Raw genomic sequence first — 144,179 nt, 5'->3', positions numbered from 1 at the left:
TAACACCACTACTACTGAAGGTATTTCAAAGCATAGAAAAAGACGGAATACTACCCAACTCATTCTATGAAGCTACCATCTCCCTGATACCAAAACCAGGTAAAGACATTACAAAAAAAGAAAATTTTAGACCTATATCCCTCATGAACATAGATGCAAAAATCCTCAACAAAATTCTAGCCAATAGAATCCAACAACACATCAAAAAAATAATTCACCCTGATCAAGTGGGATTTATACCAGGTATGCAAGGCTGGTTTAATATCAGAAAAACCATTAATGTAATCCATCACATAAATAAAACAAAAGATAAAAACCACATGATCTTATCAATAGATGCAGAAAAGGCATTTGACAAAGTTCAACACCCATTTATGATAAAAACTCTTACCAAAATAGGAATTGAAGGAAAATTCCTCAACATAATAAAGGGCATTTATGCAAAGCCAACAGCCAATATCACTCTAAATGGAGAGAACCTGAAAGCATTTCCCTTGAGAACGGGAAGCAGACAAGGATGCCCTTTATCACCGCTCTTATTCAACATCGTACTTGAAGTCCTAGCCAGGGCAATTAGGCTAGACAAAGAAATAAAGGGTATCCAGAGTGGCAAGGAGGAAGTAAAGCTATCACTATTTGCAGATGGCATGATCGTATACATGGAAAACCCTAAGGAATCCTCCAAAAAACTACTGAAACTAATAGAAGAGTTTGGAAGAGTCTCAGGTTATAAAATAAAGATACAAAAATCACTTGGATTCCTCTACATCAACAAAAAGAACACCGAAGAGGAAATAACCAAATCAATTCCATTCACAGTAGCCCCCAAGAAGATAAGATACTTAGGAATAAATCTTACCAAGGATGTAAAAGACCTATACAAAGAAAACTATAAAACTTTGCTACAAGAAATTCAAAAGGACATACTTAAGTGGAAAAACATACCCTGCTCATGGATAGGAAGACTTAACATAGTAAAAATGTCTATTCTACCAAAAGCCATCTATACATATAACGCACTTCCAATCCGAATACCAATGTCATCTTTTAAGGGGATAGAGAAACAAATCACTAATTTCATATGGAAGGGAAAGAACCCCCGGATAAATAAAGCATTACTGAAAAAGAAGAAGAAAGTGGGAGGCCTCACTCTACCTGATTTCAGAACCTATTATACAGCTACAGTAGTTAAAACAGCCTGGTACTGGTACAACAACAGGCACATAGACCAATGGAACAGAATTGAGAACCCAGATATAAATCCATCCATGTATGAGCAGCTGATATTTGACAAAGGACCAGTGTCAGTCAATTGGGGAAATGATAGTCTTTTTAACAAATGGTGCTGGCATAACTGGATATTCATTTGCAAAAGAATGAAACAGGACCCATACCTCACACCATGCACAAAAACTAACTCCAAGTGGATCAAAGACCTAAACATAAAGACTAAAACGATAAAGACATGGAAGAAAAAATAGGGACAACCCTAGGAGCCCTAATACAAGGCATAAACAGAATACAAAACATTACTAAAAATGATGAAGAGAAACCAGATAACCGGGAGCTCCTAAAAATCAAACACCTATGCTCATCTAAAGACTTCACCAAAAGAGTAAAAAGACCACCTACAGACTGGGAAGAATATTCAACTATGACATGTCAGACCAGCGCCTGATCTCTAAAATCTACATGATTCTGTCAAAACTCAACCACAAAAAGACAAACAACCCAGTCAAGAAGTGGGCAAAGGATATGAACACACATTTCACTAAAGAAGATATTCAGGCAGCCAACAGACACATGAGAAAATGCTCCCGATCATTAGCCATTAGAGAAATGCAAATTAAAACTACAATGAGATTCCATCTCACACCAACTAGACTGGCATTACTCCAAAAAACACAAAATAATAAATGTTGGAGAGGCTGCGGAGAGATTGGAACTCTCATACACTGCTGGTGGGATTGTAAAATGGTACAACCACTTTGGAAATCCATCTGGCGTTATCTTAAACAGTTAGAAATAGAACTACCATACAACCCAGAAATCCCACTCCTCGGAATATACCCTAGAGATACAAGAGCCTTCGCACAAACAGATATATGCACACCCATGTTTATTGCAGCTCTGTTTACAATAGCAAAAAGCTGGAAGCAACCAAGGTGTCCATCAACGGATGAATGGGTAAATAAATTGTGGTATATTCACACAATGGAATACTATGCATCGATAAAGAACAGTGACGAATCTCTGAAACATTTCATAACATGGAGGAATCTGGAAGGCATTATGCTGAGCGAAATGAGTCAGAGGCAAAAGGACAAATATTGTATAAGACCTCTATTATAAGATCTTGAGAAATAGAAAAAACAGAGAAGAACACATACTTTTGTGGTTACAAAGGGGGGAGGGAGGGAGGGAGAGGGCTTTTTATTGATCAATCAGTAGATAAGAACTGCTTTGGGTGAAGGGAAGGACAACACTCAATACAAGGAAGGTCAGTCTAATTGGACTGGACTAAAAGCAAAGAGGTTTCCGGGATAAAATGAAAGCTTCAAAGGTCAGCGGAGCAGGGGCTGGGGTCTGGGGAACATGGTTTGAGGGGACTTCTAAGACAATGGGCAAAACAATTCTATTATGAAAACATTCTGCATCCCACTTTGAAATGTGGCGTCTGGTCCTAAATGCCAACAAGCGGCCATCTAAGATACATCAATTGGTCTCAACCCACCTGGAGCAAAGGCAAAGGAAGAACACCAAGGTCACACGACAACCAAGAACCCAAGAGACAGAAAGGGCCACATGAACCAGAGACCTACATTATCCTGAGACCAGAAGAACTAGTTGGTGCCCGGCCACAATCGATGTCTGCTCTGTCAGGGAGCACAACAGACAACTCCTGAGGGAGCAGGAGACCAATGGGATACAGACCCCAAATTGTCATAAAAAGACCATACTTAATGGTATGACTGCGACTAGAGGAATCCTGGAGACAATGCTCCCCAGACCTTCTGATGGCACAGGACAGGAACCATCCCCGAAGACAACTCATCAGGCATGAAAAGGACTGGTCAGTGGGGGGGAGAGAGATGCTGATGAAGAGTGAGCTAATTAAATCAGGTGGACACTGGAGAGTGTGTTGGCAACTCTTGACTGGAGGGGGGATGAGAAGATAGAGAGAGAGGGAAGCTGGCAAAATTGTCACAAAACGAGAGACTGAAAGGGCTGACTCAATAGGGGGAGAGCAAGTGGGAGAAGGGAGTAAGATGTATGTAAACTTACATGTGACAGATTGATTGGAATGGTAAATGTTCACTTGAAGCTTAATAAAAATTAATTAAAAAAAAAAAGAAATGAGATGGGCGATATTACAACAGACCCAAATAAATTAAAAGAATCAGATCACTATGAAAAATTGTACTGTAATAAATTTGAAGACATAGAAGAAATGGATGAATTCCTAGAGACACACTACCTACCTAAACTAACACACACAGAGGTAGAACAACTAAATAGACCCATAAAAAAAGAAGAGATTGAAAAGGTAATCAAAAAATTCCCAACAAAAAAAAGCCCTGATCTGGATGGCTTCACTGCAGAGTTCTACCAAACTTTCAAAGAGTTAACACCACTACTACTACAGGTATTTCAGAGCATAGAAAAGGATGGAATACTACCAAATTCATTCTATGAAGCCACCATATTCCTGATACCTAAACCAGGTAAAGACACCAGAAGAAAAGAAAATTACAGACCTATATTCCTCATGAACTTAGATGCAAAAATCTTCAACAAAATTCTAGCCAATAGAATTCAACATCAAAAAAAAAAAAAAAAAATTCACCATGACCAAGTGGGATTTCTACCACGTATGCAGGGATAGTTCAACATTAGAAAAACAATTAATGTAATCCATCACATAAATAAAATAAAAGACAAGAATCACATGATTTTATCAATTGATGCAGAAAAGGCATTTGACAAAGTTCAACACTCATGCATGATAAAGATTCTCACGAAATAGGAATAGAAGGAAATTCCTCAGCATAATAAATGACATTTATACAAAGCCAATAGCCAACGTCATCCTAAATGGAGAGAGCCTGAAAACATTCCCCTTGAGATCCGGAACCAGACAAGGATGCCCTTTATCACCGCTGTTGTTCAACATTGTGTTGGAGGTCCTAGCCAGAACAAATAGGCTAGATAAAGAAATTAAGGGCATCCAGATTGACAAGGAAGAAGGAAAAGTATCTCTGTTTACGGATGACATGATCCTATACTCAGAAAACCCTAAGGAATCCTCCAGAAAACTACTGAAACATACAAGAGTTCAGCAGAGTATCGAGATACAAGATAAACATAAAAAATCAGTTGGATTCCTCTACAACAACAAAAAGAACATCGAAAAGGAAATCACCAAATCAATACCATTTACAGTAGCCCCCAAGAATATAAAATACTTAGGAATAAATCTTACCACAGATGTTAAAGACTTATACAAAGAAAAGTACAAAACACTTCTGCAAGTAAACAAAAGAGACTTACATAAGTGGAAGAACATACCTTGCTCATGGATAGGAAGACTTAACATTATAAAAATGTCTATTCTACCAAAAAAACAATCTATAGATTTAATGCAGTTCCGATCCAAATTTCAGTGAGGTGGAGAAACAAATCACCAACTTCATATGGAAGGAAAAGAGGCCCCAGATAAGTAAAGCAATACTGAAAAAGAAGAACAAAGTGCGAGGACTCACTCTACCTGATTTTAGAACGTGTTATACCACCACAGTAGTCAAAACAGCTTGGTACTGGTACAACAACAGATACATAGACTAATGTAACAGAATTGAGAGTCCAGACATAAATCCATCCACATATGAGCAGTTGATATTTGACAAAGGACCAAAATCACTTAAATGGGGAAAAGACAGTCTTTTTTTAACCATCTGCAAAAAAAATGAAACAAGACCATACCTCACTCCATACACAAAAACGAGCTCAAAATGGATCAAAGACCTACATATAAAATCTAAAATGAAAAAGATCATGGAAGAAAAAATAGGGACAACATTAGGAGCCCTATTACATGGCATAAACAGTATACAAAATATTACTAACAACGCAGAAGAAAAACTAGATAACTGGGAGCTCCTAAAAATGAAACACCTATGCTCATCCACAGACTTCACCAAAAGAGTAAAAAGATTACCTACAGACTGGCAAAATGTTTTTAGCTATGACATTTCCTATCAGCACCTGATCTCTAAAATCTACATGATCCTGCAAAAACTCAACTACAAAAAGACAACCCAATTAAAAAATGGGCAAAAGATATGAACAGACACTTCACTAAAGAAGACATTCGGTAGCTAACAGATACATGAGGAAATGCTCACGATCATTAGCCATTAGAGAAATGCAGATCAAAACTACAATGAGATTCCATTTCACTCCAACAAGGCTGGTATTAATCCAAAAAACACAAAATAATAAATGTTGGAGAGGCTGTGGAGAGACTGGAACACTTCTGCACTGCTGCTGGGAATGTCAAATGGTACAACCACTTTGGAAATCCATTTGATGCTTCCTTAAAAAGCTAGAAATAGAACTACTATACAATCCAGCAATCCCATTCCTTGGAATATATCCTAGAGAAATAAGAGCCTTTACACGAACAGATAAATGCACACCCATGTTCACTGCAGCACTGTTTACAACAGCAAAAAGATGGAAGCAACCAAGGTGCCCATCAACAGATGAATGGATAAATAAATTATGGTATATTCACACAATGGAATACTACACATTGATAAAGAACAGTGATGAATCTGAAACATTTCGTAACATGGAGGAATATGGAAGGCATTATGCTGAATGAAATGAGTTGTAAAAGGACAAATAATGTATAAGATCACTATTATAAGAACTCGAGGAATAGTTTAAACAGAGAAGAAAATATTCTTTGATGGTTATGAGAGGGGGGAGGGAGGGAGGGTGGGAGAGGGGTACTCACTAATTAGATAGTAGATAAGAACTACTTTAGGTGAAGGGAAAGACAACACACAATACAGGCAAGGTTAGCACAACTAGACTAAACCAAAAGCAGAGAAGTTTCCTGAATAAACGGAATGCTTCGGAGGCCAGCATAGCAGTTGTGGGGATTTGGAGACTATGGTTTCAGGGGACATCTAAGTCAATTGGCATAATAAAATCTATTAAGAAAACATTCTGCATCCCCTTGTGGCATCTGGGGTCTTAAACGCTAGCAAGTGGCCATCTAAGATGCATCAGTTGGTCTCAACCCAGCTGGATCAAAGGAGAATGAAGAACACCAAGGAGACAAGGTAATTATGAGCCCAAGAGACAGAAAGGGCCACATAAACCAGAGACTACATCAGCCTGAGACCAGAAGAACTAGATGGTGCCTGGCTACAACTGATGATTGCCCTGGCAGGGAACACAACAGAGAACCCTCTGAGGGAGCAGGAGAGCAGTGAGATGCAGACCTCAAATTCTCGTAAAAAGACCAGACTTAATGGTCTGACTGAGACTGGAAGGACCCCAGTGCTCATGGCCTGCAGACTTTCTGTTGGCCCAGGACAGGAACCATTCCCAAAGCCAACTCTTCAGACAGGGTTTGGATTGGGAAATGGGTTGGAGATGGATGCTGGTGAGGAGTGAGCTTCTTGGATCAGGTGGACACTTGAGACTATGTTGGCATCTCCTGCCTGGCGGGGAGATGAGAGGGTAGAATGGGTTAGAAGCTGGTGAAATGGACACGAAAAGAGGGAGTGGAGGGAGGAAGCAGACTGTCTCATTACGGGGAGAGCAATTGGGAGTATGTAGCAAGGTGTATATAAGTTTTTGTGTGAGAGACTGACTTGATTTGTAAACTTTCACTTAAAGCACAATAAAGATTTAAAAAAAAGACAGAGTGATAGAATGGATTAAAAAACAGGATCCATCAATATGCTGTCTACAAGAGACGCACTTTAGAAACAAAGATGTAAATTTATTAAAAATCAAAGGATGGAAAAATATGTATCAAGCAAATAACTATCAAAAAAAGCAGGAATGGCAATACTAAGCTCAGATAAAAGAGATGTTAAAACAAAATCCACCATAAAAGACAAAGAACAGCACTATATAATTATTAAAGGGATGATCCATCATGAAGACTTAACCATAATATACATCTACACACCCAGAGAAAGGGCTCCAAAATTCATAAAACAAACTCTTAACAGCACTGAAAACAGAAATTGGCAGTTCCACAGTAATAGTAGGAGAGTTCAACACACCACTCTCCGTAAAGGACAGAACATGTAGAAAGAAATTCAACAAAGATACAGAAGAGCTAAAGAGCACAATCAGCCAACTTGATCTCAGACAAATATAGACTACTCCACCCAACAGCTGAAAAGTACACATTCTTTTCCAATGCATATGGAACGTTCTCCAGCATAGACCACATCTTAGGCCACAGAGCAACCCTCAACAAAATCCAAAATGTGAGATAATACAAAGTATCTTCTCTGACCAAATTGCCATCAAAGCAGAAACTGACAACAGGAAGAGTTAAAAAAAAAAAAAAATTAATTACATGGAAACTGAATAACATCCTGCTTAAAAACCACTGGGTAATAGAAGAAATCAAAGATGGAATCAAATGAGAATGAAAAAACTTCATACCAAAGCCTTTGGGACACAGCAAAGGTAGTCCTCAGAGATCAATTTATAGCATTAGATGCACACATAACAAAGATGGGACAAAATCAAAACATTAGTCACACAACTTGTACAAATAGAAAGAGAAGAGCAAAAGAAGCCCACAGCCACCAGAAGAAAGAGAATAATAAAGACCAGAGCAGAAATAAATGAAATAGAGAATACAAAAACAATAGAAAGAATCAACAAAACCAAAAGTTGGTTCTTTGAAAGGATCAACAAAATCGACAAACCACTGGCCAAATTGACAAAAGAAAAACAGGAGAAAATGCAAATAACCCAAATAAGGAATGCAATGGGGAACATTACAGCAGATCCAACTGAAATAAAAAGGATCATAACAGAGTATTGTGAAAAACTATACTCCAACAATTTCGAAAACCTAGAGGAAATGGACACATTTCCAGAAACATTGACCTATCCAAACTAACACAAAATGATATTGAAAACCTGAATAGACCCACAACAAGAGAAGAGATTGAAAAGGTTAAAAAAAAAAAAAACTCCCAACCAAAAAAAGCCCTGGCCGATATGGCTTTACTGGAGAATTCTACCAAACACTTAGAGAAGAGCTTACACCAGTACTACTCAAACTGTTTCAGAACATAGAAAAGGAAGCAATACTTCTAAATTCATTCTATGAAGCCAGCATAACCCTGATACCAAAACCAGGCAAAGACACCACAAAAAAAAGAAAATTACAGACCAATTATCTCTTGTGAATATAGATGCAAAATTCTCAACAAAATTCTAGCCAATAGAATTCAGCATCAAAAAAATAATATGCCACAACCAAGTAGGATTCATACCAGGTATGGCAAGGATGGTTCAACATTAGAAAATCGATCAACGTAATCCACCACATAAATAACAGGAAAGAAAAGAATCATATGATCATCTCAATCAATTCAGAAAAGGCATTCGACAAAGTCCAACACCCATTCCTGATAAAAACTCTCAATAAAATATGTATAGAAGGGAAATTTCTCAACATAATAAAAGGCATCTATGCAAAACCAATGGCCAACATCGTTCTCAGTGGAGAGGCTGAAAACATTCTCCTTGGGAACAGGAAGAAGACTGGGATGACCTTTATCACCTCTCATATTTAACATTGTGTTGGAAGTCTTAGCTAGAGCAATAAGGCAAGAAACAGAAATAAAGGGCATCCAAATTTGTAATGAAGAAGTTAAATTCTCCCTATTTGCAGATGATATGATGCTAAGAAAATCGAAAAGACTCCACCCAAAAACTACTGGAACTAATAGAAAGAGTCAGCAGAGTGGCAGGATACAAGATAAACATACAAAAATCAGTTGGATTCCTATACACCAATAACGAGAACGATGAAATCAGGAAAACAATACTATTTATCCCTAAAAAAATAAAATACTTGGGAATAAACCTAACCAGGGATGTAAAAGACCTATACAAAAAAACTACAAAACACTACTGCAAGAAACCAAAAGAGATCTACATAAATGAAAAAACATACCATGCTCATGGATAGGTAGACTCAACATAGTGAAAAGGACAATTCTACCCAAAGTTATTTACAAATACAATGCAATACCAATCCAAATACCAACAACATTCTTTAAAGAGATGGAAAAACTTATCATTAACTTTATATGGAAAAGGAAGAAGCCCAGATAAGTGAAGCACTACTGAAGAAGTGTAAAGTAGGAGGACTTGCACTACCTGACCTCAGAACCTACTATACAGCTATGATAGTCAAAACAGCCTGGTACTGGTACAATGACAGATACATTGACCAATGGAACAGAATTGAGAACCCAGATGTAAATCCATCCACCTGTGGTCACTTGAACTTCAACAAGGGCCCAAAGTCCATCAAATGGGGAAAAGACAGTCTTTTTAACAAATGGTGCTGGCAAACTGGATGTCCACCTGCTAAAAAAATGAAACAGGACCCATACCTCACACCATATACAAAAACTAACTCAAAGTGGATCAAAGACCTAAATATAAAGCCAAAAACCATGAAGTTCATAGAAGAAAAAATAGGATCAACACTAGAGGCCGTAAGACATGGCATTAACTGGATAGAAATCACAGCCAGCAACACACAAGCTCCAGAGGATAAACTAGATTAACTGGGATTTTTAAAAAGTTAAACACTTATGCTCATCAAAAGACTTCACCAAAAGAGTAAAAAACAGCACCTACAGACTGGGAAAAAAAATTTGGCTATTACAAATCAGACAAAGGTCTAATCTCTAATATCTACAAGAAAATCCAACAGCTCTACAACAAAAAGACAAATAATCCAATTAAAAAATGGGCAAAGAAAATGAACAGACACTTCACCAAAGAAGACATTCAAGCAACCAAAAGACATATGAGGAAATACTCACGATCTCTAGCCATTAGAGAAATGCAAATCAAAACCACAATGAGATACCATCTCACCCTGGCATTACAGGCACGAATCAATAAGACAGAGAGTAACAAATGTTGGAGAGGATTCGGGGAAATCAGAACTCTTATGCACTGCTGGTCGGAATGCAAAACAATACAACCTTTTTGGAAAATGATATGGTGCTTCTTTAGAAAGCTAGAAATAGAAATACCATTCGATCCAGCAATCCCACTCCTAGGAATATATCCTAGAGAAATGAGAATTGTCACACGAATAGATATATGTTCACTGCAGCATTGTTTACAATAGCAAAAAGATGGAAGCAGCCTAGATGCCCATCAACAGATGAATGGATAAACAAACTGTAGTACATACACACAATGGAGTACTATGCAACACTAAAGAACAATGATGAATCTGTGAAGTGTCTTATAACATGGATGCATCTGGAGGACATTATGCTGAGTAAAATAAGTCAGTCACAAAAGGACAAATATTGTATGAGACCACTACTGTAAAAACTCATGAAAAGGTTTACATACAAAAAGAAACAATATTTGATGGTTAGGAGGGAGGGGAGAGGTGGGGATGGAAAAACACTTAATAGACAATAGATAAGCAGTAACTTTGGTGAAGGGCAAGACAGTACACAATACCAGGGAAGCCAGCACAACCTGTACAAGGCAAGGCTACGGTAGCTCCATAGACACGTGCAAACTCCCTGAGGGACCAAATTGCTGGGCTGAGGCCTGTGGGGACTATGGTCTCAGGTAACATCTAGCTCTGGCATAACAGAGTTTATAAAGAATATGTTTTACATTCTATTTTGGTGAGTAGAGTGTGGGGTCTTAAAAGCCTGAAAGCGGCCATCTAGGATACTCCACTGGTCTCACCCCTTCGGGAGCATGGAAGAATGAAGAAAACTAAAGACATAAGGGAAAGATTAGTCCAAAGGACTAATGGGCCACATCTACCATGGCCTCCACCAGACTGAGTCCAGCACAACTAGATGGTGCCTGGCTACCAGCACTGACTGTTCTGACAGGGATCACAATAGAGGGTCCCAGACAGAGCTGGAAAACAAAATTCTAACTCAAAAAGAAAGACCAGACTTGCTGGCCTGACAGAGAGTGGAGAAACCCTGAAAGTATGGCGCCTGGACACCCTTTTAGCTCAGTAATGAGGTCACTCCTGAGGTTAACCCCTTAGCCAAAGATTGAACAGGCCCATGGAACAAAACAAGACTAATGGGGCGTACCAGTCCTGGGGCAGCAACTGGAAGGCAGGAGGGAACAGGAAAGCTGGTAATAGGGAACCCAGGGTTGAGAAGGGAGAATGTTGACATGTCATGGGGTTGTTAACCAATGTCATACAACAATGTCTATACTGTTTGATGAGAAACTAGTTTGTTCTATAAACCTTCATCTAAAAAAAAAAAAAAATGAAAGAACTTAATAATAAAATATGTATATTAAAAAAACAAGCAAACACAAAAAAGAAATCAACTTATTGCATAGGGCAAAGCTGTGGCAAAAGACCACTTTAAAGTGTTAACAAGCAAAGATGTTACTTTAAAGACTAAGGTGCACCTCATCCAAGCCATGGTCTTTTCAATCACCTCATATGCATGTGAAAGCAAGCTTGTGTTATCTGCATAATGCAGGTCGTTAACAAGCGTCCCTCCAATGCTGATGCCCTGTTCTTCTTCATATAGCCCAGCTTCTCAGATTATTTGCTCAGCATACAGATTAAGTATAGTGAAAGGATACAACCCTGATTCACACCTTTCCTGACTTTAAACCACATAGTATCCCCTTGTTTTGTTCGAACAACTGCCTCTTAATCTATGTACAGTTTCCACATGAGCACAACTAAGTGTTCACAATTAAGAATTCCCATTCTTTGCAATGTTATCCATAACTTGTTATGATCCACACAGCTGAATGCCTTTGTACAGTTGATGAAACACAGGTAAACATCTTTCTGGTATTCTCTGCTTTCAGCCAGGATGCATCTGACATCAGCAATGATAACCCTGGTTTCATGTCCTCTTCTGAATCTGGCTTGAATTTCTGGCAGTTCCCTGTTGATATACTGCTGCAGCCACTTTTGAATGATCTTCAGCAAAATTTTGCTTGCATGTGACATTAATGATATTGTTCGATAATCTCCACATCCAGTTGGATCACCTTTCTTTGGAATAGGCATAAATATGGATCTCTTCCAGTTGGATGGCCGGGTAACTGTCTTCCAAGTTTCTTGGCACAGACGAGTGAGTGCTTCCCAGCACTACATCCCTTTGTTGAAACATCTTAATTGTTATTCTGTCAATTCCTGGAGCCTTGTTTTTTCAGTGCAGCTTGGATCTCTTCCTTCAGTACCATCGGTTCCTGACCGTGTGCAACCTCCTGAAATGGTTGAACATCAACCAATTCTTTTTGGTATAGTGACTCTGCATATTCCTTCCATCTTCTTTTGATTCTTCCTGTGTTGTTAATATTTTCATTTTCCCTGTAGAATCCTTCAATATTGCAACTTGAGACTTGAATTTTTTCTTTAATTCTTTCAGCTTGAGAAATGCTGAGTGTATTCTTCCCTTTTGGTTTTCTAATTCCAGGCTTTTGCACAAGTCATTATAATACTTTACTTTTGTCTTCTCAAGCCATCTTTTGAAAACCTCTTTTCAGCTCTTCTACTTCAAATTAACTACATCTGTGGAAAGAGATGATGGAAAAGCTTAATATTATCAGTCAGAACAAGGCCAGGGACTGACTGCAGAACAGACCATCAATTGCTGATATGCAAGTTCAAGTTGAAGCTGAAGAAAATTAGAAGAAGTCCATGACTGCCAAAGTATGACCTTGAGTATATCCTGCCTGAATTTGGAGACTATCTCAAGAATAGATTTGGCACATTGAACACTAATGACCAAAGACCAGAGGTTGTGGAATGACTTCTACAACTTAACAACAAAAAGACAACCCAATCAAAAAAACTGGGTAAAGGGCACAGACACCTCATCAAAGAGGATATTCAGATGGCCAACAGACACATGAAAAGATGCTCAACATCATTAGCTATCAGAGAAATGCAAATCAAAACCACAATGAGATACCATATTACTCTCACTAGGATGGCCAAGGAAACCCTGGTGACATAGTGGTTAAGAACTACGGCTGCCGACCAAAAGATCGGCAGTTTGAATTCACCAGGTGCTGCTTAGAAACTCTATGGGGTAGTTCTATCCTGCCCTGTAGGGTTCCTATGAGTCAGAATTGACTCAACAGCAATGGGTTTGGTTTGGTTTTTGGTTTAGGATGACTAAGATAAACAAAAGCCCAGAAAATAACAAGTGTTGGAGGGGGTGTGGAGAAATTGGAACCCTCATCCATTGCTGGTGGGAATGCACAATATTACAGCTGTTGTGGAAAATAGTGGTTCCTCAAAAAAAAAAAAAAAAAAGCTAGAAGTTGAGCTGCCATATAAGCCAGCAATTCCAGTCATACGTATATACCCTAGGGAACTAATAGAAGTGACATGAATATACATATGCACGCCTATGTTCACTGCAGCACTATTTACAAATAGCAAAAAGATGGAAATAAACCAAGAACCTAACAACAGATGAATGGTTAAGTAAAAAGTGATTGTTGTTAGGTCCCATCGAGTTATAGCAACCCTATGTACAACAGAACGAAACACTGCCCAATTCTGTGCTATACTCATAATTGTTATGCTTGAGCCCAATGTTTCAGCCACTATCGATCCATCTTGTTGGGGATCTTCCTCTTTTTCACTGACCCTCTCCTTTACCAAGCATGATGTCTCTTGTGGATTGAACTGTGTCCCCCCAAAATGTGTGCCAACTTGGCTAAGCCAGGATTGATTCCATGTGGTTGCCCTCCATTTTGAGATCCAATATAATTATCCTATGTATTGTAAATCCTAACCTCTATGATGTTAGTGGGGCAGGACTGGAGACAGTTATGTTAATGAGGCACAACACAACCTACAGGATTAGGTTGTATCTTGAGTCAGTCTCTTTTGAGATACCAATAAAAAGAAGCAAACAGGGAGGAGAGGGACTTCCTACACCAAAAACAAAGAGCCGGGGGTGGAGCACATCTTTGGACCCAGGGTCCCTGTGCTGAGAAACTCCTAGAGCCAAGAGAAAATTGATGCCAAGATCTTCACCAGAGCCAACACAGAGAGAAAATCTTTCTCTGGAGCTGGTGCCTTAGACTCAAACGTCTACCCTCCTAGACTGTGAAGGAATAAGTTTGTTTGTTAAAGCAATCCACTTGTAGTTTTTGTATTATAGCAGCACTAAATAACTAAGACTGTGCCATTCTCCAGGGACTGATCCCTCCTGATAACATGTCCAAAGGACGTGAGATGAAGTCTTGCCATTCTTGCCTCTGAGGAGCATTCTGGCTATACTTCCAAGACGGGTTTGGTCTTCTGGAAGTCCATAGTATATTCAGTATTCTTTACCAACACCATAATTCAAAGGCGTCAATTCTTCTTCAGTCTTCCTTATTCATTGTTCAGCTTTCGCATGCATATGAAAAAGCATGCATATGAGATGATTGAAAATACCATGGTTTGGGTCAGGCACACCTTAGTCCTCAAAGTGACATCTTTGCTTTTGAACACTTTAAAGAGGTCTTTGGCAGCAAATTTGTCCAATGCGATACATTATTTGATTTCTTGACTGCTACTTCCATGGGCGTTGATTGTGGATCCAAGTAAAATGAAAATAAAAAGTGGTATATACATACAATGGAATACTAAAAAAAAAAAAAAAACGCAGTGCCGTCGAGTCGATTCCGACTCATAGCGACCCTATTGGTAATGGAATACTATTCAGTGATAAAAATTAGTTCTCAAAACATCTTACAACATGGATGAACCTGGAGGACATTATGCTGAGCAAAATAAGTCAGTCACAAAAAACCCCAAGTATTGTGTGTTCCAGGACCCATGGTGGTGCAGTGGTTAAGTGCTCAGCTGCTAACTGAAAGGCTGGTGGTTGAAACCCACCAGCAACTCCACAGGAGGAAGATGCAGCAGTCTGCTTCTATAAAGATTTACAGCTTTGGAAACCCTAAGGGGCAGTTCTGCTCTGTCCTGTAGGTTCACTATAAGTCAGAATTCGACTCAACAGCAATAGGTTTGGTTTTTTTGGTTTTATTATATTTTCTCACTTTTATGAAATGACATGAACAGGTAAATATACAGAAACGAATGTTCGTTAGTAGTTACCTGGGGTGGACAAGGGAAAAGGGAGCACTACTCCCAAGTAATAGTCACTTTTTGTTTGTAGAAATGGGAAAGATGGCACCTAACATGGGTGAAGTTTACACAGCATGACTGATATAACTGATGTCAATAAGCTTTACATTGGGAAGAGGGATAAATGAGTAAATGCTAGATTGTGCATGGTTTTGCAACAATAACAACAACCAATAAAGGGGTGAGGGGTTATAGATGCAGATACCAATTACCTCATGGGATTAGTTCTCTTCGTTTGGAGGCTTAGGACCACGGTCTCACAGGACAATCCAGTCAATTGGCATAATATAGTTCTTAAATTTTACGCTATACCTCCCAGTATGGTGAGTAGTGTCTGGGGTCTTAAAAATTTATGAACATGGTGCCCAGCTACCACTACGAGCTGTTCTAATCAGGGCCACAGTAGATAAACCGCGAGAGAATGGGAGAAAATGTGGAACAGAAACTCAAATTCCTTAAAAAAAAAAAAAAAAGACCTACTGGATTGATTGAGACTGGAAGACTCCCTGAGACTGTTGCCCTGAAATACTTGAGATACTCTTCAAACCTTGAACCAAAACTAACCCCTGAGGTCACCTTGTAGCCAAATAATAATTTGGCTCAAAAAATAATGAATAATAATAAAAAAATGAATATCACCTGTAAGTACTATGCTCCTTTAAAAAATCACCTATATGAGACTAAACAGTTAGCAATTACTTTAAAACAAAATGAGAATGTAATGTAAAGGGACAGGGAAACTAGATTAATGAAAATATATCAACCAGAACACAAATAATAAGAATGTTTATGAATTGTGTCACTGAACAATTTGTGTAGAAATTGTTTAATGGAAACCTAAATTGCTGCATAAACCTTCACTGAAAACACAATAAAAAAAATTTTTTTTTTAATTTTTAAAGGAATATTACATATTGTACTCCTGGTTAAAATACCCACATTTAATTAAAAGTACTTTGGTGATATTCTTGAGGTCTGTCAGCTCGCTCTATTTAATTAAAAAATTTCCACCAAAAATGTAAAAAGAAAATACAATACAGAAATTATATTTTGAGTTTAGTAATGCAAAATAACTTACTATTTTGCAGGCCAGGATTGATTAGGCTGGCAACTATACAAAATTTTTAAAGTGTTTTACTTCTCTCATTCTTAGTCAACATCAATCACAGAAAGCATAGCTGTAGAACATTATTCTACCATCAAGAACCAAAGTTCAGTCTATTCGCACTGGTTTAGCTGAGTGAAGTTCAGTCCTAATATAAACAGACACGAACTTGGCTTCACTTTTCTAAATGGTATACGATTTCCAATTTGCTAATACATTGAATGCACATTGGGGGTATAAAAATTTTTGTGGTATTATAATATTATAATTTGCAATATCATGCAAATTTCATGATATTGAAGTGACTGAACAAGAATTACTGAAAAACGAGCCTCCTTTGGGAATTTCAAGAATGCACACCTCTAACATCAGCAAGGAGAATGAAAACAAAGTCTCGTTTTGATGATTCTGTTCTCTTTCCAGATGTTTCTTTACTATGAATATATCAATGTTAGTTTTTATCTATTTCTCAAATAAAGATGAAACAGGAAAAAGAAAAAGAAAAAAAAAGCTAATGAGAAGCCATCTAAGATACAACTATTGGTCTTTATTCATTTGGAGCAAAAGAGAAAGAAGGAAACCCAAGAAGCAGAAAAGGACCTGGACTCCAGGACTAATTGTCTACATGAACAACTGTCTCCTCTACTTTGAGACCAGAAGAACTAGATGGTGCCCAACTACCACTACTGAACATTCTTATCAGGAACACAATAGATGAAACCTGATTTTTCTTAAAAAAGGAGAAAAATGTGGAACAGAACTTCAAATTCTTTCAGAATCCAGACTTACTGAAACTATTGAGGCTAGAGGTGTCCCTGAGACTATGACTCTGAGTTGTTCTTCAAACCTTGAATAGAAACTATCCCCTGAACCCACCTTTAAACTAAGTAACAGTTTAGTCCAAAGAGTAAAATTGTCACACTTAAATATTGTATTTCCTTTAAAAAAAATTATATAAGACCAAAGGGTCAGCAGCTATTGTAAAGCATAGATTAGAAGGTTGGTGGGCAGAGAGATAAGGTAAATGCAGATGAACAGCTAGGACAGAAATAATGAGAATGTTAACACAATGTGAAGAATGTAACCAATGCCACTGGTCACTATGTCTGGAAACTGTGGAATGAGATTGAGTTTTGCTGTGTATATTTTCACCAAAATAAGAGAAAATGGCACTCAGCCTTAAGGGACTCTGAGTCAGTAAGCAGAGGACAGCAGCAGAGAACTTCAGATGGATACAAGTTAATGAGTCAATGATGAGTTGTGTACAGTAGGAACTTCTCCTACCGTTCCCGCCCTCCCCACCCCTAAGCCACATGGGCTACTGGCTGCTGTTAACTGGGAAAGCAGCCCAGTAAAGGAGCCTGCCCCCCCCCCGCCCCCCGCAGCCAACACACTGCCTACCTGTGCAAAGGAATATCCCTGTAGTTCAGCCCCCTGAACTCAACGGGACAGATCTCCCTGGTGTTTGTCCAGGTCTGTATGCCCCTCTCTGGGTTGAAACTGAGAACTACTGGTTGTGGCTGCTATAAACTAGGAAAGAGGTGCCTTAAGTCTTGGCTGCTCCTCCAGCCAATACACTGACGCTGGAGCTCTGAAATCTACAAGACAGATATCCTGGGGTCTGTCTAAGGAGTGCCTGTCCCTCTCCATCCTAACAAAGAAGTAAGTCTGCCTGTACTTCCCCTGATTGCCAGCTCAGATATAAATGGGCCTCCACATGGCAGGAAAGGAAGCCTTGAGTAAAACCTCAGGGCAGCACCCAGCCCCAAGGGGCTCATTTGGTGCAAGATTTCTGACTGAAAACATGATTGTAGAAATAAAGCAGGGAAGGGAGACATAACCAGAGAGAGAAGACAGTGCCCCCTGGTGGAGAGATTGATTAGTGCATGTTTTTTGTTGTTTATGGGAAACAATGAAAGTTGAAAACTGAGATCTGGAACTTAAAATCCTAATTAAAAGAGACGGAGAAGGAGCTATCACGCACAGGGAGAGGGAGTGGTAAGCAAAGTCTGAAGGCTCTTCCCTCTTAAGAGTTTCTTGCAGAAAGTAGTGCAAGCAAAAGCACCATATACTGGGGAGAATCAAGAAAGTTAATACCCTCTAAAATTCCAATATCCCATCAACAAAAAAAAAAATCACAAGACACACAAATAAAATAGAAACAATGGCCCATCAAAATGAACAAGATGAAAGCAGTGGAATCATATCAAATAGAAGCCCAAACAAACAGAATGGAAGAATATAATACAACATTAAACATACTAAAACAATTAAAGGAAAGCACAAAGATCAAAAAGAAATCAGAAAAATGATGCACGAACACAATGAGGCTTTTAAAAAAGAGACAGACACACACACATACAAAACGGAAGTACTGGAACTGAAAGAAACAACTGAAATGAGAAACACAGTGGAAGGATTTTACAACAGATCTCATAAGGAAGAAGAATCAGTGAACTACAGGGTAAGATAGTCAATATTACAGAGGCTGGAGAGCAAAAGGCAAGGGGATCAAGACTGCTGAGCACAGTTTAATGTAATTATGGGAAAACATCAAAAGAACCATCATATGCATCATGGGAATCCCAGAAGGAGATGAGAGAAAAAAGGACAGAAAAAAATTTGAAGAAATAATGACAGAAATTTTCTGTAATTTGAAGAAGGACATGAATCAAAATATCGAAGAAGCTGAATGAACTCCAAGTAGAATAAACCCAAAGTGATCCACACCAAGACACATCATATTGGGCTCTTAAAAAGTAAAGATATAGAGAGAATCCTGAAATCAGACAGACAGAAGTCAACAGTCACATAAAAGGATCTTCAATAAGATTACTGCCAGTCTCTCCTCAGAAACTTTGGAGGCCAGAAGGCAATTGAGTGATGTATTTAAAATGCTAAAACAAAAAAACAAACCGTCCACAAAGAATACTGTTCCCTGCCAGACTGTTCTTGAACAATGAGGATGAAAATGAAACATTCCCAGATCAGTTTCACTTAATTACTGAAGAATGCCTGCCTTGAGCATTGTTGCTCTATGAAGATTTGTCTGTATGGGAGACAATAGCTACTCAATAGTTTAGATAGGAAACTTAGGGGGCAGTGAGTTTATGTTAATGGGAGGGGGAACAACTTGGAAAAGGAGGGTGGGAATGGTTACACAGCTCAATGTAATGAATGTCACAGAATTGTATATGTAGAAATTGTTGAATTGGTGCATGTCCTGTTGCATATATCCTCAACAACAACAAAAATAAAATAAATGATTAAAAATAAAAAAAAATTTTAAGTGAAGTTAAAAAAAATACTGGAGCTTAAATGTAAAATAACACAATAACAGAAATGAACAATTCTCTGGAAGGACTCAGCAGTAGAATTGAAATGACAGAAGAGAGGATCAGGACCTTTGAGATTGTTCAGTCTGAGAGAAAACAAAACAAGATTGAAGAAAAATGAACAAAACCTAGGGGATATGTGGGACATCATGAAGATGAATAATATACACATTATGAGAGTTCCAGAAGGATAAGAGAGAGAGAAAGATAAAAGAATTTTTAAAGAAATAATTGCAGAAAACATCCCAGTTATGATGGAAAATGTCAACTTTTACATCCAAGAGGCTCAACAAACTCCTAGCAGGATAAATTTAAAAAGAACCAACCTGAGGCATGTTATAATCAAACTTTTGAAATCCAAGGACAAAGAGAAAATTTCGAGAGTAGCACAAGAGAAGCGAATATCACATATAGGGGGTCCTCAATAAGATCAAGTGCTGATTTCTCTTTAGTAACAATGCAGGCAACAAGGTAGTGGGGAAACATATTTAAGTGCTGAAAGAAAATAAATGTCAGCCAAGAACACTATATCTAGAAACTCTGTAATTTGAAAATGAAGGCAAAATTAGAACATTCTCAGAAAACAAAAGCTGATAGCATTTGTTACTACCACAGTAGCCATACAAGAAATTCTAAGGGAATAGGGACAGCTCTAAGGGCCTTGTTCTTGTTGTGAGGTGCTGTCGAATAGGTTCCAACTCATAGTGACTCTAGGTACAACAGAAAGAAATGCTGCCCACTCCTGTGACATCCTTAAAATCGTTATGCTTAAGCCATTGTTGCAGCCACTGTGTCATTCCATTTTGTTGAGGGTCTTCCCCTTTTTCACTGACCCTCTACTAAGCATGATGTCCTTCTCCAGGGACTGATGCCTCCTGATACCATGTCTAAAGTATGTGACATGAAGTCTCATCATCCTTGCATCTAAGGATCATTCTGGCTGTATTTCTTCCAAGGCAGATTTGTTCATTCCCTAGGCACTCCATGGTACATTCAATATTCTTCGCCAGCACCATAATTCAAAGGCATCAATTCTTCTTCCGTTTTCCTTATTCACTGTCCAACTGTCCCATGTGTATGAGGCAATTGAAAACACCATGGCTTGGGCCAGGTGCATCTTAGTCTTCATGGTGACATCTTAGGTTTTTGACACTTTCAAGAGGTCTCTTGCAGCAGATTTGCCCACTGCAATGTGTCTTTTGATTTCTTGACTGCTGCTTCCATGGATATTGATTGTGGATCCAAGTAAAATGAAGTCCTTGACAACTTCAATCTTTTCTCCATTTATCAAGATATTGCTTATTGGTCCAGTTGTGAGGATTTTTCTTTTCTTATATTGAGGTGTAATCCATACTGAAGGCTGTGGTCTTTGATCTTCATCAGTAAGTGCTTCAAGGCCTCTTCACTTTCAGCAAGCAAGGTTGTGTCATCTGCATAACACAGGTTGTTAATGAGTCTCCCTCCAATCCTGATGCCCCATTCTTCATATTGTCCAGCTTCTTGGATTATTTGCTCAGCATACGGATTGAATAAGTACGGTGAAAGGATACAACCCAGATGCGCACACTCATGGATTGAATTATGTCCCCCCAAAAATGTGTGTGTAAATTGGGCTGGGCCATGATTCCCGGTATTGTGCTATTTTTCTGTATGTTGTAAATCTTGCCTCTGGGATGTTAATGAGGGAGGATGGGCGGCAGTTGTGTTAGTGAGGCAGGACTCAGCCTACAGGATTGGATTGTGTCTTGAGGCAATCTCTTGAGATATAAAAGATAGAAGCAAGCAGAGAGACGGGGGGACCTCATAAACCAAAAAAAACAAACCCATTGCCGTCTAGTCGATTCTGACTCATAGTGACCCTACAGGACAGAGTAGAACTGCCTCATAGAGTTTCCAGGGAGCACCTCGTGGATTCAAACTGCCGACCTTTTGGTTAGCAGCTGTAGGACTCAACCACTACGCCACCACGGTTTCCAGGGGACCTCATACCACCAAGAAAACAGTGCCGGGAGTAGAGCATGTCCTTTGCACCTGGGGTCCCTTTGCAGAGAAGCTCCTATTCTGGGGGAAAATTGATGAAAAGACTGACAGAGAAAGCCTTTCCCTGGAGCTGACACCCTGAATTTGGACTTTTAGCCTACTTTACTGTGAGAAAATAAACTCTTTGTTAAAGCCATCAACTTGTGGTGTTTGTTAGAACTACATAACCAATACACACACCTTTCCTGACTTTAAACCATGCAGTATCCCCTTGTTCTGTTCGAATGACTGCCTCTTGATCTATGTACAGTTTCCTCATGGGGACAATTAAGTGTTATGGAATTGCCATTCTTCACAATGTTATCCATAATTTGTTGTGACCCACACAGTCAAATGCCTTTGCATAGTCAATAAAACACAGGTAAACATCTTTCTGGTATTCTCTGCTTTCATCCAGGATCCATCTGACATCAGCAATGATATCTCTGGTTCCACGTCCTCTTCTGATCTGGCTAGAATTTTTGGCAGTTGCCTGCCGATGCAGCGCTGCAACTGCTTTTGTATGATCTTCAGCAAAACTTTACTTGCATGTGATAGTAATGATATTATTCAATTTCCACATTTGACTGGATCAACTTTCTTTGGAATAGGCATAAATATGGATCTCTTCTAGTCGGTTGGCCAGGTATCTGTCTTCCAAATTTCTTGGCATTCATGAGTGAGCACTTCCAATGCTGCATCTGTTTGTTGAAACATCTCAATTGGTATTCTGTCAATTCCTAGAGCCTTGTTTTTTGCCAATGCGTTCAGAGCAGCTTGGACTTCTTCCATTGGTTCCTGATCATGTGCTACCTCCTGAAATGGTTGAACGTCGACCAGTTCTTTTTGGTATAGTGACTCTGTGTATTCCTTCCATCTTTTTTTAATGCTTCCTGTGTCATTAAATATTTTCTCTGTAGAATTCTTCACTATTGCAACTCGGGGCTTACATTTTTTCTTCAGTTCTTTCAGCTCGAGAAATGCCGAGCATGTTCTTCCCTTTTGATTTTCTAATTGCAGGCCTTTGCACATGTCACTATAATACTTTGTCTTCTCGAGCTGCCCTTTATTCATCTTCTGTTCGACTCTGTTACTTCATCATTTCTTCTTTTCGCTTTAGCTACTCGACGTTCAAGAGCAAATTTCAGAGTCCCTTCTGACATTTTTAAATGACCTCTTGCTTCCTTCATGTCCTTGATGTCATTTCACAACTTGTCTGGTCTTCAGTCATTAGTATTCAATGCATCAAATCTATTCTTGAGTTGGTCTGTAAATTCAGGTGGAATATGCTCAAGGTCATACTTTGGCTCTTGTGGACTTGTTCTAATTTTCTTCAGTTTCAACTTGAACTTGCATATGAGCAATTGATGGTCTGTTCCTCAGTAAGCCTCTGGCCTTGTTCTGACTGATGACATTGAGCTTTTTCATCGTCTCTTCCCACAGATATAGTCAATTTGATTCCCATGTATGCCATCTGGTGAGATCCATGAGTATAGTGGCCGTTTATGTTGATGAAAAAAGGTATTTCCAATGAAGAAGTCATTGGTCTTGCAAAATTCTGTCATGGAATCTCCAACATCATTTCTATCACCAAGGCCATATTTTCCAACTACCAATCCTTCTTCTTTGTCTCTAACTTTTTATCCCAATCACCAGTAATTATCAATGCATCCTGACTGCATGTTTGACCAATTTCAATGGCAGAAGTTGGTAGAAATCTTCAATTTCTTCATCTTTAGCTTTAGTGGTTGGTGTGTAAATTTGAATAATAGTCGTATTAACTATTCTTCCTTGTAGGCGTATGGATATTATCCTGTCACTGACAGCGTTGTACTTCAGGATAGATCTTGAAATGTTCTTTTTGACAATGAATACAACACCATTCCTCTTCAATTTGTCATTCCCAGTATAGTAGACAATATGATTATCTGATTCAAAATGACCAATACCAGTCCATTTCAGCTCACTAATGCCAAGGATATCGATCTTTATGAGTTCCATTTCATTTTTGACAATTTCCAATTTTCCAAGATTCATACTTTGTACATCCCATCTTCTGATTATTAATGGATATTTGCACCTGTTTCTTCTCATTTTGAGTCATGCCTTATCAGCAAATGGAGGTCCTGAATGCTTGACTCCATTCACGTCATTCAGGTTGACTCTATTTTGAGGAGGCAGCTCTTTCCCATTTGTCTTTTGAGAGTCTTCCAACCTGAGTAACTCATCTTCTGGCACTATATCAGACAATGTTTTGCTGCTATTCACAAGGTTTTCACTGGCTAATTCTTTTCAGAAGTAGACTACTAGGCTCTTCTTCCTAGTCTGTCTTAGTCTGGAAGCTTAACTGAAACCTGTCCACCACAGGTGACCCTGTTTGTATTTGAATATCAGTGGCACAGCTTCCAGTATCACAGCAACAGGCAAGCCCCCACAGTGTGACAAATTGACAGACATCTGGGGGTTAGGGACCCTAATATATGATATAAATAGAATACTAAACATAACTAAAAATGCCCAAACAGCAGATGATGAACTAGATAAATGGAACCTCCTGAAAAATAAACACTAATGCTCATCAAAAGACTTCTCCAAAAGAGTATAAAGAGAACCTATGGACTGAGAAAAAAATTTTGGCTACAACATATCCGACAAGGATCTAGTCCCTAAAATCTATAGAAAACTTCAACACCTCAACAACAAAAAGACAAACAACCCAATTAAAAAATGAGCAAAGGATATGAACAGACACTTCACCAAAGAAGACATCCAGATGGCTAACAAAGACATGAAGAAATGGTTATGATCATTAGCCATTACAGAAATGCAAATCAAAACTACAAAGAGATACCATCTCACCCCAACATTATTGGCACTAATAAAAAAAGAAGAAAATAACAAATGTCGAAGAGGTTTTGGAAAGATTGGAACTCTTATACACTGCTGGTGAGAATGTTAAATGGTAAAACCACTTTGGTAAATGGTATGGTGCTTCCTCAAAAATATAGAAATAGAAATACCATATGACCCAGCAATCCCACTTCTAGGTATAGACCCTAAAGAAATAAGAGCTGTGACACGAATAGACATATCCACACCCATCTTCATTGCAGCATTATTCACAATAGCAAAAAGATGGAAACAACCTAAGTGCCCATCAACAGATGAATGAATCGACAAGCTGGTACATACACACAATGGAATACTACGCAACGATAAAGAATAATGATGAATACATGAAACATCTCACATGGATGAATTTGGAGTACATTATGCTGAGTGAAGTAAGTCAATCACAAAAGGATAAATATTGTGTTATCTGTACTATTATTAGTACAAATATTGTACTATTATAAAGAAACAAGAAAAGGTTTACCCATGGGGGGAGGGGACTTTCTTTGAAGGTTACCAGGGTTGGGGGGGAGGGGAAATTATCAAACTGATAGAAGACACGTTTCAATTTTGGTGGCGGGAAAGGCAATACACAATACGGGGCAAGTCAGCAAAACATGACCAAGCTATGGGAGGACACTGAGAGGAATGCAAGAACAAAGGGCAACAACAGTGATTACTATAGCATTGACAGTCCTGCAAAAATAGTGTTAACAAACACTAATTTACAAATGGATACATAGCTAGATAGCTATGACAAGAGGTATGAGAGGGTATAATGGAACACACCCCTCTGCAGATATAGGTCTGGTGATGGATATTTCTACATACGTAACTATAAAAAAAAGTGCTGCTTATATATCAGTATAGACAATAGGGCACACAAAGGCCACAGCCAGGGCAACTTCTTAGATCTAACCAAAGCCTCGCGGAACAAAGTTCCTAGGCTTGAAGGCGAAGGCCAATAGACTCAGGGGACATCTACGTCAGTTGGCATAACATGGTTCATAAAGACAATTTTCCACATCCTACTTTGGTGAGTAATGCCTGGAATCTTAAAACCTGGCAAGCAGCCATCTACGATACAACTAACGGTCTCTTACCATCTGGGGCAAACAAGAATTAAGAAAACCAAAGACCTGAAGGAGAAATTAGTCCAAAGGACTGGTGAACCACAGCCTACAGGACTCCGAGTCCAGAAAAACTAGATGGTACCCAGCTATCACTAATGACTGCTCTGACTGGGATCACAACGGAGGGTCCCAAACCAAGTGGGAGAAAAACTGCAGAGCAAAAAATCAAATTCAGAGAAAAGACCAGACTTTCTGGTCTTATAGAAACTGGAGGAACCCCCAAGACTATGGCCCTAAGACACCCTTCTGAACTGGAAATGGAGCTATTACCAGAGACCACCCATCAGCCAAACCATAGACAAGCCCATAAAATAAACAACAGCACCTGAGAGGAAGATGTTCCTTAGAACAATCTAATATACGAGATCAAAAGGGCAACATTTGCCCCAAAACAAAGATGAGAAAGCAGAAAGGGGTGGCAATTCAGGATGAAAGGAAACAGGGAACCTAAGAAATGGGGGGAGGGCAGGCACATTTTGGGGAATGGAACCAATGTCATAGAACACTTTGTATACGAAATGGGAAACTAATTTACCACGTCAGCTTTCACCTAATGTCCAATAACAAAATTTTTAAAAAGATATTCTAAATGGAGTCCTCAGAAGGAAAAATAATGTCACTAGAAAATAACTTGTAGTTGCACGTACGGGGGGTGGGGGGGGATAGGGTGGTCTATTAAAGGTAATGTCTTGACAAAAATAAAGGCCAGATTTAAAGTATTTTTGACTGGCAAATACAACTCATATGTCCTTCATGCTTTATAATGAAAAAGGTATAAAAATAAAAATAAATCATATATGCAGTACTTCCCCTTATCCACAGGGGATACATTCCACGACCCCCAGTGGCTGCCTGAAACTTCAGATAATACTGAACCCTATATATACTGTTTTGTCGTATACGTACATGTTAATGTTTAATTCATAAATTAGGCGCAGTAAGAGATTAACAACAATAACTAATGAGCGGGTAGCATATACATCGTGTATAGGCTGGACAAAGAGATGATTCATGTCCTGGGCTGGACAGTGGGACAGAACGGGATGGCGTGAGATTTCATCGTGTTATTCATCTAACATTTCAGTTGACTGTGGGTAACTGAAACCACTAAAAGTAAAACCACAGATAAGGGGAGAACTTCTACACGTGTGTGTGTGTGTGTGTGTGTATGTGTGTGTGTATAATAAATTTAAAGTTAAATTATAGGGTATCTGAAGGATAAACATGTATCAGTGATAACAACAATGTAAATGGCAGGATTAGCATAGGTACAAGGTTTGCTTATGTTGCTGAAGTTAAGTTGGTATCAATATAAACCAGGTTGTTTAAATGTAACATGTTAAATATTATCCCTACAGTACTACAAAGAAAGTAAATAAAAAATTATACTCAAAAGGAAAGAAGAAAGAAAACAAAATGGGTCAGCATACACAAAAATATCTGTACACAAAAGAAATCAGGAATAGAGGGAAAGAGGGCCACAGAAGCTGCAAGACACACAAAACGTGAATAACAAAATGGCAGAAATAAATCCTCCTTTACCAGTAATTACTGTGAATGTAAATGGATTAAAAACTCCAAACAAGAGGCAGAAAGTGTCAGATTGGGTTTAAAAAGAAGACTCAGCTATACGGTATCTACAAGAGGTACACCCTAGGCAAAAAGTAGGTTAAGTGAAAGGATGGGGGAAAAAAAAGTTTCATGCAAACAATAATCAAGAGACAGCAGGTGTGGCTACTTTAATATCAGACAAAATAGACAAATCAAAATCTGTTATAAAATACAAAAAAGGACACTATATAATGACCAAGAATATATAACAATTATAAATATTTATGTACATAACATCAGAGCCCCAACATTTATAAAGCAAACACTGACAGAATTGAAGGAAGAAATAGGTCTACGATAATGCCTAGAGATTTTAATACACCATGTTTGATAACGGATATGTGGAAGTCCTAAATTTTGGGGTGCTTGACGGTGAGAACTGCTAGCCAGACTTGGGATCAATAACTTATGCTTTTGTTAGCTTGTAACCTTTATACAAACCTAATCTGGTGTCTAAGGAAAGGTTTCTTTGTAATGAAGCTAAGAAAGAATGTTGTCAGCTTGTTCCCAAGAAGTCTTGTTTCAGTGTATCTAACCTCTATGCTTCCAGAAAGTCTTGCACTTGTCCTGTAACCCCCCTTGTAGACTCTCTATAGTCACCAAGCAGTAACTGATCAACAAAGCACACATATCACCAAGCAGTAACTAATCAACAAAGACATTTTAAACGAATCATGTAAACCCACATATGTTATGTTCACCAATCACTATAAAGCCCTCACTTTTATTAACCTGCCTTTGACTTTTAAAAATCACTAGTAAGCCAATCAGAATATTATGTTGTCAATTCCCGGTTTTACAACACAAATATTGCCTAACCCAATCCATATAAATATTGCCTAGATGTCTATAACTCCTTGGAGTGCTGCATTTTCACTTTGGGGACTGCATATTTCCCCAGTTTAAACAGTATCTTGCCTTCAATAAACCTGTTTGCTTTTGCTTTAACAAAGTATATGGTGTTACTCTCTGACAGACAGATCAACTAGAAAGAAGATCAATAGAGAAACAGAAGACTTGGAACACTGCTAATCAACTAGACCTTACAGACATATATAGAACACTCCACCCAACAGCAGCACAATATACATTGTCTCTGGTGCACATGGATCATTTTCTGGGATAGACCATATTTTAGGACACAAAGCTAATCTCAATAAATTTTAAAAGATTGGAACCATGCAAAGTATCCTGTCCATTTGCAATGGAATGAAACTAGAAATATACAACAAAAAGAAAACTGGAAAAAACACAAATATGTAGAAACTAACATACTACTAAGCAATCAATAAGGAGCCCTGGTGGCGCAGCGGTTAAAGTACTTGGCTGCTAACTGAAAGGTTGGCGGTCCAAACCCACCAGCCACTCCATGGGAGAAAAATGTGGCAATTGGCTTCCGTAAGATTTACAGCCTTGGAAACCCTATGAGGCAGTTCTACTCTGTCTTTACAGGGTTGCTATGATTTGGAATCAGTTTGATGGCAATGGGTTTGGTTTTTGTTTTTTTCAGAAGCAACCAATGGGTCAAAGAAGAAATCAAGAGAAAAAAATATGTAAGAGTCAAATGGGAATGAAAACATAACATACCAAAGTCTGTGGGATGTAGCAACGGCAATGCTCAGAAGGAAAGTTATAGGAATAAGTGCCTATGTTAAAAAATAAGAAATATCCTGAATCAGTAGCTTAACTCTACAACTTGAGGAATTAGAAAAGGATAAACTAAGCCCAAAGCTACCAAAAGAAAGGAAATAGTTAAGATCAGATCAGAAACAAATAGAGAACAGAAAATCAATAGAGAAAATCACCAAAACCAGACTTTTTTTTTAAGATCTATAAAATAGATAAACTTTTGGCTAGCCTGACCAAAAAAAAAGAGAGAGAGAGAGAAATAAGATGCAAGTATCTAAAATTGGAAATGAAAGTGGGGACATTACAAATGATCCTACAGAAATAAAAAGGATTTTAAGAGAATACTATGAACCATTGTATCCTCACAAATTAGATAACTTAAAAGAAATGGACAAATTCCTTAAAACACATAAACTCCCTACATGGAGTCAAGAAGAAATAGTGGATCTCAACAGATGCATAACAAGTGCAGAGATTGAATCAGTAATAATAACAATTAAAAAACCTCCCTACAAAGAAAAGTCCTGGACGAGAAAGCTTCACTGGAGAACTATATTAACCATTTACAAAAGAAGCGACTCCAATTCTATTTAAACTTTTCAAAAAAATAAAAGAGGAGGGAAGACTTCCTAACTCTAAAAAAAAGAGGCAAGCATTACCCTGATATCAAAATAAGACAAAGACACCACAAGATAACTACAGAACAATATCCCTAATGAATATAGATGCAAAGAAACTAAAAAAAATACTAGCAAACTGAATTTATATATATATGTATATATACCAAAAACCCACTGTCATTGAGTCGATTTCAACTCATAGTGACCGTGTAGGACAGAGTAGAACTGCCCCATAGAGTTTCCAAGGAGCACTTGGCAGATTCGAACTGCTGACCTCTTGGCTAGCACCCGTAACACTTAACCACTATGCCACCATGGTTTCCTGTATATATGTATTTATATATATATTTTTTATATATATTAAAGGGGCCAAACACCATGATCCTTTTTTAATATATATATTAAATGTAATATATTAAAAGGGCTGTACACCATGATCTCTCATGTGTCTGTCAGTTTGTCGTACTGTGGGGGCTTGCTTGTTGCTCTGATGCTGCAAGCTATGCCACCGATATTCAAATACCAGCAGGGACACTCTGGCAGACGGGTTTCAGCTGAGCTTCCAGACTAAGACAGACTGGGAAGAAGGATCTGGTAGTTACTTCTGAAAAAAATTGCCAGTAAAAACCTTATGAATAGCAGCAGAACATTGATCTAGTGCTGGAAGATAAGGCTCTCGGGTTGGAAGGCACTCAAAATATGACAGGGAAAGAGCTGCCTCCTCAAAGTAGAGTTGACCTTAATGACATGGATGGAGTCAAGCATTCAAGACCTTCATTTGCTGATGTGGCATGGCTCATAATGAGAAGAAATAGCAGCAAACATCCATTAATACTGAGAACACAGGATGTATGAATCTAAGAAAATAGAAGATAGTCAAAAATGAAATGGAATGCATAAAAATTGATATCCTAGGCATTAGTGAGCTGAAATGGACTGGTATTAGCCCTTTTGAATCAGACAATCATATGGTCTACTATGCTGGGGTAGACAAATTGAGGAGGAATGTCATTGCATTCATCATTGAAAAGAACATTCCAAGATGTAACCTGAAGTACAATGCTGTCAGTGATAGGATAATATCCATACACCTACAAGGAAGACCAGTTAATACGACTAATATTCAAATTCATGTACCAACCACTAACACCAAAGATGAAGAAATTGAAGATTTTTACCAACTTCTGCAGTCTGAAATTGGTCAAACATGCAATCAAGATGCATTGATAATTACTGGTGGTTGGAATGCAAAAGTTAGAAACAAAGAAGGACTAGTAGTTGGAAAAATGGCCTTGGTGATAGAAACTATGCCAGAGATTGCATGATAGAATTTTGCCAGACCAAGACTTCTTCATTGCAAATACCTTTTCAACAACATAAATGGTGACTATGCCTTGGACCATGCTGGATGGTATACAGGAATGAAATTAACTACATCTGTGGAAAGAGACAATGGAAAAGTTCAATATTATCAGTCAGAACAAGGCCAGGGGCTGACTGTGGAACAGGCCATCAATTGCTTCTATGCAAGTTCAAGTTGAAGCTGAAGAAAATCAGCACAAGTACATGAGAGCCAAAGTACAATCTTGAGTATATCCCACATGAATTCAGAGACCATCTCAAGAACAGATTTGACACATTGAACACTAATGACTGAAGACCAGACGAGTTGTAGAAGGACATCATACATGAAGAAAGCAAAAGGTCATTAAAAAGACAGGAAAGAAAGAAAAGACCAAAAATGGAAAAGACTCTGAAAGTTGCTCTTCATTGTGGAGTAGCTAAAGCGAATGGAAGAAGAGATAAAGTAAAAGAGCTGAACAAAAGATTTCAAAGCGTGGCTTGAGAAGATAAAGTAATGTATTATAATGACATGTGCAAAGGCCTGGAGTTAAAAAGCCAAAAGGGAAGAACGGGCTAGGCATTTCTTGAGCTGAAAGAACTGAAAAAAAAAATTCAAACCTTGAGTTGCAATATTGAAGGATTCTATGGGCAAAGTGGAAACCCTAGTGGTGTAGTGGTTAAGAGCTACTGCTGCTAACCAAAAGGACGGCAGTTTGAAGCCACCAGGTGCTCCTTAGAAACCTTATGGGGCAGTTCTACTCTGTCCTATAGGGTCGCTATGAGTTGGAATCTACTCGACAGCACCGAGTTTGGTTTATTTTTTTATGGGCAAAGTACTGAACTACACAGGAAGCGTCAAAAAAAGATGGAAGGGTTACACAGGGTCACTACACCAAAATGAATTGGTCCACGTTCAATCATTTCAGAAGGTAGCATATGATCAAGAGCCGATGGTACTGAAGGAAGAAGTCCAAGCTGCGCTGAAGACATTGGTGAAAAACAAGGCTCCAGGAATTGATGGACTACCAATTGAGATGTTGCAACAAGCAGAAGCAGTGCTGGAAGTGCTCACTTCTCTATGCCAAGAAATCTGGAAGACAGCTACCTGGCCAACTGACTGGAAGAGATCCATATATATGCCTATTCCAAAGAAAGGTGATCCAATCAAATGTGGAAATTATCAAACAATATCATTAGTATTACACGCAAGTAAAATTTTACCAAAGATCATTCAAAAGCAGTATATCAGCAGGGAACTGCCAGAAATTCAAGCTGGATTCAGAAGAGGACATGGAACCAGAGATATAATTGCTAATATCAGATGGATTCTGGCTGAAAGCAGAGAATACCAGCTGTGTTTTATTGACTAAGGCAAAGGCATTCAACTGTGTGGATCATAACAAATTATGGATAACATTGCAAAGAATAGGAATTACAGAACAGTTAATTGTGCTCATGAGGAACCTGTATGTAGACCAAGAGGCAGTCTTGGCAATGAATAAGGAAGACCGAGGAAGAACTGACATCTTTGAGTTATGGTGCTGGCGAAGAATGCTGAATATACCAGGGACTGGCAAAAGAAAAAGCAAATCTGTCTTGGAAGAAGTTCAGCCATTACACTCCTTAGAAGCAAGGATGGTGAGACTTCGTCTGACGTACTTTGGACATGTTATCAGGAGGGACCAGTCCCTGGAAAAGGACATCATGCTTGGTAAAGTAGAGGGTCAGCAAAAAAGAGGAAAACCCTCAACCAGATGTATCGACATAGTGGCTGCAACAATGGGCTCAAGCATAACAAGGATTATGAGGATGGTGCAGGACCAGGCAGTGTTTCATTCTGTTGTACAAAGGGTTGCTATGAGTGAGAACCAACTTAGCAGCACCTAAAAACAACAACATACACCACGATCACGTGGCATTTACTCCAGGAATGCAAGGGTGGTGCAACATTAGAAAATCAATGTAATACACTACATTAATAGAACAAAGGAAAAGAACTACATGATCATCTCAATTGATGCAGAAAAGGCATTTGACAAAGTTGAACACCCTTTCATGATAAAAACACTCAACATAATAGGAATAGAAGGGAAATTCCTCAGTGTAATTAAGGGCATCTTTTTTTTTTTTTTTTTTTTTTATGAACAACACAGCAAGAGCGCCAGTACAATTGATTAATTTTTTGTGGCCTTTCTATCCATGGTCTTGTAACTTCCACCCAGGTGTTTGGGTGGGACTGTGTGATAGGGTAAACCAAGGGAATCAGTCAGTTTTGCCTTCTTGACTATGCAAAGGCATTCGACTGTGTGGATCATAACAAATTATGGTTAACGTTGAGAAGAATGGGAATTCTAGAACACTAAATTGTGCTCATAAGGACCCTGTACATAGATCAAGAGGCAGTTGTTCAAACAGAACAAGGGGATACTACAGGGTTTAAAGTCAGGAAAGGTATGCATCAGGGTTGTATCCTTTCACCATACCTATTCAATTTGTATGCTGAGCAAATAATCCGAGAAGCTGGACTATATGAAGAAGAACAGGGCATCAGGACTGCACAACCTGAGTTATGCAGATGACACGACCTTGCTTGCTGAAAATGAAGAGGACTTCAAGTGCTTACTGATGAAGATCAAAGACCACAGCCTTCAGTATGGATTACACCTCAACGTAAACAAAACAAAAATCATCACAACTGGACCAATAAGCAACATCATGATAAATGGGGAAAAGTTTGAAGTTGTCAAGGATTTCATTTTACTTAAATCCACAATCAACACCCACGGAAACTGCAGTCAAGAAATCAAAAGACACACTGCACTGGGCAAATCGGCTGCAAAAGCTCTCTTTAAAGTGTTGAAAAACAAAGATGTCACCTTGAAGACTAAGGTGAGCCTGATCCAAGCCATAGTGTTTTCAATCACCTCCTATGAGTGTGAAAGCTGGACGATGAATAAGAAGGACTGAAGAATCAATAGTTTTGAATTGTGGTGTTGGAGAAGAATATTGACTACACCATTGGCTGCCAAAAGAATGAACAAATCTGTCTTGGAAGAAGTACAACCAGAATGCCCCTTAGAAGCAAGGATGGCGATCAGTCCCCGGAGAAGGACATCATGCTTAGTAAAGTAGAGGGTCAGCAAAAAAGAGAAAGACCCTCAATGAGATAGATTGACACAGTGGCTGCAACAATGGGCTTAAGCATAATGATTGTGAGGGTGGCACACCTCCGGCGGTGTTTCTTTCCTTTGTATACAGGGTTGCTATGAGCTGGAACCAAGTCGATAGCACCTAACAACAACAACAATAATTCCAGAGCAGAGGAGAGGAGCCCACCACCATCAAGGAAGAAGAGACTAAGCAGCAGAGACCTGGCAGCAGGAGACAGTGCTGTGGGCTTCCCAGCCCATGGAGAGAAAAAGCTGAGTGAACTGTATCCTGAGTGTCTTTTAGCCTGAATTGTGACTGTTACTTCCATAATAAACCCCATAATTGTGTGGTCTGTGAGTTGTGTGTGTACATTTCAATGAAAATTGAACCCAACAGAGAAGCGGAGAGTGCCCTGGGAGGGAGAGTTGGTGTCAGAATTGGTAAAGATGGCAGAGAGAGAAGGTGTGTCTGACCTTCACCTCATAGGAATCAGCCTTGGGCTGTTAATCTTGGTTCTCTTTCCCCCTTGTGGGATTGAAGGGGGAACTCCACCCCCAAGCTGTTCTTACAGAGAGAAAGATGTGGCAGTGTGCTTCTGAAAAGATTGGAAACCCTATTGGCAGCTCTACTCTGTCCTATAGGGTTGCTATGAGTTGGAATTGACTCGATGGCAACAGATTTATGAACAACCCACAGGTAACATCACACTCAATACAGAAAGACTGATAACTTTCCCACTAAAATCAGAAACAAGACAGGGATTCTCACTCTCACCACTATTATTCAACATGGTTCTGGAAGTCTTAGCCAGAACAATTAGACTAGAAAAAAAAAAAATGTATCCGAATCAGGAAGAAGGAAGTAAAACTATCCCTTTTCACAGATGACATGATTCTTTACATAGAAAGCTCCAAATAATCCAATAGAATGCTACTAGAATTAATAAATTCAGTGAAGTGGCAGGGGACAAGGTCAACACACAAAAATTGGTTGGTTTTCTATACATCGAGAGGAAAATGATATTAAGAAAACATTACCGTTTACAATAGCACTGTAAAACATAAAGAACCTAGGAATAAATTTAACCAGGAAGGTGAAAGACCTGTATGCAGAAAACTATAAAACATTGCTAAAAGAATTCAAAGAAGACCTAAATAAATGGAGAGATAGTTTATGTTCATGGATCAGAAGGTTTAATGTAGTTAAGCTATATATACTACCCAAAGCAATCTATAAATTCAATGCAATCTTCATCAAAATTCCAACAGCCATCTTTGCAGAAACAGAAAAGCCAATCCTCAAATTTATTTGGAAGGGCAAGGGAACCCCAATAGCTAAAGCAATCTTGAAGGAGACTCACACTTCCTGATTTGAAAACATACCATAAAGCCACAGTAACTAAAATAGTCTGCTACTGGTATAATTATAGACAAATAGACCAATAGAGTAGAATTGAGAGTCCAGAAATAAAACCATACATTTATAGTCAACTGATTTTCAACAACAGTGCTAAATATATCCAAAGGGGAAGGCAGAATCTCTTCAAAAAATGGTGCTGGGAAAATTGGATTTCCACATGCAGAAGAATGAAACAGGATCCAACCCTCGCACCATACACAAAAAACAATTCAAAATGGATCAAGGATCTAAATGTGAAAACTAAAACCCTTAAAATTCTTAGACGAAAATATAGGGGAAAAGCTGTGGGACTAGTTTTAGCAAAGCCCTATCAAATATGACAACAAAAGCACAAGCAGCAAAAGACAAAATAGATAAAAGGACCTCATAAAAATTAAATGCTTTTGTGCATTAAAGGTCTTTTTCAAAAAAGGGAAAAGATAGCCTACAAATTGGGAAGTAACTTTGGGAACCATATATCCAATAAGGGAATATATGTATGTACGTGTGTGTGTGTGCGTGTGCATGTGTGTGTGTGTGCATGTGTGTGTGTTGTGTGCTGCTGTGATGCTAGAAGCTATGCCACCAGTATACAAATGCCGGCATGGTCACCCTGCTGAGCTTTCAGACTAAGACAGACTAGGAAGAAGGATCCGGCAGTCTACTCCCGAAGAGAATTAGCCAGTGAAAACCTTGTGAATAGCGGCGGAACATTGTCTGATCTAGTGCTGGAAAATGAGCTGTCAGGTTGGAAGACACTCAAAATACAACTGGGAAGGAGTTGCCTCCTCAAAGCAGAGTGGATCTTAGTGACATGAATGGAGTCAAGCTTTTGCGACCTTCATTTGCTGACATGGCACGACTCAAAATGAGAAAAAACAGCTGCAAACATCCATTAATAATTGGAACTTGGAATGTAAGAAGTATGAAAATTGGAAATCATCAGAAATGAACTAGAATACATAAAGATCAATATCCTAGGCATTAGTGAGCTGAAATGGACTGGTATTGGTCATTTTAAATCTGACAATCATATGGTCTACTATGCCAGGAATGACAACTTGAAGAGGAATGGCATTTCATTCATCATCAAAAAGAACATTTCAAGATCTATCTTAGAGCACAACACTGTCAGTGATAGGATAATATCCATACCTCTACAAGGAAGACCAGTTAATATGACTATTATTCAAATTTATGCCCAAACACTAAGGCCAAAGAGAAGAAATTGAAGTTTTTTACCAACATCTGCAGTCTAAAATTGATCGAACATGCAATCAGGATGCACTGATAATTACTGGTTACTGGAATGTGAAAACTGGAAACAAAGAAGAAGGATCCATAGCTGGAAAATGACCTCGGTGATAGAAATGATGCCAGAGATTGCATGACTGAATTTTGCAAGATCAACAACTTCATTGCAAAAACCTTTTTTCACCAACCCAGATGGAATACACAGGAATCAAATCAACTACATCTGTGGAAAGAGATGATGGAAAAGGCCAATATCATCAGTCAGAAAAAGGCCAGGGGCTGACTGAGGATCAGACCATCAATTACTCATATGCAAGTTCAAGTTGAAACTGAAGAAAATTACAAGTCCACAAGAGACAAAGTACAATCTTGAGTATATCCCACATGAATTTAGAGACCATCTCAAGAACAGATTTGACATGTTGAACACCAATGATGGAAGACCAGATAAATTGTGTAACAAAATCAAGAACATTATACGTGAAGAAAGCAAGAGGTTATTGGAAAGATAGGAGAGAAAGAAAAGACTAAAATGCATGTCAGAAGAGACTCTGAAACTTGCTCTTGAACATCAAGTACCTAAAGCAAAAGAAAGAAATGATGAAGTAAAAATGCTAAACAGAAGATTTCAAAGGGTGGCTGGAGAAGACAAAGAATTATGATGACATGTGCAAAGACCTGGAGATAGAACACCAGAGGGGAAGAACACGCTCGGCGTTTCTCAAGCTGAAAGAACTAAAGAAAAAATTCAAGCCTTGAGTTGCAATACTGAAGGATTCTACAGGGAAAATATTAAATGAAACAGGAGGCATCAAAAGAATATGGAAGGAATACACAGAGTCGCTATACCAAAAAGAATTGGTCAATGTTCAACTGTTTCAGGAGGTAACATATGATCAGGAACCAATGGTACTGAAGGAAGAGGTCCAAACTGCATTGAAGACATTGGTGAAAAACAAGGCTCTGGGAATTGACGGACTACCAATTGTCTTAGTTCTCTAGTGCAGCCATAATAGAAATACCACAAGTGGATGGCTTTAACAAACAGAAGTTTATTTCCTCACAGTAAAGTAGGCTAAAAGTCCAAATTCAGGGTGTCAGCTCCAGGGGAAGGCTTTCTCTCTCTGTTCGCTCTGGAGGAAGGTCCTTGTCCTCAATCTTCCCCTGGTTGAGGAGCTTCTCAGGTGGAGGGACCCAGGGTCCAAAGGATGTGCTCTGCTCCCGGTGTTGCATTCTTGGTGGTATGAGGTTCTCAACTCTCTGCTTGCTTCTCCTTCCTTTTATCCCTTAAGAGATAAAAGGTGGTGCAGGCCGCACCCCAGGGGAACTCCCTTCACATTGGATCAGGGAGGTGACCTGAGTAATGGTGGTGTTACAATCCCACCCTAATCCTCTTAACATAAAATTACAATCACAAAATGGAGGACAACCACACAACACTGAAAATCATGGCCTAACCAAGTTGATACACACATTTTTGGGGGGACATAATTCAATCCATGACACCAATTGAGAGGTTTTCAACAAATGAATGCAGTGATGGAAGTGCTCAATCATGTCTGCCAAGAAATTTGGAAGACAACTACCTAGCCAACTGACTGGAAGAGATCCACATTTATGCCTATTCTCAAGAAAAGTGATCCAACCGAAAGTGGAAATTATTGAACAATATCGTTAATATCACATGCAAGCAAAATTTTGCTGAAGATATTCAAAAGTGACTGCAGCAGTACATCAACAGGGAACTCCCAGAAATTTAAGATGGATTGAGAAGAGGACATGGAATCAGGGATATCATTGCTGATGTCAGATGGATCCTGGATGAAAGCAGAGAATACCAGAAGGATGTTTACCTGTGTTGTATTGACTGTGCTAAGGCATTCAACTGTGTGGATCATAACAAGTTATGGGTAACATTTTGGAGAATGGAAATTCCAGAACTCTTAATTGTGCTCATTAGGAATTTGTACATGGATCAAGAGGCATTTGTTCTAACCAAACAAGGGGATACTGCACGGTTTAAAGTCAGGAAAGGTGTGCGTCAGGGTTCTTTCCTTTCACCACACCTATTCAATCTGTGTGCTGAACAAATAATCTGAGAAGCTGGACTGTATGAAGAAGAACAGGGCATCAGGATTGAAGAAAGACTCATTAACAACCTGCATTATGCCGATGACACAACCTTGCTTGCTGAAAGTGAAGTGGACTTGATGTACTTACTGATGAAGATCAAAGACCACAGCCTTCAGTATGGATTACACCTCAACATAAAGAAAACAAAAATCCTTCCAACTGAACCAATGAGCAACATCCTGATCAACAGGGAAAAGCTTGAGGTTGTCAAGGATTTCATTTTACTTGGATCCACAATCAACAGCCACGGAAGCAGCAGTCAAGAAATCAAATAAGAGGTGGAGCAAAGACGGCAGGATAGACAGGCGCTTCTGGCGAGCCCTCTTTACAACAAAGACCCGAAAAAACAAGTGAAACTGGTATATTTGTGACAAGCTGAGAGCCCTGAGCTTCAAAGGCAAGCTTAGAAAATGAACTGAGGGGCAGGGGAAGCAAGAGACCTTTCAGAAGTGGAGAGGAGTTACCGGACCAAATAGCGGGCAGCCCTCAGGCACCATTCCTGGAGCAGTGGTGGCAGGGGTGGGCTGGTACTAGCCGTTGGCCACAGATTCCTCAGGGAGAAGCAGCCAGCCGCACAACCTACCCACACCTCCAGAACCTGAGAAGAACGGCGCTCTTTGCAAAAGCTAAGTACTTGCGTATATTTTACTGCACCCCCCCCACCCCCACCTCCAAGCCGGCTTCAGCAGCTGAATTCCCTGGGCCTGAGACAGGCACTGTTGAGCACGTACAGCCATCCTCCTGGCCTTGGGGAAGGAAAAAATTTGCAATTGGGGGAAAAGATAATTTGCTAGCTCCACTAACTAGGGGAAGCTCAGGAAAGAAGCGGGTTCTGTCCAGGTATAAACCGTTGGTGGACTTTGAGTACCTTTCCCTTCTGCATGGACCTGTGTGGGCCTATTTCGGGAGAACAGGCCCTTGTTGGCAAACTCCAACCATTTCAGCTGTGCAGTGGAGAGGTGGGTGTTTGATGTTTGACACTGCTTTGCCTATTAAACAAGGTCCTCACCTACCCACATCAGGGACCTCAGGACTGGTAGCTCCATTTAGGTCACCCAGCCACCTGCGACAGGGGTCCAAGGATAACTGGTACTTACCTGTCCTTACAGCCAAAAACTTTGGGTGCCCGTGGTCCCTCTGCAGAACCCACCCACCTGCACACTCTAGGGAACAGGGATGCGCTTTCCTCAGAGACACTCGGGGGTCAGTTCTCAGCCCCCTGCCTTGTCCAGAGCGTGACCCCCTGCTGCAGTCAGTTACCGGTATATATGCCAATCACCCCTGTCCCTCTAAGACTGTACGAAAGAGCCTGTACCACACACTTGATGATCAGCTACCTGGACACCTGAGCTGAATTCATAAAAAAAAAAAAAGTGAATGGACTCCTATACTGATATACCTGATAACAGCTCTAGCCATCTGAGGACAGGATGTCAGAGCTCCAAAGGTGAAAATAATCAAGCTAGCTCATTCAAGCAACCCATAGGGGTATACCAAAACAAAATGAAGCAAGCAGCTATGACATAGTAAAAAAAAAAAAAAAATTTTTATGACACAGTAAGCAAGCATAAATTAATGCAATAACTTATAAACAAGAGTCAATATCATCACATAAAGAAACAGACCATGATCACCTGAACAGGCTATCAGAAGAAAGAACCCAGGGATCTTCTAGATGAAAGTGCATTCCTGGAATTACCAGAGCCAGAATACAAAAGTTTAATATACAGAACCCTTCAAGACATCAGGAAGGAAATGCGGCATATGCAGAACAAGCCATGCAACACACAGATAAAGCAACTGAAGAAATGTGAGAGATTATTCAGGAACATAATGAAAAGTTTAATAAGCTGAAAAAATCCATAGAGAGACAGCAATTGGAAATTCAGAAGATTAACATTAAAATTACAGAAGTAGACAACTCAATAGAAAGTCGGAGGAGCAGAATTGAGCAAGTAGAAGCTAGAATTTCTGAACTTGAAGAAAAATCAGATAAAAGAATTTTAAAAAATGAAGAAATCTTAAAAATCATGTGACACTCTATCCAGAGAAATAACCTATGAGTGATTGGAGTACCAGAACAGGGAGGGATAACAGAAAATACAGAGAAAATTGCTGAAGATTTGTTGGCAGAAAACTTCCCTGATATTGTGAAAGATGAGAAGATATCTATCCAATATGCTCATCGAACTCCACGTAAGGTAGATGTTAAAAGAAAGTCACCAAGACATATTATAATCATACTTGCAAAAACCAAAGATAAAGAGAGAATTATAAGAGCAATGAGGGATAAACGAAAAGTGACCTACAAAGGAGAGCCAATAAGAATAAGCGCAGACTACTCAGCAGAAACCATGCAGGCAAGAAGGCAATGGGATGACATATTTAAAAAATTGAAGGAAAAAAATTGCCTGCCAAGAATCATATATCCAGCAAAACTGTCTCTTAATTATGAAGGTGAAATTAAGACATTTCCAGATAAACACAAGTGGAGGGAATTCGTAAAAACCAAACTGAAATTACAAGAAATACTAATCGGAGTTCTTTAGTCAGAAAATCAATAATATCAGGTATCCACCCAAGACTAGAACACTGGGCAGAGCAACCAGAAGTCAATCAAGACAGGGAAATCCAAAAAAACAAAGCAAGAGTATAAAAAAAAAAAGCTCAAAACAGGGTCACACAGATGCTATTATATAAAAGAAGACAACATTAAAATAATAAAGAGAGACTAAGAAATGTAATCATACACCTTCCATATGGAGAGGAAGATATGGCGATACAAAGAAATAATAGCTAATTTCAAATTTAGAAAAATAGGGGTAAATAATAAGGTAACCACAAAGGAGACAAACTATCCTACTCATCAAAATAAAATACAAGAAAAAAATAGAGACTCAGCAGAAACAAAATCAACAACAACAAATATGAGGAAAGGACAATATATAAAGATAATCTACTCAGCACATAAAATCAAGTGGGAAAAAGAAACTGTCAACAACACAAAAAAAGACATCAAAATGATACCACTAAATTCATACCTATCCATAATTACCCTGAATATAAATGGCCTAAATACACCAATAAAGAGACAGAGAGTGGCAGAATGGATTAAAAAACAAGATCCATCTATATGCTGCCTACAAGAGACACACCTTAGAGACACAAACAAACTAAAACTCAAAGGATGGAAAAAAATATATCAAGCAAACAACAATCAAAAAAGAGCAGGAGTGGCAATATGAATTTCTGACAAAATAGACTTTGAAGTAAAATCCATCATAAAGGATAAGGAAGGACACTATATAATGATTAAAGGGACAATATACCACAAACATATAAACCATATTAAATGTTTATGCACCCAATGACAGGACTGCAAGATATATAAAACAAACTCTACCAGCATTGAAAAGTGAGATAGACAGCTCCACAGTAATAGTAGGAGACTTCAACACACCACTTTTGGTGAAGGACAGGACATCCAGGAAGAAACTCAATAAAGACATGGAAGATCTAAATGCCACAATCAATCAACTTGACCTCATAGATATATACAGAACACTCCACCCAACAGCAACCAATTATACTTTCTTTTCTAGTGCACATGGAACATTCTCTAGAATAGACCACATATTAGGTCATAAAGCAAGCCTTAGCAGAATCTAAAACACTGAAATATTACAAAGCGTCTTCTCTGATCATAAGGCCATAAAACTGGAAATCAATAATAGGAAAAGAAATCAAACACTTGGAAACTGAACAATACCCTGCTCAAAAAAGACTGGATTATAGAAGACATTAAGGATGGAATAAAGAAATTCAGAGAATCCAATGAGAATGAAATCACTTCCTGTCAGAACCTTTGGGACACAGCAAAAGCGGTGCTCAGAGGCCAATTTATATCAATAAATGCACACATCCCAAAAGAAGAAAGGACCAAAATCAAAGAATTATCTCTACAACTTGAACAAATAGAAGGAGAGCAACAAAAGAAAGCCACAGGCACCAGAAGAAAACAAATAATAAAAATTAGAGCAGAATTAAATGAAATAGAAAACAGAAAAACAATTGAAAGAATTAACAAGATCAAAAGCTCGTTTTTTGAAAAAATCAACAAAATTGATAAACCACTGGCCAAACTGACAAAAGAAGGAGAGGAAGCAAATAACCCAAATAAGAAATGAGAAGGGCAATATTACAACAGACCCAACTGAAATTAAAAGAATCATATCAGATTACTATGACAAATTGTACTCTAACAAGTTTGAAAACCTAGAAGAAATGGATGAATTCCTAGAAACACACTACCTACCTAAACGAACACAGAGGTAGAAAAACTAAATAGACCCATAACAAGAGAAGAGATTGAAAAGGTAATCAAAAAACTCCCAACAGAAAAAAAAAAGCCCTGGTCTGGACAGCTTCACTGCAGAGTTCTACCAAACTTTCAGAGAAGAGTTAACAGCACTACTAAAGGTATTTCAGAGCATAGAAAATGATGGAATACTACCAAACTCATTCTATGAAGCCATCATATCCCTGATACCAAAACCAAGTAAAGACACCAGAAGAAGAGAAAATTACAGACCTATATCCCGCAAGAATGTAGATGCAAAAATCCTCAAGAAAACTCTAGCCGATAGAATTCAACAACATATTGAAAAAAAAAATAATTCACCATGACCAAGTGGGATTCATACCAGGTATGCAGGGATGGTTCAACATTAGAAAAACAATGTAATCCACCACATAAATAAAACAAAAGACAAGAATCACATGATTTTATCAATTGATGCAGAAAAGGCATTTGACAAAGTTCAACACCCATTCATGATAAAAATTCTCAGCAAGATAGGAATGAAAGGAAAATTCCTCAGCATAATAAAGGGCATTTATACAAAGCCAACAGCCAACATCACCCTAAATAGAGAAAGCCTGAAAGCATTCCCACTGAGATGGGGAACCAGACAAGGATGCCCTTTATCACTTCTCTTTTTCAACATTGAGTTGGAGGTCTTAGTGAGAGCAATTAGGCTAGATAAAGAAATAAGGGCATCCAGATTGGCAAGGAAGAAGTCAAAGTAACTCTATTTGCAGATGAAATGATCTTATACACAGAAAACCCTAAGGAATCCTCAATGAAACTACTGAAACTAATAGAAGAGTTCAGCAGATAAACACACAAAAATCAGTTGGATTCCTCTACACCAACAAAAAGAACATTGAAGAGGAAATCACCAAATCAATGCCATTTACAGTAGCCCCCAAGAAGATAAAATACTTAGGAATAAATCTTACCAGAGATGTGAAAGACTTACACAAAGAAAACTACAGTACACTTCTGCAAGAAACCAAAAGAGACACATAAATGGAAAAACATACCTTGCTCATGGATGAGACTTAACGTTATAAAATTGTCTATTCTACCAAAAGTGATCTATACATTTAATGCAATTCTGATCCAAATCCCAAGGACGTTCTTTAATGAGATGGAGAAACAAATCACCAACTTCATATGGAAGGGAAGGAGGCCCCAGATAAACAAGGCATTACTGAAAAAGAAAAACATAGTGGGAGGCCTTACTTTACCTGATTTTAGAACCTATTATAGCACCACAGTAGTCAAAACAGCTTGGTACTGGTACAACAACAGATGCATAGACCAATGTAACGGAATTGAGAATCCAGACATAAACTCATCCACATATGAGCAGTTGATATTTGACAAGGGCCCCAAAACAGTTAAATGGGGAAAATACACTCTTTTTAACAAATGGTGCTGGCATAACTGGATATCCATCTGCAAAAAAAGAAACAAGACCCATACCTAAGTCCATGCACAAATATGAGCTCAAAGTGGATCAAAGACCTAAATACAAAATCTAAAACAATAAAGATCATGGAAGAAAAAATAGGGACAACATTAAGAGCCCTAATACATGGCATAAACAGTATACAAAACATTATTAAGGATGCAGAAGAAAAACTAGATAAAAACTGGGAGCTCCTAAAAATCAAACACTTATGCTCATCCAAAGACTTCGCCAAAAGACAAAGTAAAAAGACTACCTATAGACTGGGAAAAAGTTTTTAGCTATGACATTTCTGATCAGCGCCTGATCTCTAAAATCTACATGATACTGCAAAAACTCAACTACAAAAAGACAAATAACCCAATTAAAAAATGGGCAAAACATATGAACAGAGACACTTCACTGAAGAAGACATTCAGGTAGCTAACAGATATATAAGGAAATGCTCACAATCATTAGCCATTAGAGAAATGCAAATAGAAACTATGATGAGATTTCATCTCACTCTAACAAGGCTGGCATTAATCCAAAAAACACAAAACGATAAATGTTGGAGAGGCTGGGGAAGGACTAGAACACTTATTCACTGCTGGTGGGAATATCAAATGGTACAACCACTCTGGAAATAGATTTGGTGCTTCCTTAAAAAGCTAGAAATAGAACTACCATACAATCCAGGAATCCCACTCCTCAGAATATATCCTAGAGAAATAAGAGCCTTTACAGGAACAGATACATGCACACCCACGTTTATTGCAGCAGTGTTTACAATAGCAAAAAAATGGAAGCAACCAAGGTGCCCATCAACGGATGAATAGATAAATAAATTATGGTATATTCACACAATGGAATACTACGCATCGATAAAGAACAGTGAGGAATCTGGGAAACATTTCATAACATGGAGGAACCTGGAAGGCATTATGCTGAGTGAAATTAATCAGTTGCAAAAGGACAAATATTGTATAAGACCACTATTATAAGAACTTGAGAAATAGTTTAAACTGAGAAGAAAACATTCTTTTGTGGTTACTAGAGGAGGGAGGGTGGGAGGGGGTATTCACTAATTAGATAGTAGATAAGAACTACTTTAGGTGAAGGGAAAGAGAACACACAATACAGGGGAGGTCAGCACAGCTGGACTAAACGAAAAACAAAGAAGTTTCCTGAATAAACTGAATGCTTCGAAGGCCAGTGTAGCAGGGTCAGGGGTTTGGGAACCATGGTTTCAGAGGACATCTAAGTCAATTGGCATAATAAAATATATTAAGAAAACATTCTGCATCTCACTTTGAAGAGTAGTGTCTGGGGTCTTGACCGCTAGCAAGCAAGCAGCCATCTAAGATGCATCAATAGGTCTCAACCCACCTGGATCAAAGGAGAATGAAGAACACCAAGGACACAAGGTAATTACGAGCCCAAGAAACAGAAAGGGCCACATGAAACAGAGACTACATCATCCTGAGACCAGAACACCTAGACGGTGCCCGGCTATAACTGATGACTGCCTTGAGAGGGAACACAACAGAGAACCCCTGAGGGAGCAGGAGAGCAGTGGGATGCAGACCCCGAATTCTCATAAAAAGACCAGACTTAATGGTCTGAGTGAGACTAGAGAGACCCTGGTGGTCATGACCCCCAGACCTTATGTCGGCCCAGGACAGGAACCATTCCTGAAGCCAACTCTTCAGACATGGATTGGACTGGGCAATGGGTTGGACAGAGATGCTGGTGAGGAGCGAGCTTCTTGGATCAGGTGTACACTTGAGGCTACGTTGGCATCTCTTATCTGGAGAGGAGATGAGAAGGTAAAGGGGGTTAGAAGCTGGCGAAAAGGACAGGAAAAGAGAGAGTGGAGGGAGAGAGCGGGCTGTTTCATTAGGGGGAGAGTAATTGGGAATATGTAGCAAGGTGTATATGAGTTTTTGTGTGAGAGACTGACTTGATTTGTAAACTTTCTCTTAAAGCACAATAAAAAGTATAAAAAGAAAAAAGTGAAAGAAATCAAACGATGCAGATGCATTGCATTGGGTAAATCTGCTGCAAAGGACCTCTTTAAGGTGTTGAAAAGCAAAGATGTCACCTTGAAGACTAAGGTGCCCCTGACCCAAGCCATGGTGTTTTCAATTGCCTCATAAGCATGCAAAAGCTGGACAATGAATAAGGAAGATGGAAGAACTGACGCCTTTGAATTGTGGTGTTGGCAAAGAATACTGAGTATACCATGGACTGCCAAAAGAACAAACAAATCCGTCTTGGAAGAAGTACAACCAGAATGCTCCTTAGAAGCAAGGATGGCGAGACTGGGTCTTACATACTTTGGACACGTTGTCAGGAGGGATCAGTCCCTGGAGAAGTACATCATGCTTGGCAAAGTACAGGGTCAGCAGAAAGAATAAGACCCTCAATGAGGTGGATTGACACAGTGGCTGCAACAATGAGCTCAAGCATAACAATGATTGTAAGGACGGTGCAGGACCGTGCAGTGTTTCGTTCTGTTGTGCATAGGGTTGCCATGAGTCGGAATTGACTCGAGGGCACTTAACAACAGGCAAAAGAACACACAAATCTGTCTTGGAAGTAGTACAACCAGAATGCTCCTTAGAAACAAGTATGGCGAGACTATGTCTCACATAATTTAGACATGTTATCAGAGGGGATCAGTCCCTGGAGAAGGACATCATGCTTGGTAAAGTATACGGTCAGTGAAAAAGAGGAAGACCCTCAATGAGATGGATTGACATAGTGGCTGCAATAATGGGCTTAAGCACAGCAACAATTGTGAGGATGGCAAAGGACCAGTCAGTGTTCTGTTCTGTTGTGAACAGGGTTGCTGAATTGGAACCTACTTGACGGCGCCTAACAACAACACAAACCACAGGGTTTCTGAAGAGCAGCTGGTGGATCTGAACTGCTGAGCCTTTGGTTAGCAGCCTCATCTCTTGACCACAGCACTACCACAGCCCCATATATATACATATATATGTGTGTGTATAAATATATATGTATTAAACTCCTATAACTTAATAACAATAAGACAAACAACCCAATTAAAAAATGGGCAAAGGAGTTGAACACATCTTTCACCAAAAAGGATATTCAAATGTCCATAAAGAACATAAGAAAAAAAAATGTCCTAAATCATTAGCCACAGGGGAGATAGAAATCAAAACTGCAACACAGATACTGTCTCATTCCCATTAGAAGGGCAATGACCAAAACAATGGAAAACATTAGGTGTTGTTGAGGTTGTGGAGAAACAGGAACCCTCATCTACTGCTGGTGGGAATGTAAAATGATAGAGCCACTGTGGAAAACAATTTAGCAGTTCCTTGAACAGTTAAACATAAAAATACCATATGACTCAGCAATTCTACTCTTAGATATATACCCAAAAGACCTGAAAGCAGTAACATGAACAGACACGTGCACACCAATGTTTATTGCAGCACCATTCAAAATATTCAAAATGTAGAAACAACCAAAATACCAATCAACTAATGAATGGATAAAAAATGTGGTACATACATACAAGAAATATTACGCAGCCATAAAGAGGAATGAAGTCCTGATGCATGCCACAAGATGGATGAACCTAGAAAACATTAGGCTGAGTGAAAAAAGCCAGCCGTAGGACAAATATTGTATGATCTCGCTTATATGAAATAACAAGAATAGGCAAATGTATAGTTCTCTAGAGAAGCAAAACAAGTATATAAGTATATCTAGAGAGAAATATTTATATAGAGAGAAATTTATATCAAAGAAACAGCTCACATGATTTTAGAGGCTGAAACGTCCCAAGTCCATGGATCAGGATAGAGGCTTCTCCTGATTCACATAGCTGCAGGCCTGGAGAACCCAAGATCAGCGTGTCGGAGAGCAGGGCCCTTACTCACAGGCTGTGAAGGTCAGCAAGTCCCAAGATTGGCAGGTGAGCTGCTAGCTCAAGTTCCAAGAACCAGAGGTCAGACAAACAAGAGGCAGCTGCAGGATACAGAGAGGGTAAAAGCCAGAATGTCCACTTATATTTGGATGCAGGCTACGTGCCCAAGGAAACTCCCTTTCAACTGATTGTCTACTCACAGCAGATCCCATCTCGGGGGTGATCATATGTAAACACTGAGAATCATGGCCCAGGTAAGTTGATGAACAATCTTAACCATCACGGTCCAACCCTTCTCAACTGGGCACCTTCACACATCTTCCCAAACTGTACATAATCTCTGAATAAAGACAATTACAATGTCACACTTGTGCCTAACATGATAGAACTAACATGCGTACAACCCAAAACACACTAGCCCTGTTTACATCTTATATTTTATAAGTGAAGAAAACAAATATATTTGATGCACATGTACAAAGCAGAAATACTCATAACAATTTCAGTCCTTGTTTCTGCAACTGGTCATGTGGCCATAACTGCTATTTACAACTACTTTCTTCCACTACTCATTCCGTATTCCCTTTGCCCTCAGGAAGCACCTCAGCTGGTCATGGTTCTTTGCATGGTGGGGTGACCCAAATCTTCATTCCTGAAGGGTCTGGGCCATTAGCAGTCATGTTGGAATTGGATTGTTGTAGTTTCCATTGACTTTAATCACTGGGCATGGTAGTACTGAGATGCCCTAAGGGATCTCCTGCATTCCAGACATACTCTTCTTTACCTCCATTATGTAATATCAATCCAATTTCCTCTTGGTGATCAGGATCAGTCACACCACCCAGTACAGTAACTCCCTTCTTTGCCTGTTGATCCAGAGGCATAAGAAGCCCAAAGTGGCCAGGTGGCATTTTTAGCTTCCAGTTCAACGAAATCAGTGATGAGAGCATTCCTCGTTTTGGAACTCAAACTCTAGACCTGCAGAGCATAAATCTTGTGAGTGGATCACTAGGGGTAATAGTGAGTGGTCCCACTCTCATTTTCACCCTTTGATTCCTGGACCTATGAATTCTGGCTATGAGAGAAACAGCACCGTATATTGGACGCTGGCTTAGAGCATATACAGCCTCCTGGAGAAGATTGCCCCAACCCTGCAAAGTATTGCCACCTAGCTGGCACCACAATTGTGTCTTCAGGAAGCCATGCCATTAAGCCAGCTGCTTTAGGATGACGGGGAACATGGCAAAACCAGTGAGTTCCATGAGTATGGGCCCATTGCCGCATTTCGCTTGCTGTGAAGTGAGTCCCTTGATCAGAGGCAATGCTGTCTGGGATACCATGATGGTGGATAACACATTCTTTAAGTCCACGAATGGTAGTTTTGGCAGAAGCATTGCGTGCAGGGAAGGCAAATCCAAACTCAGAGTAAGTATCTACTCCAGTAATGACAAAATGCTGCCCTTTCCATGATGGAAGTGGTCCAATGTAATCAACTTGCCACCAGGTTGCTGGCTGATCACCTTGAGGGATGTAGCCATATTGGGGACTCAGTGTTGGTCTCTGCTGCTGGAAGATTGGACACGCAGCAGTGGCTGCAGCCAAGTCAGCCTTGGTGAATGGAAGCCCATGTTGCTGGGCCCATGCATAACCTCCAGCCCTGCCACCATGGCCACTTTGTCTATGAGCCCATTGAGCAATGATGGGAGTAGCTAGGGAAACAGAATGACTGGTTTCCATAGAACACATCATCCTATCCACTTGATTGTTAAAGTCATCCTCTGCTGAAGTCACCCTTTTGTGAGGATTCACATGAGACATAAATATCACTTCTTTGGCCCATTCAGAGAGGTCTATCCACATACCTCTTCTCCATAAATTCTTGTCTCTGATTTTCTAAACATGTTCCTTCCAAGTCCCTGACCATCCAGCCAAACCATTGGCCACAGCTCATGAATTAGTATACAATCACACATCTTGTCATTTCTCCTTCCAGGCAAAGTGAGCAAACAGGTGCACTGCTCGAAGTTCTGCCCATTGGGAGGATTTCCCTTCACCACTGTCGTTCAGGGAGGTCCCAGAAAGGGGCTGCAGTGCTGCTGCTGTCCACTCTGGAGTAGTGCCTGTATATCGTGTAGAACCATCTGTAAACCAGGCAGGAATTTTCTCTTCTTCAGTCAACTGATCATAAGGCACTCCCCACAAGGCCATAGGTGCAGACTAGAAGATGAAAGGTAATATGTGTGACAGGAGTGGAGACTATAGGCATTTGGGCCACTTCTTCATACAACTTACTTGTGCCTTTAGGTCCTGCTCAGGCCCGATCTCGTATATACCACTTCCATTTAATGATGGAGTGTTGCTGTGCACATCCAACTTTATGATGCTGTGGGTCAGACAACATCCAGTTCATGATGGGCAGCTCAGACCACATGGTGATTTGGTGCCCCACGGTTAAGCATTCAGTCTTTACTAAGGTCCAATAACAAGGCAAAAGCTGTTTTTCAAAAGGAGAGTAGTTATCTGCAGGAGGATGGCAGGGCTTTGCTCCAAAATTCTAAGGGTCTACACTGTGATTCACCAGTAGGGGCCTGCAAAAGACTTCAAACAGCATCTCTGTCCGCCATGGACACTTCAAGCACCATTGGATCAGCCAGATCATATGACCCAAGTGGCAGAGCACCTTGAATGGCAGCCTGAACCTGTTACAGATCCTTCTCTTGTTCTGGGCCCCACTCAAAACTAGCAGCGTTTCAAGTCACTTGATAAATAGGTTGCAGTAGCACACCCAAATGAGGAATAAGTTGCCTCCAAAATCAAAAGAGGCCTACTAAGCATTGTGCCTCCTTTTTAGTTGTGGGAGCAGCCAGATGCAATAACTTATCCTTCACTTTTGAAGAAATACCTTGACATGCTGCACATATTTGAACTGCCACTTCATGCCATGGATTAGCAGGGCCCTTTTTACTACTGGAAGCACAGTCATCAATATCTTTAAGACTAACCAGATGTCATGTATTATGTCTCCCCCCCTCCCCGCCCCCACCAAAACGTGTGTACCAGTTGCACTGGGCCATAATTCCTGGTATTGTGTGATTTTCCTATATGTTGTAAATCCTGCCTCTATGATGTTAATGAGGGAGGATGGGCGGCAGAACTCAACCTACAGGATTGGATTGTGTCATGAGGCAATCACTTGAGACATAAAAGACAGAAGCAAGCAGAGAGACAGGGGGACTTCATACCACCAAGAAAGCAGTGCTGGGAGCAGAGTGTGTCCTTTGGATCTGGGGTCTCCGCGTCTGAGAAGCTCCTTGACCATGGGAAGATTGAGGACGAAGACCTTCCCCCAGAGCTGACAAAGACAGAAAGCCTTGTAACTTACTAGACTATGAGAATAAATTTCTCTTTGTTAAAGCCATCCACTTGTGGTATTTCTGTTATAGCAGTACTGTATGACTAAGACAACAGACTTGAGAACCAATTTAGAAAACTCATCCTTACAATTTTGTTTCTTTAGAACCACTCTTGGAACCAAATGTCTTAGGCTGGGTTCTCTAGAGAACCAAAACCAGGAAAGCATATAAATATATGTACAGAGAGAGAAATTTATACACAGCTCACGTGATTTTAGAGGCTGAAACATCCCAAGTGCATGGATAAGAATAGAGGTTTCTCCTCACTCTCATAGCTGCAGGGGATGACGAACCCAAGATCAGCAGGTCAGACCAGGGCTTTTGCTCACAGGCTGTGAAGATCAACAAATCCCAAAATCAGCAGGTAAGTTGCTAGACCCGAGAACTGGAGGTCAGATGAACAAGAGGCAGCTGCAGGATCCAGAGAGGGCAAAAGCCAGGATGTCCTCTTATATTCATATTTGGATGCAGGCTACATGCCCAAGGAAACTCCCTTTCAGCCGATTGGGTACTCACAGTGGATCCCATTATGGGGGTGATCACATATCAACACTGAGAATCATGGCCCAACCAAGTTGACACACAATCTTAACCATCACATATAGAGATCAAATTTATTATTGGTTACCAGGGGCAGGAGAGAGAAGAGAAAGCGGGAGTCATTGTTTAGGGAAGTAGGGAGCATTTATTTATGGTGATGGAAAATTTGGCAATGATTATGGGTGGTGGTTACACACGTGATTAATGTAATTGATATCACTAAATTGTATGCCTGAAAAATGTTGAATTGGCAAATGTGCTATAAAATATACATATATATATTTTTAAAACAGTAAAAAAGGATATCAGACAGAACTTAAAATGACTATATTTAATATTTTGGAAGTAATGAAAGACAAGAAAGATAACGTTAAATACATGTACAAAGAAGAATGAATTGTATTTGAAAAAGAAATATAACTTAAAGAAAAGAAAAAAAATAACTGAAATTTAAAATGTAATGCATGGGTTAAGCAGCAAATTAGAATAACTGAGGAGAAAATTAGTGAACTGGAATATAAATCTGAAAAGAGAACCTATAATGAAGTAGAAAGTCAAACAGATGGAATATATGAAAAAGGGTTAAGAGACATGGAAGATAAAGTAAGAAGATGTCTTAGTCATCTAGTGCTGCTATAACAGAAATACCACAAGTGGATGGCTTTAACAGAGAAGTTTATTCTCTCACAGTCCAGTAGGCTAGAACTCCGAATTCAGGGCGCCAGCTCCAGGGGAAGGCTTTCTCTCTTTGTCGGCTCTGGAGGAAGGTCCTTGTCATCAGTCTTCCCTTGGTCTGGGAGCATCTCTGCACAGGAACCTTGGGTCCAAAGGACGCGCTCTGCTCCCAGTGCTGCTTTCTTGGTGGTATGAAGTCCCCATGTCTCTCTGCTCGCTTCTCTCTTTTATATCTCAAGTGAGACTGGCTTAAGACAATATCTAATCTTGTAGACCTCATCAATATAACTGCTGCTAATCCATCTTATCACATCATATTGATAGGATTTACAACATATAGGAAAATCATATAAAATCATGGACAATCACACAATACTGAGAATCATGGCCCAGCAAAGTTGACAGATATTTTGGGGGACATAATTCAATCCATGACAGAAGGTTTAACACATGTGTAATTAGAGACCCAGATAGGAAGAGAGAGAAAATGGGGGAGGAGCAATATCTGAAAGAATAATGACTAAGAATTTTCCAGAAATGGTGAAAGACACTAACCTATAGATTCAAGGAGATAAACAAATCTCAAGCAAAATAAATAAAAAGAAATCCACACTGCTGTTTACATAAGAGTGAAATGTGTAACACCCAAGAGGGTGTACTTTAGGAGGAAACTGGAAGATGGAAGATCTGGGTTGCAAATGATAATACAGAGCACAGAAAATAGTAACTATGTGGGTAAATTTATACAAACATTGGCCTTAAAAATATTAACAATAATATATTGTAGTGTTTGGAAAAAAAAAAAAAAAAACAAGGAGGAGTGTGGTAGGCATAATAATTACACCCTGAAGATGTTCTCCCCCACGCTCTTGCCATATCCTAATCCTTAGAACCTGTTACATAGCAAAGGGAAACTGAGGTTGCAGATGGAATTAAGGTTGGCAATCAGATGACTTCAAGATGCAGAGATTATCCTCGGTTATCTGAGTGGGCCCAGTGTAACTACAAGGGTCCTTAAAGGTAGAAAAGGGAGACCAAAAAAAGCCAGGGTGATGCGATGTTAGAATGGCTTGACATGCTGTTATTGGACGTGAAGACAGAGGAAGGGGATCACAGCTGAGAAATGTAGGTGGCCTCTGGAAGCCGGAAAAGGTAAAAAAAAAAAAAAGGTAAGGATATAGATTATCTCCTAGAGCTTCTAGCAATAAATGCAGCCTTCTCAACATCTTGATTTTAGCCCAAATGAGACCCATGACATCAATAGCATATTTGTCAGAAGGGAATTAATGGAGTTAAAGTATTGTAAGACCCTTTAATTTGTCTGGAGAGGATAATTGGTGTGGTGAAGCCAGCACACAGTCTCTCACGAGACATTCCTGCACATCTCTTTCCAACTCCACATTCAGTGAGGGTAGCTTGAAAACATCCCTGATGGGAGTATTTTAATTTGCATGTGCCTAATTTTTTTTTTTTTTTAATAACATAGCAAAGGCCCAGTGGCACAGTGGTTAAGAGCTACGGCTGCTAACCAAAAGGTTAGCCATTCGAATCCACCAGCCGCTCCTTGGAAACCCCATAGGCAGTTTTACTCTGTTCTATAAGGTTGCTATGAGTCGGAATCAGCTCTATGGCAATGGGTTTTGTGTGTGTGTGTGTGTGCACATTATGTATTTTTTTACAACAATAAAAATAGAAAATGAAAAGACAACACCCAGGATATGAGAATATACTTGCAAATCATATATCTGGTAAAAGTCTAATATTCAGAATATATAAAGAACATACACAACTCAACAAATACATGAAAAGGTACTTAACATCAATAGTCTTTAGGGAAATACAAACCAAAACCACAATGAGTTATCGCTTCATACATACTAGGATGGCTATTACGTAAAAAGTAGAAAATAACAAACACTGGTGAGAATGTGGTAAAATTGGAAACCTTCTTCCATTGCTGGTGGAAAAATAAAGTGGTGTAGTCACAGTGGAAAAAAAGGTCAGCAGTTCCTTGCTTTGGAGGTTTAGGGTCACGGTTTCATGAGACACCCCAGACAATTCACCTAATAACATGTAAAATGCTTCCATTCTGCCTCCTAGATCATTGTGTAGTGACTGGGGTCTTTTTTTTTTTTTTTTAATTGTGCTTTCAGTGAAAGTTTACATCTCAAGTCACTTTCTCATCCAAAAACTTATAAACACGTTGTTACCCCACCCTGATTGCTCTCCCTATTATGTGATAGCACACTCCTCCCTTCCACCCTGATTTCCCATGTCCATTCAACCAGCTCCTATCCCCTTCTGCCTTTTCATCTCACCTCTGGGCAGGAGCTACCCATTTAGTCTTATGTATCTACTTGAACTAAAAAGCATACTCTCCACAAGTATCATTTTATGTCTTACAGTCCAGTGTAATCTTTGTCTGACGAGGTGGCTTCAGGAATGGTTTCAATTCTGGGCTAACAGAGAGTGTGGAGGCTATGTCTTCTGGAGTTCCTCCAGTCTCAGTCTGACCGTTAAGTCTGGTCTTTTTACTAGAATTTTAGTTCTGCATCCCACTTTTCTCCTGCTCTGTCAGGGACTCTGTTGTGCTCCCTGTCAGGGCAGCCATTGGTAGTATCCAGGCACCATCTATTTCTTCCAGTCTGAGGTTAATGGAGTCTCTGGTTTATGTGGCCCTTTCTGTCTCTTGGGCTAGTATTTTCCTTGTGTCTTTGGTGTTCTTCTCCTTTGCTCCAGGTGGTTCGGGACAAATTGATGCATCTTAGATGGCCAGTCACTAGGTTTTATGACCCCAGACGCCACTCACCAAAGTAAGATGCAGAACATCCTCTTAACAAAATTTGTTATGCCAGTTGACCTAGATGTCCCATGAAACCGTGGTCCCCAGACTCACGCCCCTGCTACTCTGTCTCTTGAAGTATTTGGTCGGATTCAGGAAGCTTCTTACCTTTTGGTTTAGTCCAGTTGTGCTGACTTCCCCTGTGTTGTGTGTGTTGTCCTTCCCTTCACCTAAGATAATTCTTGTCTACTATCTAGTTAGTGAATTTTCCTCTCCCTCCTTTTCCACCCTTGTAACCATCAAATAATGTCTTCTGCGTTTAAACCTTATTTCAGTTCTTATTATGGTGGTCTCATACAATATTTGTCCTTTTGTGACTGACTAATTTCACTCAGCATAATGCCTTTCAGATTCATCCAAGTTATAAGATGTTTTGCAGATTCATCGGTGTTCTTTATCGTTGTGTAGTATTCCATTCTCGTGTTCTTCCCCGGCGTTTCTCAAGCTGAAAGAACTGAAAAAAAAAATTCAAGCCAGAAGTTGCAATAGTGAAGGATTCTATGGGGAATAAATGATGCAGGAAGCATCAAATGACGATGGAAGTAATACACAGGGTCATTATACCAAAAAGAATTAGTCGACGTTCAACCATTTCAAGAGGTAGCTTATGATCAGGAACCAATGAACTGAAGGAAGAAGTCCAAGCTGGTCTGAAGGCATTGGCAAAAAACAAGGCTCCAGGAATTGACGGAATATCAACTGAGATGTTTCAATAAACAGATGCAGCGCTGGAGGTGCTCACTCGTCTATGCCAAGAAATATGGAAGACAGCTTCCTGGCCAACTGACTAGAAGAGATCCATATTTATGCCTATTCCCAAGAAAAATGATCCAACCAAATGTGGAAATTATAGAACAATATCGTTAATATCACATGCAAGCAAAATTTTGCTGAAGATCATTCAAAAATGGCTGCAGCAGTGTATCGACAAGAAACTGCCAGAATTCAGGCCGGTTTCAGAAGAGGACGTGGAACCAGGGATATCAATGCTGATGTCAGATGGATCCTGGATGAAAGCAGAGAATACCAGAAGGATGTTTACTTGTGTTTTACTGACTATGCAAAGGCATTCGACTGTGTGAATCATAACAAATTATGGATAACACTGCAAAGGATGGGAATTCTCGAACACTTAATTGTGCTCATGAGGAACTTTTACATAGATCAAGAGGCAGATCTTCGGACAGAACAAGGGGATACTGACTGGTTTAAGGTCAGGAAAGGTGTATGCCAGGGTTGTATCCTTTCACCATACCAACTCAATCTGTATGCTGAACAAATAATCCGAGGAGCTGGACTATATGATGAAGAACGGGGCATCAGGATTGGAGGAAGACTTGTTAACAACCTGCGTTATGCAGTTGACACAACCTTGCTTGCTGAAAGTGAAGAGGCCTTGAAGCACTTACTGATGAAGATCAAAGACCACAGCCTTCAGTATGGATTACACCTCAACATAACGAAAACAAAAATCCTCACAACTGGACCAATGAGCAACATCATGATAAACGGGGAAAAGTTTGAGGTTGCCAAGGATTTCATTTTGCTTGGATCCACAATCAACAGCCATGGAAACAGCAGACAAGAAATCAAACGACGCATTGCATTGGGTAAATCTGCTGCAAAGGACCTCTTTAAGGTGTTGAAAAGCAAAGATGTCACCTTGAAGACTAAGGTGCACCTGACCCAAGCCATGGCGTTTTCAATTGCCTCATAAGCATGCGAAAGCTGGACAATGAATAAGGAAGACGGAAGAAGAACTGACGCCTTTGAATTGTGGTGTTAGCAAAGAATACTGAGTATACCACGGACTGCCAAAAGAACGAACAAATCTGTCTTGGACGAAGTACAACCAGAATGCTCCTCAGAAGCAAGGATGGCCAGACTGGGTCTTACATACTTTGGACATGTCAGGAAGGATCAGTCCCTGGAGAAAGACATCATGCTTGGCAAAGTATAGGGTCAGCGGAAAAGAGGAAGACCCTCAAAGAGGTGGATTGACACAGTGGCCGCAACGAGCTCAAGCAAAACAACGACTGTAAGGATGGCGCAGGACCCGGCAGTGTTTCATTCTGTTGTGCATAGGGTCACTATGCATCAGAACCGACTCGATGGCATCTAACAACAACAACAACAGTATTCCGTTGTGTGAATATACCATAATTTTTAATCCATTCTTCTGCTGATGGGCACCTATGTTGTTTCCATCTGCTATTGTAAACAGTGCTGTGATGAACATGGGTGCTCATGTGACAGCTCTTATTTTTCTAGGATATATTCCAAGGAGTGGAATTGCTGGATTATATGGTACTTCTCATGGGTCCCTATAAGTCAGAATCGACTCAACGGCATTGGGTTTTTTTTTTTTATGGTACTTCTCATAGGGTCACTATGAGTCGGAATCGACTTGAGGGCACTGGGTTTGGTTTTGGATGGTACTTCTATTTCTAGTTTTTTAAGGAAGCACAAAGTTGATTTCCAAAGTGGTTGTACCATTTTACATTCCCACCAGCACTGTATAAGTGTTCCAGTCTCTCCACAACCTCTCCAACATTTATTTTGTATTTTTTGGATTAATGCTAGCCTTGTTGGGGTGAGACGGTATCTCATTGTAGTTTTCATTTGCATTTCCCTAATGGCTAATGATCATGAGCATTTCCTCACGTACCTGTTAGCCAGCTGAATGTCTTCTTTGGTGAAGTGCCTGTTCATATCCTTCGCCCATTTTTCAATTGGGTTATTTGTCTTTTTGTTGTTGAGGTTTTGCAGTATTTTTAGGAGCTCCTGGTTACCTAGTTTTTTTTTTTTCTTTTTTCTGGTGTTTATGCAGTTAGCTATGTTTTCTATTCTGTTTATGCCATGTATTAGGGCTCCTAGCATTGTCCCTATCTTTTCTTCCATGATCTTTATCATTTTAGATTTTATATTTAGGTCTTCGATCCATTTTGAGTTAGTTTTTGTGCATGGTGTGAGGTATGGGTTTTGTTTTATTTTTTGGCAGATGGATATTCAGTTATGCCAGCACCATTTGTTAAAGAGACCCTTTTTCAAATATCAGCTGCTTATATGTGGATGAATTCACATTTGGATTCTCAATTCTGTTCCTTGGTCTATGTATCTGTTGTTGTACCAGTACCAGGCTGTTTTGACTACCATGGCAGTAAAACAGATTCTAAAATCAGGTAGTGTGAGGCCTCCCACTTTGTTCTTCTTCTTCAATAATGCTTTACTTATCCAGGGCCTCTTCCCTTTCCATATGAAGTTGGTGATTTGTTTCTCCACCTCATTAAAAAATTCCATTGGGATCTGGATTGGGATTGCATTGTATCTGTAGATCGCTTTAGGTAGAATTGACATTTTCACAAGGTTGAGTCTTCCTATCCATGAGCAAGGTATGTTTTTCCACTTATGTAAGTCTCTTTTGGTTTCTTGCAGTAATGTATTGCAGTTTTCTTTGTATAGGTCTCTTACGTCTCTGGTTAGATTTATTCCTAAGTATTTTATCTTCTTGGGGGATATTGTATTGATTGGTGTTGATTTGATGATTTTCTCTTCAAAGTTCTCTGTGTTGGTGTAGAGGAATCCAGCTGATGTTTGTATGTTATCTTGTATCCTGATACTTTGCTGAAATCTTCTATTATTTCCAGTAGTTTTCTTGTTGATTCTTGGGGTTTTCTGTGTATAAGATCATATCATCTCCAAATAGAGATACTTTTACTTCTTCTTTACCAATTTGGATGCCCTTTATTTCTTTTTCTGGAAACCTTGGAGGCATAGTAGTTAAGAGCTACGGCTGCTAACCAAAATGTCGGCAGTTGGAATCCACCAAGCACTCCCTGGAAACTTTATGAGGCAGTTCTACTCTGTCCTTTAGGGTTGCTATAGTTGGAATCGACTCAATAGCAATGTGTTTGGCTTTTTCTGTTTGTTTGTTTTATTTCTTTTTTTAGCCTAATTGCCCTGGCTAGGACCTCCTGCACAATGTTGAATAAGAGTGGTGATAAAGGGCATACTTGTCTGGTTCCCATTCTCAAGGGGAACGCTTTCAAGACTCTCCATTTAGCATAATGTTGGCTGTTGAGGTTGTATAAATGCCCTTTATTATGTTGAGGAATTTTCCTTCTATTCCTATTTTGCTGAGAGTTTTTATCATGAATGGCTGTCAAATGCCTTTTCTGCATCAATTGATAAGATCAAGCGGTTATTGTCTTTTGTTTTTTCTGTGATGGATTGCATTGACTGTTTTTCCAATGTTGAACCATCCCTGCATACCTGGTATGAATCCCACTTGGTCATGGTGAATTATTTTTTTGATATGCTGTTGAAATCTATTGGCTAGAATTTTGTTGAAGATTTTTGCATCTATGTTCTGTTTTTCTTTTGTCAGTTTTGGCCAATGGTTTATTGATCTTGTTAATCTTTTCAAAGAACAAGGTTTTGGTCTTGTTAATTCTTTCAATTTTTTTTCTAGTCTCTATTTCATTTAATTCTGCTCTTATTTTTATTCTTTGCTTTCTTCTGGGGCCTGAGGGCTTCTTGTGCTGCTGTCTTTCTATTTGTTCGAGTTATATGGTTAACTTTCGATTTTGGCCCTTTCTTCTTTTTGGATTGTGCATTTATTGCTATAAATTGGCCTCTGAGCACTGCTTTTGCTGTATCCCAAAGTTTCTGGTAGGATGTGTTTTCATTCTCACTTGAGTCTATGAATTTCTTTATTCCATACTTAATTTATCCTATAACTCAGTAGCTTTTCAGCAAGGTGTTGTTCAGTTTCCATGTGTTTGATTTTTTTCCCTTGTTTTTTCTGTCATTGATTTCTAGTTTTATGGCTTTATGGTCAGAAAAGATGCTTTGTAATATTTCAGTGCTTTGGATTCTGTTAAGGCTTGGTTTATGGCCTAATATGTGTCCTATTCTGGAGAATGTTCCATGTGCGTTGGAAAAGAAAGTATACTTGGCTGCTGTTGGGTGGAGTGTTCTGTATATGGCTATGAGATCAAGTTGTTTGATTATGGCATTTTGATCTTTCTTGTCTTTATTGAGCTTCTTTCTGGATATTCTGTCCTTCAGCAAAAGTGGGGTGTTGAAGTCTCCTACTATTACTGTGGAGCTGTCTATATTTCTTTTCAATGCTGTTAGAGTTTGTTTTATGTACTTTGGAGCCCTGTCATTGGGTGTGTAAATATTTATTATGGTTATGTCCTCCTGGTGTATTGACCCTTTAATCATTACATAGTGTCCTTATCCTTTGTGGTGGATTTTATTTTAGTCTATTTTATCAGAGATTAATATTGCCACTCCTGCTCTTTTTTTGATTGTTGTTTGCTTGATATATATTTTTTCCATCCTTCGAGTTTTAGTTTGTTTGTGTCTTTAGGTCTAAGGTGTGTCTCTTGTAGGTAGCATATAGATGGATGGTGTCTTTTTTATCCATTCTGCCACTCTCTGTCTCTTTATTGGTGCATTTAGTCCATTTACATTCAGCATAATTATTGATAGGCATGAATTTAGTGCTGTCATTTTGATGTATTTTTGTGTGTGTTATTGACAGTTTCTTTGTTCCACTTAATTTTCTGTGCTGAGTCATTTTTCTTTATGTATTTTCTTTTCATCCTTTTCATTGTTGTTGATTTTGTATTTGCTGAGTCTTTATGCTTATTTTTTGTTTTGATATGTAGGATTTTTAGTTCCCTTTGTGGTTACCTTAATATGTACCTCTATTTTTCCAAGTTTAAATCAATCTTTTATTTCCTTACATTGCCTTGATTTCCTCTCCATATGAAAGATCTATGACTACAATACTTAGTCCCTCTTTTTTGTTTTAATGCTGTCATCTTTTACATATTGACGTCTCTGTTTCCCTATTATCAGTGTCTTAGCTTTGATTTATTTGTGATTTCCCTATCTGAGTTGATAGCTGGTCATTCTGTCCTGTGTTCCAGTCTTGGGTTGTTATCTGATATTACTGATTTTCTAATCTGAAAACTCCCTTTAGTATTTCTTGTAATTTTGTTTGGTTTTTATAAATTTCCTAAACTTCTGTTTATCTGGAAATGCCCTAATTTTGCCATCATATTTGAGATACAGTTTTGCTGGATATATAAATCTTGGCTGGCAATTTTTTTCCTTCAAGGCTTTATATATTTCATCTCATTGCCTTCTTTCCTCCATGGCTTCTTCTGAGTAGTCAGAGCTTAGTCTTATTGACTTTCCTTTGTAGGTGGCTTTTCATTTATCCCTAGATGCTCTTAAAATTCTCTCTTTATCTTTGGTTTTGGCAAGTTTGATCATAATACGTTTTAGTGGCTTTCTTTTGGGATCTGCGTTGTGTGGTGTTCCATGAGCATCATGGACAGACATCTTCTTATCTTTCACGATACCAGGGAAGTTTTCTGCCAACAAATCTTGAACAATTTTCTATTTATTTTCTGTTATCCCTCCTGTTCTGGTACACCACTCATAGGTTATTCCTTTTGATAGTTGTTGTTGTTGTTAGGTGACGTTGAGTCGGTTCCGACTCATAGCGACACTATGCACAACAGAATGAAACACTGCCCAGTCCTGTGCCATCCTTACAATCGTTATGCTTGAGCTCATTGTTGCAGCCACTGTGTCAATCCACCTTCTTGAGGGTCTTCCTCTTTTCCACTGACCCTGTACTCTGCCAAGCATGATGTGCTTCTCCAGGGACTCATCCCTCCTGACAACATGTCCAAAGTATGTAAGACGTGGTCTCTCCATCCTTGCCTCTAAGGAGCATTCTGGCCGCACTTCTTCCAAGACAGATTTGTTCGTTCTTTTGGCAGTCCATGGTATATTCAATATTCTTTGCCAACACCACAATTCAAAGGTGTCAACTCTTCTTCGGTCTTCCTTATTCATTGTCCAGCTTTCACATGCATATAATGTGATTGAAAACGCCACGGCTTGGGTCAGGCACACCTTAGTCTTCAGGGTGACATCTTTGCTCTTCAACATTTTGAAGAGGTCCTTTGCAGCAGATTTGCCCAATGCAATGCATCTTTTGATTTCTTGACTGCTGCTTCCATGGCTGTTGATTGTGGATCCAAGTAAAATGAAATCCTTGACAACTTCAATATTTTCTCCGTTTATCATGATGTTGCTCATTGGTCCAGTAGTGAGGACTTTTGTTTTCTTTATGTTGAGGCGTAATCCATACTGAAGGCTGTGGTCTTTGATCTTCATTAGTAAGTACGTAATTCTTAGGGTTTCTTCATTTGTTAAAATTTTTACCAGATTTTTTGTCAAATAACTTGGTGTCAGAAGCTTTAACTTCAACCTCACTAATTCTGACTTCCATTGTCAGTTCTGTTCCTATGACTTTCTATTGAGTTGTCTAATTCTGAAATTTGATTGTTAATCTTTAGGATTTCTGATTGTTGTTTTTCTGTGATTCTTGCAGCCTGTTAAATTTGTCATTATGCTCTTGAATAACATTCTTAAGTTCCTCTATTGCCTCGTCTGTGTGTTCCTTGTCTTGTTCTATGTTTAGCCTGATCTCTTTCCTGATCTCTTGAAGAGCTCTGTATATTAATCTTTTGAATTCTATCTCCAGTAATTCCAATAAATTTTCTTCCTCCAGAAGGTTTCTTGGTTCTCTGTTTTGGGTGCTTGCTGAAGCCATCATGGTCCGCCTCTTCATGCGATTTGATATTGACTGTTATCTCTGAGCCATCAATAAATTATTATATTTATTCATTTTATGTTTGCTTACTGTGCCCTAGCTTCTTTTTCTGTTTTCTTTTTATATGCCCAAATAGGCTGGTCATGTGAACTAGTTTGCTTATTGGTGCCTTTGAAGGTCTCACATCCTGTCACCAGGTAGTCTGAACTGTTACTAGGTATGTCAGCCCAGGAGTTCGTTTACTTTTCTTGTACAGATTCAGCTCAGGTGTCCAGTTAGTCAGTCACCAAGTGTGTGGGCAGGCTCTCACCTATAGTCCTAGATTAAAAAAAAATAAAAAAAATAGGCAGGGGCAATTGGAGAGGACACAGATATCTGGTTGCAGTAGGGGGTCATGCACTGAGCAAGGCAGGAGCTGACAGCTGCTCCTGACTGGGAGGAAAGGGTGTCCCTGTTTCCTAGGGCATATAGATGGGTGGGTTTTGCAGCCAGGCTACGGGCACCCAGTGCTGTTGGCTGTAAGGACTGGAAGGCACCACTTTTTCATGGACCTCTGTTGTGAGTGGCTAGGTGGCGTGAGTGGAGCTACCAGTCCTCAGGCCCCCGATGTGTGTAGTTGAGGACACTGCTTAATGGGCAGAGTGGTGTCAAATATCACAAATCTGCCACTCCACCTTATAGCGAATAATAGGCTTCAGGTATATACCCTTTTGTACTTGTGCTAATGAGGGCCTATGCTGTTGAAATGGGCCCACACAGGTCTATGCAGGATTGAAATGCATTCAAATCTGTGGACCACTTATGCCTGTGCCTAGGCAAAAGGTCTGTGCCTGCCCTGAGATCCTGGCTTAGGGGAGCTGGCAGATTCTTTTTCCCTGTTTGTTAATTTGTTCCCTCTCCAAATCTGGGTGAATGGCTCAGAGAATGTGACAGGTCTTACTTCTAGCCCAGGTGACATGGCAATCGCTGAAGCTGGCCTGTACCCGGTGCAGAACAGGGATGGGGAAGGTAAATGGGAGTGGGGCCCTTCCCAAAGAGGGTGTTTTTTGATCTGCTTAGTAGGTTAGACCCATGTATTTATCTTTTGCCAAATGGGCGCTGCTTCTTGCTGGTTCTGTAGGCTCAAGTAGGCTCTCTAAAGCTCAGTGTCTCCCAATGTGGAAAACGTGTCGCGAGCGCTACTGCTTGCCTCACTGCACACACCAGCCGATTCAGCCCGCAGGTTGCTGATTCCCACCGGGTCAGGTCTGACAACTCCTCACTGCTTCCGAAACATCTCTCCCTTCCCCTGTTGCTCAGTCCGATTCCTCAACTTTGCCTTTGATGTTCAGGGCTCCTAGACTGTCATATATAATTGATTCATTTGTTTTTGGGGGTCTTTGTTGTAAGAGGGACTGCAGGAAGCATCTGACTACTCTGCCATCTTAGCCCCACCTCCTACCTGGGGTCTTTTTAAAAATAATTTATTTTATTTTTGTTGCTGTTGAGAATATGCACAGCAGAATATACACAAATTCAACAATTTCTACATGTACAATTCAGCTACAATGACTAAATTCTTTGAGTTGTGCAACCATTTTCAACCTCCTTTTCTGGGTTGCTCTTCTCCCATTAACATAAACTCATTGCCCCCCTAAGTTTCCTAGCTAATTTTTTGAGATGCTGTTGTCAATTTGATCTCATATAATTAGATCTTAAAAGAGCATAATGCTCAAGCAGGCATTCTTTACTAATTAAGCAAAACTACTGTTTTAAGACTTCAGGGGATATTTTTTCGGATTAAGGTTCAAAGATTATCTCAGGTGTATAACTTTGGGGGTTCATCCAGCCTCCATAGCTGCAGAAAGCCAGATTCCATGGGAATTTGAAGTTCTGTTCTGCATTTTCCCCCTTTTGATCAGGATTCTTCTATAGAATCTTTGAATAAAATGTTCAGTAATGGTAGCCAGGCACCATTCAGTTCTTCTGGATGGAGGCAATTAGCCACACATTCCATATCCTCTTCCTATTCCTGACTCTCTTTCTTCCTCTGGTGCTCCTGACAAAAAGACCAATTGTTATAGCTTGGATGGCCATCTGCAAGCTTTTAAGACCCATGCCTGTAACCAATGTCACTGAATTTTACATGTAGACATTGTTGAATTGGTGTATGTTCTGCTGTGTATATTCTCAACAATAACAAAAATCAAATAAATTATTTTAAAAAATGGATTTTAGATGACTTACCACACAAATTCTACCTTGATTTTAATAAATATAGCACTGTCAAAAAAAGTTAAGCAGTTCCTCAAAAATCTGAACATAGGCTCATACTCAAAAGGACTGAAAGTCAGAACTCAAGCAGATATTTGTACACCAGTGTTGGTAACAGCATTATTCACAATAGCAAAAGATGGAAACAACTAAAATGTCCATCAACAGATGAATGGATAAACAAAACGTGATATACAAAGGAATATTACACAGCCAAAAAAGGAATGCTACAACATGTATGAATCGTGAACACATTACGCTAAGTGAAATTAACCAGGTGCAAAAGGGAAAATATTGTATGATTCCACTTATATGAGCTATTTAGAACAGGTGAATTCATAGAGATAGAAAGTACAATAAAGGTTACCAGGGGCTAGGGGGATGGGGTAATAGGGAGTTATTGTTTAATAGGTGTAAAGTTTCTGTTTGGAATGATTTTTTAAAATCTGGAAATATAGTAATGGTTATACAACATTGTAAATGTACTTAATGCAGTGTACACTCAAAAGTGGTTAAAATGACTGCTGGTTAAGAAAGTGGCTTAGGTAGATGCACCTTAACATCCCCCTACAACAAAGACTTGAGAAACCAAGTAAAACAGATACAAACAACAAACCCAGGTCCCTGAACATCAAGGAAAAGGTTGAAGAATTAGACTGAACACCAAATTAGGAGGAGAGTTAGAATAAAACCAGCAGGAACACAGAGATTCTCAGTGTCCACACCCAGCCAGCTGGCCCAGCACAGCATAGCCATTTTGAGATGGCAACAAACAACATACCTGTGTGAGGAGCCCAGGAAGGCAACTTCACTGAAAACACAGCTGGAGGCAGGAAGAAATGAGGTAGGCAGGTCATGTGCTCAGTCTGAACTAGTCCAAGGAGATATGTGGGAATGCCATAGCTTTGAAATTAGGGAAAAACAGGGAAGTGCCATTGGAGCAAAGTGAGGTGGACCAAAATCATTGGGGGCCTCAGGATGAGGATTGTCAAGGAAGGAAGTGCACATCTATGGAGGATCAAGGGTAAATACAGGAAAATGGGCAAGAGTTTAGAGTCCCTGGTGATTGCAGAGAAGGGAGGGACCTAGAAACTAATGATGGGATTTCCTATTAGTGGTGTCCATCCACGTGGACAAAAGACATCTATTCAACAATAAAATAGGTTAATTGGAAGTTTCCCCCTTAAACAGCCTCAAGCCACTCTCTGTTCCCCCTTTAGGGCAAGTAGCCCCCGCCCCCATCACCTTCGCAATTAGGTACCCCCAAGAACCCACCCACTGCTTACCCCACCTGGTCTGAAAAATGAAGAGTCCCCTGGGACCTGCCTACCATTCTCCCTGCTCAACCCCCATTGTTAGGCACTCCTGGAGACCTGCCCACACCTGCCACATACCCCACCTGGCCCACACTGCAAGACACACAGGTGGCTTGCTTTGCCCACTACTCCCCCCATGCGCCCAGCATCTACCATGCACACCACCCAGCCCATAAGGCAAGGAGAAACCCATCAACAGCATGCCCCTCCCACACTCTACCTATTCCCTCAGTCCATCCAGAGCATACATGCAGAACCCTGGCCCCTCCTCCTTCACTAGAACACCTATCCATGACTAAACAAAGGGCCTGCCTACCTGTGAGAGTAGTACTGCCTCCTTGGGTCTGCAAAGATGACCCATCCTGCTTGCCAGAGATCGCAATAACAGCACACTCCAATGCAGAAAGACAAGGTGGCCCCACAAGAGCTGTAGAGGGGTCCTGACTACCCAACATCTGGAGCCCCAGAATGGGAAAGGGACCTGCTTGCATACCTCCATGTAATCCTATAAGGGAAGACATATGCACCCAATGACAGAAGATTCCCATGTGTAAGCAACCCATCATACACACCAGTGAGAGAAAATTACTCCCAATTAATCAGTAGCACCATAGTCATACACAGACCAATACTGCAAAACAACAACAAAGAAAACAACACAAAAGAAGGTGGACAATATAAAGAGAAAGGGGAGAAGATAGTCTCCACATATATTGAAACAATGCAAAAAAGACAAACACAAATTAATAAAAACCCAAACCAAATACCCAAATGTGTTGCTGTCAAGTCAATTCTGACTCATAGTGACCCTACAGGACAGAGTAGAACTGCCCTATACGGCTTCCAAGGAGTGACTGGTGAATTCTAACTGCTGACATTTGGTTAGCAGCTGTAGCTCTTAACCACTGTGCTATCAGGGCTCCAAATCAATACAGAAATATAGAAACAATTAAAACAGAATTTTAATGTCTTGAAGACAGTAGTCAATTACAGGCCATATGAAGAAACAGGATAAGATGGCTCAAGCAAATGTGTGAAATAAAGGGACAGAAAATCTTTCTCAGGAAGAACTGATAATGGAACTACCTGACAAGGAATTAAAAAAACTAGTATTAAGGCTCATCAAAGAGATCAAGGAAAAGACAGAAAAAAAGCCTGGAAGAATTCAGGAAGAGTACAAGAACAAAACGGCAAACTCAATAAAGAAACAGAAACCATAAAAAAAGAAACAACTAGAAATTCAGAAGCTTAAATAATTAGAAGTAATTCAATGGAAGGACATAGAAATGGAATTGAAATAATAAAAGAATCATCAAAATAGAAGATCCTTAATACTAATTGTTTGAGAAACAAACAAAAGATTGATTAAAAAAGAAAGCCTAAGGGTTACATGGGACACCATCAAGAGGAATAATGTACACGTATTAGGAATCCAAGAAAAGAGAGAGAAAATAGTACAGAGAGAATTTTTGAAGATATAATGGCAGAAGCCTTCTCAAATATCATGAGAGACAAGAAGATTTCCATTCAAGAAACTCAACTAACCCATACAGGACAGACTTCTAAATAAATTCACCAAGACATATCTTTTTTTTTTTTTTATTGTGCTTTAAGTGAAAGTTTACAAATCAAGTCAGTCTCTCAAAAAACTTACATACACCTTGCTACGCACTCCCAATTGCTCTCTCCCTAATGAGACAGCCTGCTCCCTCCTTCCAGTCTCTCTTTTCGTGTCCATTTTGCCAGCTTCTAAACCCCTCTACCCTCTCATTTCCCCTCCAGACAGGAGATGCCAACATAGTCTCAAGTGTCCACCTAATCCAAGAAGCTCACTCCTTATCAGCATCCCTCTCCATCCCACTGTCCAGTCCAATCCATGTCTGAAGAGTTGGCTTTGGGAATGGCTTCTATCCTGGGCCAACAGAAGGTCTGAGGCCATGACCACCGGCGTCCTTCTAGTCTCAGTCAGACCATTAAGTCTGGTCTTTTTATGAGAATTTGGAGTCTGTATCCCACTGCTCTCCTGCTCCCTCAGGGGTTCTCTGTTGTGTTCCCTGTCAGGGCAGTCATCGGTTGTAGGTAGGCACCCTCTAGTTCTTCTGGTCTCAGGCTGATGTAGTCTCTGGTTCATGTGGCCCTTTCTGTCTCTTGGGCTCGTAATTACCTTGTGTCCTTGGTGTTCTTCATTCTCCTTTGGTCCAAGTGGGTTGAGACCAATTGATGCTGGCCACTTGCCAGCGTTTAAGACCCCAGACACTGCTCTCCAAAGTGGGATACAGAATGTTTTCTCAATAGATTTTATTATGCCAATTGACTTAGATGTCCCCTGAAACCATGGTTCCCAAACCCCCGTCCCTGCTACACTGGCCTTTGAAGCATTCAGTTTATTCAGGAAACTTCTTTGCTTTTGGTTTAGTTCAGCTGTGCTGACCTCGCCCGTATTGTGTGTTGTCTTTCCCATCACCTAAAGTAGTTCACCAAGACATATCTTAATCAAACTTTCAAGAACCAAAACAAGGAAAGAATTTTGAGAGCATCTTGTGAAAAGCAAAATATCACTTACAAAGGGGCCTCAATAAAACTAAGCACTAATTTCTAGTTAGAAATTATGCAGGCGTGAAGGCAATGAGATGACACATACAAAGCCCTGAAATAAAAGTACTGTCAATCAAGAATTATATAACCAGCAAAATTGTCTTTCAAAAATAAGGGCAAAATTAGGACATTTCCAAATAAGCAGAAATTAAGGAAATTTGTAACCACCAGTCCAGCTCTACAAGAAATATTAAGGAAAATCCTTCAGATAGAAAATCAATGACATCAGACAACAACTTGCGATAAAGACACATGACAGCATCACCAAGCCAGATAAACACCTCACGAAAGTAAAATCTACAAAATTGATTACAGTGAACCAGAGATATAAAGTTGTAATCAATGACAACTTCAAAAGAAATGGAGGAATTAATGATGTAGTTATAGAACTTCCATATGGAGAGGAAGGCAATTTTAAGATATAGCAGACTGTTTTAAATATAAACTCATTGCCGTCAAGTCAGTAAACATAAAAACAACAAATGAAAGGAAAAGAAAATCCATATAAAGAACTCAGCACAGAAAGTAAAAAAAAAAACCAAAACAAAGAAACCATTAACACCAAACACACACACACACAAAACTATAACAAAATGGTAGCAGTAAATTCTTATCTATCTATAATTACACTGCATGTAAGTAAATTAAATGCACCAAATCAAGTGGGAGAGAGTGTCAAAATGGATAAAAAATATGACCCATCAATATGTTGTCTACAAGAAACTCATCATAGACACAAAGACATAAATAAGTTAAAAATGAAAGGATGTAAAAAAAAATAGAGCACAAATAGCAACATTAATATCTGACAAAATAGACTATAAGTTAAAACGCATTATAAGAAACAAAGGGAAGGGTTAATTCACCAAGAAAATATAACAGTGATAAATATTTATGCACCCAATGACAAAGCCCCAAAACTTATAAAACAAACTCTAACAGAATTGAAGAGAGAAATAGATATAGAGTAACAGTAGATTTTAACACACCACTTTAGATGATGGATAGAACAACTACAAAGAAAACTAATAAAGATACAGAAGATCTGAATAACACTATGAACCAACTGGACCTAACAAACACATACAGAGCACACCGCCCAACATTAGCACAACATGCATTCTTCTCCAACACACATTGAACATTCTCCAGAATAGAACATATTTTAGGCCACAAAGCAAGCCTCAATAAATTTAAAAAGAATGAAATTGTACAAAGCATATTTTATGACCATAACAGTATGAAACTGGAAATCAATAACAGGAGGAATAAGGAAAATAAATTCAATACATGAAAACGAAATAACACATTACCAAAAAAAAACTATTGGGTCATACAAGAAATCAAAAGTGAAATTAAAAATTACTTAGACTCAAACGACAGTGAAAACACAACATACCAAAACCTTTGGGACATAGCAAGAGCAGTGCTCAGAAAGAATTTTATAGCAATAAATGCATACATTAAAAAAGAATAAAGGTAAAATATCAATCACTTAACCTGTCTACACTTAACTGTGTAGAAAATCTGAACAGTCCCATATAAAAAGAAGAGATTGAAGATGTCATCCAAAACTTCTAACAAAAAAAAAAAGCTCTGGCACAGATGGTTTCAATGGGGAATTTTACAAAAATTCAGAGAAGAGTTGATACCAATTCTGCTCAACTCTTCCAAAACATAGAAAAGAAGGGAATACTCCTTAACTCATCCTGTAAAGCCAGTGTCACCCTGATACCAAAGGCCAGGAAAAGACATCACACACACAAAAAAATTACAGATGAGTATCTCTCAGAAATACAGATGCAAAAATTCTTTTAGTAAACAGAATTCAACAACATATTAAGAAAATTATACAGTATGATCCAGTGGGATATATACAAGGAATGCAAGGTTGGCTCAACATTAGAAAATCAATCAGTGGAATTCACCACGTAAATAAAACAAAGTAAAAGAATCACATGTTCCTCTCAATTAATGCAGAAAAGGCATTTGATAAAATCCAACACCCTCTCCTGGTAAAAATACCAAAATAGACATAGAAGTGAATTCTTCAACATAATTAGGAGCAATAGCCAGTGTTATTCTCAATGGAGAAAGACTGAGAGCTTATTCCTTGAGAACAAGAATGAGACAAGGATGTCCATTATCGTCAGTCTTATTCAATATTCTTGTGGAAGTCCTAGCCAGAGCAATAAGGCAAGAAAGTGAAATAAAGGGTATCTAAATTGGAAAGAAAGTAAAACTATCTCTATTCACTGATGACAGGATTCTATACATAGAAAATTCCAGAGATTCCACAAAAAAAACTATTGGTTCTAATAAAGAATTCGGCAATGTTGCAGGCTACAATATCAACACACAAAAATTTGTTGGGTTCCTTTACACTTACCAGGAGAACTCTGAAAAAAAAAAGTAAGAAAACAATATCAGTTTATTATAGTCCCAAAAGGACTGAATACCTAGGAATAAGCCTAAACAGGGATGTGAAAGATCTATACAATGAAAACTATAAAACATTACTGCAAGAAACTAAAAGAGACCTACACAAATGGAAGAATATTCCATGCTCACGGACTGGAAACCTTAACATTGTGAAAATCTCAACACTACACAAAGTGATCTAAAGATATAATGTAATCCTGATCCAAATTTCAACAACATTCTTTACTGAAATGAAAAAACCAATCAACAATTTTATATGGAAAGGGAAGAGGCCCCAAAAAGCAAAAGCATTATTGAAAAAGAAGAACAAAGTAGTAGGTCTCACATTTCCAAATCTCAAAACATACTATACAGCCACAGTAGTGAAAATGACTTGGTACTGGTTCACTGACAGACACATAGACCAAGGGAACAGAATTGAGAGCCCAGAAGTAAATCCATCCAGCTATGGGCAGCTGATTTTCGACAAGGGGTCAAAGTCCACTCAATGGGAAGAAACAGTCTCTTTAAAAAATGCTACTGGCAAAATTGAATATCCACTCACAGGAAAATGAAAGAGGACCCATAGCTCACACCACACATTAAAAACTAACTAAAAATGGAACAAAGACTTCAATGTTAAAGTTAAAACCCTAAAGTTCCTGAAATATAACATATGGACAAAACTATGTGACGCAATTTTTTAAAATAGATTATCAAACACAACTACAAATGCATGAACAACAGAAGACAAATTAGACTCTTAGGACATCCTAGTTAATTGGCCTAATAACATGTTTAGTGCTTCTGTTCTACCTCCTAGTTTGTTGTGTAGTTCCTGATGTCTTCAAGCTTGTAAGCATGACAACCCCTCCCCCACCTGGTAACTCTTGACTGCTGGACTGATATGAACTCATACAGAAGGTTCCCTACACTGGAGCCAGGAGGAGGGTCACCTAAGTGGAGACTGATCCCTCAACCACCACAGGGTCACTGGGGTTAAGAAACCTACAAGACATATCTCTCAAAGGATACGATGAGGAGTGCCAGCCCATCCGTCTCCTGAAATGGAGGAAATTGTGCTTCCTCTGAATGCCAGCTCAGATATAAACAATCCCCAAGAGCTGGGAAGGAAGCCTCAGGAAAAATAGAGGGCAACACGCAGCAGAGAAGGGGGCTCTTTTAGTGTGGGTTTTCCAACTGAAACATGGTTGTAGGAACAGAGAAGAAAATGGAGTAATAACCAGAAAAGAGGTCTTTCCCCCTGGTGAACAAATTGATTTCTGCATGATATCTCACCTCAGCGTCAGTGCCTACTGGTGGACAGACTGACTACAGTGTATTCCCTAATGTGTTTGGGAAATATTAAAAGTTGAAAACAGAGATCTGGAACTTTGAAATCCTAATTAAAGCACAGAGGGAGAATGAGCTACCACAGAGAGAGAGAGAGAATGTTAAGCAAAGAGTTTTTTGCAGAAAGTAGTGTAAGCAAAAACACTAAGCACGGCAGAGAACTAAGAAAGTTAATACCCTCCAAAATGTCAACCAAGAATACTATACCCAGCAAAACTGTTCTTCAAAAATGAGGGTGAAATTAAAACATTCTGGGACAAACAGAAGCTGAGAGAGATCATATCCACCAGACCAGACCTACAAAAAATACTAATGGGAGCTCTGTAGATGGAAAAGATAGTAGAAAGCAAAATTTAAAGCTATACATAAAAAAAAGATCCCTAATAAATGGAACTGCACGGACAAGTATAAGGGCTAGTAATAAGATAGTCATACTTGATAATTCTAATTGTTTTGTCCTTCATTTTTTAAATAACAAATATACAAAAACAAGGAAAAATTATGTTACAGGGCACTGGAAATATAAAGATGTAATTAAGGATGTTATTGTTGTTAGGTGCTGTAAAGTCAATTCCAACTCATAGATCCTTGGCAACGTCCATCAATGCTCAATTAAGGATACCAACAACAAAAGCAGAGGAGAGGGATGATGTTGTTGGTAGGTACCATGAAGTTAGTTCTAACTCATGGCAACCATAGGTACAACTGAACAAAATGCTGCCCAGTCCTGCATCATCCTCAGATCATTGCTGTGTTTGAGCTCATTATTGCAGCCACTGTGTCAATCCATCTGGTTCAGGGTCTTCCCTTTTTTTCACTGACTCTTTACTTTGTCAACCATGATATCCTCCAGGGACTGGTTCCTCCTGATAACATGTCCAAAGTATGTGAGATGAAGTCTCATCATTCTCACTTCTAAGGACCATTCCGGCTGTACATCTTCCAAAACAGACTTGTATGTTCTTCTGGCAGTCCATGGTGTATGCAATATTCTTCACCAACACCATAATTCAAATGCATCAATTCTTCTTTGGTCTTCTTTATTTATTTTACTTTCACATGCATATGAGGTGACTCAAAATACGATAGGTTGGGTCAGGTACACCTTATGGCTCATGAGACAGGCCAGGCTCAGTTAAATTTGAACCCTTTTGTCCCAAATTATTTTTCATACATGTCCTCTTCAGGAAACCCTGGTGGCATAGTGGTTAAGTGCTATGACTGCTAACCAAAGGGTCAGCAGTTCGAATCGGCCAGGCGCTCCTCGGAAACTCTATGGGAAAGTTCTACTCTGTCCTATAGGGTCGCTATGAGTCAGAATCGGCTCGATGGCGCTGGGTTGGGTTGGGGTTTGGGTTTGGGTTGTCCTCTTCAGACGACACTAGCATTCTAACATGGGACATCAGCAGCCCAAGGATATTGAGATGCAAAGAAGTGCCTGAGGCACTGTCAGCCCACAAATCCGAAAAGCACAAAACGTAACTGGGCATTGTATGTCCTAGTAGTCTCTGAATGGGACATGTATAAAAAATAATTTGGCAATGAAAGGGTTAAAAAGGCCTTTTGCAGCAGATTTGCCCAATGCAATATGTGGTTTGATTTCTTGGCTGTGCTTCCATGGGTGTTGATTGTGGATTCAAATAAAATAAAATCCTTGACAACTTCAATCTTTTCTCCGTTTATCACGATATTGCTTATTGGTCCAGTTGTAGGGTTTTTGCCTTCTTTATATTGAGGTGTAATCCATACTGAAGGCTGTGGTCTTTGACTTCATCAGTAAGTGCTTCTAGTACTCTTCATTTTCAGCAAGCAAGGCTGTGTCATCTGCATACCACAGGCTGTTAATTGGTCTTCCTCAAATCCTGATGCTGAGTTCTTCTTCATATAGTCCAACTTCTCAGATTATTTGTTCAGCATACAGATTGAATAAGTATGGTAAAAGAACACAACTCTGACGTACACCTTTCCTAATTTTAAACCACGCAATATCCCGTTGTTCTGCTGAAATGACTGCCTCTTGGTCTATGTTCAGGTTTCCATGAGCCAAATTAAGTATTCTGGAATTCCCACTTTTCACAATGTTATCCGTAATTTGTTATGATCCACACAGTTAAAGGGCTTTGTTTAGTCAATAAAACACATGTAGACATCTTTCTGACATTTTCTGCTTTCAGCCAGGATCCATCGGACATCAGCAACGATATCCCTCTTCCATGTCCTCTTCTGAATCTGGCTTGAATTTTGGCAGTTGCCTATCAATGTACTACTGAAATTGGTTTTGAATTATTTTCAGCAAAATTTTACTTGCACGTGATATTAGTGATATTGTTTGATAATTTCAGCATTCCATTGGATTGTCATTATTTGAATTGGGCACGTATATGCCTCTCTCCCAGCTGACTGGCCAGGTACCTGTCTTCCAAATTTCTTGGCATCAATGAGTAAGCGTTTCCAGTGTTGCATCTTTTTGTTGAAACATCTCAATTGGTATTCCATCAATGCCTGAAGCCTTGTTTTTGCCAATGCCTTCAGTGCAGCTTGGACTTCTTCCTTCAGTACCAAGGGTTCTTGATCATATGCTACCTCCTGAAATGGTTGAACACTGACCAATTTTTTTGGTACAGTGACTCTGTGTATTCCTTTCATCTTCTTTTGATGCTTCCCACATCATTCAATATTTTGCCCATAGAATCTTTCAATATTGCAACTCAAGCCTTGATTTTTTTCTTCAGCTCTTTCAGCTTGAGAAATGCTGAGCGTGTTCTTCCCTTTTGGTTTTCCACCTCCAGGTCTTTGCACGTTTCGTTACAAAACTTTACCTTTCCTTCTTGAGCCGCCCTTTGAAATCTTCTGTTCAGCACTTTTACTTCATCATTTCTTCCATTCACTTTGCTACTGTACATTTAAGAGCAAGTTTCAGAGTCTCTTCTGACGTCTGTTTTGGTCTTCTTTCTCTTTCCTGTCATCTTAATGACCTCTTGTTTCTTCATGTATGATATCCTTGATGTAATCCCACAATTCATCTGGTCTTTGGTCATTAGTGCTCAATGAGTCAAATCCATTCTTGAGATGGTCTCTAAATTCAGGTGGGATATACTCAAGGTTGTACTTTGGCTCTCATGGACTTGTTTTAATTTTCTTCAGCTTCAACTTGAACTTGCATGTGAGCAACTGATGGTTGTTCTGCAGTCGGTCCCCGGCTTTGTTCTGACTGATGTAATTGAGCTTCTCTATCATCTCTTTCCACAGATGTATTCATTTTGATTCCTGTGTATTGTATCCAGCAAAGTTCTCATGTATAGTCACTGTTTAAGGTATTTCCAACGAATAGGTCGTCGGTCTTGCAAAAACTTCATCATGCAATCTCTGGCACGGTTTCTATCACCAAGACCATATTTTATACTACTGACCCTTCTTTGTTTCCAACTTTTGTATTGCAGTCACCAGTAATTATCAGTGCACAGTGATTGAATGTGCAGTCAGTTAAAGACTGCAGAAAACGGCAAAAATCGTCAACTTCTTCATCTTTGCCATTAGTGGTTGGTGTGTAAATTTGAATACAGTTGTATTAACTCATATTCTTTGTAGGTGTATGAATATTAACCTATCAGTGATAGCGCTGTACTTTGGGATAGACCTTGAAATGTTCTTTTTGATAATGAACATGATGCCACTCCTCTTCAGTTTGTCATTCCCGGCGTAGTAGACCCTATGATTGTCTGATTCAAAATGGCTAATACCAATCCATTTCAGCTCACTAATATCTAGGATATTGATGTTTATGCATTCCATTTCATTTTTGACGATTTCCAATTTTCCTAGATGCATACTTCATACATCCCACATACCGATTATTAATGGATGTTTGCAGCTGTTTATTCTCATTTTGAGTCATGCCACATCAGCAAATGAAGGTCCCAAAAGCTTGACTCCAGCCACATTAAGGTCAACTCTACTTTTAGGAGGCATCTCTTCCCCAGTCATCTTTTGAGTGCCTTCCAACCTGAGGGGCTCATCTTTCAGCGCTGTATCAATGTTCTGCTGTTGTTCAGAAAGTTTTCACTGGCTAACTTTTTCTTCAGAAGTAGACTGCTAGGTCCTTCTTCCTAGTCTGTCTTAGTCTGGCAGCTCAGCTCAAACCGATCCAATATTGGTGACCCCACTGGTATTTGAATACTAGTAGCATAGTTTCCAGCATCACAGAAACATGCAACCCCCCACAGTATGACAAACTGACAGATGCATGGAGGTTGAAAGGCTAATACAATGAAAATTATAAAACACTGCTGAAAGAGATGAAAAGATGGAAGACTTAATGCAGTTAAGATGTCAATAATACTGAAAGTGATATACAGATACAATCTAACCCAGATAAAATTTCGAACAGCATTCTTTACAGAAATGGAAAAATGAATCTTCAATTTTATATAGAAAGACAAGACACCCCAAATATCCAAAGCAATTTTGAAGAAAAGGAACAAAGTAGGAAGCCTCACACTTCCTGACTTCAAAACTTATTACACAGTTACAGTAATCAAAACAGGGGAAATTGGAACCCTCACCCGTTGCTGGTGGGAATGTACAATGGTACAGACATTGTAAAAAACACTGTGACAGTTCCTTAAAAAACTAAAGCTAGAATTTTGATGTTGTTGTTGTCATTAAGTGCCATTGAGTCAGTTCCAACTCATAGCGACCACATGTACAGCAGAACAAAATGCTGCCTGGTCCTACGCCATCCTCACAATCATTGCTACATTTGAGCCCATCATTGCAACCACTGCGTCAGTCTATCTCATTGGAAGTCTTCCTCTCTTCGATGACTCTCTACTTTACCAAGCATGCTATCTGTCTCCAGGGACCGGTCCCCCCTGATATCATGTCTAAAGTACATAAGAAGAAGTCTCTCCATCCTTGCTTCTAAGGAGCATTCTGGCTGTACTTCTTCCAAGACAGATTTGTTCATTCTTCTGGGAATCCATGGTATATTCAATATTCTTCACCAACACCATAATTCAAAGACATCAATTCTTCTCTGGTATTCCTTATTCATTGTTTAGCTTTTGCCTGCATAAGAGATGATTGAAAATACCATGGCTTGGGTCAGGTGCACCTTAGTCCTCAAAGTGACATCCTTGCCTTTTAACACCTTAAAGAGGTCTTTTGCAGCAGATTTGCCCAATGTAATATGTCGTTTGATTTCTTGACTGCTGTTTCCATGGACGTTGATTGTGGATTCAAGTTAAATGGAATATTGGACAACTTCAATATCGGAAAAATTGAAATACTGTAACTACCATACCAATACTCATTGCCATAAAGTCAATTCTGACTCACAGTGACCCCATAGGACAGAGCAGAACTTCCCCATAGGGTTTCCAAGGAGCAGCTGGTGGATTTGAACTGCTGACCGTTTGGCTAGCAGCCAAACTCTTAACCACTGCACCACCAGGGCTCCGTTTGACCCAGCAATTCCACTTCAAAATACTTGAAAGCAGAGGGTTGTACACCAATGTTCACTGCAGCACTGTTCACAACAGGTAAAAGGTTGAAACAATCTAAATGCCCATCAACAGATGAATGGATAAACAAAATGTGGTACATACGCATATTGGAATACTAATTAGTTAGTAGAAGCTAGGAATCTTGATACAAGGTACAAAACGGATGGAGCTGGAAGACATTATGTTGAGTGAAATAAGTCAACTACAAAAGGACATGTATTATAAGACCTCATTTATGTAAAAAGACAAGACAAAGCAAATGTATAGAGAGCAAAGTTTATTAGTGCATACCAGGGGCAGGAGGAAGAAGGAAATGGGGTGTTAACAGTGATGGAAATATCACACTAATTAAGGGTAGACTTATACAGCCGATTATTGTAATTACTGTAAATAAACTATACGCTATAAAAATTGAATTGGCAAAAGTTGTATGATAGATATACTTACAACAAGGACAAAAAAAGGTAGCTGCTGAGGCTGCTTATGTACAACCAAAAACTTCATAAGTATGGTTTCTTGATTTGTAGGTTTAAGGTCACGGTTACATGCAACATCCCAGTAAACATGTTTAGCACTTCTCTTCTACCTCCTATTTTGTTATGCAGTGTACCTGGGGTCTTAAAAGCTTGCAAGTGGCCATCTGATTCACAATAATTTGTCTCTATTTGACAGGAGCAACAGAGGAGGAAGGAGCTTCAGAAATAGAAGGAGGATATAAAATGTGCAGCTAATTGCCTCCATGAACAACCGCCTCCTTTGCCACAGACCAGAAGAGCTGGATGGTGCCTGGCTACCATTACTCAACATTTTGATCAAAGATTCTATAGAAGAATTTGGATCAAAAGAGGTAAAATACAGAATAGAATTTCAAATTCTCATGAACTCGAGACTTCCTGGTGCCATGAAAGTTGGATGGACCCCTGAAACTATTGTCCTGAGATAATTTTTAAAGTGTAAACCAAAAATACTCCATGAATTCTTCTTAAAACCAAACAATAGTTAGCTTAACTAGTAAAAAATCTCTGCCTTGAGCATTAAGCTCTTTTAAGAACTATCTATATGGGATCAAATTGACAAAATCAACTTGAAAGACATAAATTCCCTGTCCCCTAAGGGACAGGGAATTTATGTTAATGGAAGAGGAACTACTCAGAAAATGAGAGTGAGAATGGTTGCACGACTCAAAGAATGTAATTAATGTTCACTAAATGGTATGTGTAGAAACTGTTGAATTTTTGCATGTTTTGCTGTGTATATTCTCAACAAAAACAAGGAAATAAATAAAATTTTTAAAAAAAGACTTAATAAAAAGTGGAAAGACAAGCCACTGACTAGGAGAATATCTTCAGAAACTATATATCCAATAAGAATCTAATAACAAAAATACATAAAACTTCTACAACTTAACAGCAAAATGGCAAATACCCCAATCATAAAAGGGGCAAATGAATTGAGTAGGCATTTCACCAATGAGGACATTGAGTGGCCAAAAAACACATGAAGAGATTAGCTATCCAAGACATGCAAATCAAAACCACCATGAGATACCATTTCACTCCCACTAGGATGGCTAAGATTCAAAAAAAAGAAAGAAAATAACAAATATTGCCGAGGATGTGGGGGAAACCGGAACCCTTACCCACTGCTGGTAGGAATGCAAAATGGTACAGCCTTTGTGGAAAACAGAATGGCGGTTCCTCAAAAAACTAAACACAGAACTAGCATATGACCCAGCAATTTCACCCCTAGGTATATACTCAAAAGACTTGAAAGCAGAGACTCAAATAGAGACTTGTACACCCGTGTTCACTGCAACACTATTTACAATAACCAAAAGGTGGAAACAACCTAAATCCCCATCAACATATGAATGAAGAAACAAAATGCAGTACATACATACAATGGAATACTACTCAGCCAGTAGGAGAAGCAAAGTCTTGATACATGCTACAATATGGAAAAGCTTGAAAACACTATGCTGAGTGAAATAAGTCAATCACAGAAGGACAAATATTGTATGACCTCACTTATATAAAAAGACGAGAAAAGGCAAATGTATACAGACCCGAGTTTGTTAGTGGTTACCAGAGGTGGGAGGAAGGGGAGAAGGAGGGTTATTGCTTAAGGAGAACTGAGTAACAGTTTGAGGGGTTGGAAAAATCACACAGATTAATGGTAGAGTTGCACAGCTGATTCTTGTAAGTGCTGTCAATAAGTTGTACACCTGTAAAAAGTTGAATTGGCAGAAGTTGTATGATAGATATATTTACAACTTTGACAAAAAAAGAGTAGCTGCTGAAGCTGCTTATGTACAAGTAAACACTGCATGGGATTTTAGTTCCTTGGCTTAAAGGTTTAGGGTCATGGATCCACGGGACATCCCAGTTAAGTGGCCTAATAATGTGTTTAGTGCTTCTGTTCCACCTCCTAGTTCCTCGAATAGCACCTTGCGGGGGGTCTTCAGATTTTGCAAGCGGCCAACAAAGGCAAATCAATTGCTGTTTCACCTGGAGTAACAAAGTAAGAAGGAAAGTGAGCAGTAGGAGGAAATGGAATGTGTAGCTAATTGCCTCCATGAATAACTGCCTCCTTTTTAATAAGAGACCAGAAGAACTGGATGGTGCCCAGCTAGCATTACTGAACATTTTGATCGAAGATTCTACACAAGGATCCTGATTAAAAAAAAAAGGGGCGGGGGGGAATTTAAAACAGAATTTCAAATTCTCACGGACTCCAGACTTTCTGGGGCCATTGGGGCTGGATGAACCGCTGAAACTATGCCCTGACATAATCTGTAGGCCTTAAAGCAAAAATTCCCCTGAAGTCATCTTAAAACCAAACAATACTTTAGCTTAACTAGTAAAAAACTGCTTTCACATGCATATGATGTGATTGGAAATACCATGGCTTGGGTCAGGTGTACCTTAGTCTTCAAGGCAACATCCTTCCTTTTCAACACTTTAAAGAGATGCTTTGCAGCAGATCTGCCCGAAGATAGGAACCTTAGGGGTATTGAATTTGTGTTAATGGGGGAGGAACAACTCAGAAAAGGAGGGTGAGAGTGTTTGCATGACTTAAAGAATGTAATCAATGTCACTGACTTGTACACGTAGAAATTATTGAATTGGTGTATGTTTTGCTGTTCATATTCTCAATAAGCTGGATTGTGAAGAAAATGTGAAAGGAAGGATATCATTGTTGATGCCAGATGGATCTTGGCTGAAAGCAGAGAATACCAGAAAGATGTTTACCTGTGTTTTATTGACTATGCAAAGGCATTTGACTGTGTGGATCATAACAAATTATGAATAATATTGCAAAGAGTGAGTATTCCAGAATAGCAATCATTTGAACAGAACAAGGGGATACTGCATGGTTTAAAATCAGGCAAGGTGTGTGCTAGGGTTGTATCCTTTCACCATACTTATTCAATCTGTATGCTGAGCAAATAATCCAAGAAGCTGGACTATATGAAGAACACAGAATCAGGATTCAAGAAGATTAATTAACAACCTGTGATATACAGATGACACAATCTTGCTTGCTGAAGGGGAAGAGGACTTGACACACTCACTGATGAAGATCAAAGACTATAGCCTTCGGTATGGATTATGCCTCAACATAAAGAAAAGAAACATCCTCAAAATGGAACCAATAAGCAACATCATGATAAACACAGAAAAGATTGAAGTTGCCAAGGATTTCACCTTACTTGGATCTAAAAACAATGCCCAGGAAGCATCAGTCAAGAAATCAAATGATGTACTGCATTTGGCAAATCTGCTGCAAAAGATCTCTTTAAGGTGTTATAAAGGATGGATGTCATCTTGAGGACTAAGGTGCGCCTGACCCAAGCCATGGTATTTTCAATCACCTCACATGTACGCAGAAGTTGGACAATGAATAAGGAAGACCTAAGAAAAATTGATGCCTTTGAATTATGATGGTGGTGAAGAATATTGAATATGCTATGGGTTGCCAGAAGAACAAACAAATCTATCCTGGAAGAAGTTCAGCCATAATGCTCCTTAGAAGTGAGGACGGTGAGACTTTGTCTTATGTACTTTGGACGTGTCATCAGGAGGCAGCAATCCCTGGAGAAGGACATCATGCTTGGTAAAGTAGAGGGTCATCAAAAAAGAGGAAGGTCCTCAGCAAGATGGATTGACACAGTGGCTGCAACAATGGGCTCAAACATAGCAACAATGGTGAGGATGGCACTGGACTGGGCAGAGTTTCATTCTGTTCTAGTCAGGGTCACTATGAATTGGAAACAACTTAACAGCATCTAACACAACAACATTCTCAACAACACCAAAATAAATTATATATATATATATTTTTTTCTCCAGAAGTCTTCTTTAAACCAAACAATAGTTTAGCTTAATTAGCAAAGAATGTCTGCCTTAAGCATTGCGCATTTTAAAAAACTATCCATATGGGATCAAACTGACAACAGCAACTCGAAAGGTTAGATAGGAAGCTTAGGGAACAGTGAGTTTATGTTAATTGGGCAGGAACAATTTGGAAAAGCAGGGTGAGAATGGTTGCAATTCAATAGTTACTGAATTGCACATGTAGAAATTGTTGAATTCATGTATAACCTCCTGTGTATATTTTTAACAACAAAAATAAAATATTGTCTAAAAAGGAGAAAGATCTCAAATCAATAATGGAACTCTAAACCTTGAGAAACTAGATAAAAGAGGAGCAAGTTTTAGCCAAAGCTATTAGAAGGAAGGTAATAATACAAATCAGGTGAGATAAATGAACAGAGGGCAGAAAAACAGTAAAATCAATAAAATTAAAAGTTGGTTCTTTAAAAAGATCAGCAAAATTGACAAATCCCTAGGTAGGCTGACAAAGAAATAAAGAGAGAAGATGCAAGTAACTAAAATCAAAATTGAAAGTGGCAACCTTTTACTAGCCTTACAGAAATTAAAAGGATTATGACAATACTGTGAACAATAATATCCCAACAAACTAGATAAACTAGATGAAATGGATAAATACTTAGAAACATCCAAAGTACTCAAATTGACTCAAGAAAACAAACAAAAAAAGTCTCAATATACCTATAACAAGAGAAGAGATTGAATCAGTAATTATAAACCTCACAACAGAGAAAAGTCCAGGACCAGATGACTTTACTGGCGAGTTCTATTAAACATTTAAAGAAGAATTAACACCAATTTTTCTCAAACTCCACCAAAAAAAAAGAGGAGGAGGGAATACTTCCTAACTCTACGAGGCCAGCATGTCCTGATACAAAAGTCGAAGACATCACAAGAAGAGAAAATCACAGACAAATATTTCTTAAGAACACAGATTTAAAAAATCCTCAAGAAAACACTAGCAAACCAAATCCCACAGTGTCATGGATTAAATTCTGTCCCCCGCAAAATGTATGTATCAATTTGGCTGGGCCACGATTCCTATTATTATTTGGTTGTCCTCCATTTTGTGACTGTTAATTTATGTTAAAGAGGATTAGGGTGGGATTGTAAAACCCTTACTACATCACATCCTTGATCCAACGTAAAGGGAATTTCCCTGGGGTGTGGCCTGCACCACCTTTTATCTTCAAGAGATAAAAGGAAAGGGAAGCAAGCTGAGAGTAGGGGACCTCATACCACCAAAAAAGCAGTGCTGGGAGCAGAGCCCATCCTTTGGACCCAGGGTCCCCGCACAGAGAAGCTCTTAGTCCCAGGGAAGATTGATGAGAAGGCTGTCAAAGAGAGAAAGGCTTCCCCTGGAGCTGATGCCCTGAATTTGGACTTTTAGCCTACTTTACTGTGAAGAAATAAATTTCTCTTCGTTAAAGCCATCCACTTGTGGTATTTCTGTTATAGCAGACTAGACAGCCAAGACACACAACATATTAAAAAATTATATGCCATGGCCAAGTGGAATTTATCCCAGAAATGTAAGGGTAGTTCAACGTAAGAAAATCAATCAATATACCACTTTAATACAATGAAGGCAAAAATAACCAACACATCACTCGAATCACCTCAATTAATACAGAAAATACATTTGACAAAAATCCAACACCTTTTCATGATAAAAACACTCAACAAACTAGGAATAGAAGGGAAATTCCTCAACATGATAAAAGATATTTATGAAAATCCTATGGCTAATACCATACCAGTGCTGAAAGACTAAAAGTTTCCCCCTGTGATCAGGAACAAGTCAGGGTGCCCACTTTTTACCTCCTATTCAACACTGCATTAGAAATTCTAGCCAAAGTAATTAGGCAAGAAAAAGAAATAAGAGTCTTTCAAATCAGAAAAGGAGAAGTAAAACTATCTCTATTTGCAGATGACAGGATACTATATATAGAAAAATCACTCCAAATCCACGAAAAGCTACTAGAGCTAATAAATGAATTCAGCAAAGTTGCAGGGTACAAGATCAGCACACAGAAATTAGTTGTTTCTATATACCAGCAACAATCTAAAAAGGGAAATTAAGAAAACATTCCTTTTGACAACAGCATTCAAAAGAATAAAATATCTAGGAATAAATTTAACCAAGAAGGCGGAAAGCCTTTACACTGTACCTTAGTTATCTAGTGCTGCTATAACAGAAATACCACAAGTGAATGGCTTTAACAAAGAGAATTTTATTATGTCATAGCTTAGGAGGCTAGAATTCCGAATTGAGGGTGCCAGTTCTAGGTAAAGACTTTCTTTCCCTGTCAGCTCTGGGGGAAGGTCCTTGTCATCAATCTACCCTTTGTCTAGGAGCCTCTCTGTGCAGGGACCCTGGGTCTAAAGGATGTGCTCAACTCCCAGCTCTGCTTTCTTGGTGGTAGGAGGTCCCTGTGCTGAGAAGCTCCTAGACAGGAAGATTGATGACAAGGACCTTTCCCCAGAGCCAACAGAAGGAGAATGGATTTACCTGGAGCTGGCACCCTGAATTTGGACTTCTAGCCTCCTAAACTGTGAGAAAATAAAATTCTCTTTGTTAAAGCCATCCACTTGTGGTATTTCTTTTATAGCAGCACTAGATAACTAAGACAGAATTTGATACTAAGAAGGTGGGGTGCTGCTCTAACAGATACTTAAATTGTGGAAGCAGTTTTGAAACTGTGCATGGATAGAGGCTGGAAGAGTTTTTTTGTTTTTATTGTACTTTAAATGAAGGTTTACAGAACAAACTAGTTTCTCATTAAACAGTTAGTACACATATTGTTATATGACATTGGTTAACAACATCACATGTCAACACTCTCCCTTCTTAACCTTAGGTTCCCTATTACCAACTTTCTTGTCCCCTCCTGCCTGCTAGTCCTTGCCCCAGAGCTGGTGTGTCCCTTTAGTCTTGTTTTATTTTATGGGCCTGTCCAATCTTTGGCTGAAGGGCAAACCTCAGAAGTGACTTCATTACTGAGCTGATACTGTGTTCTGGGGCCATACTCTCAGGGTTTCTCCTGTCTCTGTCAAGCCAACAAGTCGGGTCTTTTTTTTTGAGTTAGAATTTTGTTCTACATTTTTCTTCAGCTCTGGCCGGGCCCCTTGATTGTGATCCCTGTTGAGACTGGAAGAGTTTTAAAGTGCCTAATAGTAAAAGCCTAGAATGCATTGAAAAGACTATTGGTGGAATTATGGGCATCAAAGACAATTCTGGTGAGGACTCAGAAGGAAATGAGGACAGCTATTACATTGGAAATGGCAGATGCAGAGAAACAGCAAGCAGCAGCAGAACCAGGAGACAAGCATGAGACAGGACTGGAGCCAACCCATGGAGTGAGAGAGCTGAGTGTCTTCCAGCCAAAGTTTACTGGCAGAGTAGGGTGTCTCCAAGCTCTTATCAGTGGAACTATGGAGCTTTGAAACCCCTGTCCCAGCAGGGCAGATTTGGGCAGGGAGGCCTGAGGGACCCCAGAGGCCAAGGAACCAGGAAGCAGAAGCTGAAGAGACAAGGAACACAGGAAGCTGAGCCGCCTCAGTCTCAAAGGGTATTGCCATGACCTCTGGGGTCTCAAAGGGTGGAGTCATCACTCAGATGGACTAGGAGAATGGGGACTTCATCCCACCAAGAAAGCAGTACCAGAAAGAGGGTGCATCATTGGACCCGAGTTTCCTGTGTGGAGAAGCTCCTAGACCAGAGGAAGACTGATGACAAGGACCTTCCTCCAGAAACTACAGAGAGAGAAAGGCTTGCCCTAAATTTAGACTTCTAACCTACCAGACTGTGAGAGAATAACCTTTTGTTTGTTGAAGCCATCCACTTGCAGTATTTCTGTTAAAGCAATACTAGACAACTGAAAACCAAAAAACACTGCTGAAAGAAATTAAAGAAGGGCTAAATAAATTGAAAGACATCCTATGTTTATGAAGTCAAAGGCCTAATAGTATTAACATATTAAGTTTACCCAAAGCAATCTACAGATACAACACAATTCCTATTAAACTTCCAAAAGCCATTTAAAAAAAATGGAAAAGCTGATCCTCAAACTCATACAGAATTGCAAGTGGCCCCGAATAGCCAAAACAATTTAGAAAAAAAAAGTAGGAGGACGCTCAATTCCTGATTTCAAAACATACTATAAAACTACAGTATCCTAAACAGTCTTATACTGGTATAAGGATAGACATATAAAACAATGGAATAGAATTGACAGTCCAGAAATAAACCAATACATCTATACTCAAGTGATTTTTGGTAAGGGGGCCAATCCCCTTTCATAGGGAAAAAATAGTATGTTGAACAAATGGTACTGAGGCAACTGGATCTCCACATGAAAAAGAATGAAGTTGAATCCATACGTCACACTACATGCAAAAATGAACTCAAAATGGAGCAATGATCTAAATATAAGGGCTAAAACCATAAAATTATTGGAAGAAAGGGGTAAAATTCAAGACCTTCTTTTAGGCAATAGATTCTTATATATGACACCAAAAGCACAAGCAAGAAGAGAAAAAAAAAATAGATAAATTCAACTTCATCAAAATTAAAGGCTTGTTTATCAAGGGACATTATTAAGAAAGTAAAAAGAATCTACAGAATGAGAGAAAATATTTGGAAATCATATATCTGATAAAGGTTTAATATCCAGAATATGGGAAAAAAACTCTTAAAATTCAATGATAGACACATTCAAGCACCTTGAGGAACTGAATTACTGGGGCTGAGGCCTGGCAATCATGGTCTCAGGAGACAGCTAGGTCAATTGGCATAATATAGTTCATAAAGAAAATATTCTATACCCTACTTTGGTGAGTAGCGTCTAGGGACTTAAAAGCTTGCAAGTGGTCATCTAAGATACACCTACTGGTCCCATCACATTCAGAGCAAAACAGAATGAAGAAAAGCAAAGCCACAGGAAAATATTAGTCTGAAGGATTAATGGACCACATGAACCACAGCCTCTACAAGTCTGAGCCCAGAACTAAATGATCCCCAGCTACAACCACCAACCGCCCTGTCAGGGATCACAATAGAGGGTCCTGGACAGAGTGGGAGAAAAATGTAGAATAAAGTCCAAATTCACAAAAAGGACCAGACTTACTGATCTGAAAGAGGCTGGAGGAAATCCCAAGACTATGGTCCCTGGACATCCTGCTAACTCAGAACTCAAGCCACTCCTGAAGTCTGCCTTTCAGCCAAAGATTAGACAGGCCTATAAAATAAGCAAAAACACATCTGAGTAACATGCTTCTTAGTTCAATCATATATACAAGACCTAATGGGTAACATCTACCCAAGAGCAGAGAGGAGAAGGCAGGAACAGACATGAAGACTCCAAGAAAGGGGAAGAGTGCTGACACATTCCAAGGACTACAACTAATGTCACAAAACAATTGGGGTATAAAATTTTTGAATGGAAAACTAATTGGCTCTGTAAACTTTTACCCAAAACATATTAATTTTTTAAAAAAGATTTAAAAAAAACTGAACAATGAAAATAACAAGCCAATTTATAAATGGGCAAAGACTTGAACAGACATTTCTCCAAAGAGGGTATGTTGTTGTTAGGTGCCATAAAGTCATTTCTGACTCATAGCGACCCTATATAGGACAAAACAAACCACCGCCAGATTCTGTGCCACCTTCACAATCATTGCTATGTTTGAGCCCATTGTTGCAGCCTACTGCATCAATTCATCTAACTGAGGTGGATATACAAATCACCAATAACCACAAGAAAAGCTGCTCAACATCACTGGTCATTGTTGTTGTTAGGTGCCGTCGAGTCGGTTCCGACTCATAGTGACCCTACGCACAACGGAACGAAACACTGCTCGGTCCTAGCCATCCTTACAATTGTTGTTATGCTTGAGCTCATTGTTGCAGCCACTGTGTCAATCTACCTCATTGAGGGTCTTCCTCTTTTCCATAGACCCTGTACTCTGCCAAGCATGATGTGCTTCTCCAGGGACTGATCTCTCCTGACAACATGTCCAAAGTATGTAAGACGCAGTCTCGCCATCCTTGCTTCTAAGGAGCATTCTGGTCATTAGGGAAATGCAAATCAAAACTGCAAAGAGATACCACTTCATACCCAGCAGGATGGCTATTATTAAAAAAAAAAAAAAAAAAGAGATAAAACAAACTCTAACAGCATTGAAAAGAGAAATAGACAGCTCCACAATAATAGTAGGAGACTTCAACACATCACTTTCAGTGAAGAACAGAACATCCAGAAAGAAGCTCAATAAAGATATGAAAGATCTAAATGTCACAATCAACCAACTTCATCTCATAGACATACACAGAACACACTACTCAACAGCAGCCAAGTATAGTTTCTTTTCCAACACACACAGAACAATCTCCAGAGTAGGCCACAAAGCAAACCTGAACAGAAACCAAACAATCGAAATATTACAAAGCATGTTTTCTGACCATAAAGCCCTAAAACTAGAAATCAATGACAGAAAAAGCAAGAAAAAAAATCAAATACATGGAAACTGAAGAACACCTTGCTCAAAAACTACTGAGTTATAGAAGAAATTAAGGATGGAATAAAGACAGAATCAAATGAGAATGAAAACACATCCTACCAGAAACTTTGAGACACAGCAAATGCAGTGCTCAGAGTTCAATTTGTAGCAATAAATGCACACATCCAAAAAAAAAAAAAGAAAGGGCCAAAATCAAAACAGTAACCCTAAAACTCAAACAAATAGAAAGAGAGCAGCAAAAGAAGCCCTTGGGCACCAGAAGAAAGCACATAAGAAAAACTGGAGCAGAATTAAATGAAAGAGAGAATAGAAATACAATTGAAAGCGCTAGCAAGATGAAAAGCTGGTTCTTTGAAAAGATCAACAAAATCGATAAACCACTGGCCACACTGACAAAAGAAATACAGGAGAGAAAGCAAATAACTCAAAAAAGAAATGAGATGGGCAATATCACAACAGACCCTACTGAAATAAAAAGAATCATAACACAATACTATGAAAAATTGTACTCCAACAATTTGAAAACCTAGAGGAAATGGACAAATTTCTAGAAACACACTACCTACCCAAACTAACACAAACAGAGGTAGAACAATTAAATAAATCTATAACAAAAGGAGAGATCGAAAAGGTAATTTAAAAACTTCCAACAACAAAAAAAAAGCCCTGGCCATGACAGCTTCACTGGAGGATTCCATCAAACTTTCAGAGAAGAGTTAACACCACGACTACTAAAGGTATTTCAAAGCACAGAAAAGGATGGAATACTCCCAAACTCATTCTATGAAGCCAGCATAACCCTGATACCAAAACCAGGTAAAGATGCCACAAAAACAGAAAATTAGAGACCAATATCCCTCAGGAACTTAGATGCAAAAATTCTCAACAAAATTCTAGCCAATAGAATTCAACAACATATCAAAAAATAATTCACAATGACCAAGCAAGATTCATACCAGGTATGCAGGGATGGTTCAACATTAAAAAAAAAGATTAGAAAAACAATCAATGTAATCCACCACATAAATAAAACAAAAGACAAAAACCACATGATCTTATCAATTGATACAGAAAAGGCATTTTACAAAGTTCAACACCCATTCATGATAAAAACTCTCAGCAAAATAGGAATAGAAGGGAAATTCCTCAACATGATAAAAAAAAAATTTTTTTTTTTTGAGGGCATTTATAATTTATACAAAGCCAATAGCCAACATCATCCTAAATGGAGACAGCCTGAAAGCATTCCTCTTAAGAACGGGAATCAGACAAGGATGCCCTTTATCACCACTCTTATTCAACTTTCTGCTGGAGGTCCTGGTCAGAGTAGCTAGGCTAGAAAAACAAAGGGCATCCAATTGGTAAGGAAGAAATAAAAGTATCTCCATTTGCAGATGATACGATCTTATACACAAAAAACCCCAAAGAATCTACAAGAAAACTACTGGAAGTAATAGAAGATTTCAGCAAAGTATCAGGATACAAGATAAACGTACAAAAATCAGTTGGATTCCTCTACACTGACAAACAGAACTTTGAAGAGGAAATCAAATCAATACCATTTACAATAGCTCACAAGAAGATAAAATACTTAGGAATAAATTTAACCAGAGATGTAAAAGACCTATACAAAGAAAACTACAAGACACTACTGCAAGAAACCAAAAGAGACCTTTGTAAGTGGAAAAACATACGTTGCTCATGAATAGGAAGACTCAACATTATGAAAATACCTATTTTTCCCAAAGCGATCTACTGATACAATGCAATCCCAATCCAAATTCCAATGACGTTTTTTAATGAGATGGAGAAACAAATCACCAACCTCACATGGAAAAGGAAGAGGCCCCAGATAAGTAAAGCATTACTGAAGAAGAACAAAGTAGGAGACCTCACACTACCTGATTTTAGAATCTAATATACCGCCACTATAGTCAAAACAGCCCAGTACTGGTACAACAGATACACAGATCAATGGTACAGAATTGAGGATCCAGATGTAAATTCATTCACCTATGAGCAGCTGATATTTGACAAAGGCCCAAAGCCCACTAATTGGGGAAAAGACAATCTCTAACAAATGGTGCTGGCATAACTGGATATTCATCTGCAAAAAAAGTGAAACAAAAATCATACCTCACAGCATGCACAAAAACTAACTCAAAATTGATCAAAGACCTAAATATAAAGTCTAAAACAATAAAGATCATGGAAGAAAAAATAGGGACAACACTAGTAGCCCTAATACATGGCATAAACAGTACACAAAACATTACTAACAATGCACAAACACCGGAAGAGAAAACTAGATGTCATAGATTGAATTATGTCCCCCCCAAAATACATGTATCAATTTGGTTAGGCCACAATTTCCAGTGTTCTGTGGTTGTCCCCCATTTTGTTATTGTAATTTTATGTTTAAAACGATTAGCATGGGATTGTAACACCACCCTTACCCAGGTCATATCCCCGATTCAAAGTTTCCCCGGGGTGTGGCCTGCACCACATTTTCTCTCTCAAGAGATTAAACAAAAAGGAAGCGAGCAAAGAGTTGGGGACCTCACACCACCAAGAAAGAAGCACCGGAAGCAGAGCACATCATTTGGACCTGGGGTACCTCCACCTGGGAAGCTCCTCGACCAGGGGAAGACTGATGACAAGGAATCTTCCCTGGAACCGACAGAGAGAGAAAGACTTCCCCTGGAGCTGATACCCTGAATTTGGACTTGTAACCCATTAGAGTGTGAGAGAATAAGTTTCTCTGATAAAGCCATCCACTTGTGGTATTTCTGTTATAGCAGTACTAGATGACTAAGACACTAGATAACTGGGAGCTCCTAAAAATCACACTTATGCTCATCTGAAGACTTCACAAAGAGAGTAAAAAGATTACCTAGAGACTGAGGAAAAGTTTTTGGCTATGACATGTCTGATCAAGGTCTAATCTCTAAAATCTACAAGATACTGCAAAACCTCAACCACAAAAAGACAAAATAACCCAATTAAAAAATGGGCAAAGGACATGAACAGACACTTCACCAAAAACGACGTTCAGGCAGCTAACAGAAACATGAGGAAATGCTCATGATCATTAGCCATTAGAAAATGCAAATGAAAACTACAATTAAATACCATTTCGCCCCAACAAGGCTAACATTAATCCAAAAAATAATAAGTGTTGGAGAGGTTGTGGAGAGATTGGAACACTTATGCACTGCTGGTAGGAATGTAAAATGGTACAACCACTTTGGAAATCGATTTGGCATTTCCTTAAAAAGCTAGAACTACCATGTGATCCTGCAATCCCACTCCTTGGAATATATCCTAGAGAGATAAGAGCTGTCACACGAACAGATATATGCACACCCATGTTTACCGCAGCACTGTCACAACAGCAACCTAGGTGCCCATTAACGGACAAATGGATAAACAAATTATGGTACATTCACACAATGGAATACTAGGCAATAATAAAGAACAAGAATGAATCTGTGAAACATCCCATAACATGGATGGATCTGGAAAGCATTATGCTGAGTAAAATTAGTGAGTCACAAAAGGACAAATACTGTATGAGACCACTATTATAAGAACTCAAGAAAAGGTTTAAACACGGAGGAAAATATTCTTTGACAGTTACGAGGGTGGGGAGGGAGGGAAAGGGGAGTTCACTAACTGGTCGACTAGAATTATCTTAGGTGAAGGGAAAGACAACACATGGTACAGGGGAAGTCAGCACAACTGGACTAAACCAAAAGCTAGGACATCTCCTGAACACAACCAAACAGTTCAAGGGACAGCGTGGCAGGGGCAAGGGGCTGGGGACCATGGTTTCAGGGGACATCTAGGTCAATTGGCATAATAAAGTTTATTAAGAAAATGTTCCACATCCCACTTTGGAAAGTGGCGTCTGGAGTCTCAAAAGCTAGCTAGCAGCCATCTAAGATGCGTCATTTGGTCCCAACTCACCTGGAGCAAAGGAGAATGACAAATGCCAAAGACATAAGGAAAATATGAGCCCAAGAGACAGAAAGGGCCACATAAACCAGAGGCTCCATCAGCTTGAGACCAGAAGAACTAGATAATGTCCATCGATTACCAATGGCCGCCCTGACAGGGAGCACAACAGAGAGCCCCTGATGGAGCAGGAGAAAAGTGTGGTGCAGAACTTAAATTCTTGTAAAAAGACCAGACTTAATGGTCTGACTGAGACTGGAGGAATCCCAGAAGACATGGCCCCTGGACTCTCTGTTAACCCAGAACTGAAACCATTCCCAAAGCCAACTCCTCAGACAAAGAATAGACTGACCTATAAAACATAAAATGATACTCATGAAGAATGTGCTTCTTTGTTCAAGTAGATACATGAGAGTAAACGGGCAGCTCCTGTACGGAGGTGAGATGAGAAGGGAGAAAGGGATAGGAGCTGGTTGGATGGACATGGGAAATTCCGGGGTGGAAAGGAGGAATGTGTGGTCGCATTGTGGGGATAGCAACTAGGGTCACATAACAATGTGTGTATAAATTTTTATATGAGAAACTAACCTAAGCTGTAAACTTTCACCTAAAGCACAATTAAAAAAAAAAGGAATAAGCATTGGTAAGGACATGGAGAAACTGGAACACTGGACATTGCTGGTGGGAATATTAAACAATACAGCTGCTGCAGCAGTTTGGCGATTCCTAAAATAATTAAACGTAGAATTACCATATGAACCAGCAATTCCATTCCTAGGTATATACCCAAGAGAATATAAAGCAGTGGTGCAGTGACTCAAACAGACATATGTATACCAGTGTTCACTGCAGCTTTATTCATAATAGCCAAAAAGTGGAAACAACCCAAGAAGTCCTCCAGAGATGAACAGACAAATAAAATGTGGTATATACATACAATGGAATATTACTGAACCATAAAGAGAAATGAAATTCTGATACACGCTATGACATGGACGAACCTTGAGAACATGTTTAGTGAAATAACGCAAACACATAAGAAAAAATAAAGTATGATTCCACTTACATGAAATATCTACAATAGGCAAATCCATCAAGACAAAAGATGAGCAGTTACCATGGGCTGAGGCTGGTGTGGGAGGAAACGGGGAGTTAAAAAAAAAAAAGGATGGAAAAAATATGTGATCTGGAGGCAGCTGCCATGCTTCCCAAGAAGGACTCACAACTTGGTCTTGTTTGCATGGTGGAGCAGGGCACACAATGTGATGGGCCACTTTGCTAAACCAACCTAGAAAAAAAAAATAGTACAGAATGTGAGAGAGAGGCATCTCTGAGTCTCCGAAATAATCCAGAGAGCATTAAACAAGAATTTCTGAGGAAGAAACTTACAGATGTCTGCCTCTTTCCATTACAGAAACAAACCTACTTTACCCAATTCTTTGCATTTCCTAACAGGATTTCTGTATTTTCCTAGTCGCAGGCCTTTTGAAGTCCATGACCTCTGTTACTTCTGGGAAGCTGGGGATCAAATCAGTCATATGGGGAGGCTCAGGAATAAAGAGGTACCAGAAACAACTTTTTCCCTTGCCTGAAGTCTCCTTTATTTGGAATATCTTCAACACTGAGACTAGATGACATTCCCCAGGTAAATCATGTATGCCCTGTACCTGCAAATGTATTGTTCCTTCTGCCCAGAAAACATTTAGCCCCCTTCTCTACCTACTTATCTTTGGAAAGGCAAATTCAAAAACAACCTTGTCTGTGAAACCTCCTATCTTTTCTCCTCTTCATACAGAATTGGTACCAAAGAAAGGAACAGTGAGTGCTCATCAGCATGCGATAAGCCTGGTTATGGGCTGAGCTCATTTAATTCCAGGACATACAGACACACTTTTTGGCCCAAACAGCCTGATTTCAGGTAAGGGCAGGGTCTCCCCGGGTTGAATGAAGTGTTAAAAAGTGCTTCCAGACTTCCTAGGCATCCAGGGACTCCAGGCTGGGAATTGGCCACCAAGTAAATAAAGGAAATTGGTAACCGGGAGCTGGTTAATCAAGGACATTCCCAGATAAAGAAGGGAAAGAGACAGAGACATGTGTGGTATCTTAGTTGCCGTCATAACAGGAATGCCAAAATTGGGTGTCTTTAAACCAAAAACCAAATCCGTTGCCATCAAGTCAATTTTGACTCATAATGACCTTATAGGCCAGAGTAGAACTGCCCCATAGGGTTTTCAAGGCTGTAGATTGCCACATCTTTCTCCCACAGAACAGCTGTTAAGTTTCAACCACTGACCTTTTGGTTAGCAGCCTAGCACATAACTACTGCACCACCAGGGTTCCTTAGGGTATCTTTAAAGGACAAAAATTTATCTTTTCACAGTTCAGAAGGCTAAAAAAACCTGAATTGAGGGCATGGTTCTAAGGGGAGATCCTTCCTTATCTGTAGGTCCATTAAGTCCCTTGGCATTCCTTGGTGTCTATTCCCCCGTGTCTCTTTGTCTAATCTGTTTGTTCTATAACTCAAAAGTGATTAGGTTTAGGAACAACCTGACTTTGGTATGGCTTCATTAACGTAAAAAAGAAAAATTGCTTTTGTAGTCTAGTAGAGACATCGAAAGCCACCCAACTTCAAGAGGAGGGAATGAGAATCAGCATCAGACCAAAGCTGATTCCTAGGAGGTGGAGGTCACACATACCTCCAACTCTCCAAGCTTTTTACCAATTCTGACACCAGCTGTCCTCCCCACTGCATTTTCTGCTTCCCTGCTGGGTGAGATAATTTGTTGCAAGGGCCACACAGAACTTGCTGACCATACTCATGATTATGTGGTGTATTAGGCTACAACTTGGAATCACAATCAACTCGGAGGTAACAGAAACAAACCAGGACACAGTTCATCAGTCAGGACAGTTTCCAACCAAGACAGCTCTCAGCTCTTTCTTGGCCATGCTAGCCGGCAGGCCCATGCTTGGGTCTCTGCCACCAGGCCTTACTTGATCTGGCCTCTGCCTTACTTGAATAAGTGTTAGAGCTCTTTAGCTCTGTCAGCACATGCCCGGAGGTATCCCACTCTGCCAGCAAGCTGCCCAAAGGCGCTCGGCTGTCTCTCACTCTGTGGTCCAGCAAGCCCACCACAGCTGCCTTGCTCTGTGGACTGGGAAGCCCACTGTAGCTGTTTCATGCCTGTCTCCTGATTCCCACCATCTCACGCTGCCATTCGTGCCACTGCTGTGCCATTTGCTGCCGTCTTCAGCATTACAGCTCTCTCTCTCCTGGGTCTAGTTTTCCAGCACAGGGACCCCAGGCCCAATGGATGCAGTTAGCTCCAGATTCTTCTTAACGATAATGAAGTCCCCCCAACCTCTGTAGGATTGGCTCTTTTATAAGCCTACTCCTCCTACCAAGACAAACTGACTAATCTCCTCAGTAGGCCACAGTCACCTAATTTGCTTAGTAATCAACCAATACCTGCAAGGGTTTTATGCACCTTATTTGCATAGTAAACTGTCCAATCTCTTTGCAAGATTGTGGCCTGGCAAATCATCTTGGCAGAGCTACAAAACCCAAAGCTAAAAAGGCTCTATGTAAAGAGAAACCCATTGTACTGAGGCTGCCATCGAGGTGACTTCAACTCATGGTAATCTTATGTACAACAGAATGAAATGTTGCCTAGTCTTGTGTCACCCTCACTATCACTGGGATGTTTGAGTCCATCACCGTGGCTATTATGCCAATCCAACTCACCAAGGGTCTCGTTCATCCTTGTTGGCCCTTCATCAAACATTACGTCTTCCTCTAGCAATTGATCCCTGCTGATGATGTGTCCAAAGCAAGCAAGTCTGACAATGTCCTATACTGATTCATGAATTTTTCATTGGCTAATTTTCAGAAGTAGATAACTACTTCTACTAGGCTTTTCTTCCTAGTCATAGTCTGGAAGCTCCGCTGAAAACTGTCCACACTGGGTAACCCTGCTGGTACGTGAAATACCAGTTGCATAGCTTTCAGCATGATGGTAACACATAGTCATCACACTATGACAAACTGACAGACAAGTGGTGAAACATAACAAAAGAAATAACCTATCTCCAAGCCAGGTCACAAATACAGGTTCGAGAGGTAAGATTTAACATATTTGGCGGGGGGGGGGGCACAATTAAATCCATAACATGAGGCCAAAGAAAATAAGGCAGAAGAATTTCAAGGCTGTTTGAGGACTGAACTCCCCAAGGTCAGGCCTGAGCAAAAAAAGGGCAGCAAAGATGCTGCTGAAGGTTTAAAAAAAAAAAAAGCTGGAACTGGAAGAGCTGAGAGGCCACCATTGAAGAATGTGTTCATTTTGTCATGTAAACCCAGTTGTTGTTGTTATTACGTGCTGTCGAGTCAGTTACAACTCATAGCAACCCTATGTACAACAGTAAGAAACATTCCCTGGTCCTGTGCCACCCTCACAATCACTGTTATGCTTGAGCCCACTGTTGCAGCCACTGTGTCAATCCACCTCATTTACGGTCTTTCTTTTTTTTGCTGACCCTCTGCTTTACCAAGCATGATGACCTTTTCCAGGGACTGAGATCTCCTAATAAGATGTCCAAAGTATGTGAGACGTAGTCTCACCATCCTTACTTATAAGGAGCATTCTGGTTGTGCTTCTTCCAAGACAGATTTGTTAGTTCTTTTGGCAGTCCACGGTTTATTCAATGTTCTTCGCCAACACCACAATTCAAAGACATCAATTCTTCTTTGGTCTTCCTCATTCGTTGTCCAGCTTTCACATCCATATGAGGCAACTGAAAACACCATAGCTTCGGTGAAGTGCACTTTAGTCTTCAAGGTGACATCTTTACTTTTCAACACTTTAAAAAGGTCTTTTGCAGCAAATTTGCCCAGTGCAATGTGTCTTTTGATTTCTTGACTGTTCCTTCCATGGGTGTTGATTGTGGATCCAAGTAAAATTAAATTCTTGACAGCTTCAACCTTTTCCCTGTTTATCATGATGTTTATTGGTCCAGTTGTGAGGATTTTTGTTTTATGTCACAGTGTAATTCATACGGAAAGCTGTGGCCTTTGATCTTCATCAGTAAGTGCTTTGAGTCCTCATCACTTTGAGGAAGCAAGGTTGTATCATCAGCATAATGCAGGTTGTTAATGAGCCTTCCTCCAATCTTGATACCCCATTCTTCATATAGTCCAGCTTCTCAGATTATTTGCACAGTATATAGATTGAACAAGTATGGCGAAAGGAAACAACCCCGATGCACACCTTTCCTGACTTTAAACCACACAGTATCCCCTTGTTCTGTTCGAACAATCGCCTCTTGGTCTATGTACAAGTTCCTTGTGAGCACAATTAAGTCTTCCAGAATTCCCATTCTTCACAACGTTATCCATGATTTGTTATGATCCCCACACTTGAATGCCTTTGTGTAGTCAAAAAACACAGGTAAACATTCTTCTGGTATTCTTTGCTTTCAGCCAGGATCCATCTGACATCAGCAATGATATCCCTGGTTCCACACCCTCTTCTGAATCCAGCTTGAATTTCTGGCAGTTCCCTGTTGATATACTGCTGCAGTTACTTTTGAATGATCTTCAGTAAAATTTGAATTGCAGGCAGGGCCAAGATGGCAGAAGAGCCAGATGCTTCCTATGATTCCCTCTCACAACAAAGACCCAAGAAAACCAGTGAAATGATTATATTTATGACAAGGTATGTGCCCTGAACATCAAAGGCAAAGTTAGAAAACGGACTAAGCAGCAGGTAGAGGGAGAGACAGTGCAGACGCGGAGAGGAATTACCGGACCTGAATCGCCGGGATCCCTGAGGCACCATTCCCAGAAACAGCCATGGCAGGCTGGTAGTAGCATTTGGCCGCAGTTTTCTCAGGGAGAAGCAGCCAGCCGCACAGCCTACTCACACCTCCAGAACCAGGGGAGAAAACCGTGCCCCATGCCCCCAAGCCAGCATAAGTGACAACTGATTTCCCTGGCCGAGATAGGCCCTGTTGAGCACCTGCAGCCATCCTCCTGGCCTTGAAGAAGGAATAAATTCACAATTGGGGGAAAAGGTAATTTGCCAGCTCCACTAACCTGGGGAGCTCACGACAGAAGAAGCTCCTGTCCAGGCATAAACGGTCCATGGACTTTGAATACCTTTCCCCACTGCGTGGACCGGTGTGGGCCTATTTCAGGAGAACGGGCCCTTGTTGGCAGACTACAACTGTTTCAGCTGTGTGGTAGAGAGGTGGGTGTTTGATGTTTGCCTATTAAACAGGGTCCTCACCTACCCACATCAGGGGCCTAAGGACTGGCGGCTCCACTTAGATCAATCAGGCACCAATGACAGGGGTCCAAGGATAACTGGTACCTCCCAGTCCTTACAACAAAAAACACTGGGTGCCCATGGTCTGTCTACAGAACCCACCCACCTGTACGATCTAGGGAACAGGGACACGCTTTCCTCAGAGACACGTAGGGGACGATTCTCAGCCCCCTGCCTTGTTCAGAGTGTGACCCCCCTGCTACAACCAGAAACTGGTACCTACACCAATCACCCCTGCCCCTCTAAGGCTGTAGGACAGAGCCTGTACCACACGCTTGATGATCAGCTACCTGGACATCTGAGCTGAATTCATACAAGAAAAGTGAATGGACTCCTAGACTGATATACCTGATAACAGCTCTAGCCATCCGGGGACAGGACGTCAGAGCCCCAAGGGCAGAAACAATCAAGATAGCTCACTCGAGCAACCCATGTGGGCATATCAAATAAAACAAAGAAAGAAGCTATTACACAATAAGCAAACATAAAATGAACTAACTCAATAACTAATAGATGGCTCGGAGACAACAGTCAATATCAAGTCACATAAAGAAACAGACCATGATTGCCTCCACAAGCTCTCAAAACGAAGAATCAATGAATCTTCTCAATGAAGATGCCTTCCTGAGATCACTACAAAAAAATACCAAAGGGAGTTCATTGGTTAGAACATCAACAATATCAGGTATCAACCCAACACTAGAACACTAGATAGAGCAATCAGTTGTCAACGCAAATAGGGAAATCGCAAAAATAAATCAAGATAAAAAAATGCCCAGAACAGGGAAAGAGCGATGTTATTATATAAGACAACATTAAAACCATAAAGAGAAATTAAGAAATGTAGTCACAGATTTTTCATACACAGAGGAAGACAAGGCTATAAAAAGAAAAAAAAGTTAGTTTTAAATTTAGAAAAACAGAGGTAGATATTAAAGTAACCACAACGGAGACAAACTATCCTACTCATCAAAATAAAATACAAGAAAAAAAACAGAGACTCAGCAGAAACAAAATCAACAGCAACAAATACGGGGAAAAGAGGATATGTAAAGATGAACCACAAAGCACAAAAAATTAAGTGGGAAAAAGAAACTATCAACAACACATAAAAAAAAAATCAAAATGACAGCACTAAATTCATACCTATCCATAATTACGCTGAATGTAAATGGACTAAATGCACCAATAAAGAGACAGAGAGTGGCAGAATGAATTAAAAAAACACGGTCTGTCTCTATGCTGCCTACAAGAGAAACACCTTAGATTTAGAGACACAAACAAAAACTCAAAGTATGAAAAAAAATATATCAAGCAAACAACAACCAAAAAGTAGCAGGAGTGGCATTATTAATTTTAGACAAAATAGACTTTAAAGTTAAATCCACCACAAAAGATAAGGAAGGACACTATTTAATGATTAAAGCGACAATATACCATGAGGATATAACCATATTAAATATTTATGCACCCAATGACAGGGCTGCAAGATACATAAAACAAACTCTATCAACATTAAAAAGTGAGATAGACAGCTCCACAGTTATAGTAGGAGACTTCAACACACCACTTTCGGTGAAGGACAGGACATCCAAAAGAAGCTCAAGAAAGACACGGAAGGTCTAAATGCCACAATGAACCAACTTGACCTTACAGACATATATGGAACACTACACCCAACAGCAGTCAAGTACATTTCCTTTTCTAGTGCGCGTGGAACATTCTCTAGAATAGATCACATTTTAGGTCATAAAGCAAGGCTTAGCAGAATCCAAAACATCAAAATATTACAAAGCACCTTCTCTGATCATAAGGCCATAGAAGTGGAAATCAATAACAGAAAAAGCAGGGAAAAGAAATCAAACACTTGGAAACTCAACAATACCCTGCTCAAAAAAGACTGGATTATAGAAGACGTTAAGGATGGAATAAAGAAATTCAGAGAATCCAATGAGAATGAAAACACTTCTTATCAGAACCTTTGGGACACAGCAAAAGCGGTGCTCAGAGGTCAATTTATATCAATAAATGCACGCATCCAAAAAGAAGAAAGGGCCAAAATCAAAGAATTATCCCTACAACTTGAATAACAGAAAGAGAGTAACAAAAGAAACCCACAGGCACCAAAAGAAAACAAATAATAAAAATTAGAGCAGAACTATAATGAAATAGAAAACAGAAAAACAACTGAAAGAATTAACAAGACCAAAAGCTGTTTTTTTGAAAAAATCAACAAAATTGATAAACCACTGGCCAAACTGACAAAAGAAAAACAGGAGAGGAAGCAAATAACCCAAATAAGAAATGAGAAGGGCGATATTACAACAGACCCAACTAAAATTAAAAGAATCGTTATCAGATTACTATGAAAGACTGTACTCCAACAAATTTTAAAACCTAGAAGAAATGAATTCCTAGAAAAACACTACCTACCTAAACTAACACAGACAGAAGTAGAACAACTAAATAGACCCATAACAAAAGAAGGGACTGAAAGGTACTCAAAAAACTCCCCACAAGAAAAAGCCCTGGCCCAGAATGGCTTCACTGCAGAGTTCTACCAAACTTTCAGAGAAGAGTTGACACCATTACTACTAAGGGTATTTCAGAGCACAGTAAAGGACGGAATACTCCCAAACTCATTCTATGAAGCCAGCATAACCCTGATACCAAAACCAGGTAAAAAAAAAAGACACCACAAAAAAAAGAAAATTACAGACATATATCCCTCATGAACTTAGATGCAAAAATCCTCAACAAAATTCTAGCCAACAGAATTCAATAACGTATCAAAAAAGTAATTCACCATTACCAACTGGGATTCATACCAGGTATGCAGGGATGGTTCAACATTAGAAAAAGAATTAATGTTATCCATCATATAAATAAAACAAAAGACAAGAACCACATGATTGTACCAATTGATGCAGAAAAGGCATTTGACAAAGTTCAACACCCATTCATGACAAAAACTCTCAGCAAAATAGGAATAAAAGGAAAATTCCTCAACATAATAAAGGGCATTTATACAAAGCCAATAGCCAACAGCCAACATCATCTTAAATGTAGAGAGTCTGAAAGCATTTCCCTTGAGATCAGGAACCAGACAGGGATGCCTTTTATCACCACTGTTATTCAACATTGTGCTGAAGGTCCTAGCCAGAGCATTTAGGCTACATAGAGAAATAAAGTGTATCCAGATTGGTAAGGAAGAAGTAAAAGTATCTCTATTTGCAGATGACATGATCTTATACACAGAAAACCCTAAAGGATTCTAAAGAAAAAAACTGAAGCTAAAAGTAGAGTTCAGCAAAGTATCAGGATACAAGATAAAGATACAAAAATCAGTTGGATTCCTCTAAACCAACAAAAAGAACATCAAAGAGGAAACCACCAAATCAATAACATTTACTGTAGCCCCCAAGAAGATAAAGTACTTAGGAATAAATCTTACCAGAGATGTAAAAGACTTATACAAAGATAACTAAAAACACTACTACAAGAAACCAAAAGAGACCTGCATAAGTGGAAAAACATACCTTGCTCATGGATTGGAAGACTTAACATTGTAAAAATGTCTACTCTACCAAAAGCGGTCTATAGATACAATGCAATTCTGATCCAGATTCCAACGACATTTTTTAATGAGATGGAGAAACAAATCACCAACTTCATATGCAAGGGAAAGAGGCCCCAGATAAGTAAAACTAACCAAACCAAACCTACTGCCATCGAGTCGATTCCAACTCACAGCGACCCTATAGGACAGAGGAGAACTGCCCCATAGAGTTTCCAAGGAGTGTCTGGTGGATTTGAACTACCGACCTTTTTGTTAGCAGCCATAGCTCTTAACCACTATGCCACCTGGGTTTCCCCAGATAAGTAAAGCATTACTGAAAAAGAAGAACAAAGTGGGAGGCCTCACTCTACCTGATTTTAGAAGCTATTATACCGCCACAGTAGTCAAAACAGCCTGGTACTGGTACAACAGATACATAGACCAATGGAACAGAATTGAGAATCCAGACATAAATCCATCTACATATGAGTAGTTGATATTTGAAAAAGGCCCAAAGTCTGTTAAATGGGGAAAAGACAGCCTTTTTTAACAAATGGTGCTGGCATAACTGGATATCCATCTGCAAAAAAATGAAACAAGACCCATACCTCACAGCATGCACAAAAACCAACTCAAAATGGATCAAAGACCTAAATATGAAATCCAAAACAATAAAGATCATGGAAGAAAAAACAGGGACAACGTTAGGAGCCCTAATACACGGCATAAACAGTGTACAAATCATTACTAACAATGCAGAAGAGAAACTAGATAACTGGGAGCTCCTAAAGATAAAACACCTATGCTCATCCAAAGACTTCACCAAAAGAGTAAAAAGACTACCTACAGACTGGGAAAAAGTTTTTAGCTATGACATTTCCGATCAGCGCCTGATCTCTAAAATCTACATGATACGGCAAAAGCTCAACTACGAAAAGACAAATAACCCAATTAAAAAATGGGCAAAAGATGAAAAGGACTTCACTAAAGACATTCAGGTAGCTAACAGATATATGAGGAGATGCTCACGATCATTAGCCATTAGAGAAATGCAAATCAAAACTACAATGAGATTCCATCTCACTCCAACAAGGCTGGCATTAATCCAAAAAACTCAAAATGATCAATGTTGGAGAGGCTGTGGAGACACTGGAACACTTATAACTGCTGGTGGGAACGTAAAATGGTACAACCACTTTGGAAATCCATTTGGCGCTTCCTTGAAAAGCTAGAAATAGAATTACCATATGATCCAGCAATCCGACTCCTTGGAATATATCCTAGAGAAATAAGAGCGTTTACATGAACAGATATATGCACACCCATGTTCACTGAAGCACTGTTTACAATAGCAAAAAGATGGAAGCAACCAAGATGCCCATCAAGGGATGAGTGGTTAAATAAATTATGGTATATTCACACAATGGAATGCTACGCATCGATAAAGAACAGTGATGAACCTGTGAAACATTTCATAACATGGAGGAATCTGAGAGGCATTATGCTGAGTGAAATTAGTCAGTTGTAAAAGAACAAATATTGTATAAGACCACTATTATAAGAACTTGAAGAATAGTTTAAAAACAGAAGAAAATATTCTTTGATGGTTACGAGAAGTGGGAGGGAGGGAGGGAGAGGGGTATTCACTAATTAGATAGTAGATAAGGACTATTTTAGGTGGAGGGAAAGACAACACACAATACAAGAGAGGTCAGCACAACTGGACTAAACCAAAAGCAAAAAAGTTTTCTGAATAAACCAAATGCTTCGAAGGCCAGTGTAGTAGGGGCAGGGGTTTGGGGACCATGGATTCAGGGGACATCTAATTGGCATAATAAAATCTATTAAGAAAACATTCTGTATCCCACTTTGGAGAGTGCTGTCTGGGGTCTTAAATGCTAGCAAGCAACCATCTAAGACCCATGAATTCGTCTCAACCCACCTGGAGCAAAGGGGAATGAAGAACACCAAAGGCACAAGATAATTACAAGCCCAAGAGACAGAAAGAGCCACATAAATCAGAGACTACATCAGCCTGAGACCAGAAGAACTAGATGCTGCCTGGCTGCAACCGATGACCACCCAGACAGGGAAAAAAACAGAGAACCCCTGAGGGAGCAGGAGAGCAGTGGGATGCAGACCCCAAACTCTTGTAAAAAGGCCAGACTTAATGGTCTGACTGAGACTAGAAAGACCCCAGTGCTCATGGTCCCCAGACCTTCTGTTTGCCCAAGACAGGAACCATTCCCAAAGCCAACTCTTAAGACAGGGATTGGACTGGGCAATGGGACAGAAAATGATACCGGTGTAGAACAAGCTTCTTGGATCAAATAGACACCTGAGACTATGTTGGCATCTCCTGTCTGGAAAGGAGATGAGAGGACAGAGGGGGTCAGAAGCCGGCCAAATGGACACAAAGAGAGTGGAGGGAAGGAGTGTGCTGTCTCATTAGGGGGAAAGCAATTAGGAGTATACAGCAAGGTGTATATAAATTTTTGTATGAGACGGACTAGATTTTAAATTTTCACTTAAAGCACAATAAACATTAAAAAGAAAAATGGGGGGAAGGTGGAGAGAGAATCCTCAAAGCTGTGAAAGAGAGGCAAACAGTCACATACAAAGGAACACCGGTAAGTTTAAATAGCCAGTTTCTCCTCAGAAACACTGGAGGCCAGAAGGTAATGATATATTTGAAGTTCTGGAAAAAACAAACAAAAAAATCTGTCAACCAGCAATACTATACCCAGGGAAACTGTCCTTCAAGGATGAGAAAGAAATTAAAACATTCCCAAACAGAAGCTGCCAGCGTTCATACCCACCATACCCGCCCTTCAAAAAGATACTAATGGAAGTCCTTCAGATGGAAGGGAAAAGACACTAGAAAGAAATTCAAAGCTAAGCAAAAAAACAAAGACCCCTAAAAAAAGAAATACGCATGGATAAGAGTTAGTAAAACAAAAAAATTTACACATGCTTTATATATAGATCAAACTTCTGTTGAGGGCCCATACAGAAGCTCGAGTAATTCTGTTCAGGAGGCAGGCTGTCATGAACTGCGACAAGACTAGAAAATCGGTCTGCGACAGCAGTTTAATAAGGGGCTGGATGTGACCCCGAAGGGAGAACTAACGACGGGCTGAAGTGAGGGCGCCCAGCCAGGCCTACACGGCGAACTGGCGGGGCGGGTGGCGGGGAGACGGGACCCGAGCACGCCCTCCGCCGCGCTCCAGTACTGGCACCGAGGGCGAACAGAGAGCCCGTCCCTCCCTCAGTCCTCTAGCCCACAAGTATCCACCGGGCCGGGCTTCCTGGACGCGGAACTCGAGAAGCCATTTCCCCTCGTGATCCCGCCTCGCGACGCTTCCGGCCAGCAGGGGCGGGGCTTCCGACCGGCAGGAACGGGGCTTCCTGCCGCTGGGGGCGGGCCTGGCCTCAAAGCGGCGGCGGCGCGGGGACTTCCGGGACCCTGACGGGCGCTGACTCGGCCATGGCGGTGAACCTGAGTCGGAACGGGCCGGCGCTGCAGGAGGCCTACGTGCGGGTGGTCGATGAGAAGTCCCCGACCGACTGGTGGGCGCCGGGGCATGGGTACCCGGGGGACGAGGCAGGGAGAGGGCCGGGACCGCCCTGCCTCCCCAAGGTTCTGTCCAGGGCGAGCTGGTGGGGTGGGGTGGGGGCGCAGGCAAGGGAGGCCGGGGCCGGAGCGCCGCTCCGCAGATGGCTTGGGGCTTACACGTGCTCCGCGGCCCGCCCCCTACGCCTCAGTTGAGCTGCCGTCTCAGCCGATCCTGTGTGCACAGGTTAAACCCTGGCTTGGGGGCACCTGGTGAATCCCCGGGCGCGCCCCTCCTGCTCGCTCGCCACCAGTTCTCGGCTCCTTGTATTTTCATGTTGGAATCTTGGCCTGGCTGTGCTTGGTTCTCCCTTCCAACCTGGGGACTTCCCTGGACAAATGAGCCCTCCACACCCGTCCCTGAGAAGGAAGAAGCCGCACCCGGTTTCTGTTCAGGACCGGGCCTTGGGAAGCGGTCTGGCAGCCTGGTTGAGAATGTGAGCCTTCCTGTGGAAGCTCCAAACAAGGCGATCGGGGTCTTTCCATGCTTGAGCCACAGGGAGATGACTGAAAAGTGGCCACCTATTTGGAAAAAGATCCCATCTCCCCCGCCCCCCCCCCCGCGTCTCCCCAATACATCCTCTGCTAGGCTTTCATGCAGTCGGTGAGGCTTTGCAGTATTGGAAGCCTGGAATTGAAGTTTGTGGTCTGTGTGCACTCATAGCTATGTATTGTAATTCTCTGCCACTTTTCCCATTTGCTTAAATTGTTTTCACCGACCTGTTTTGAGCACTTCCAGTTTTGAGAAATATGAGCATGGGGGGTTAAAGTGACCAGCCTTCAGGAATAGACACTGGGCTTTGGAAACCAATTTGTGGTGGGCCCACCCTGTTCTAATTTAGTCTGCCCCTTTTGTTAGGGTCTGTGTGGAGCCTCTTCCCGTGTTGCCCAGGGCCAGACCCTCTGGGCTGCAGCCCTGCTGCTGTGCCAGGGCTTCTCTCCCTCCATTCACCTAAAGGCTTTTACTTTCTCGTTTCAAATGTTCCCCTGTTGCCCAACACTGAGTGGCTTTCATAAAATGTACTGTTGTGACACCAGGAAGTCAAAGGCTTTGCTTTAGACCAGGCCATCCGGGGAAGAGCTTCAGAACACCAGCTGCCCGGGGCCTGCAGAGTCCCTGTTGAGTCTCCTGTCAAGCCTGGGATCTTGAGTCACCGTGGGCACTGTGGATAGCACTTGTGCAAAACTGTCCGGTAGCCAAACAGTGCATCCTCTGTTCGGAAGGCATCTTCTGTTATAGTTACAGAAAGGTATCTTGTAATTATTTTGGTAGACTTTCTCTGCCTTCTCTTCATAGTCCCTCGTAGGAAATTGATGCATCCATCATTTACTGTTATTTCTCTCAGGACAGTCTCTAGCTGTCCACCTGCTGTCCTGGCCTCTCTCCTGCTCCTTGTGTGTGTATTTCAGAAGGCCCTTAGCCCCCTCCTGGGACTCCAAACTCCATCAGAAGTATCTCCACACCAAGTACCCCATTCTGATATCCACATGAGGGCCGCCTGGCTTTGGAACCTGAGGGCAGCTTTGCCCCTCTCCACTTCTCCCCAGTGATGGATATTGCTTCTTTAGATGCTCTTGATCGTCCCCTTGTAGACTTGGAAATCTCCTAGGGAGACTCCAAGGCCTCCTAGTTGGTCTCCCAGTTTTCTTTTCATCCTCAGTCCTCTCAGAAACTGTCACTGGTTTGGGGGCGATGCTTCCATCTTCAGAGCCTGTCATGTTTCCTGCCTGTCTTAGTTATCTAGTGCTGCTATAACAGAAATACCGCAGTAGATGGCTTTAACAAACAGAAATGTATTCTCTTCATAGTTTAGGAGAAGTCCAAATTCAGGGCGCCAGCTCCAGGGGAGGGCTTTCTCTCTCTGTCAGCTCAGAGGAAAGGTCCTGGTCATCAGTCTTCCCCTGGCCGAGGAGTTTCTCAGTGCAGGGAGCCTGGGTCCAAAGGACATGCTCCGTTCTCGGTGCTTCTTTCTTGGCTGTATATGGTCTCTCTCTGCTTGGTTCTCTTTTATATCCCAAAATGATTGACTCAATACAGCCTAATCCTGTAGGTTGTAATCGGCCTCATTGACATAACTGCCTCTAATCCTGCCTCATTAACATCATAACCCAGTGCAGTCAAGTCGATTGTGACTCATAGTGACCCTATAGACAGAGTAAAACTGCCCCATAGAGTTTCCAAAGAGCGCCTGGTAGATTTGAACTGCTGACCCTTTGGTTAGCAGCCATGGCACTTAACCACTACGCCACCAGGGTTTCCATTAACATCATAGAGGGTAGTATTTATGATTTATAGTATAATATCAGATCACAAAACGGAGGACAATCACACAGTAGTGGAAATCATGCCCAAGCTTAGTCAACACACGTTTTGAGGGGACACAATTCAATCCATAATACTGCCTTTCCTTGGGCTTAATAGAGCTGTCTGCCACAGCCCCTGCTCTGGAGCTTACCACCCCCTCATTAGGTTGCTGAGCCCCTGCTGCCCTCTCACCCATCCAGAGCCCATACATCTCACAAGACTTCTCCTTTCTAGGCTGCTGGGACCCTGCCATAGCGTTTCTGGTTGTATTGCTCAGCAGCACGAACCACCCGGGCCTCACATCACCTAGGCTGTCGTCAGTCCTATCAGAATATCAACTCAATAAATACTGTGTGGCAGGTCCCCACTCATGAGCCGAAAATATATTTGGATCATGTCACTTCCCTGCTTAAAACTCTCCAGTAGCTTCCTGTTCACATTGAATAAAACCTAGGCTCCCCACGCAGCTGCCAGGCCCTGTATGACCCAGCCCCTGCCCACCTCCCTGACTACCTCTCCTGTGTACACACTGGCCACACTAGCCTCTTTCTGTTCCTCAAACTTGCAAGCTTGTTCTGCCTCAGAGCCCTTGCTGTTTCCTCTACCGGGAGCCCCTTCTTCTGCATGGCCCCACGCGACTGATTCTCCAAACTTCACTTCTCTGCTCTGAGATTATTATCTCAGAGAGGCCTTCCTTGACTCCTTCCTTCAAAGCACATGTCCATGCTGAAACCTTTTATTTCCTTGTCGCTGTTCCCTTCACTAAAACAAGTGGGATGGGCCGTGTCTGTGCTCCCAGTGTTCATGACTGTTACTGCTCAGATTAAGGGTAGGTCGAGGAGGGTATAGAAAGGCTGCTAGAGAATATCAGTAGGCAAAGTGGTCTCCAGCTTGGTGATACATAAAGGGTGTCCTGCACGGAGCAGGTGGCATTGGACTCAGCCCTGCAAACCAGATGGGATGGGCGTGGGGCTGGTGAGATGCAGGGGCAACCCCAGCCTTCACTCTGCATCCTAGGTCTAGTCTTGGTCTTACCCAGCTTGCCCTAGATCTTGGCGTGGTTGCTCGTGACTCGCTCACACTACAGTAGTGTTTAGCTGTGTGTTTGTCACTCCCATTAGAAAGTAAGTTCCATGGGCAGGGCCTCTATGTAACTGCTTACTGCTGCATCCCCATCACCAGTTAAGTGTTTTCGGGAGGGCTTACACTTCCTGCCCATACACAGGCCAGCACACCGCTTTATTCATGTTGCTTTGAAAGAGAGGCAGAACTCGATTGAATATGGGAATGAGCCTCTGGCCTGGGAACATTCTTCTCGAATGTGGCTTGGACTGGTGCCCAGGGCAGTGGAGGAGGAAGCTGGAGAGTAAATCGAAGATGCAGAGCTTGGTTCTTATTAATTGCTTGATTCCTTCTGGTAAGACTGAATTGAGCTATGATCTTCTTTCTGGCCCCTGCTGCCTGTGCCAGTGTTTGCATCTTCTAGCAGCCAGAGCCTTGTGGCCATCGAGAGGAAGGGGTTTCCTGTCTGCAGAGAAGAGGGCCGTGCATTCCCTCCCCCATCTCTGGACTCTGGCTGGGCTATATGCCTACCACCTCCTGCAGCTGCTTTCTCTTCCTTTCTCTGGGGTCTCTCCTCTAGTCCCCTTGTGTTCTGCTTTCTCTGCTGGTGAGCAGTGGTCTTTTTCTTGGCAGCCTGTCTGCCAGGCCTGGGTCTGGTTTTTTCCCTCTCTTCCAGGTAGACGCAGCTCTGCCCAGTGGCACTGGCAAGGCCTTTGGTGAAGCCAGTGAGAAGCTGATTTACTCCTGAGGTGGACACTGGGCCAGGGTTGCCTTGGCCTCACTGTTGATGGGCATCAGTGCTTTACACCCTGTGGCCTGCCACACTACGGAGCACTGAGGCTGGAGGGCTGGTGCCAAGGACTTCGGGTCTGTTGCCAGGGACCCACTGTGGCTGGCCTCTTGAGGCCACCTTTTCCAGAATTGTTCTTCTTGAGAACAATTCTGGGCAGGAGACCATCCATGGCCCGTGTTTCATAATGTTCACCATGTGCCCTCAAGCACTCTGGAGCTCAAGTCAATAAGCCTGAGTGTTTTCTAGCATTCTTAGGAAAAAATGAATAATCTTTAAAAACAATTGTGAGCAGGAGAAACACATGGTCCAGTGTCACCAGTAGGGCTGTTAATACTCTCCTAGATGTCAGACTTGTATGACCTCTGAGCCGGCACCTGTCTAGGGAGGGGGCAAGGCTGGATGGTGGTTTTAACTGGAGTCTCTGCCCTGCACTTCCTTATGGCCACATATAACCTGTGAAAGTCCTTGCTTGTTGAGCCCCAGCCCAGAAGGACCTGCCACACCAGCCTTTCTGGTCTCACAGAACAGTAGGGCAGACGTGCACAATGGTCTTGGCAGCTTTCTGGTGCCTCACATGATCTTCTCATGTCTCCTTTTCTTGGGTGCTTTGTGTTCAAGACTATGTAGGTGTCTTTCGTCCGTTCAAATTTATATACCTGGTAGCCAGGTGAGCAGTTTCAGAAATTTTTTTTAATAGTGTTCCACATATGAATGTGTTCAAAATTGCCATCAAAGTTCCTGGCTTAATTTTTATCAGAGTAGGTTTACTCGGTCATGTCAGAGGCTGGGGTTTACCGCTTGCAGTGGGCCCAGGTGGTGGTTTGGGCCTGCACTGTCCCATTTGTGGGAAGGCCTCATGGGTCGGGATGCAGTGCCTGCAAGGAGCCCTCCCGCAGGTGAGCACAGGACGCGATGGCATCACAGCTGTGGTGGGGTTCTGGGATGCAGTGTGAAGGCGTGATAGGTGCAGTGAGGGCAGATGGTGCCCAAGGTGTTGGTTTCAAGCCCACTTGTGTTCTGTTCCAGGGCTCTCTTTACTTACGAAGGCAATAGCAATGACATCCGCGTGGCCGGTACTGGGGGTGAGTATGACCCAGGGAGGAGATGAATGCTCTCGGGTGGACCAGGAGGTGGGAGCAGAGGGAGGCGGCTGTGTGAGAGGACCTATCTGAAGAGGAGCTGTAACCCTCAGCCACCCATCTCATTTGGCATTTCAGCCATTGCCACAGGAGGAAGGGGAATCGGGGCCAAGATGTCACCTGCATCTGGTGTGATTGTACCAACACCTCCCCCAGTTTAGGCTGGCCACCCACCGACCTCACCTGCTGCCTTACTCAGGTGTCATCCTGTGCTGTGGGTGTGAAACCAGCCATGGTGGCCACAGGACACCCAGTCAGAACTGGGGAAGTAGCCCCCAGGCATTTCCATAGCCCTGAGCAGCCCAGGGCTTTAGTCCTGCTGGTCACCTTTGGTTGGCTTTGAGCTTCAGAATATCTCTATGTGAAATCATTCTTGGCTTTTTTAGCCTGGTAGCGCAGGCAGTGCTGGTCTCTTCAGGTTGGGAAAGCTGAGATGGGAGCAGGCCAGCCTTTCCAGCTCTCGGGCAGCCCGTGGACAGGCCCATGCTGCAATCCTAATCTGCAGCTGGGAGGATGCCAGCCCCACGGAGCCAGGCTGCTGCAGGGGTGTGGGCCCATCTGAGGCTGCCTCATTTGCTAATGGGGCAGTGAGGGCCATGGCACCTACAGAAGGGCCGCAGGCCTAGGAGAGCTGAGTGTAGGACTGGTTCAGGCCAACCCAGGCGCGGGGCCCGGGCTTCTATCCTACAGGCAGCGGGAGCCCTTGGGGAGTGGGGCTTGGTGAAGTTGGAATTTGAGCTGCATTGTTTGGGAGCAGGGTGTAGAGAGGATGGAGCAGGGAGCAGGATTGGCCAGGGGGTGCTACTAGGGTGTGGAGCCCATCTCCTTTCCTGGGGCCTTGCCTGGCATTGTTTCATGTCCACCCTCAACATGCCTCTCTCCAGGAGGAGTGTGCACGGCCCCTTGACAGGCGGGCAAAGCTTTCTTCATTGTGAAGGTCACCCTTTTACTTGTTTGTTGTGCCAACTGCAGACTGTTTGCACAGGAATTTTGAGCGGGGAGTCCCTTACCCTCCTTTCTTATCCTGATATACTCAGAGTATGGGCTAGGCAGAAGAGGTTTGTCCAGGAGAGAGTGGCTCCAGTGGGGTGTTAAGGGGTGGCCTTGGCTCTCCAGCCCAAGACCCCCTTCTGGCTGCTCCTGCTCTGCTTGGCTGAGGCTGAAAAGCGAATCCCAGATCAGAAGGAATAAGAAGCAGCAGCGGATCTCACGTCGCATATGGTGGATACTAGGAAGTCTCCGTCAGAAGAGGCAGTGGCACCGCCTCTTGTCGGGGAGCCTGCATGTCTGTGGTGGTAATCAGGGCTGCAGGCTTTCCTGGGTGGCACCAGGGGAGTTCTGTGGGAAGCCACCATATCCTGACCCTACCCTGGGTATAACAGTGTCGCCTCTCCCTTTGTCCCTTAATCAAGAGCGTAAGTAAAGGCTCAGGGGAGCTGGCAGATCCAGTGGAGGACCCTGGCCGTCCCTGGCTGGGAAGCAGTCTACTTTGTTTTTAGTGTAAGGCCCAGAGTAACAACAGAAGGCCAGAGCCAGCCGGCTTCCCATTCTGACAAGAGCAGCTCTCTTCTGGCTACTTCCTGTGGTCCCCGAGCTGTGGGACGTGCAGACTGCCTCTCACTCTGACCACCAGTCAGAATCCATGTTACAGTGAGACCCCCAGCTCTGCTCCAGAGTGGACTGTATCACTGCCACTCGCCTGCTATCCTTACCTTCCACCTCCTGTTCCCCCAAAGCAGCTCCAGGTCCCCCTGTGAACAATGGCACAGCTGTTCCTGGGCGTTGCTTGTGCAGGTGGTAGGGGTGAGACAAGCCGTGTTTACAGTGGGTCTTCCCCATGTTCGTCTCACTACTGCTTTTGAAGTCAAGGCTTACTGTCCATAACTGAGATGGAGCCCAAGAAGCAGAGTCTGATAAGGGGGCAGACTACCCAAGCTCCCAAGGAGAGCTAGTCTGACGAAGTCTTGCACTGCTTCCCAGTTCACTGGGGGCAGCCCTGCAGGCCCTCTGACCCTTGCCCTCCCCAGGAGGGTGACAGGCACAACCCTTAGGCTGGGGCAAAAGCCTGGCCACAGGTCTCCAAAGACCTTTCTTCTTTCCGCTGTCAGCGAGGCAGCCTTCTTGCCCAGGCCATGTTCTCTTTTTGGATGTTCTCACAGCATTGATTGAGGGTGGGTCAGAAGGGACAGCAGAGGTACGGTCACCCTGCCCTTCACTGTGACCTGTCGAGGGGACCTGCCTGTGGCCTCTGTGCCTCTGGGGCTCATTTCCTACCTGGCCTTCACAGTACCCCCTCACGTGCCATTCCGCTCCTGCTCCTGGCCTCCCCTTTGTAGCATGCCTTCCCAGAGCTTCATCTCGTTTTTCTGGAAGGAGGGCCCTAACCTGATGGGGGTGTAAGGAGGAGCCCCTGCCCCCAGGAGCAGAGCAGCTCCCCACCATGCCTTGTGGTAGAAGGAGGTTCTAAGTGAGCTTTGGGAAACGGTGGCCTCCAGGAGGAATGCCCAGCCTCTGCCTGTCCCTTCAGCCTCCCTTTCTGCCCTACCCCCAACATAATGGGCAGCCAGCTCTGCCTGACCGGGCCTGGCTTTTCTCTCTCAGCAGTCTGCCTCCCTCAGCAGAGGCCTTTGCATGTACCAGGCGCTCTTCTACAAGTGAGAACTAAGTCATTGTCCTTCAGGGTCTGGCAGTCTAGCTGGGGCAAGGACATACCTGGAGCAAACAGGGACCTTCCTGAGAGAGTGGGTGCCCAGTGTTGGGGGAGGGGCTGCTGCCCCAGCCCAGGCATTGGGGAGGTTTGAGGAGGCAGCAGGCAGACTGAAGGGCCTGGTGGCCTGGAGTAATGGCATGGGTAACTCAGCGCAGAACTCTGGGCTGCCATGAGGGGCAGTGGGTCCTGGTGGCTGCGCTGTGTGGGCTCGCCCTCGGTGCATGGTTAGCATCTGATGGTCTCTTGGCCAGCACTGGGCAGATGCTAGGCTCAGGCCGTGCGGGAGGCTGGGCAGGGTGTGATAGGTGGTAACGGGTGCGTAAGCCCAGGGCCCTGCACTTGACCGTATGCCACACAAAGCCCCCACTCTACCAGCTGATACCCCTGCCCACTCCCAGTGCTGGGGACCACAGCTCTCGATGGCTCATGCCAGCGGTAGAACTGAGGTAGACACCCTCCTTTTGGAAGTCCAGTCGCTTATATGTAGCAGAAATGACACTTGTTTTTTTATTCCCTACATTACCTATGGATTTAGCGGAGTGGTTTTTAAACCATCGCATGTAAAAAAATCACCTGAGGTGCTGGTCATGAATGAGGACTCCTGGGTCCCACCCCAGCTCTGATAAATCAGTTTAGTAGCAGTGGGGCCCAAGAGTCCCCGCTGATGACACTGATGCCGGGAGTGGGTGAGAAGCCCTGGTTAGGGCTTGGCTCCGGCTTTAGTGGGTTAATGCTGGGGGGAGGGCACTGCTGCTGACCCCTCCTTGTGCCTCTGCTGCAGAAGGGGGCCTGGAGGAGCTGGTGGAGGAGCTGAACAGCGGGAAGGTGATGTACGCCTTCTGCCGGGTGAAGGACCCCAACTCTGGCTTGCCCAAGTTTGTCCTCATCAACTGGGTATGTGGAACTGAGGGGAAGACAGATCATCACCTTTGCTCCCCGATTTGTACCCCAGAGGCAGCCAGGCTGAGGGGGCCCCACATGAGGTGCCAGTGGCTCCAGAATGCTCACTTTCTCTTTCTGCCTCTGCCTGTGGTTGTCGCAGCCAAGGAAGCTAGACATCAGGAGCAGGGTGTTTTCCTGATGGGGCTCAGAGATCAACAGGACAGCCTGTTGCTGGTGAACTAGCAGGATAGTCAGTTAATTCATCGTGGCCTGAAAAAATCTGTGGCCTTTTCAGCACAAAACCCATACTCCAAGCCCAGAATTACTTCCTGTGAATGGGGCAGAAATAATCCCAAAACAGTGATTTATCTCCTTCTGGAGAGTTGGTCTGAGGGAGCAGAGGCCCCAGAGAAGCGCTGAGGACCATGGGTTCTGCAGGGCTGGAAGGGCACTTTGTAACAGAACAGAGCCCCCAAATTGGGGACTGGAGTAATTCAGAGGGGACTCCCCACAATGGGAGCCAGCGGCCAGCTGTGATGCCGGGAGATGTGGGGACCCGCCACGTCTGCCTGGCACAATAGGGAGTGTGTCTTCTGCTTTGGGATTTGCAGTTTCCTTTTGGGACACGGGGAAGCTGCCAGAACCCCAGGGCGGTGGTGGCCTTGGACAGCACGCCCAGGTGGCAACCAGGAACTGCAGGGTCGTGCTGGGTGTGCTTGTGTTGCAGACAGGCGAGGGCGTGAACGACGTGCGGAAGGGAGCGTGCGCCAGTCATGTCAGCACCATGGCCAGCTTCCTGAAGGTAAACGGGCTGCGGGCAGGCAAGAGTGGGAACCCCGGTGGAGGGTGCCAGAGGCTGACCCACTTGGGCCAGCTGGTTGGGGTGGCCGGGCTCTGGCCACAGCTGCCCACAGGCTGGTGGGAGGAGGGACGCATCCTGGTCCTTCTGACTGCAGGGCCCATGCTGGGCTGGAGCACTCATCTCTGGTTTCTCTGGAGCCACTGAGCCGTAGTGTTAGGAATTTGGAGGAGGAGGCAGTTGCCCGTGCCCACCACCCCAGCACACGTTCCGCTTTATGCGGTCCCTTCCAGCCTATCTCTACTTGTATTTGTGTCATCGTAGTATAAGCACATGTTTTATTATCTTTTAGGTTAAAGTATCAAAGCATGTGTTCACTTGTCGTGGCTTGAGAGGGGCGAGGTGTTTGCTCAAATTGGGCTGTCTGAGCTCCTGAGAAGAGAGCCAGCGCCTCCTTCCTGGGAGCCAGATGGGTGCCTTGTGTGCGGTGGGGCATGGAGGAGGCACACCCCACCTGCTGGGCACTGGGCAATGTGGCATCACTAGGACCTTCCTCTCTCACTTCCTGCACCAACCTGCCTGTAGGGAGCCCACGTAACCATCAATGCCCGGGCTGAGGAAGACGTGGAGCCTGAGTCCATCATGCAGAAGGTGGCCAAGGCTTCAGGGGCAAACTACAACTTCCACAAGGAGAGCAGCCGCTTCCAGGACACAGGCCCCCAAGCCCCCGTGGTGAGTGCTACCTCCACCACCCACCCTTGCTGCTCTGGGCCCCGAGGAGGCAGCTGGGAGTGCGCAGTACCTGCACCTTGCCTAGCATCCAGTCACTGGCCAGTGTCACATGGCGAAGGCTGTGGAGGGCTCCCGCCCGGCGCTTGCCTAGCTCTTGTGGTCGTGAGGCATGTGGCTGAGCACAGGTGTGGGTGTTTTGGAGGCTCCTTACGGGGACACATGCCTGTGGCAGTGGCCGTCGGGCCCTACACAGCAGCTGCTGTGGCTGAACTGCTGGTGGTCAGGGCACAGCCTGAAGCAGCAGGAGCCCACGACTGTTTTGTGGGAGGGACAGCCTGTAGGTGTGTCATCCTGGCACCGGGCAGGACCAGGAGCTGAACTCTTTTCCCTCTGTGGTAGGCAGTATGGATCCCTGGGAGCTGATGCCATATCTCAGGGTCTTCCCCGTGAGGACTCTTGTTGTCGGGCCGAGCCATCCCTGCTGGGGCAGCTTTCAGGCCGCGACCAGAACGTCACCCTCTATACTTTCTCCTACCAGGCCCCTCCTCACAGCCCTCACCATCATCCTGGGGTCTGTGGGCCCAGCCTCCCCACCGGGCCTGGGTCTCTTAACGGGCTGCTCTGCCCCTGCAGGGCTCTGTGTACCAAAAGACCAACGCCATGTCTGAGATCAAGATGGTTGGCAAAGACAGCTTCTGGGCCAAAGCAGAGGTAAGCCTGTCTGGGCTTTGACAAAAGAGCCAGCATGTACTGAGCATGTGCAGTGTGCCAGGCAAGAAACAGGTGTTGGGCTTGCCAGATTTCAGTTTTTCTCGTTTATTAAATAAGCCCATGGACAAGTGTTTTTGTTAGCTCCTGTTTACAGATGTGCAAACTGGGGCTTAGATGGGTTAACAAAGCTAGTAGTACCTGTCTGCCCTGGAGCTACCCCAAATCACCACCCCGGTAGCTTGCAAGAAAATGTGGAATGAGTTACGTGGTTGCAGAAAGAATCCCTTGCTGAACCTGGTCCTGTGCAGAATGAGGGACAGTGGGGCGTAGCAGCTGCCTGGCCTGGGCTGTCTGGCTGCATAGTGGGGTGTCATGCCCAGGGCTGAGCTGGGTGTGGGCGGCACGGCTCTCCCACAGAAGGATGAGGAGAACCGCAGGCTGGAGGAGAAGCAGCGGGCAGTGGAGGAGCGTCAGCGGCTGGAGCAGGAACGCCAGGAGCGGGAGCGGCGTGAGGCTGCCCGCCGCGAGCAGCGCTATCAGGAGCAGGACCACGAGTCCAGTGCCCAGAGGTGAGCCCTGTCCTTGTACTCCAGGAGGTCTTGGGCCTCTGGTGGGAAGGAGGTGCCTGCCTGCCTGGGCTACGGCCCTGCCTCCGTCAGTCTGCCTCTAAAGCCTGCATGCTAGCCGGGGTTGGGACCCCATCTCCCTGGGAATGTCCGTCAGCTGGCAGCACCTGCCCTGAGTGCCCACGCAGGGTGAGGAGGCAGGTCGTGAGTGCACTCTTCTCTGCCCTTCCCAACAGGAAGCCTGAACAGCAGCAGGAAGTAGTTTCAGGGACAAGGGGGGACCAGGTAAGATGTGGATGCTCCTGTGGCTGCTGAGCACTTTCCCCAGCCTGAGTCCCAGTGACAGACCTGGAACCCTGGCTTTGAGCAAAGGCCTCGTTCTGAGACCTGGCAGAGGCCACTTGCAGCAGGCTGTGACAGCCATGAGCTTTTCCTCCCAGCTCAGCGTTCCTAGAGGCAGGGAGGTTAGGATCCTGGAACTGCCATGGGCAGATTTGAACTTGGGACAAATCTAGGGATTCAGAGAGGTAGCAGTGCCCTGGTATTGACCTCAGCCAGGCTCTGGAAGCGCTCCTGGGGAGCCAGGCAGGCCGGGGACTGTAGGGGTGGGAAGCTGCCCAGGCCCTCAATGCTGTCTGGTCAGTTTACATTCCTCACCAGCAGTCTCCTATCAGCAGCACACGCACCCACGGGACATCTTCAAGCAGAAGGAGAGGGCCATGTCTACCACCTCCAGCCCCAGCCCCCAGCCAGGTGAGGCCATTGAGCATAGCCACTAAGCAAGGGACGAGGGGGGTGGGGGTGCCACGACTGCTCACCACTACCCCCAGCGTGGGGGCCCATAGTTGAGGGGCCGAGTATCTCAGGGGAGTGAGGAGGGCAGGGAAGGAGAACTGCCTGTGGTGCGGGCTGGTCTGGGAGGTAAGCCTGGACCCATGTGAAGACCAGGAGAGACTGCACACTGGGTAGTCTCATCCCCAGACACCTGGTGGGAGAGGAGAGCCACATGTGGTCTCCAGAACGGAGACTTCCCAGCCCCGACCCCTTATATCCCTGGCCCAGCTCCAAGATGGGACGAGTCAGCTGGGTCCCAGGGCCTGTATCAACACCACTGGGACCCCAGACGACATAGGACTGCTGCTGCTAGCCAGCAGATCACACTGCCCCTGGGTCTCTGCCCACTCACCCCCCAACCCCCGAGCTGTGTCTCCGTTCCTTACCCTGTGTCTCTGCTCCCTGAGTCCCTGTGGCCTGGGCAGGGGGTGCCGCCGGCCGTCTGGGCTAGCTGGGGTTGGGCCATGTGTGCCTGCTTCAGGCTTTCCATATATATATACACAGGATTGCTCCTGAAGCTGCTGCAGGTCTTGGGATTAACGGGCACATCCAGCTGGCTTCCTGTGTGACAGCCACCATATCCCATGACAAGTGGGTCTGTGGGCAGTCAGGTGCAGAAAAGGGCAGAGTCTTTTCCCCCACTCCCTTTCCAGGCTGCCTGACACCATGTGTGTTGTGTTTCACTGTTGGTTTGCAGGCAAACTGAGGAGCCCCTTTCTGCAGAAGCAGCTCACCCAACCAGAGACCTCCCTCACCAAGGAGCCCATTCCTGCCTCCTTGAGGCCCTGCACAGGCAAGGCTTTGCGATTCTGGAACCCTTGAGGCGGGCAGTGGTGAAAAACACCTCTTCCAGACGCCTCCAGTGCCGGTATGGGCTGGGGGACAGCAGGCCAAGTCTGAGCAGGCTATGCCCTCTGCTTCAGATTTCCTCAAGGATCCAGCACCCATTGCCCCTCAGTCTCCAGTGCAGGTGGAAGGGGAGGCTGTCTACAAGGAGCCCCTGGAGCAGGAGGATCTCTACGAGGAGCCCCAACTGGTTGGTTCCCTGTGGGGGGTGAGGGGTAGGGGGTGGGGGGTAGGGTCCTTGGCCACGCTGACTATGGAATGCCTGATTTTTCTGCAGTGAATGGGTAAATTCTCATATATTTTCTGAGGTGATCCTGTGGTAGAGTTGTCTGGGTGGGCCCCACTGTGTGGGAGACTGGGGAGGGAGCCACGGCCGACTTGCAGGCTACCCTTTGACTCTTGTGTCTTGGGGTGGCCTCTGTGCTGCAGGGATAGGGTGGGGCCCACAGCTGCCCCAAAGAGCTGCCCCTTCCCTGGTGCTATGCCGTCACCCCTGCCAAGTCCCGTGCCATATGGAGCAGGGGCTGGCTTCGAGAATAATGGTCCTGTTCTTCTTCCCCGTCCCTGGACAGGTACAGCAAGAAGATGCTGGTTCTGAGCGCAGCACCTACTATGAGCAGGGGCCAGGGCTGCTTGGGAAGGGACTTTGTGCCCGGGCGCTGTATGATTACCAGGCAGGTATGGTGCTGGTGCTCACCTGCTTAGACCACAGGGTGACAGCTAGAGCTCAGGAGACAAGAGGGCTCCACTGGGGGATGACACCCAGGAAGTGGAGGAGGAGGGTTGAAGGGAGTCAGCCACACTCAGCCCCACTGGTCCTACTCTGGAGAATTCCCGTCCTGTATGGCCTCTGACCCTGCAGGCTCCATGTGGTGACTTGCTGTCCACTGGCCCAAGTCCCAGTGGCTGTACTGTTGTGGAGCCCAGGGACTGGCCAAAGGAGTGGGCCAGGCCGGGAGGCTGCTTCCCCAGGCCATCCCTAGTGGAGGCCTCAGAAAGAGGCTGAGGCCTTTTGTATGGGGCCTGGAGAAATGTCCTAGCAGGGATGTGGGGGGTGAGTGGGGGGGGGGGGTGTGCTACCCAGAAGGACATGGGGCTGTGAGGAGGTGTCCTGCAGAGGGAGAACAGGGTGTGACCTGGTGGGTGGGGCCACTGCAGCAGCTGTGCTCCTGTCTCCTTGCAGCTGATGACACAGAGATCTCCTTTGACCCCGAGAACCTCATCACGGGCATCGAGGTGATCGATGAGGGCTGGTGGCGTGGCTACGGGCCGGACGGCCACTTCGGCATGTTTCCTGCCAACTATGTGGAGCTTATCGAGTGAGGACAGGCCGTGCCTGAGGCCCTTGTCCTTCCCTCTTTACCAGGACACAGCCTCCTTATTGCTGGAGGAGGTGGCATGAGAGCTACCTGTCACTCTTCCAGGAATAAGACCCCCTGGATGAGGATGAGGCCTCAGGACCCCCACTTACAGCAATAAGCTGCTGATTCCCAAACATGCTTCCAGCAGGACATCGAGCTGTACCTGTGGCCAGCCCTTGGTGACCTCTGCCTAAGGAGAGTGGCGGGAGGGGGCATCGGAGGTTGCCCCACACCCCAGGCTGCTGTGTGCCTTTTCCATACAGGGAGCTTGCCAGGAGCAGCCGCCCTTTTTCCTTCTTCTTGCTTCTAGGGTGGTGGCTGCAGCTGTCAGGAGTGACCTTCAGGTACAGTGAGCTTAGAGAACTGTGCTTAGCAGCATATACGACCAAAGTCAGACTGGACCTTGGTGACTGAGGGCAGGGAGAGGGTCTCACTGGAGCTGGCTCAGTGGCCCTTAGCCTGGAGGGCATAGAGCAAAGGGAGGTATGAAAATGTCACAATCACAGTACATGCCTAAGCAGGACAGCTCCCTGTGTGCTGCCGCACGCGCACCGCTCAGCCAACTCCAGCTCCCTCCTCAGAGTTCTTGTTTCGGGAAAAGTAACAAGAAAATGGCTCACACCTGCTACCGCCTCCTATTTTCTGTCCCAGCCCATCTGTCCCTGGAGAACAAGTCTGCTTTGGGACTAAGGATTGCCAGTGTGGTCTGCACAGGCCCCCAGCCCTCACCTGCCCTCTTGTCGCCTGAACACGCCCATGGGAGACACACCCCTCTTCCTGGGGTGATGCGGTGTGCTTTGTGTTAAGGGCGCATGTGGGTGTGCAGGCCCCCTGGGCCCCCTGAGTCCGGTGATGAGCAGCCCGGATGACTTAGAGTTGAGCCCTGTGCCCTGCGTTCTCCTTTGGGAGAGGCCGTGGGCCTCTGTGTCCCCTGCGATGAGACACCTCCCCAGAGGACTGGCTGAGTGGCCACACTGGACAGGGGTGTGGAGCCTGCCTTCCTGGTCCCTGTGCAAGCAGGCCCCCAGAGCAGTGCCAGTCCCCTTTCGTACCATGGTCTGTTCTGTGGGAACAGCAGGGCCCAGCCCAGCTAGAGAGACCTCTGAATCTGAGATGCTGCCCGCCCTGACGGGCTGGCTGACCCCCCCAGGTGCATCTGGGCCTGCCCTGCCCCACCCAGGTGGCAGGGCTCTGCTGTCACACCTGCCCGCCCTGTGTGGTGGGCCACCCCGAGGCCTCCCTCAGCCCACCCTCTGAAGAGAACTGACCTGGAATTGTGACCCCTGGGTAGGGTGTGGCTGGGGTCCGTAGCACATCCAGAACCCACGGTCCTGGCTGACCACAGAGAGGGTGGGGACTCTTGGATCCTCACCCTTAAGTAACTCCACACTCCATAGTTTTAGGACACACATAGGTCACCACAGGGGATGTTAGAAATGCAGATTCCTGGGTGCACAACCCACTAGTTCCTGTGGGGGGCATGCCCTCTGGGTGCCCCTGGTGAGTCAGGCTTGAGAGGGTTACAGCCTTTCCGGGTCATGGGGTCCCCATGGCTGTGACGTGGGCGGTAGAGCAAGCAGCTGGTGGGTGAATCCAGAGCCGAGTGTGAGGGTAGGCGCTTTTATTGCCCAGAGCCCACCCTTCACTTGGCCTTGCCCTGGGCTGCCACAGCTTCCATGGCCTTCCGGACAGTCTCCTCATCGCCCAGGAACCGCATGGGCTTGGTGGGCTTCAGCGCCCCGTCCAGCTCATACACGATGGGGATCCCCGTGGGCAGGTTCAGCTCCATGATGGCCTGGTCAGACATTCCTGGAGCCGGGAACAGGCTGCCTTAGCCCCCCTAGGTTCTCCAACCGTGTGGTCCCACTGCGCTTGTGTCAGGCAGAGGCTCCTTGACCTTTATGGCGACAGAGCCTGTCTGACGCCATCCCCTCCCCCCTCACAGGAATGTGCCTAAGAAGGTCAACAACACGGGCGCTGGACCACTGAGCAGCCCACAGAAATAGCACCATAGCCAGTTGGGCTGCAGCCTGGGGTGCCGCTACACGTCATCTCTGGCCAGGCTAGGGCTTAGGCTCAGGAAGGGCATTAGCCAGGAGCTTTCTAGACGTCCTGAGCAGTGGAGCAGATGATGGCATGTGGGGCACAGTGAGAAGGGGTGGAGCAGGTGGTGGGGCGGTGGGGAACAGTGAGAAGGAGTGGGAGGGCAGCCACTGCAAATTGCAGCGTCTCTGGAACCCAACCCCGCCCAACCGTGGGCAGCCTTGGGGCCTGGAATAGCAGCTTGACCTTTGGCATTCAGTCACCCCACACTCCTACCCACAAGGAGGGTCCAGGGAAATATTCCCCAGGGAGTCGGAGATAAAGGCACTAGCCAGGCCCCTTCCCGCCCCCCAATCCAGTAACAGTCACCGCTGGGTTCTAACCCCGGACTTAGGCCTGTGGGGCTGTGTGGAGCCCTGAAGACGCGGTGACAGGAGGTGGCCTTTCCCACACCTGCAGTCTGACGCCAGGTGTGAGATGTGTAAGACGCTTCATCCTGGGGCAGCAGGCCCTCCCCTAGGCTAATGCAAACAGCCCAAGTGTCTGTGAAATCCTAAAGGCCCCGTCACTTTTTAAAGTCCAATTCAAAGGAGAACGTTGCTCTGGGAGCACCCTCTTCCCCGCCCTGCCACAGGCGGCCCATCTGTCATCCAGGAGAGCCGCCTACCTGCAGGAGCCTCCAAGCTCCAACACCGGGGCCCCGCCCTCCCGGAACGAGTGTCTGGCTGCACTGTGCCTCCTGCATCCTTTTGCCAGGAGTGAATTAGGGGAAGGGTAGTGGGGCAGGAGCTGCAGGTGGCTGGAAGGAAGGTGAGCCTGACCCCACGTGGCAAGTGGCTCCCTGGAAGGGGATTGAAGCCTAGCAAGTGATGTGGCTTGATCAGGATCACACAGCAAACCAGGATTAGGAGCCTGATGATTTCAGTCCAGCCTGGCCTTTCCCTGGCTGGGTGTCCACGGGCAAGAAGCTGCCCTCTGGGCTTTCCCACTCCACCTGTTTGTAATCAGGACTGAATCCAGGCCCAGGCAGCCCCGGCCCTGAGTCAGTGGTGTGCAAACCTTTTTTACCATGATCTGAAAGAAACTCCCAGTACATACGCATAAATGAAACAAGTTTCCCAAAACTTTTTCAAATGATTTCTCAGCCCTCCAATAGTTTGGAACTGACAACTTGAAAGCTCCACCCATGGAGCATGCAGGGGGACTTGTGACCTCCCACGTCTGCCTGAACCCCAGGGTAGGGCCAGGTGAGCCTCACCTTCCAGGTGCTTGACGATGCCCCGCAGGCTGTTGCCATGGGCAGCGATGAGCACTCTCTTGCCAGCCTTGACCTGGGGGACGATCTCCTCGTTCCAGAAGGGAAGGGCCCGGGCAATGGTGTCCTTAAGGCTCTCACAGGTGGGCAGCTCTCCAGGTTTCAGGCCTGCGTACCGACGTTCCTAGGGGTTGCAAAGCAGTCGTCTCCACCCCCAGACAACCATTCCCCCACCACTCTTGCCCCCACCCAGAGCCCCGGCTTGTGCACCCCACCTTGCTGATGGTGGTGTAGTAGGGGTGCTTCTCGTCCATGGGGGGCGGAGGGATGTCAAAGGAGCGCCTCCAGATCTTCACCTGCTCCTCCCCGTGCTTGGCAGCAGTCTCTGCCTTGTTGAGGCCCGTGAGGCCCCCGTAGTGCCGCTCGTTCAGGCGCCAGGTGCGGACCACCGGCAGCCACATCTGGTCGGTGTCGTCCAGGATGGTCCAGAGTGTACGGATGGCCCGCTTGAGCACTGATGTGTAGCATATGTCGAACTCCATCTTGGCATCCTTGATGGCCTGGGCCCCCCTCTTGGCCTCCTCAACCCCTTTATCACTCAGCTCTGCATCAAACCAGCCACAGAAGCGGTTCTCCTGGTTCCATGTGCTCTCGCCATGACGAACGATCACCAGGCGGTGGGTGGACATGGTGGCAGTGTGTTTGGGACCCCAGATGGGAGGGCAGGCCCGGGGTGGGCTGTGGCTCTGGGCTCCAGAGGAGGACAGCTGCCACCCCAGCACTCCCAGCTTTATAACAGTCTGTCCCCACCCCCACCCCCACCAACTGCCAGTCAGCATTCCAGGCCCAGGACAGGCGGCGGCAGGTGGCCAGTGGAAGGGTTGCAGGGGAGGGCAGACTGGAGGAGCTGGCCCTAAAATAGACCCTCCAGCCACCAGCTTTCTCCCCCCACCCCACCCCACTCAGGTACATGTCCAAATCAGCCGGCACCCAAAGACAAGAAAGTTCCCCTAATACTTTGTGTGAATTACAAAACAATACAGTTTCTGCCTGAAAGGGCAGAGGCAGGGCTGGGGGCCGGCCCCCTATAGGACAGCTAGAGAACTGGAGGCACAGACAACCCACGCCCTTTCTCCTAGGTGCTGTCAGCTCAGCTGGGCAAGAGCCTACATGTTAGGAAGGAAGCTGGGCCTGTGGCAAGGGAAGCCGAAACTGTGGGTATGTGGCTGTGTGGCATGTATGTGAGGGGGGGTCTGTATATATGTGTGAGTGTGAATGGTTGTGTGGGAATGGGTTTTGTGTATGTTGGTAGGTTGTATGTTGGTGTGGATGTAAGGGGGTGAGTGATGTGTAGGTGGGGTTAAGTGTGCACATGGGTGTGTTGGTGTGTGAGTACGTGATGGGGTGTCAGTGCATATGTGCATGGGGGGTGTCAGTGTGTGAGTACATGCGTGGGAGGTGTCAGTGTGTATGTGTGAGGGTGTGGGAATGGGTGTGTGTTGTGTGAGTTTGTGAGTACATGTGTGGGGTGTGTTGGTTTGTGTCTGTGTAAGTATTATGGGGGTGTGTAGAGTGTGTGTGTGTGTGAGTATGTGTGTGTTGGTGATTATGTGTGAATATGTGTGTGTTGGTGGTTGCGTATGTGTGGGTACCTGTGTGTTGGTGGTTGCGTATGTGTGGGTACCTGTGTGTTGGTGGTTGCGTATGTGTGGGTACCTGTGTGTTGGTGGTTGCGTATGTGTGGGTACCTGTGTGTTGGTGGTTGAGCATGTGTGGGTACCTCTGTGTTGGTGGTTGGGTATGTGTGAGTACCTGTGTGTTGGTAATTGAGTGGTGTGAGTACCTGTGTGTTGGTGTGTGAGTAAGTAGGTGCCCCAGTGGCTTTGCTCTGTTCACTCAGCAGAGAGGGCTACACTTTGTGTTAGAGGGGGTCCTGCCGCATCTTCCTGTCACACTCTACCCCCAGGCCTGGCATTGAGAGGTCACCTCCTTTACCCCTGAGGGACAGAGGGAGGTAAGGGCTGGAGAGACATGGCACCCTCTGGGCTCACAGCTGGTGCAGGCAGAGTGAGGAGCAGATGCTGGGCTGTAGCCCTGGGCATGGGAGAAAGGTCAGGGTTCCCAGGGGAGGGCACCAAGGCGGCAGTGGGGAAGGGGGCTGGGCAGGCCGAGGCTGGTGGATTCCAGGCATGAAGGGGACCAGGGGTCTGGCCTGGGGTAGTCCTGGCCCTGCAGCCAGGTGCTGGCTCCTTCCTTCCCCTGGTGTCTCTCTGTGTTGTCCACACCTACCCTACCCTCCCCCAGCTGCCCTTGCTTAAGGCAGCCTCACCCTGCCCATCCCAAATGCCCACCCTGTGTTCTGCCCTTTAGCAAAAGGTTTAAGTGGCCTATCTCCACTTTAAAAAAAGCCAAGGGCCCTTCCAGCCTGCTAGGGAGGACCTAGAGGATTATTGACTATTGGATGCTGGCTTAGCTTAGCAGGAGGGCCAGAGACAGGCCAAATTGTGGGAGAGGGTGCTGTGTGCAGGGCTCATAGCGGAGGAGATCAAAATGCAAAGTCAAAATGCCGTTTTGGGCTCCCTCTCCCCCAGTCATTCCACACCCTTGAAACTGAGAGCCAAGCTCTCCCTGCCAGTGTAGAAAGACTCCACACTCTGGGCCCAGGGCCTGGAGGCTCTGCACCCCTCAAGTTCAGCACCGAAGTCCTGGGAGAGAGGGGAAGACCCCTAGGGTGGCAGGTGGGGCCTATCCCTGCTAGCAGTGCCACAAGTAGGTCTTGGGCCTTCTCCAGATCCTCCACAGCTCACACTGAGCCTGGCCACTCGGCCCTGTCTTATCCTAATGGAAGCCCCATTTCCTGCCTCAGGCTCTACTTTTTGTCCCCTTGACCACTAGCCCAACCAAACTCAACTGCGGGCCTGCAACATCAGTGCCAGGCACTGGTAGATGACCTGGGGTTCGAGTGGGGAGCAAAGACATGAAGCCTACATTCTAGGGATACCGAAGAGAACAAGCAAACAAGCCCATTCAAGCTGTATGCAGTGCAAGGAAGAAAACGAAATCATGAGATATGGGGGGGTCAGGGACAGCTTCTGTGAGGTGACATTTGAGCAGAAACCACTGAATGCAAAGGATCTAGCTATGGAGAGTTCTAGAGAAAGAGCATCCAGACAGAGAAACCAACAAAGAGAAAATCCCCAGGGAAGAGCAAGCCAGGCAAGGTGCAAGCATACATGAGGTATGGGGTCAGGCAGAACCCGAGAAGAGAAGTGGGCATCACCAGGGAGTTTGAAACACGGATAATTGATAATTTGCTTGCTGCTGTGTGGAAAATGGGTTGCAGGGTTATGTGGAAATAGACAAAGAACACGCAAATGAGAACAAACATCCTATTTATTCAGAGCTTGCTATAGCAAGAAAGTCAACCACCATTACTTACATTTGTCGGGGACTCAAAGGCAGGCAAGAGAGTGGGAAAAGCTTTGTAGTGGGAAAAAGGGAAGGCTTCAGGTCTGTCCTGACTGGAGGCTGTTGGTGTGGAGAAGCTGGAGACAGATGAACTAGAAGCATGACATCCTATATGATTGGTTAGGGGAGCATATTTGGCTTTCTCTGGTTGGTCCTCTGGAGCCCTGGTGGTGCAGTGGTTAAGAGCTTGGCTGCTAACCAAAAGGTCATCATTTTGAATCCACCAGCTGCTTGCTAGAAATCCTATAGGACAACTCTACTTTGTATTACAGGGTTGCTATGAGTCAGAATCGACTCAACTGCAACGTGTTCGGTTGGTTGGTCCTGAGTTGGAAGTGGGCTCAAAAAATCAGGAAGCTGTTGTTGTTGTTAGGTGCTCTGGAGTCAGTTCTGACTCACAGCGACCCTATGCACAACAGAACGAAACACTGCCTGGTCCTGCACCATTCTCACAATTGTTGCTGTGCTTGACTCCATTGTTGCAGCCACTGTGTCTATCTTGTTGAGGGTTTTCCTCTTTTTCACTGACCCTTCACCAAACATGATGTCCTTCTCCAGGGACTGATCCCTCCTGATAATATGTCCAAAGTATGTGAGACGTAATGTCGCCATCCTTGCCTTTAAGGAGCATTCTGGTTGTACTCCTTCTAAGACAGATTTGTTCGTTCTTTTGGCAGTCCACAGTATATTGGATGTTCTTCACCAACATGACAATTCAAAGGCATCAATTCTTCTTTGGCCTCCCTTATTCATTATTCAGATTTCCCATTCATATGAGGCAATTGAAAACACATGGCTTGGTTCAGGCACACCTTACTCTTCAAGGTGACATCTTTGCTTCAACACTTTAAAGAGATCTTTTGCAGCTGATTTACCCAATGCGATGTGTCTTTTGATTTCTTGACTGCTGCTTCCGTGGATGTCAATTGTGGATCCAAGTAAAATGAAATCCTTGACAACCTCAACCTTTTCTCTGTTTATCGTGATGTTGCTTATTGGTCCAGCTGTGAGGATTTTTGTTTTCTTAGTGTTGAGGTGTAATCCATACTGAAGGCTGTGTATCTTTGATCTTCAACATTAAGTGCTTCAAGTCCTCTTCACTTTCAGCAAGCAGGGTTGTGTCATCAGCATAACACAGGTTGTTAATGAGTCTTCCACCAATCCTGATGCCCTGTTTTTCTTCATACCATCCAGCTTCTCAGATTATTTGCTCAGCACACAGACTGAATAGGTATGGTGAAAGGATACAACCCTGACGCACACCTTTCCTGACTTTAAACCATGCAGTATCCCCTTGTTCTGTTCAAATGACTGCCTCTTCATCCATGTACAGATTCCTCATGAGCACAATTAAGTGTTCTGGAATTCCCATTCTTTGCAGTGTTATCCGTAATTTGTTATGATCTACACAGTCAAATGCCATTGCACAGTCAATAAAACATAGGTAAATATCTTTCTGGTATTCTCTGCTTTCAGCCAGGATCCATCTGATATCAGCAATGATATCACCAGTTCCCATCTCCTTCTGAATCCAGCTTGAATTTTCTGGAAGTTCCCTGTCAACATACTGCTGCAACCACCTCTGATCTTCAGCAAAATTTTGCTTGCATGTGAAATGATATTGTTCCATAATTTCTGCATTCAGTTGGATCACCTTTCTAGGGAATAGGTGTAAATATGGATCTCTTCCAGTTGGTTGGCCAGGTAGGTAGCTGTCTTCCAAATTTCTTGGCAAACATGAGTGAGCACCTCCAGCGCTGTATCCGTTTGTTGATACATCTCAATTGGCATTCCATCATTTCCCGGAGCCTTGTTTTTCACCAGTGCCTTCAGTGCAGCTTGAACTTCTTTTTCAGTACCATTGGTTCCGATCATACGTTACCTCTGGAAATGGTTGAACGTCGACTAATTCTTTTTGGTACAGTGACTCTATGTATTCCTTCCATCTTCTTTTAATGCTTCCTGAGCCGTTTAATATTTTCCCTGAGGAATCCCTCAGTATTGCAACTAGAGACTTGACTTTTTTCTTCAGTTTTTTCAGCTTGGGAAATGCTGAGCGTGTTCTTCACTTTTGGTTTTCTAGCTCCAGGTCTTTGTGCGTGTCATCATAATACTTCGTCTTCTCAAGCCACCCTTTGAAATCTTCTATTCAGCTCTTTTACTTCATCATTTTTTCTTTTTGCTTTAGCTACTCAACATTCAAGAACAAGTTTCAGAGTCTCTTCTGACATCCTTTAAGTCTTTTATTTTTCTCCTGTCTTTTTAATGACCTCTTGCTTTCTTCATGTCTGATGTCCTTGATGTCATTCCACAACTCTTCTGGTCTTCAGGCATTAGTGTTCAATGTGTCAAATCTATACTTGAGATGGTCTCTAAATTCAGGTGGGATATACTCGAGGTTGTACTTTGACACTCATGGACTTGTTCTAATTTTCTTCAGTTTCAGCTTGAACTTGCACATGAGTAATTGATGGTCTGATCCACAGTCAGCTCTGGCTTTGTTCTGACTGATGATATTGAGTTTTTCCATCGTCTCTTCTCACAGATGTAGTCGATTTGGTTCCTGTGTGTTCCATCTGGTGAGGGCCATGTGTATAGTCGTCGTTTATGTTGGTGAAAAAAGGTATTTGCAATAAAGAAGTCGTTGGTCCTGCAAAATTCAATCATGCAATCGCCAGCATAGTTTCTATCACCAAGGTCATATTTTCCGACTACCGATCCTTCTTTGTTTCCAACTTTCGCATTCCAGGCACCAGTAATTATCAGTGCATCCTGATTGCACATTCGATCAATTTTGGATTGCAGAATTTGGTAAAATCTTAAATTTCTTCATCTTTGGCCTTAGTGATTGGTGCTTAAATTTAAATAATAGTCATATTAACTGTTCTTCCTTGTAAGCATGTGGATAGTATCCTATCACTGACAATGCTGTACTTCAGGATAGATTTTGAAAAGTTCTTTTTGACGATGAATGCAATGCCATTCCTCTCCAAGCTGTCATTCCCAGCATAGTAGACCATGTGATTGTTTGATTCAGAATGACCAATACCAGCCCATTTCAGCTCACTAATGCCTAGGACATCGATCTTTATGTGTTCCATTTCATTTTTGAATATTTCCAATTTTCCTGGATTCATGCTTCATACAGGAATCAGGAAGCTAGGAGTTATTAGTCAGTCCTGGCCTTTTTGGGCCCATTGATACAGGGATGGTTGTTTGACTTCCCTGGCTGGTTACTGCAGGGGTCAGAATTTTATTTTTACATATGACCTGGCCATTGTTTGTTCATTTGGTGTCTCTGTCCCTATTTAGTCATTTTTCACTTGCAAGAGGTTCACCAGTTTAGGCTAGAGATTCAGATGTTCACCACTCAGAGATTATTCAGTTGTCATCATTGCAAGATCTTCTTGACCTTTTTATTCGTGCATAATTATGGGAATCATCTGATGAGAGAATGACTGAGCATTTGTAACAATAACTCTAACCATAAGAATCAGCATCAAGCAAGTTCCTATGAGGCAAAGCTCAAATATACCCTTGTTCTCCAACTTCTCCACCATTTCTGACACCAACTCTTTCCCTCAAGGCACTCTTTCTCTATTGGGCTTGATAATTCCTTGGAATGGTCACAGAGAACTAACGGAAACAACATAACTGCAATCTGGGTAAAGGTCAACCCAGGCAGGCCTCAGACACCAGGAACAAAAGGTCAAATTGCTTTGGTTAAGCATTCAGCTGCTGCTAACTGAAAGGTCAGCCTGTTCGAACCAACCAATCACTCCACAGCAGAAAAGATCTGGCCTGGTAATCTGCTCCTATAAAGATCTACAGCCTAGGTAACTTTATGGGGCAGGTCTACTTTGTCCTATAGGGTCATTATTAATCAAAATCGACTTGATGGCACCCAACAATGAAAGGTAATTTCACATGGAACAACATGTAAGATTCTGGATAGAATGCAACAAACCAGCATTGTGACCACTATGACAAAAACAGGAACAGTTAATAGTCCCCTGTAAGATACCCTGAAAGCTGCTTTTGAATGTACAGTAGCTAAAACAAAAGGAAGATGATGAAGTAAAATTGCTGAACAGAAGATTTCAAAGGGTGGCTTGAGAAGACAAAGTATTATAATGACATGTCCAAAGACCTGGAGTTAGAAAACCAAAAGGCAAGAACGTGCTTGGCGTTTCTCCAGCTGAAAGAAGTGAAGAAAAAATTCAAGCCTCCAGTTGCAATATTGAAGGATTCTACAGGGAAAATATTGAATGGCGCAGGAAACATCAAAAGAAGATGGAAGGAATATACAGAGATTGTGTACCAAAAAGTTGGTCGACGTTCAACCATTTCAGAAGGTAGCATATGATCAAGAACCACTGGTACTGAAGGAAGAGTTCCAAGCTGCACTGAAGGCACTGGCAAAAAATGAGCCGCCAGGAATTGTTGGAATACCAGTTGAGATATTTCAAAAACAGATGCAGCACTAGAAGTGCTCACTTGTCTATGCCAAGAAGTTTGGAAGACAGCTACCTGGCCAACCAACTGGAAGAGATCCGTATATGTACCATTCCAAAGAAAGGTGATCCAACAGAATGCAGGAGTTTTTGAACAATATCGTTAATACCACACACACAAGTAACATTTTGCTGAAGATTATTTAAAAATGATTGCAGCAGTACATTGACAGGGAACTGCCAGAAACTCAAGCAGGATTCAGAAGAGGACGAAGAACAAGGAATATCATTGCTGATATCACGTGGATCATGGCTGAAAGCAGAGAATACCAGAAGGATGTTTACCTGTGTTTTATTGACTATGCAAAGGCATTCAACTGTATGGATCATAACAAACTATGGATAACATTGCGAAGAATGGGAATTCCTGAACACTTAATTGTGCTCATGAGGAACCTGTACATAGATCAACAGGCAGTTGTTCGGACAGAACAAGGGGATGCTGCATGGTTTAAAGTCAGGAAAGGTGTGTGTCAGGGTTGTATCCTTCCACCATACTTATTCAATCTATACGCTGTGCAAATAATCTGAGAAGGTGGACTATGTGAAGAACTCAACATCAGGATTGGAGGAAGACTCATTAACATCCTGTGATATGCAGATGACACAACCTTGCTTTCTGAAAGTGAAGAGGACTTGAAGCACTTACGGATGAAGATCAAAGACCATAGCCTTCAGTATGGATTACACCTTGTCATAGACTGAATTTTGTCCCCCAAAAATATGTGTATCAATTTAGCTAGGCCATGGTTCCCAGTGTTGTGTGATTGTCCACCATTTTGTCATTGGATATGGCTTTCTTATGTGTTGTAAATCCTACCTCTATGATGTTAATGAGGCAGGATTAGAGGCAGTTATGTTAATGAGGCAGGACTCAATAGGAAACCTCATACCACCAAGAAAGCAGTGTCAGGAGCAGAGCACGTCCTTTGGACTGGGGGTCCCTGTGCCTGAGAATCTCCTAGTCCAGGGGAAGACTGATCACAAGGACCTTTCTCCAGAGCTGAGAGAGAAAACCTTTCTCTAGAGCTGATGCCCTGAATTTGGACTTCTAGCCTCCTAGACTATGAGACACTAAACTTCTATTTGTTAAAGCCATCCACTTGTGGTAATTCTGTTACAGCTGCACTAGATAACTAAGACACACCTCAACATAAAGGAAACAAAAATCCTCACAACTGGGCCAATAAGCAACATCATGGTAAACAGAGAAAAAATTAAAATTGTCAAGGATTTCATTTTACTTGGATCCACAATCAATTCCCATGGAAGCAGTCAAGAAATCAAATGATGCATTGCATTGGGCAAATCTGCTGCAAAAGACCTCCTTAAAGTGTTAAAAAGCAAAAGTGTCACTTTAAGGACTAAGGTATGTCTGGCCCAGGCTATGGGGTTTTCAATTGCCTCATGCACGTGAAAGCTGAATAATGAATAAGGAAGACTGAAGACAAATTGATGCCTTTGAATTAAGGTGTTGGCAAACAATATTGAATATACCATAGACTGCCAGAAGAATGAACAAATCTGCCTTGAAAGAAGTACAGCCAGAATGCTGTTTAGAAGCAAATTTGGTGAGAATTTGTCTCATGTACTTCGGACATGTTATCAAGAGGGACCAATCCCTGGAGAAGGACATCATGTTTGATACAGTAGAGGGTCAGCAAAAAAGAGGAAGATCTTTAATAAGATGGATGACACAGTGGCTGCAACAATGGGCTGAAGCATAACAATTGTGAGGATGGCACAGGGCCAGGCAAGGTTTCGTTCTGTTGTACCTAGGGTCACTGTGAGTCAGAACCAACTTGACAGCACCGAGCAACCACAAGTTCTCCAGGTCAAGAGAACAAATCCCATTGGTCATCAGGATAAAGCTTTTTCCTTAAGGTAATGTAGGGCCTGCTCCATCTTGATCCAAATACAAGAGATGTTAGCAATGTTACAGACGCCATCTTGACTAGCCAACAAAAAATCTAGAGCAATGTAATTGTCCATCACTATTCATGTCAATGAGTTGAGACTGATCTGTATTCAGTCTAGGACAGAGGCGGTGTCATTAATAGCTTCTACCAGAGTTCATAATGTTTTTTTACAGTCTTTTCTATTTGTATGATTTTCACCAAAGGAAATACTGCTATAATTGTTCACAGAAACAATGAGTCAGTAATTCCCCCAGGTAATGTGCCTGAATAATCAAGGGTGGCCTCTTTTTGGGGATCATGTCTGAGTCAGAATTTTCAACCTTGGTGATTTATAGAATTAAGATCTCTGTGTACAAAAAAAGTCCCAGAACAGTATTCCTAAAATGCATAAAGTTTAAGTGTGAGGCAAACAAGACCAGGCATCCTTGTCACAAAGGAAGTTGTATCTAGTAGGGGCACAGGAGATCCAGGAAGGAAGGAATTGTTCATGAGAAGATATTAAAACCAGGGCCTTAACATTAGCTGGGTTACATATTTGGATCTCTCTTAGTCCCTTCCAGGTGGCAAATATTTGGCCATTGCCATATGAATATTGTTGAATTCAAATTTAGAATTACCTAGAGCCTGATCAACAGATTGTAATAATCAATTCTCTTTCTGGGAAAGAGGGACGCTAACAAAATCACAGGTTGATTTGTTTTTGGATTTGTCCATGTAGGTGCAAGTGGAAATGCCATCAACTGTAATTCCCTATAGTCTCATTGGATGGAACTGGAATTGTCCATAGGTTTTTATCGTTGGAGTCTGGTGATGGATGGCATGTCCAGCAGTCAGTAAGATTAAGGGCAGTGACAACTACTATTTGGGGTAATATAAGAATGATGTTAAAATGACTATGTTCTGACAATCATAATAAGGAGGAGAGTAAAGGGAAAAAGCCATTAAGAGTGTATGGCAACAAGGTGTCTATAGAAAATGAGCAGATGAATGATTTTAAGCAAGCAGATACACAAAGCAGGAATTAGATAGGGGTCTTGGTTTGACATCTTGGGCAGGAGCTATCCATTATCTGTGGTCATCAGCTTATCCCAAGGTCTTGGGTCAGCTATATCCTTCTGAAGATTGGCTACTTCTGGATGATTGCTGAGAACCATCAGGCCAAGGTCTCCTATTGGAGTAGCCTTCCAATTGTGTGGAATGCTGAATTACTTCTTTAGTTGCGAAATAGGTACTCAAGGGCTGACTCCCTGAATTTCACTGCTGTATTTGTTGTAAACAGTACCCGATCAGGTCCCTTTCAATGAAGTTCAGGAGCAGTTTTCTCTGCTGTCTTTCAATAGACAAAAATCTCCTGGTTGAAGATCATGGAGAGACGGTTTAGGATGATGTTGTGGAAAGGTGTCCCTAAGCCGAAGGTGATAGGACTGGGTACATGAATCTCTTGCAATATTTGGCCATGTCTGCAGAGTGTAGTATTGGAAGTGAAATTTGCAAAAGCATGGGCCTTACAGTTACCAGTTCGAAGGGGATAACTGATATGCTCCCAGAGAGTTGAGTATATGGTTGTAAGAGCTAGTGGGAATACATATGGCCAAGGGAGCTCAAGAGTTTCTGAAGTTTTGCTAATTTAAATTTAAGGATGCCATTGGTCCTTTCAACCTTTCCATAAGATTGTAGGTGGTAAGTGTGTCAGTTATTTAGTGCTGCTACAACAGAAATACTACAAGTGGAAGGCTTTAACAAAGAGAAATTTATTCTCTCCCAGTCTAGGAGGCTAAAAGTCTGAATTCAGGGCGCAAGCTCCGGTAGATGGCTTTCTCTGTCTGTCAGCTCTGAAGGAGGGTCCTTGTCATCAATCTTTTCCTGGAGTAGGAGCTTCTCAGCACAGGGATCCTGGGTCCAAAGGACGCGCTCTGCTCCTGGTACATTCTTGGTGGTGTGAGGTCCACTGTCTATATGCTCACTTCTCTCTTTTATATCTCAAAAAAGATTGACTCAAGATACAACCTAATCCTGTAGATTGAGTCCTGCCTAATTAACATCACAGAAGCAGGATTTACAACACATAGGAAAATCACATCCAATGACAAAATGGTGGACAATCACACAATACTGGGAATCATGGCCTATCCAAGTTGACAGATAATTTTTGCAGACAAATTAAATCCATGACATTTCACCCTTTGGTCCCCAAAATTCATGTCACTGCCACATGTAAAACACATTCATCCCATCATATCATAACAAAAGTCTTAAATCAACTCCAAATGCAAATTCTGTCCTGGGGCAAAATTCCTATTCATCTGTGAAATCTAGAATACAAGTTATCTGCTTCCACAATACAATGGTGGAACAGGCACAAGCTAGACATTTCCATTACAAATGGGAGAAATTGGAGGGAAAGAAAGGATAACAGACACCAGACAAGTCAACAGAACACATTACATTAGCTCTTAAGCCTTGAAAATAATCCTCTGTTTTTTGAAACCTTTGAGGCAATGGCCCTGGCCCCCAGAATCTGGGTGTTGGTTGCACTCTCTGGATATTGGGTGGAGGTACCTCAGGGTGGAGGCCTTCAGCTCCACCTCCCAGGCCCATTGGAATGGCAACACTGCTCCCTTGGATTTGGGCAGCCCCATTCTCCGAGTTCATCTGTGTGGCAACTCCACCCTTTCAGACCCCAGAGGTCATGGCCCTACCCTTTGAGACTGAGGCAGCTCTGTTTCCTGTGTTCCTTGTCTCTTCAACTTCTGCTTCCTTGTTACTTGGCCTTTCGGTCCCTGAGGCCTCACTGCCCATGTCTGCCCTGCTGGGACAAGTGTTCCAAAGCTCTGTAGTTCTACCAATAAGTGCCTGGAGACACCCCACTCCATCAGTAAGCTTCTGCCGGGAGGCACTCAGCTCTCTCGCTCTGCAGGTCAGTCCACTCACGCTGGTTTCCTGGTTCTACAGCTGCCAATTCTCTGCTGCTGCTTCTCACCATCTGTGCTGTCTCCAGTGTTAACAGTTCTCCTCAATTCCTCCTGAACTCTCAGCAGAATTGTTTTTGATGTCCATAATTCCACCAACAGTCTCTTCAAGGCTATCTAGGCTTTTACCATTAGGCACTTTAAAATTCTTCCAGCTGCTACCCATTAACAGTTTCAAAACAGCTTCCACATTCTAGGTATCTGTTAGAGCGACACCCCACTCTGTCTTTGCTTTTAGTCCAGTCCAATTAGGCTCACGATCATTAGCCATTAGAGAAATGCAAATCAAAACTACAATGAGATTCCATCTCATTCCAACAAGGCTGGCATTAATCCAAAAAACTCAAAATAATGAATGTTGGAGAGGTTGTGGAGAGATTGGAACACTGCTACACTGCCAGTGGGAATATAAAATGGTACAATCACTTTGGAAATTGATTTGGTGCTTCCTTAAAAAGCTAGAAATAGAACGACCATACAATCCAGTAATCCCACTCCTTGGAATATATCCTAGAGAAATAAGAGCCTTTACACGAACGGGTATATGCACACTCATATTTATTGCAGCACTGTTTACAATAGCCAAAAGGTGGAAGCAACCAAGGTGCCCATCAATAGATGGATGGATAAATAAATTATGGTATATTCACACAATGGAATACTACGCATCGATAAAGAACAGTGAGGAATCTGTGACACATTTCACAACATGGAGGAATCTGAAGGGCATTATGCTGAGTGAAATTAGTCAGTTGCAAAAGGGCAAATATTGTATAAGACCACTATTATAAGAACTTGAGGCATAGTTTAAACAGAGAAGAAAATATTCTTTGATGGTTACGAGAGGATGGAGAAAGGGAGGGAGGGAGAGGAGTATTCACTAATTAGATAGTAGATAAGAACTATTTTAGGTGAAGGGAAAGACAACACACAATACAGGCGAGGTCAGCACAACTGGACTAAACCAAAAGCAAGTAAGTTTCTTAAATAAACTGAATGCTTCGAAGGCCAGCGTAGCACGGGCAGGGGTTTGGGGACCATGGTTTCAGGGGACATCTAAGTCAACTGGCATAATAAAATCTATTAAGAGAGGGAGGGAGAGGGTTTTTTATTGATCAATCAGTAGATAAGAACTGCTTTGGGTGAAGGGAAAGACAACACTCAATACAAGGAAGGTCAGCCCAATTGGACTGGACTAAAAACAAAGAGGTTTCCGGGATAAAATGAATGCTTCAAAGGTCAGCGGAGCAGGGGCGGGGGTCTGGGGAACATGGTTTGAGGGGACTTCTAAGTCAATTGGCAAAATAATTCTATTATGAAAACATTCTGCATCCCACTTTGAAAAGTGGTGTCTGGGGTCCTAAATGCTAACAAGCGGCCATCTAAGATGCATCAATTGGTCTCAACCCACCTGGAGCAAAGGAAAAAGAAGAACACCAAGGTCACACGACAACTAAGAACCCAAGAGACAGAAAGGGCCACATGAACCAGAGACCTACATCATCCTGAGACCAGAAGAACTAGTTGGTGCCCGGCCACAATCGATGACTGCCCTGTCAGGGAGCACAACAGAGAACTCCTGAGGGAGCAGGAGATCAGTGGGATGCAGACCCCGAATTCTCATAAAAAGACCATACTTAATGGTCTGACTGCGACTAGAGGAATCCCGGCGGCAATGCTCCCCAGACCTTCTGTTGGCACAGGACAGGAACCATCCCCGAAGACAACTCATCAGACATGAAAGGGACTGGTCAGCGGGGGGGGGGGGGGGGGGGATGCTGATGAAGAGTGAGCTAATTAAATCAGGTGGACACTGGAGAGTGTGTTGGCAACTCTTGACTGGAGGGGGGATGGGAAGATAGAGAGGGAAGCTGGCAAAATTGTCACAAAACGAGAGACTGAAAGGGCTGACTCAATAGGGGGAGAGCAAGTGGGAGAAGGGAGTAAGATGTATGTAAACTTACATGTGACAGACTGATTGGATTTGTAAATGTTCACTTGAAGCTTAATAAAAGTTAATTAAAAAAAAATCTATTAAGAAAATATTCTGCATCCCACCTTGGAGAGTGGCATCTGGGGTCTTAAACACTAGCAAGGGACCATCTAAGACCCATCAATTGGTCTCAACTCACGTGGACCAAAGAAGAATGAAGAACACCAAAGACACAAGGTAATTATGAGCCCAAGAGACAGAAAGGGCCACATAAACCAGAGACTACATCAGCCTGAGACCAGAAGAACTAGATGGTTCCTGGCTACAACCGATGTCTGCCCTGACAGGGAGCACAACAGAGAACCCCTGAGGGTGCAGGAGAGCAGTGGGATGCAGACCCCAAATTCTTGTAAAAAGACCAGACTTAATGGTCTGACTGAGACTAGAAGGACCCTGGTGGTCATGGCCCCCAGACCTTCTGTTAGCCCAGGACAGGAACCATTCCCAAAGCCAACTCTTCAGAGAGGGATTGTACTGGACAATGGGATAGAAAAAGATGCTGGTGAAGAATGAGCTTCTTGGATCAAGTAGACACTTGAGACTATGTTGGCATTTCCTTTCTGGAGGGGAGATGAGAGGGCAGAGGGGGTTAGACACTGGCGGAATGGACACAAAAAGAGAGAGTGGAGGGAAGGAGCGGGCTGCCTCATTACAGGGAGAGCAATTAGGAGTATATAGCAAGGGGTATATAAATTTTTGTGTGAAAGACTGACTTGATTTGTAAACTTTCACTTAAAGCACAATAAAAAAAAAAAAAAAAAGACCTCAGAAAGGAGCTAGAGCAAGAGAATGATTCAATCAAGTTACGTACTGTTGGGAGGATAGTCTGCCATGGCCCTTGTGACCCTCACCTGAGGGTGAACAGTGTCTCTTAACTGCAACACAAGAGGGGTGTGTGCGGAACACCAGCCCTGTGTTGGTGTTGGTGAACTGGGGAACTGGTGATCACTATTGAAGCTGTCATAGCTGACTCTTCTCTATGTGAGTAATGTTCCATCCATGCCCATGTGTAAGGCATACCTTTCTTGGTGATCTTAGACCTTGACTTGACAGTTTGGTGCAGCAAGCAGTCTCACCAACTAAGTACTCCATGGAATGGTAGAGGCACCATCTCACGATGGTGTCAAATCTCTGGGAACTGATAAACTGATAACAGTGATGGCCTCTCTCTGGTTGCGTAGGGATAAGTGGGGTATAGATAACTTCCTTGTCAGTAGGGGCGAACTGGTGAAACAGGTGAAGGTAAAGGTGGGTCCTGAGAAGAGTAGGGAAACTATACCAAGCTTCCTGGCTGCTGTTGCATTCCTGCATCCCCCATAAAGGTGGAGGGGAAATCAGGGAGCATTCAGACATTTATGAGACTACTAGATACCATGGCCCAAGTGGCCATCGCTCTGGACCCTCACAGAGGCAAGGGGAAGCTGCGGCATTGGGATGTTTTAAGACAGATGTGGTGACCCATGGCAAGGAGGTGTACGTACTCTTGTGCATGGAGCCTTTTGGGCCTCTTTGGGTGGTGGTGATTGTGGTTCCCATCACTGAGTACATCATAGTTATTCACATTTTGGCTGCTTTTGGCACGGAATATCACTAATGCCTGAGTTGGATATGCTCCCTCACAGCAAAGAATCAGAGCCAAAACAGTGGGATACATACATCCACTCCCACCTGCCTGAGTTACCCAAGCCCCATGGGGCTATTTAGTAAAGCAGTACCTCATTTCAGGGGAAAAAGGGATACGATTTTGATTCAGGATTTGCTAGAGGCTGACGTGTGTTGCGTACCACCCAGTCAGTTTAACAGCCCAGTCTTCCTGTAAAAAAAGCCTCAGGAACTTGGACTACTGCAGATTGAACTGAATGGTGAGGTGCCAACCTTGGCCCCTACAGTACCTAATATTATGGCAGCCCACACAGTAGATCAGTACTCTGTTATTGATCTGGCTAATGCGTTTTTCTCCATATCTTTGAGGGATGACGATTGGGATCACTTGCATTCATGTGGAATGGCTTACGGTATATCTTTATTGTACTTCACAGAGATATCTCAGTTTCCTTGCAATATGTCACCAGTGGGTAACGCTGAACTTGCAACAAGCCCAATTATTCTCAAAAGTACTTGTCATCCACTATATTGATGATATCCTCACTGAAGGCCTAAGGAACGAGTTAAAGAGGTCCCATGTAAGATCATTGACATTATGACAAAGGCAGGCTAGGCCATCAATCCTGATAAGGTCCAGGGACCTGCTTGACAAGTGCAGTTCCTGGGAGCCGCCTGGGCTGGTAGTCAAAGGAGTATTCCTGCTGAGGTCAAACAAAAATTGCTGTCCTTGGCAGCCCTCATCAATAAGAGGCTCAACAGTTGGTGAGACTATTTAGCTACTAGAGACAGCATGTGCCACATTTGAACATTCTTTTGGTCTCTCTAGTCAATGTTACCTGCAAGGCAGCCATCTTTGAGTAGAGCTCCCAGCAACAGCAGGCTCTGGAGGTTATGTAACACCATGGCACAGGCCCTGCCACTAGAGCCAATGAAAGTTGCCAGACCTATGGAACTACAGGTTTCAGTGACTCCTACCCATGCGAACTGGAGTTTGTGGCAAGAAGACATTGCCACCGAGTTGTGCTGGTTTCTTGGGTTTTGCACACACCAACTGCCTAAGGAAGCCACTAGATACACCCTCTCTGAGTGGCAGCTTTTGGCCTACAATCGGGCCTTAGTAGAAACTGAACATTTATCAATGAAGCACAATAAAGTCGCTGCTTATGACTTTAAGGCCAGAGCTGTCCATCCACCATGGGTACTCACTAATTCCACTAATAAAATAGGGCAAGCTCAACAGAGCTTCACTATTAAATGGAAATGGTATATCCAAGACTGAGCCTGGCTGGGACCCCAGAAAGTCAGTCAGCTCCATGAACAAGTAACTGCCTTACCAGAGGGGACTGAGCAGCCTGCAGAGGATGCTCCTGCCCCTCCTGTGGCTAAGTGGGTATTCTGGTTCAAAGAGGTTCCAGCTGATGGCATGGCTTGGTTCACAGATGGATCTGCAAAACTCAAGGCTGATGGAGTCCATTGGGCTGCTGCAGCCATCCATCTCAAGAATAGTCACCTTTTGACTGAGAATGGATAGGGATGTTCTGCCAAATGAACTGAACTCCATGGGGTGGTAATGGCTATGCAGATCATTCCAGCAGCAACTTCCTGTTACATTTTACAGACTCATGGCCTGTTGGAAATGGTCTAGCTATATGGTCTGTAGACTGGAAGACTAACGATTGGACTATCAACAGGACAAGGATTGTGGCAGCAGCTTGCTAGTTGGGAAGGAGAAATTTTTGTCACTCGTGTAGACGCCCATGACAAAGACAGTTTGAAAGTGAACACAAATGGAATTCCCAAGCCAACCAAGCATGCATTCAGCAAGTTGCCTGTTGGGTCTGTCACTAGACAGGACATGGAAGCCTACCCTAGATGCACAATGGGCCAATTCACAAGGACTTGCTGTAGAAGAAATGGAAACCAGAGAGGCTCTACAGTCTTGTGATTCCTGTCAATGAACCCAAGCTGTGCAATGCAGAGAATTAAGTCACATCAGCCAAGGAAT

The 144,179-nt window shown here is 42.5% G+C and overlaps 2 protein-coding genes and 1 long non-coding RNA gene across 5 annotated transcripts; 1 reads left to right on the top strand and 2 right to left on the bottom strand.

Moving 5' to 3' along the window:
- Window positions 1-55,472: 55,472 nt before the first annotated feature.
- On the bottom strand, window positions 55,473-107,414 carry LOC135232270 (uncharacterized). Of its 2 annotated transcripts, none has more exons than XR_010322793.1 (3): window positions 101,057-107,414; window positions 95,240-95,461; window positions 55,473-56,664 (listed from the first exon to the last, which is right to left on the bottom strand). It is a non-coding gene; the product is annotated as an uncharacterized LOC135232270 (long non-coding RNA). The 2 variants fall into 2 exon arrangements; XR_010322792.1 differs by lacking the exon at window positions 55,473-56,664 and adding an exon at window positions 84,767-88,931.
- A 78-nt stretch (window positions 107,415-107,492) lies between these two features.
- On the top strand, window positions 107,493-123,034 carry DBNL (drebrin like). 2 transcript variants are annotated; one of them, XM_010598268.2, is made up of 13 exons: window positions 107,493-107,625; window positions 112,855-112,910; window positions 116,459-116,571; window positions 117,287-117,361; window positions 117,944-118,090; window positions 118,724-118,801; window positions 119,219-119,370; window positions 119,604-119,652; window positions 120,045-120,120; window positions 120,899-120,994; window positions 121,125-121,237; window positions 121,620-121,725; window positions 122,231-123,034. In XM_010598268.2, the coding sequence occupies exons 1-13, from the start codon at window positions 107,543-107,545 to the stop codon at window positions 122,368-122,370; spliced, it is 1,284 nt and encodes a 427-aa protein (XP_010596570.1). In that variant the 5' UTR covers window positions 107,493-107,542; the 3' UTR covers window positions 122,371-123,034. The 2 variants fall into 2 exon arrangements, with proteins under 2 accessions (XP_010596570.1, XP_003418652.1); XM_003418604.3 differs by having other exon boundaries at window positions 120,042-120,120.
- An 883-nt stretch (window positions 123,035-123,917) lies between these two features.
- PGAM2 (phosphoglycerate mutase 2) lies at window positions 123,918-126,651 on the bottom strand. Its single transcript, XM_064290279.1, has 3 exons — window positions 125,982-126,651; window positions 125,710-125,890; window positions 123,918-124,217 (listed from the first exon to the last, which is right to left on the bottom strand). The coding sequence occupies exons 1-3, from the start codon at window positions 126,543-126,545 to the stop codon at window positions 124,051-124,053; spliced, it is 912 nt and encodes a 303-aa protein (XP_064146349.1). The 5' UTR covers window positions 126,546-126,651; the 3' UTR covers window positions 123,918-124,050.
- Between the last annotated feature and the right edge of the window lie 17,528 nt (window positions 126,652-144,179).

The sequence above is a fragment of the Loxodonta africana genome, chromosome 8, assembly GCF_030014295.1.
Source record: "Loxodonta africana isolate mLoxAfr1 chromosome 8, mLoxAfr1.hap2, whole genome shotgun sequence".
NCBI lineage: Eukaryota > Metazoa > Chordata > Mammalia > Proboscidea > Elephantidae > Loxodonta > Loxodonta africana.
The sequence above is the reverse complement of the archived record's forward strand: the minus strand, read 5'-3'. Positions and strand labels throughout refer to the sequence as shown.

Coding starts and splice junctions, on each gene's coding strand:
- DBNL (XM_003418604.3), top strand. CDS start 107,543: ATGGCGGTGAACCTGAGTCGGAACGGGCCGGCGCTGCAGGAGGCCTAC. Junction 107,626..112,854: donor GAGAAGTCCCCGACCGACTG/GTGGGCGCCGGG, acceptor GTTCTGTTCCAG/GGCTCTCTTTACTTACGAAG. Junction 116,572..117,286: donor AGTTTGTCCTCATCAACTGG/GTATGTGGAACT, acceptor CTTGTGTTGCAG/ACAGGCGAGGGCGTGAACGA.
- PGAM2 (XM_064290279.1), bottom strand. CDS start 126,545: ATGCTGACTGGCAGTTGGTGGGGGTGGGGGTGGGGACAGACTGTTATA. Junction 125,891..125,981: donor ACTACACCACCATCAGCAAG/GTGGGGTGCACA, acceptor TGCAACCCCTAG/GAACGTCGGTACGCAGGCCT. Junction 124,218..125,709: donor CATCGTCAAGCACCTGGAAG/GTGAGGCTCACC, acceptor TCCCGGCTCCAG/GAATGTCTGACCAGGCCATC.